Source organism: Tiliqua scincoides, chromosome 2, assembly GCF_035046505.1.
Source record: "Tiliqua scincoides isolate rTilSci1 chromosome 2, rTilSci1.hap2, whole genome shotgun sequence".
Classification (NCBI taxonomy): domain Eukaryota; kingdom Metazoa; phylum Chordata; class Lepidosauria; order Squamata; family Scincidae; genus Tiliqua; species Tiliqua scincoides.
Window position 1 is genome coordinate 157,964,059 of NC_089822.1, and position 139,563 is coordinate 158,103,621.

At 43.8% G+C, this 139,563-nt stretch overlaps 2 protein-coding genes, 1 long non-coding RNA gene and 1 pseudogene across 5 annotated transcripts; 1 reads left to right on the top strand and 3 right to left on the bottom strand.

Annotated features, from left to right (window-relative positions):
- Positions 1-4,355: 4,355 nt before the first annotated feature.
- Positions 4,356-15,334, bottom strand: FOXJ1 (forkhead box J1). The gene is made up of 2 exons (XM_066617610.1): positions 14,813-15,334; positions 4,356-5,324 (listed from the first exon to the last, which is right to left on the bottom strand). Exons 1-2 carry the CDS (start codon positions 15,332-15,334, stop codon positions 4,509-4,511), a joined length of 1,338 nt encoding a protein of 445 aa, XP_066473707.1. The 3' UTR covers positions 4,356-4,508.
- A 15,734-nt stretch (positions 15,335-31,068) lies between these two features.
- RNF157 (ring finger protein 157) lies at positions 31,069-121,579 on the bottom strand. 3 transcript variants are annotated; one of them, XM_066614761.1, is made up of 20 exons: positions 120,939-121,579; positions 92,505-92,623; positions 67,238-67,326; positions 63,000-63,146; positions 58,171-58,288; positions 56,293-56,359; positions 55,894-55,937; positions 54,653-54,700; positions 54,163-54,234; positions 52,923-53,082; positions 52,247-52,359; positions 50,253-50,491; positions 49,887-49,995; positions 49,507-49,618; positions 48,719-48,903; positions 48,141-48,206; positions 47,101-47,149; positions 43,505-43,615; positions 37,305-37,345; positions 31,069-32,598 (listed from the first exon to the last, which is right to left on the bottom strand). In XM_066614761.1, the coding sequence occupies exons 1-19, from the start codon at positions 121,024-121,026 to the stop codon at positions 37,305-37,307; spliced, it is 1,977 nt and encodes a 658-aa protein (XP_066470858.1). In that variant the 5' UTR covers positions 121,027-121,579; the 3' UTR covers positions 31,069-32,598. The 3 variants fall into 3 exon arrangements, with proteins under 3 accessions (XP_066470858.1, XP_066470861.1, XP_066470860.1); XM_066614764.1 differs by lacking the exon at positions 120,939-121,579 and adding an exon at positions 120,555-120,641; XM_066614763.1 differs by lacking the exon at positions 31,069-32,598 and adding an exon at positions 32,978-36,395.
- LOC136643511 (5S ribosomal RNA) lies at positions 42,488-42,607 on the top strand (annotated as a pseudogene).
- A 4,084-nt stretch (positions 121,580-125,663) lies between the features above and the next one.
- LOC136641711 (uncharacterized) lies at positions 125,664-130,502 on the bottom strand. Its single transcript, XR_010793909.1, has 3 exons — positions 130,387-130,502; positions 127,396-127,528; positions 125,664-125,876 (listed from the first exon to the last, which is right to left on the bottom strand). It is a non-coding gene; the product is annotated as an uncharacterized lncRNA (long non-coding RNA).
- Positions 130,503-139,563: the final 9,061 nt, after the last annotated feature.

Genomic DNA, 139,563 nt, shown 5'->3' on the forward strand with positions numbered 1-139,563 from the left:
ATTCATGGAGGACATTTCTATGCCTCAGATTTAAACTGACCTGAAACCATTTACACTATAGTGGTTTCCATTAAAGTACTTGTGGAGCTGTCATTTCAGAGGCAACAGAGAATTCTCTGTGAGATTTCCTACCCTTCATTGAACTATGATATAAGTTAAACCAGTTTGACAGTTATGCATGTTTGAAACAGGTTTATATTTGTACTGTAGACATATTCAGAGAGAGTTCAGCCTTGTTTAAATGAGTTTTATGGTGTCACGCTCAAACCCTGACAGCAGTCTGTCAGAGCTCCTTCCTATTTTGAACTCCTCCAAACACAAAAATCTCCTATTTCTGACATCTGGCCAACTTATCAGAAGACAAACTTTTTGTGCAACCTTCGCATGGTTATGTTCCCTCATAGCCTGCTCTTTTTATAAACAGATGAATTGCTGGTCCAACCTCATGGATCTATTTGACACTCTCATTAGGATGTCTGCTGATTGTCTTCCAGGCCCAGGGATTTTCTCTATAAACTGATCTAGAAGTACGTGTGTACCTGAAAGAAATGGGACCGGATTTTCAGCAACTATCAGTTCAAGCCGACTTCAGCAGTACACAACTGGTTTGCATCAGTTAAGAAGAGCTAAAATAAATCTATAATTATTTTGAAACACCAAATCACAGAATGGCCCAAAGATATTGAGCAGAGTTCTGATCATTTTTTAAATTTATTTATTTCAATGCGAGAGATTAGAAGTGTCTGTTAAATCACTTTCTTTGAAATTAATATGATTGCTGAACTTGACAGGAGTTGTGCCCCTTGAATGGTGAGTTCCAAATTCAGGTGCACTGAATTAAGGTTCTAAATTTTAAAATTGGAAAACCAGACCATTTGGCCTCAATTATTTGCTTCAAAACCAATGCTGAACATCTGGTGAATTTTGCACACGAGTTTCCCAATTCACTTTGGCTTTGGATTCTGTGACCTTCCATAATTCAAAGTAAAGGGTTGTCTTGCCCAGCACTGACAGACTAATTTTTATTTTTCAATAAACAAGCAAAAAAGTACAACTTTCCTCATTTTCACTCTAGTTTTCTATGTTTCATTAAGTTCAAAATGCTTTTAAAAAAATCAAGTAATCTAATCAACAGTAAATTAATTGTATTTCCACTATAAAGAAGTGGGTTAGACAGAATCTAAATTGCTCTGAGAAGTCAGGGTTGTTATTCTACATTATAATATGTTTGTGCTATGCTATCCATGTGATTCCCAGATACTTTCCAGCACTCTCATTACAAATCCAGTGTAGGGCTAAAGCTCAGTGGTAGAACATCATCTACTCTGAATGCAGAAAGTCTCAGATTCAATCCCCAGCATCTTCAGGCAGGACTGCAAAAGAGCTCTGTCTGAAAGACCAGGGATTGCTGCTGTCAGTCAGTAACAACAGTGAACTAGGTGGACCAATGGTCTGATGCAACAGAAGATAGGCTTCATGTGGTCCAAAGTTGTTATGAAATGTGAATGCACTTTGTCTCGTCGACTTTTCTTTTCAGGGATTCAGGGATACCCATATACTTTTAAGTCTTGGTAGCATTCTGATTCAGCACCCAGGTAATTATGGGGTGGCAGATAATTTGTGGATGCTGAACAAAGAAGAACATTTTTAGAGCCCAAGAGGCCTGGAGTCACCTTCTCCTTTAGGGGCTGAGTACAGTCACTCCCCAACTTATTTGATGGGTTCTGTTCTGGAGAATTTTATGTAAGTTGATTTTTTTTTGCCATAACTCGGAAACCCTGTTTCAGTTCACACAGCAGCAGAGTAAAGAGGGGAGTGAGAGACACAAGGAGGCATATTGTTGTTATTACTACCACCGCCGCTACTACAAAAAGCCCCCATCTTATGTAAGTACAGCCAGCATTGGCATCACTGGCAGTCTGGAGGGAGCATGCCCTCCAGTTCACTGCAGATGGAGCCAGACTCCCACTTGCCCCTTTCTCCGCACTGGCTCTATAAATGGGGGAGGAAATGCAAAGCATGCAGGGATTGCTCCATTTAAAGAGTCCACATGGAGGAAGGGGAGGAAGGAGCTGCATTCCAATTTGAGGCCTATCCCTCCCTCCCACATGGAGGTGCTGCACCGAACTGCAGCTGAGAGCCCATAGGTCTCAGAAGCTACAAAATCATCTTGGAGGATGGCTGCAGCCTCAACCTTCCAATTAGTCATCCCTTTCTAGACTGATCATGTGCATCCCAGGGGAAGAATGCTGCATGTGTCCAGGCACAAAATACCACAGTTAGAGTTAAGTATTTGGAAAATGTGCTACATTTCCACAACAGAAGTGCAGCCTCAAGAGGTTATGAGTGGTCAGAATGCAACAAAAACCAGATATTTAGAAAGGCTGTTAATCTCTCAGATTCCGTCTCCTGCCTATAAGAAGTGAGAACAAATGGAGGGATTATGTGAGACTGGTTGCAAAGCATTGAATACTAAAAATGCTATGAAATAATAGGTCATCATCACATCCCTTCTTGCACATGAACCTGAGTACAGCAAAACCATATTTGGCTTTTCAGCCAATTTTAATTTCACCATAATGGTGAACGTGCAGATGGTAGCATGGGAAATACTCATTTCTGAGTCGAATGGTTGGCCCTGAAACTCTTTCATTCAAACAATCGGATGAGTTTCTGTTTGGGATTATAAAAACGCATTTTGGGGGCTTGATCATCATATTTGCCATACCGAAAAGGGGCTTTTGTCCTGAAGATATAGTCTCTCCATGTTCCAAAATCATGGGGATGGTCCAGTGAAGGACCCATACAGAACATTTGAAAATGCATACAGTACTAAAAATTGATGTGCATATTCAAGGAGATTGGGGGGGGGGGGCCATGAAAAATGTTGTTAATGTAAAAGTTCCTTTGTTTTCCCATCTGCAAAATGCAGATTACATTCAAATTGGTCTTATTAAATAGCTCTTTCACATGCAGAAAATATTTCCGTGTTCCAGACAAATTGCCATTTTCCCAGAGAGAACCTCCATGACTATGGTGAATGTAAACATTATGCTTTATTTAAATGCATGCAAATTTTAAGTTGACTATTGGCTAACATTCATTCTAAAAACACCTAGCTGGGTGGCAACCTCAGTTCAAGGATAGTAATAATGCAGAGGAAACTTCAGATCCTTCTTGTGTTTGCAATGTCCACTGCATACACAGTGGGTGTATTCTAGAGCCACTGAATAACGTGCACATGTCCTGCTTTAAACTAAGCCAACACTAAATTATCACTCTGGCTGGGGAGTCACATGTAACAAAGCATTAACTAAAGCAAAGAAATATTTTAGCAGTTCCTGCGGTTGCCTGACCAAAGGAGAGGAAAATATAGCCCTTCATAATTGATCAGTTGACTTGTCCACAGATTTGTCGGAGTCTGTCAGGTGATCACACAAATTCCTTCATAGCTTCAGGTTAGAAAAGGGTTTAGCACTTTGTTAGTGGTCCGTAACTTTAAAAGGTCTGCCTGCCATGAGGTGTCTAGGCTTTACAGCACACAGTCGGTCACAATTGCAAAACTGTAAAGAACTGGAGATACAAAAATAAGTAAAAAGGACCATTCTGGAGAACATCAGGTCCCCATGTATGGATTTTTTTTTTAATCCTCTGCTGGCAGGATTTCCCCCTTGCATATTTCATTACATTTTCCTCTGTATAACAAATGCTTGATACACTTCAATATTTAATTAACATTATTACAAACAATCCTCATCTCCCAATACTCTACTGATTGTGCCCTGTAGCTAAAATATAGGTTTCTTAATAGATATAGAGATATGTAATAGGCTTTTTTTAAAAAAGTCCCAAAGATCTTGACTTGTTGATTCATTTCCAAGTATACAGATTTCAACATCTAAACTAGATTTAGTGTAGACAGGTGGCTGCAACTCCTAGAATACAAGTGGGAATTGTATTTATCTGCTACTTAATTGTCACATGTTTTACCTAGAAATTTTCCCTGGGTAGAAACAATACAAACACATGAGAGACAGAGAGAGAGAGAGAGAGAGAGAGAGAGAGAGAGAGAGAGAGGAAATTGCAGATTATCTAACTTGTTTTCAGTCCCTAGAAAAGGCCAGCTCTTCCATCAAATGTCCTCCCCACCCCACAAAGGAAGATATCACCTTTTCAGTTCCATCCACCCCCAAAGTAGAAAAATCCATATTTCTTTTTAAAAAAGAACACAAAAAATAAGTACTGTATTTTTCTTATTTTTTTCTTTTTAGTCTTTGGGGACACTGAGTTGCCCATATGTCTTATTTTCAGTTACATCCAGCCAAAGTCTCTGGATCTTTTTTTTCTTCATGACAATTCTGTGGTTTGCCTGGTTCAAGTAGTAAAGATGTCTCATTTGCTAGAGGATTCTTCTGTTTGTAATGTCCTTTAGCACTGGAAATATCTTATACATACAGCAGCTCAAATGGGGATGTTCTTGAGCCTTCCAGCTAGGGATCTGCAACTTATTAAAGACACCCAGCATTGCTCCAGTCATTCATGTCTGTCTGCAAAGAAGGGTCATTGAGTTCAAACAGTGGATCCATGTTGACAGAACCTGAGAGGTAATCATTTCTCCCTTCATCCCAGGGATGCTGAAGGAATGAAGTTGCAATGAAAGTTTCATCAAAGTCCAAGCTGTTCTGGTTGGATTCTGTTTGGATATAATCCTGCCCAACTGGGCACCAATCTTGAGGGCAGTCAATATGTCTTCCATGCACAGTCAAGTCTACATCCCTGGTTATTGGGCTAATAGGGGGCGTGATCTCCAGATCCTCAAAGGTGAAGTCACCATTTAAGGTGGTATCGAAAATTGCCTCCCAGTCAAAGTCACCTTTCAGAGACCCAAGCTCTGTCTGTTCTTCCTGAGTCAGCATAGGGGAACTGGAGAGGCGAGCTGTCTTGTACATCCGCTTTGGTAGCGGCTGCTTGCGTTTATGGCTCATTTTTCCATCTGCAGGGTTCCAGTTCTGGTCACTGGTGACTTCTTCAAATTCTTTGAGCAGCTGCTGAGACTCCATGTTGATTTTCAGGAGGCCGTTGTTTTTCCAAGCTGTTGCTGCCTGGTTAGCAGATGTACTAGAGCTGGCATCCTGTTGAATTCTTCCAGTAAAGGCTGGATGAATCTGCACAGGAGGCATCCTCCTCTTCTTGAACGCTCCATTAATTAGTCTGTCTGCATACTGGGGATCAATTTTCCAGAATCCACCCTTTCCTGGTTCATCCTTCTCTCGTGGCACTTTGATGAAGCACTTGTTCAAGGATAGGTTGTGCCTAATGGAGTTCTGAAATCAGAAGAATAAAAACAGACTTTATGTAGGCAACTCCAGAAACAACCCACCTCAGAGTATGTAATTCACCCTGTTTATTATGAATGCAGCTGAACCAGCCATATAGAATGCTAGAAGTATTTCCAGAAAAAAAGAAGATTGAGCAGTTAAACTAGTTCAGTGTTTCTGAACCAGTGGAAATTGAGGTGGTGTCTGGTGGTACCTGCGGAACCCCTGGACACCTGCTGCCCGGCAGCAACACCAGGAACACAACACAACAAACAGTAGTAGGAGGCTCCAAAGCAGGTTTTTCTGCGCTCAAAAAAGCCCTCCCATCCACCCTGAGCCTCTTACTGGTGTTTGTAATATTGCATCTGGCCTCTCAACTCAGAAGTAACTAGCAATGACATCACCAATTACTTCCAGTGGTACTTCCAATAGGTGGATCATGTGAAGTGGTATGGCGGGGGATAAACGTTGAGAAACACTGAATTAGATCAAATCTGGAATTACACCACACAGCAGTAAACTCATAGCCAGAACTGGAGTAAACAAATGAGTGACCACCCCTTATTGCCATCCATCTAAAAATCAACTTGTATGTCCCATCTTGGTCTCTGAGATGAACCAAACATATTCTTCTAAATCATACCATGAGTATCTTAGGAGTTTGTGTATCAAGAGCAAGAGAAGCATTCTTCATGAGTGTCCTACAATTCCCTGAACCTGAGTATTTTCTGGGAACATGGGATACATTTTGATGTCAATGGAAAACTGGGAGGGTGAGAATGTTAGATTAGGATCTTATTTGTTATAAGGTTATTTTATATGTGAAAAAATAAAAATAACAAAACTTCTCCTCACAATGTAAAAAAGTATAATTTGCCCTGAGATGTGGGGTAAAGGGAACAGGTATTGTAGGGCATTCTGTCTACAAATTTAAATCCACTTCAAATCCGTTGAATTGACGTGGTTTTCAAAATGCCATTCATTCATTAATTCATGCCAACTATTATGTCTGACCCAGTCCAGTGGTTGCAGTAGAAAAACTATATTTTTCTCGATAGTGATTGATATACACCAGGGGTGATTGATATATACCAGGGGTGGGCAAACCCTGGCCTGGGGGCCATTTGTGACCCTCAGGAACCCCCAATCCAGCCTGCAGAGAGCCTCCAGTCTGGCCTGTCAGAGACTGTTGGAGCCCACGCTGGCTCACAACTGCTGGTTGCGACTGCCAGACAGAGTTAGAGTTAGAGCAAGGCCTTTTATAGTCTCCATGTGTTTTCTGCCTTTCCCTGGGCATTATTTTAAACCGCCCCCCCACTGCCTCTGAACAACTTAGGTCTCCATGTATTTCTGGCTTGGTCTGGCTTGATCTGTATGTTTCCACTGCGCAAGAGATGTGTGGCAAACAGTTCATAGTTCTCATGTGGTTCTACATGCCTGTATTATAGTTCTCATGTGTACTATAAATAAGCTCAGTAAAATTCATTCATTCATATAAGTTCTGCCTCTAATGTTTCATTATGTAAATTTATTCAAATTTGAAATGTAAATTAATTCAGTTTTTATTTTCCTGGTCCCCTGACACAGTGTCAGAGAGATGATGTGGCCCTCCTGCCAAAATGGTTGCCCACCCCTGATATATACTGATGGAGAAAGAGCAAAGAGAGTACTCGAGGGTCATACTTGAAATGTTAAAACACAAAAGACTGTTCATTAAGCCGCTATAATTTAAGCCCTAGCTTCCTACTAGTGATGACAGTTTTCTCTGCAGGATTGTTGGGGAGTAAAGGGAGACAAATTGCTTACAGGGAAGGCTGAATTTTATTCTTATTGTCCCTCAGTGCTCTTTAAGGAAAAGGTAGACGTTGATAAGCTTCAGCTCATGAAGAGTAGCTGGAGAGGGGTATCACACAAACACACGAAGAGTGAACACGCAGGCCCATCTTCATATTTCCTGTCACTCACCTTATGAACAATAATCTACATAAGTATGGCTGTTACTAAGAATGGCTTCTTCAGGCTGATGACTGCCATCTCTAATATGACATAATGGGAATGAACCAGAACGGGGTGCATTTTAATGAGAGATGTCACAGTGATAGTGACTCAGTGAATATGCCAACATGTTCCACAAGTTGTATTGAAGGAATCAGGTTCTAGAGGACATTCTAATAAAAAAGAAATAGTGGCCTTTTGTTGCCAAGTAGGAGTTCCACAGGTTGTAAAATGCCTTTGTTTAGGCTACAATCTTCATGGACATATTTTCATAAAACTCACAGCAGTGTTCATCACTAATGTGGCCATCTTAAATAATAACAAAAATTATTAACAAAAATCCAGTAGGGACTTTGAGAGGCACAAGTAACTGTCTTCACAGTTTTACAGAGGATGCATCTTACAGGTGTTCTCTCGCTTGCTCACACGCTCTCTCTCTCTCTCTCTCTCTCACACACACACACACGGGGGGGGGGGTTTCCATCATCCCAAGAAGATAGATTCTTCTCTGGAGAAAAAACTTGTGTCTCTTCAGACAAACAACAAAACCCCTTACATTTATATCTAGCTACACACAGAGGAGCCAGAGGCCATATTGAAAGGGCTGGTTTTCTGAAAGGACTTTTATTTGTAAAATAATCTCTTCTGCATCCCTTTGTAGAGTAGGGCCTCACCCCAAAATAAGATTGTTAGGTGCAGGGAAACAAGAAGAGACTGGAGCCAATGAAAAGAGCAATTCAAGTTCATGTCTGTATCTTCCCCTGGCACAATGTTTACCTCCAAGGCATCAAGGCCCTTTGTCTGGTAGTCTTGATGTACATTCTCTCTTTGATGGCCGCTATAAAATATATGCTTTCTGCCTCACTGATTTTACGTAGATGTATTCACAGCAGCATCCTCAGAATGTGGCATGGAGAGAGCAACTGTCCCTCCTCCTCATAACCAGGAAATATCACCCTTCCCCAATACTTCAAAGATCAGCAGTGTAAGCCAACTATCACAGTTCTTTTAAGAGCTGACATCTTGTTTATAGTCTGGACAACTAACTTGTCTATAGTTGACAGTTGTTCTAGAAACCTCTAGTATTACAGTACATGTTATAGTAATAAATACAACAGAAATATTCCACAAAAGGGTCACTAATCTGGAACAGATGGGAGCACAACACTAATATCACACCACACACACTTTGATCTGTGGGACGTTGACTTGTGCACCCATTTGAGACACATATGTGTGGAACTATGGGGTTTCCTATGGTTTGAATTGGGCTTTGTACAAAATCACTTTCTGAGCTATCAGGAAAAAAATCATAATAACTCTGAAAACAAGAAGAGAGAGGAACATTTTCTGTTCCCATAGAGCTATTCTAAAAGAGAATGAATGTACGTGTCTAGAGTGATGTGCACAATTAGAAAGGAAACTCCATTATTTGGTAAATAACACCCTCTTATAGTGCACAAAGCAAGGAGGGTGTTAAGAGATTGGATATGGTGAAGGATTGTGCTGGGATTTTTTTTTAATGTTGCCTAGATATCTTTATGCTTATTCATCCATAATCCGTATTGCCAAAGAGCAAAAACAAGGCTTGAATGCCTGGAGGGCTAAATAAAAAACCCATTCCTCCAGGCTGAAACTCCCTGGGCATCTTGGCTCCTTTCCAAAGCACACAGCTCCCACAGGAATCTCTCTCCATCTCCCCCCTGCTTATGGGTGGCATGACATTTTGACTCTGTCTCTGCACTTACAGGAACTGGGGTTGGCGAGGCGGGTGAGAACATGGCCACAACTGGAGAAAAGGAGAGAAAAGAAAGAAAAGGAGAGAAATTCCTGCAAACGTGCTGGTCTCCGATGAGTCAGAATTTACTGTTTAATGAAATTTTACAAGGGTCAGAGAATACCCTCCCTCCCCTGCCTTAGAGTCAGTTTAAATCTGCAGGGATTGTCTACAGTTGATTATTACCCAGCTAGTTAGCATATTTATCATTCTTCCCTGTAACGATCAATCAAACCACCTGCATCTTTACAGAGAGGAATTGAATACTTTTCTAAAAGGGAAAGGGGAGAGTCTTATCTCACAGCTACGAGTTTTCCCAAAAAGGAAAAAAAAAGTAAATATACAAACTTTATTTCCCTGTCTGCCTGGGTGGTGTATACTAATATCCGCTGCTTTATTCATTCTAGTTGCCTAAGCAGTTTAAAATCTCCCAGCTATATTTACTCATGGAAAACCAATGGATTTAGACACTTTGATGGGCTTAGAAACCTGGCATTCAATTCCCCTGGCCCAACTGATGTTGGTTTTCTCCAAACTACCTCCTACATACTGTGGGCGCAGTTGTTGCACAAAAACCAGTGAGATTCTAGAGTGCTGGATTTGGGTTCTGATTCTGTTTCTGAAGAGCTGGCCCAACCGTTTTATCCAAAGAAAGTCAGTTATGAATAGGATTGCATTCCTATATGTTTACCTTAAGTCCCACTGAACTAATAGGACTTACTTCTGAGTAAACATACATAGACTTGCACTGTGTCCCATTAAAATTAATGGGACTTAAGCTAGCCATGACTAACTTGTCTCATTTTTTTCAGTTGTGTTAGCCAGGATTGACTTTCTTTCCATGCAACCCATATAGTATTATTCCCGATATTACTTCCTATTTCTCCATCTTTCTTTCCCAACTACTGAATAAATCTCATGTGGTTGCTTGAAGGATGTGCAGAGTATATGAAACTCTTTGTATATTAAAAATGGGATTTTAACCAGAAATTACTATACGATTAACATGTTTTGGTTCATATTAAAACATGCCATTGGTGTCTTGCAGTCTCAGCAAGAGTGATACATTCCACCATCACACTTTACGTTGTGTTATCCTCGAGTCTAACCCACTAAGAATGTCTCCCAATTTGAACATTTAATATAATTAGCCCAGAGGTGTCGTCAAGGAATACTGAGGCATTAACACAATCATACACTTAGGGTGTAGAGATGCTTTAGCTCATGTTCAATGGTAGCATCCATCATAACTCCTTTATTCTAGGCTCAGAGGCATCAACGAGGCTGACATCCTTCTCCTTTTGATTTATGGATTTTACTTTAACCCATTTCTGTCCAGCCCACAAGTGTACACATTTTATCCCTGTTGCATATATGCAACGTTGGGCAAAAATGGCTTAAACCCAGCTGCTACAATAAGTGAACTAATTTTGAAATACCTGGCCTACATTTTCTCTTGCTGCAGTACATTCAAGATAACTCTTGTATTTATTAAAGGTTCTCATACTTAGATATAAGTCCATGTATAACACAACACAGGAAGAAAACCCAAAATATGGATTTGGTCATATGGAGTCAATATTATGGTTTTATTTTAGTGATTTTGTTACTTGTGCTTTTCAAAAATAGAGTTTTTTTGTGTGTAGTGTTACTGGTTTAGAGGTTGATACATTAATCTGTAATTAATAAAGTAAGTGCAGTAGAAAATGCCTTGGGGTAAATCCTTTGGAATATACCATTCCCCCATAGTCCCCTCTCTTCTCTTTCCCCCCTTTTTCTTCTTTTCCTGCAGTAGAATTAACACTGTTGCAAAATTATTTCTTATTATTAATAGCCAAAAAGTTTGAACAAGTCACTAAAGTTGGAATATATGGGCAGAAATGGAAATAGGAAAGAAGGTCAGAAAATAAATGTTTATCCATTAAATTCAAATGTTACTTTTGATACTGAAAATTGAACATTAAAATAGTCCATGGGAATGCATTCAAATTTCCAGGCATGAATATCCATTATTCCTTAGGATGTAGTGCTTGCCTCTACAACATGGAGGCCATTTTTGTCATGACCCTGAGGCAACCATAACAGGTGCTCCAGCCTTAGGCAATCCATCCTTTGGATCTCTCCGACGGGCAAGACCATCCTGCCTCACCTAGCACTTAAGATCACTTGAGGATGAGGTCTATGGTAGGAAGTAAGGCAGAAACTCAACCAAATATGCTGGCAGTTTCTTGTCAAGTAACAGGCAATGAAATTATTGTCCTCTTTGATGTCATCACCATCCTATCTAGCAATCTACAATCAAAATGAACCATCAATCACTTAGGAGAGCAGAAAATAAAGATAATGTGGCAAGGTATTAACATCTCAGTAGGGTTTCCCTCAAAGATTCAACACTACAATTACTTTGCACAGTGAAGCATCAGAGATATCATATACAAAGATTCCTGAATGACCTGGGGCATACTTTTCCTTTGACTACCATTTCTAGAAAAGCACAACATATAGGATGAAAATTAGGTTCTACAATGTTGATTTTTAGATCTCCATCTGGTGGTGGTGAGACATTGGTTTCCTGGTTCACCATGGCTATTTGAAGGACCAATAAAGATCATGTGGCACATAATTGCCATAACAGTCCGGCAGCCCAATTCATTCAATTCCCCTGGCCCAACTGATGTTGGTTTTCTCCAAACTACCTCCTGCATACTGCACAAAAACCAGTGAGATTCTAGAGTGCTAGATTTGGGTTCTGATTCTGTTTCTGAAGAGCTGGCCCAACCGTTTTATCCAAAGAAAGTCAGTTATGAATAGGATTGCATTCCTATACGTTTACCTTAAGTCCCACTGAACTAATAGGACTTACTTCTGAGTAAACATACATAGACTTGCACTGTGTCCCATTAAAATTAATGGGACTTAAGCTAGCCATGACTAACTTGTCTCATTTTTTTCAGTTGTGTTAGCCAGGATTGACTTTCTTTCCATGCAACCCATATAGTATTATTCCCAATATTACTTCCTATTTCTCCATCATAAAGTCGGGCGCTACCGCGGGAGGCTCCTTGGTAGAAGGGGACGTTCGTCCCCTTCCCCCAAGTAAGGGAAGCAGCCCCGCAATGGGGCTACTCCCTTTAGTGGCGACCAAAAGGTCAGCGCTAAAGTAAAGGCGCTTGTGTAAGGTGAGCAGCCTTGCACAAGCGCCTTAGATCCTGCGGAGCTCGGCTCTGTGGATCCACCTCTCTCCCTCCCCCGGAACGCCTCCCCCATGCCCCCGGCCACGCCTCCCCCCTCCCCGGAACGCCTCCCCCATGCCCCCGGCCATGCCCCCGCCTCCCGTTCTGCAGCCCAGCTGTCCGGGAGACTGCGGAGCTGCAGAACCCGAGTGACCACTGGGCGCTAGCCCAGTGCCAGCCAGCACTGGGCTAGCTCCAGCGGGAACCCAGTGGTGAACCCCGCAAACGTGCCTTACGGCACATTTGCGACTGAGGTCCGCGGCGCGGAGCCATGCCTTGGACCTCAGGACTGGGCTCTAAATAAGCATCCTGTAAAGGCCTGGTGGATAAACCTTATTTGGATTTCATCAAAGCCAGGCCTTTCCCCCTTTTCCTCACCAGACATTTATGTTATGAGTCTTAGTAACTGCTGACTCAGAAATATTTGTAAATCATGAAGAGTTCAAGACACAGCTGGGCCTGCCAGATGGCTCACACATTGGAAATCAGAGAAGGTGGTGCTTGAGGACAGTGGCGCCTAACTCTGGGAAGTTTGTCAGTTGCAGCAGCAATCCTCAATAATGTGCACCTTTCTGCATTATTGTTAACATGGTGACAGTTTGAAGTTCCAGTAGAGACCTCTTCATCCACACACACAGCCCTTCTGACCATTTGAATGGAGATCTTATGCTTCTTCAAGGGGTTACTGGAAAGATCACAGTTCACTGTTTGATCACTGTATCTGTTAAAGATATCTGATGCAACATCCAGTGCCCTCTCCTTTTCCGCCCCTTATTTCATCCTCCCTGTTCTCTTCTTCTCTGAGATACTCCTCTCTCTTCCTTAATATCCTGTCTCATATCTGTATTGCCCCTTCTTTCACATGTTTCTTCATCTTCAAAGTCAGCTTTGAAACGTATCAACTGGCATGGACGAGGCACATTCATTTAATTTGCTTCTGTAAGTACTTACTCCATAAACTGATATAGCCAACACCTTTCATTTCCCCACCCCAAACAGAACAAGGGAAGGAGTCTGTCAGAAATAAGGAGTTTTTCCCTTAAATCAGATGAACTGTTTGTCTATAAGAGCTTTCCCCCTTCCCTCTTAGTCATGTGTGGTTACTTATTTTGCATATTCCCCTGGTATGATGCACATTGGTCTGGTCTCTACTCCTTGTGGCAAACGACTGTCATTTGGATAATATAAATTAATTTACCAGAGACCAGGTATTGAATATGGAAGATATTTCAGTTTTTTAGAGGTTGGTTTTCAAAGCCTCCCAACAGATTGCTTTTCCAGATTTTAGCAGAGATCAAGTCATTTCAGAGTGGGGTGGAGGAACACAATTCATAGTAAGTTTCACGGACCTGTTTTTGGATATATTTAAGATTAAACTGCCAAAAAGCAGTGTATTTTAAGTGCATTATCTGGGGTTTCTTTTTTATACCTCATTAGAACCAAATATATAGTTGATCTTGAGGAATAATCACATATGATCTGAAATATTGCTATGAGTTAACTCCACCTCCAAATGGTGCCCCTGCCCCCCCCAACTTGTGGTTTTTTTTTTATTCCAAATCCCCATTTATGACTGATTGGATTACTAATAAGCATGCAGTGTAAGAATGAAAGAAAACAACCCCTGGTGAATGTTCAGATTATGTAATCAACCACTTGGTCACTACCTCATCTTCCCATCTTTACTTCTCCTTATGGTACCACTTATTTACTCCTCACTCCCCCCCCCTCCAATTGTTCTACACTCTCTTTAGCAGGTCTTATGCTTTGGAACTTCCTAACACCACTATAGTTACTGTGGTTGTTGCAATCCCAGAGAAAAAACAATCATTCCCTCAGATATCCACAGCTTTTGTCCTGTAAAGAAGACATAATAGATAATTGCTACCTGTACAAAGAGAGATGCCTGTTTACATTACTCTGCCTTCTCATTTACATTAGCCTCTGCGTGCTACTAACTGCTTACTCCAGGCAAAACACTTTGATAGGAAACATACCAAGCAACAGTAATTGCACCCAGGGGAGAAGGAACCGTAGAAAGGAGCTACAGCACGAATACTACCAGCACTGGGTTGCTTTCTAATGTGATAGAGGGTCGTCAGGAGAACTACCTTTTTTTTTTTCAAGAGAAGTCCTTCAGCCTGTACAGTGGCTTAGCAATATGATTTTTCTGCAAGGTGGCAGAACTGAAATTATAGAATATTAAGTCTTATCATGGGAGTATGTGCTAGTGTTGAAGTCAGGGTTGTAGATAATAGTTTGCTGACCATGGAAATTCAAGGGCTCTAGATAGTGTTGTAACTTAGATTTCTTCCTCAAGTGTAAACCTGCAATATATAGCAGTTCATTCACAGAGTGATTTTAAGGATTAAAAGCCTCATTGGAGAATCAACAGAACATTGGACAAAAACAATAACCACAATTTCACCCCCATAATAGACTGTTCTAATTTCAAATGCAGATGTCAAAAGGTTGTCCTAGCCACCTACCTGCCACGTGGGGTCAGCATGCCGGAAGTAGCAGAAATTATCTGTAATCCATTTATAGATGTCAGAGAGGGTGATTTTGGTTTTCTTGCTCGCTTCCATGGCCATGCAGATGAGTGTGGCATAGGAATAAGGTGGCTTCACGTGGGGATTAGTCTTGTAATCTATATCTTCCAGTGGCTGGCCTTGCAGGTGTGCAGTCCTGGATGTGGAGGAAGAGGTTGGCTTGCCAGGGGTATGGGGCATCCCCATGCAAGCTGGGTCACCAGCCAGGGGTGAACAGGGTGCGGCAGAGCCAGGAACTTTGTGATAACCATGAGGGTCTGTGCTACATGGGGAGGAGGATGACTTGCCCATGTTGGCATTGATGATGGAGAACTCTTGAAGCCACTGTAGACTGGTCAGGCTGTCGTCTAGGTTGCCTGAGTCTGCCATGCTGCTTTCCTGACCCCTCTCTTCCTCTGACTGCATGTTTGGCCAGTTGTCAGTCATGTCACTGGAGACCAAAATAGGCAGGTCCAACATTCAGGAATTGTGGGGGAGCAGGAAGGGAGTAGAAGGGAAAGGGCAAGGGTGACAATCCTGCAACAACAACATGAAGAAGTTCAAGGTCCCTAACAACTGGGCAGCTTACAAACACTTGAGCAGGTTGCTTTCCAAACACTCTAACAGCACTGGAGCCAAATATAACCTCAATGTAACCCCAGAGAATTGAATCATGCCTCAGTGTAAGAACCCCTTCTCTAGATATGCCTCCTTGACTAGCTTGCTTTATCTAGACCACAGCGGTAACAGGGATGGAATTCATCCAAGAGCCTTTTTCCCCCCTTTTGTGGCAACTTTTTCTCCAACCGCCAAGAATCTAAGAAGCTTTGTTTCTACTGAAACTCCATTATAACCCAGACAGAAACACATAACTGAAAGAAGGAGTAGTACCTCCTTCTGTATAGTAGCAGTCTCTCTAGTTCCTTAAATGTCAGGACTTACAAAAACAAAACCTCCAATCTTAACCAGCCTCTTCTAAGTATATGATTTCCTCTATTGTCTTGAAAAAACGGCAGGGATGTAAATATGGACATTTTAGACATATGCTTGCCATCAGAACAAATCAATGGTGGATGCTTAATGACGCTCCAGAACTCTTAGGATTCCAAACCTATCCTGGGCTTACACAGTGAATAAAAAAGTCCATTTCCAGCAATATAGTCTGTAAATTGCAGTAATTTCATGTAAAGGGATCGGCATCTTGACCTGAAACACATTAGGTGGAGTAAGTTCCATTGATTTCAATGGAACTTACTGTACCTTCATGTAATGGAAGCTAGTATTTCTCTATTTGTCTTGATATGGCACTAAATAAGTTCAAAGTCAACTGTTTAGGCCCAGCTGGTGCCTATAACCTAAGGTTCTAAAACTATACATAGGCTGCTTTAGAAATCTTTTTGATCTTGTTTATAATATGACAACAAGTAACCAGACATTACAATATTCAGGCTGGAAAGGCAGCAGAAGATCATGGCTAGGTACTCGCATTGAAACTTTAAAAAAAAATCTCCCTAAACTGAAAGAAGGAAAAAGAAGATTTGTGCCAAATGTCTTCACATTAAATCACACAAAAAAATTAGACCAGTAGACCAGTATTAGATTAGTAACACAAAATGAGATCAAACGCACAGATTTTTCTATGTGAGGCTATTGCCATAGGTAATTCCCTTCTCCCACTTAAGTGACAGCTCTGTTACATGCCTTGATTGATTCATGGGACAGCCCTACGTCAAGGTTAAGGGTCTCTGGATCATGTCAGCCCAATCCTATGCATGTCTACTCAGAAGTAAGTCCCATTAGAGTCAATGGAGCTTACTCCCAGGAAAGTGTGGATAGGGCTGTGAGAGAGAGAGAGAGATGGGGAAGATCTATACTTTCCAATATAAAGTGATGTTGAAATAAGGCTACCCTTCGCACAGGACCCCTCCCCTCCTTGACCTAAGAAAGAAACAATACAGTTTATCTTACCTGATCCTAGGAAGAAAGCCCACTGCTGCCAAATGTTTACAACTAACTGTGAGTGGGGACAAGAAGGGGTGAATTTCTACTGTTCAGCTGTTGGATAAATTATGACGCCCTGCGCTGCCAGAGCCCTTTTATTCCAGACCCGCTGTGATTTGTAAGCAACAGAATGACTGTCAATAAGTAGCTGCTCCAAAAGGCTTCTCTGGCTACTATGGAGACGCCCCGCCTCCATAAACAGCTTCTGCCCTTCCCATTGGCCGTACAATCTCCATGGAGAGTGCAATCGCTGGACGGGACCCCCTCCCTCTGCAGTTCTGCTGCTTGCACAAACTTTGTTCTATCTCCGCTATCAATCTCTCCAACACCCCCCACCACCACCACCTTTGCCACCAGTTAATTTTTAGTCACGGATCTGGAAGACTAAAACACACACACACACACACACACACACACACACACACACACAAAGCCACCTGTGAAAACTTTCCCCTGGGGTCTTGCTAATCGGGAAGACACAACGTCAACCACACAAAATCACCTGTGAAAAACTATCCTGGGGGTCTTTCTAATCTGGAAGACTAAAACACACACAGACACACAACGCCACCCACCCACACAAAACCACACACACACACAAAGAGCCACCTGTGAAAACTCTACCCTGGGGTCTTTCTAATCTGGAAGACTAAAACACACACACGAAGCCACCCACCTACCCACACACACAAAGGTTTTCACACACCTGTGAAAACTCTGCACTGGGGTCCTTCTAATCCCCTGTTGCAGCACAGACAAATACAGTGGGGTTTGTTTTTCCAAAGGGGGGTGGGTGGGATGGGGGTTCTAGGGAGGAGGAGTGTCTCTCCACCCCCCCAGCACATTGCTTTGCTCAGGGAGGTTGACTGGTATATGGTCTTTGCACAGAGGGGGCGCTTGGGAATTATGGCCCTGAGTTTCATGAAGACAAATTAAAGTCCACTTGAAACGGCTCCCAGATGCCCATTATTCTTCTTCGGGGTGCTAAAGAAGGAGAAGGAGAAGAAGAAAAAACCCTGCCAAGAACAAACAACCCAGCAACCACAGAGATCCGTGCCCTGAAAAGAAAGGGGAAGCAACTATCCCAGGCTACAACTCTAGCACACTTTCCTGGGAGCAAGCCCCATTGAACATAATGGGACTTACTTCTGAGTAAACCCGCTTAAGATTGGGCTGCCACTCGCCTGCTCTTTCCTTTAGGTCTTTCTACCCTGCCACCCTTAACCCATTCCACAGGTGTACACATTTGATCCCTGTTGCGTATATGCAACCTTGGACAGAAATGGCTTTGAACTAACCCAGTCTCATCTGCAGTTGGGTCTTCTTTTTTTTTTTAAAGGGGGGCCAGATCTTTTTTCTTTGGTTTTTTCCTCTCCAAAACGTATACCGGCCATGACTTCTGCTTTGAAGTTGTACTGGAGAGAAATCGATGGAGAACCATCTCAGGAGAAGGAGGCATTCATGTGCAAAGGTCTTGGCTCTTCTTGAACCTTTGCCATGCCTGAATTAATAGTTAGCCTTTCATGCCTCAAAGATTTCGGGATCTCATTGATCCAATGAGTGCTCTGGTGCAGCAAAGCAGAGTTGCCACCAGTGATGGGGACAGGAGAGCACACAAGGCCCCCTTTTGCCTCTGACCTTTGTGTAATCTGAAGTAATGAGATCAAGGGGTTGGGGTGGGGAGGCTTGGGGGTAAGGTGAAGGATGACAGACCCTCCATCAAAATAGATTGCTGGATCTTTCCCCCTTTTAATTAAGAGGGCAACAGTCTCTGTCCTTTATAAGCAGCTCCTGCTCCCCCTCCGCTCTGACAAAGAAAGGAAAAATATCATTTATTAACTGCATTTTATCCTGCCCTTCCTCCCAGGAGCTGCAGGTTGTTGAAATGGCTCTGTGCCATTTGACCCTCACAACAACTCTGGGAGGTAGTTGAAATTATGATTTATTATTATTATTAACAGTATTTGTATACCGCTTTTCAACTAAAAGTTCACAAAGCAGTTTACAGAGAAAAATCAAATAACTAATGGCTCAAGATCCAGCACAATCCTATGCACGTCTGCTCAGAAGTAAGTCCCATTGTCTTTAATGGGGCTTACCCCCAGAAAAGTGTTAAAGAATTGCAGCCTTAGTTGAACAGTTGGCTGAGCAGGGATTTGAACCTGGGTGACACTTCCCATTTGTAGCCTCTTGCAGGGTCCATGAGAGGAGTGGAAAAGGAGTAATTTGTACCCAGGACCAGGTTCAGAAAGGGGCCCAGGAGACAAAGAATAGGGCTCAGAAATGTCCTGGGATCTTATATTTTCCTATCACACAAGGACTCGCTGCCCATGTGGGGTGCTGGGTGCATGGGGGCTGCTGCTGCTACCAAAGGCCATTATGTGCTGGACCAAATAATACGTACATACATGACACTCAACACAGTGTCGAAAGTGGCCTGCTACAGTCGTTCGTTGGTGTGTAGATCTGCTTGCCATGGAGGAGTGTATAGGAGCTCAGGGACACAGCTGCAGGGCTACAGCTGCTGCCGGAGTAAATTTTGGTATGCACAGGACACTGTCCATTCTAGTGTGAGTCTAAATACGATGATCCTAATTTTCTACAATGATTTTCTATATTTAAAAGATTTTCAAGAGACTTAGGAGTGTGTTTGGTTTTCCATATTATTGTTATCTAGCTGCTGACGCTGCACAGGAAGGTAGACCTGTGCTCTGCAGTGGGAAGCCTAGTAGACCTGGGCTCTAAAGATTTTTCTGGCTATTGCCACTCTCCCCCTGTCTTGTTTTGCCTCCTCCCCACCCCTGTTCTTCCCACCTTCCCTGCTCTGTTTCATCCCCTCTCCTCCCCCTTTGGGAAGGGCCCAAAAGAAACTTTGTACCCCTTGATAGAATTCCTCTTGGAGGCGCTGGCCTCTTGTAAGCATGTTTACACACTCAGCTCTTTGACCTACAGTATGTATGTGTGTGAGATATTGTGTGCAACTAGAAGGCTGGCCGTCCTCTTCCAGGTTAACTATTGCTCTGAGATGGATGTTCTAACACAGAGCCTCTGCACCTTTTTGCTGTGCAGAGTTGGACAGTAATGGCATCATGGCTCTGAGCTGGTGGTGTCCAAAAGGCAGCATTCAGTCACCAAAAGGTCCATTCAGTCACCTCCTCCACCCTCCCTGAGACTGTATTCCTGCAGGGGGGAAAGAAGTGAACAAAAGCGCTCCCCATGGTGACAGAAAAGATATGCAGCGAGGGCACATCGAGGTGGGCTCTTTGCAGTGCCAGCCAGTTTGTTGCTTTCCCACTTGCTGTCATGTGCAGAATTCCAACATTCCTTCCACAATGCAGTAGATAAACCATATTTGGGGGGCACAGTAGACTGACCTTGCCTCTTTTACTCTGCCAGTGTGTCTCTTTAACCTCCCCCCCCCCCGCAAGAGTGTCTGAACAAAGTGTGAAAATCCCAGACTAAACCAGCATTGTGAAGTGTCCCAGGCCTCAAGAAGACCCTGGTTTTCTTTTTGATCACCAAGACACAGTGCAAAGGCTTTGTTGTGACTGCCTTGTTGGCTACGATGGGAGAACTTCCCCTACTGGTGTTGCTTCTTCTACACATACGAAGACACCTTCCTGAACCCAGAAAATTGCTGTCTAGCACTGTGCATCTGACATTTACACACCACTTGCCTTACAAAGGCATCGGACAATGCCTCTGTACGGCAGTTATCCACTCTGGAACTGGGCCCAGCCCCAACGGTAGAGGTTGTTGCGACACACCAGTTGCTCGCTCCAAAAAACAAAAAAAATCAACCCCTTTGAACATGAGTTAAAGAATGCTTTCAGCAGTTTGCACTTCTGCCCGCCTAACTGAAACTCTTCAATTTTTCTTGCTAGCAAATTGCTAAGTAAAGCACAGCTCTTTTCTTTGGTACAGTTTGTCCCATGATGACCAGTGGCCTTGAGATGTTTGAACTGCTGCTGTCTTGTTTTGTTTTTTAAACCCCATTCTTTTGTTTTTACTTGATTGCGTTTTTATTTCATTGTTTTACTGTCCTGCACACCACCCTAGTGTTTTCAAGGAAGGATAGAATGTTAAATGGTGAAATATAATAAATAAAATGATGCCTGAATGGAATAGTTAGTAACCAGTAAGAATGTGGAAGGAAATGAAAGACCATGTTATTTGAGGTTGAAGAGAAGGTGTAAACATCATTTTAATAAATTTAATTTTAATTCGTACCAAAGTTAATTTGACTATGTTAATAATGGAAACAAATAAAATGCTTTAGGTACATGGCTTGTTCTTGTAGAATAGAAAATGCCCTGTCTCTGACTAGTCACACTTATTCGGAATGTTAGTTGGGAGAATAAAGGAAAATGCAAAGGAAAGGAAGGAATTTGGCTTGCTTCAGTCCTATCCCGGAGATGAGGATTAGAGGTGGAGATGAGCACCATGAGGGGGGATGGGAAACGACACCTCTTCAAAGACCTCCTCCCCTCCTGTGTAATAATAAAACACTCCGTTTGAAGACTGGCAGCCAGCCCTAAACTTGAGCTCTTTGGTGCTATATAGCACAAAATGATGGAAGTGGTTTTATTTTTAAGGGGGGGGAGTTGTCCTTTTTCATTTTCCTCCACCTGAAACCTTCCCCCTTGGTGGGCTCCAAACAATGATCCAACTTTTCATGGTGGGTGGAGCCCTGACCAGGAACACTGCTCAAGGCTAAGGATACACTACAATGTTTGTTCATTCATTTAAAAAAAATGTAAACCACCCCTTTCCTCCTATAACACGGGTGCTTGACAAAAATGACACTACAAAACATGGGGTTGCAGCAGGTCATCTTATCTTTGTGAAGTCAACTGACAATTACTTGAAGTAGACTGAACAATTGAACAAGTAGAAATAATTAAAGTGGAGAATCAGAGCTAAATGTCATTCTCTAGAACTGTAATGGTCAGCTGGCAGCCTGTTGGGCAAATCTTGTCCAGAAGATGATTCTGTCTGGTGTTTGACAGAGCCAAGTTTGGGGCACCTGTTCTCCCCCCTCCCCCCAGCAGTGGAACCTTCCACACTCACCCTTGAATCCCAGCTTTCTAAAGGAGGTATCTGGCCATTCTGGGAGCTATAATTGTCCTCCCTTGCTGATGGTGGACATGAGTTGCTACTCAAGTAGCTGGATGCTCAGGAATCCCCATCAAGTCTGAACATTTGCCAAGTGTTTGAAAGGTGATCAAGGTACATGTAAGAGCAACCCTCCTACTCCCCCCATCATTTTTCTTTATGCTTTTCTAGGTATATAAACCTATCCTTTCATGCCTAGAATAAAACCAATATTATTACTATTTATATTAATTTCTGAAAGGAGTTGGCAGAGTAGATGCAGTTAGAATATAAAAAAAAAATCTGTATTAATATATGTAAATTGTAACATAATTCTCAGAAAGACATTTAAACTTACATATAAGTAATACATCTCTTGCAGTCACATTGTGTTTTGACAGAAATCTCAATAAGAATTTTTTTAAAAAAGAGCATGTTTGGAATTAAAAAGGTAATTCCAAAGCATATTTTGGTCAAATGTATCAAAGTGTATGAAATACTGTTTCAGGCAGCTCTAATCCAGTAGAAGGGTGTGTGTGTGTGTGAAGTGTTGAATGTACTTTTGGAATGAATCCAACCTCCAAATCTGTAGCAGTGATGAGATGCTATTAATTACACGCTGAAAGTATTTGTACAGACAGTACTTTTGAATCAAACTGTGCAACAATCAATGAGCAATAATGAAATGTATACATAAGAACATAAGAACAGCCCCACTGGATCAGGCCATAGGCCCATCTAGTCCAGCTTCCTGTATCTCACAGCGGCCCACCAAATGCCCCAGGGAGCACACCAGATAACAAGAGACCTCATCCTGGTGCTCTCCCCTACATCTGGCATTCTGACTTAACCCATTCCTAAAATCAGGAGGTTGCGCATACACATCATGGCTTGTACCCCATAATGGATTTTTCCTCCAGAAACTCGTCCAATCCCCTTTTAAAGGCGTCTAGGCTAGACGCCACACCACATCCTGTGGCAAGGAGTTCCACAGACCGACCACGCGCTGAGTAAAGAAATATTTTCTCTTGTCTGTCCTAACCCGCCCAACACTCAATTTTAGTGGATGTCCCCTGGTTCTGGTATTATGTGAGAGTGTAAAGAGCATCTCCCTATCCACTCTGTCCATCCCCTGCATAATTTTGTATGTCTCAATCATGTCCCCCCTCAAGCGTCTCTTTTCTAGGCTGAAGAGGCCCAAACGCCGTAGCCTTTCCTCATAAGGAAGGTGCCCCAGCCCCGTAATCATCCTAGTCGCTCTCTTTTGCACCTTTTCCATTTCCACTATGTCTTTTTTGAGATGCGGCGACCAGAACTGGACACAATACTCCAGGTGTGGCCTTACCATAGATTTGTACAACGGCATTATAATACTAACCGTTTTGTTCTCAATACCCTTCCTAATGATCCCAAGCATAGAATTGGCCTTCTTCACTGCTGCCGCACATTGGGTCGACACTTTCATCGACCTGTCCACCACCACCCCAAGATCTCTCTCCTGATCTGTCACAGACAGCTCAGAACCCATCAGCCTATATCTAAAGTTTTGAATTTTTGCCCCAATGTGCATGACTTTACACTTACTGACATTGAAGCGCATCTGCCATTTTGCTGCCCATTCTGCCAGTCTGGAGAGATCCTTCTGGAGCTCCTCACAATCACTTCTGGTCTTCACCACTCGGAAAAGTTTGGTGTCATCTGCAAACTTAGCCACTTCACTGCTCAACCCTGTCTCCAGGTCATTTATGAAGAGGTTGAAAAGCACCGGTCCCAGGACAGATCCTTGGGGCACACCGCTTTTCACCTCTCTCCATTGTGAAAATTGCCCATTGACACCCACTCTCTGCTTCCTGGCCTCCAACCAGTTCTCAATCCAGGAGAGGACCTGTCCTCTAATTCCTGACTGTGGAGTTTTTTCAGTAACCTTTGATGAGGGACCGTGTCAAACGCCTTCTGAAAGTCCAGATATATAATGTCCACGGGTTCTCCCGCATCCACATGCCTGTTGACCTTTTCAAAGAATTCTATAAGGTTTGTGAGGCAAGACTTACCCTTACAGAAGCCATGCTGACTCTCCCTCAGCAAGGCCTGTTCGTCTACAATTTGAATTAGAACGAAGGCACTCATTTTTTTGCTACGAAGGGGAAAAGAAACTACACATGCTTGTTTCTAAACCATGCTCATCCCGGTGGAAGACATTTATTCCCAACATCATGATTTTGCAAGGACATGCTGAATCACATCCAGTTTAGAACTGAAATAAATTTTTTAAAAATATCAGAATTTAATTTGCAAATTCACAAGACTGTAATTCAAAGTTGTATATTTGACTGAAAAAAGACTCTTGAGCTGTGTAATTGCTAACCTCTTGTGTAAACTGCAAATTCCTTTCGCTTGGGATTAAAGGCTGCACTGGCTCTCGCATGCCATCTTCTGATATTAAGGTATCACTGCAGCTCCCAAATATCACCACATGTCAACTGTTGCATTGGCTAATGCCATAATAAGTGATGCTAAGAATGGTTCTGCTTGTTATTCCATTGTAGAAGATGCACTGATCAGAACGTGTGTTTTAAAATGGCCAGTGGCGTAGCTAATGATCATGTAGCCCAGTGCCAAGCTCAAAATGTTGCCCCAGAAGTGATGTCACAACCGGAAGCGATGTCACACCCAGGCTTTTTCAAAAGTGAAAAGGCATTTGTCTGCTACCTGGGGTCAAAGAAGGTTTGTAGCTTCCCTCCAGACAAAATCAAATTAATTAAGTAAATAAATAAAAAGTGTGCCCCTGATAGGTTCAACACACTGTGTTGGGGTGAAGAGGGATGGTTATTTTTCTCTTGCTAAATAATAATAATAATAATAATAATAATAATAATAATAATAATAATAATAATAATAATAACTTTATTTTTACCCCGCCTTTCTTCCCGAAGGGACTCAAGGCGGCTTACAACATATTAAAAACAATTTAAAAACAAATAAAAACATATTAACACATCATAAAAAACAGCAGTCAGAGTAAAAAAAAATAGGTAAAAAGAGCATAGAGCAGCAGCAAGTCATAAAAGAATCAGGCCTGTAAAAAATATTAAAAGATGTTAAAAAGATGTTAAAAGGCCGAGAACTCAGAAGGCCTGTTTAAACAGAAGGGTCTTCAGGCCTTGCTGAAAGGTCTCAAGAGAGGGAGCCATTCTTAAGTCAAGGGGAAGGGAGTTCCATAGCGTTGGTGCCACTACTGAGAAGGCCCTATTTCTTGCAGCCGCCCCACGTACCTCCCTAGGCGGCGGCACTTGTAAAAAGGCCTTCTCTGATGAACTGAGAGGGCGAGCCGGATTGTACGGGAGCAGGCGATCTCTAAGATACCCTGGTCCAGAGCAGTATAGGGCTTTAAAGGTCAATACCAGCACCTTGAATTGGGCCTGGAAACGAATGGGCAGCCAGTGCAGCCGCTGGAGAAGCGGACTGACAGAGTCGAACCGTCTACCTCCAGTAACCACGCGGGCCGCCGCATTCTGCACTAGTTGCAGTTTCCGAACCATCTTCAAGGGCAGCCCCACACAGAGCACGTTACAGTAATCTAATCTCGATGTCACCGAGGCATGGATCACCGTGGCCAGGTCTGCACGATCCAAGTACGGCCGCAGCTGGCGCACCAGCCGAAGCTGAGCGAAGGCCCCCCTTGCCACAGCCGCCACCTGGGAATCCAGGAGCAGCTGCGAGTCCAGGTGGACCCCCAAGCTGCGGACCTGCTCCTTCAGAGGGAGTGCAACCCCATTCAGTGCAAGCCGATAGTCCAGCACCTGCATCGAGGATTTCCGAACCAGGAGAGCCTCTGTCTTATCCGGATTTAATTTCAGCTTGTTAGCCCCCATCCAGATCCTGCCTCCAGACAGCGCTCCAGGCCCTCAACCGCCACCCTGGAGTCTGGAGGAGAGATAGAGCTGGGTGTCATCAGCATATTGATATGGCACCCCACTCCAAACCCCCGGATGACCTCTCCCAGCGGTTTCATGTAGATGTTAAATAGCATGGGGGACAGAATTGAGCCCTGTGGCACCCCGCATCTCAAGGGCCAGGGTGTCGAACAGGCATCCCCCAGCACCACCATCTGGGACCAACCCGCCAAGTAGGAGCGGAACCACCGCAAAACAGTGCCTCCAGCTCCCAACTCGGCCAATCGGCCCAGAAGGATACCATGGTCGATGGTATCGAAAGCCGCCGAGAGGTCCAGCAGGACCAACAGGGATGCACTCCCCCTGTCCAGTCCCCGGCGTAGGTCATCCACCAAGGCGACCAAGGCGGTTTCCGTCCCAAAGCCCGGCCTGAAGCCAGATTGAAAAGGATCCAGATAATCCGCTTCATCCAAGACCCTCTGGAGTTGGGATGCCACCACCCGCTCAATTACCTTGCCCAGAAATGGGATGTTGGAGACTGGCCAGTAGTTATCCAACACAGTGGAATCCAGGGAGGGCTTCTTCAGGAGGGGGCGAACCACCGCCCGTTTCAAAGCGAGTGGTAATGTCCCCTCCATCAAGGAAGAGTTGACCACCCTCCCTGTCCACTCAGCCAGCCCACCCCGGGCAGCTCTTATCAACCAAGCTGGGCAAGGGTCGAGCAGGCAGGCAGATGGCCTCACACTCCAAAGGAGTCTGTCCACATCCTCAGGCTGTACAAGTTGAAAAGAATCCCACAACACAGGACAAGCAGTTGCCAAGGGGACATCGTCAGACACTGTCAATGTGGCATCCAAGTTGTGACGAATACGATCGATTTTATCTGCAAAATGTTCCGCAAACATGTCACAGCGGCTGACCGTGTATTCCTCCTGGTCTACTGGGGGGGCCTGATGGAGGAGGCCCCGCACCACAGGGAACAGCTCTAAATATAAGAGGGGCACCTCTTGAACAACAATCAGTCTCATATGTCAGTTTTGAATTAAGAAAATCCACTTTTTGTTCTATAAGGCAATTGTGTTTTCATTTTCTGGTTAATTGGCCTTAACTTTTAATAGAATACAGATATTCCAATGGGGTTTGTTTCATTGCATTCTGCATTAAATTACCTTTCTAATGATATATGATTAATTAATATCATTATTAATATCATTATTAATTAATATCATCATTAATATCATTAATTATATATATCAAGATTTTCACAATTTTGGTCACTAGTGTCAAGCTCAGCTTGTTGCCCCCTACAACTTAATGCCCAGTGCAACTGCTACCCCCTGCACCCCCTTAGCTTCACCACTGAAAATGGCTATTTTACCTTAACTAGTTGCTGCGCATGGGTGCTATGTACAACACTGCTATAATTTCCATCACACATTTGAGAGCCCTGCGTGCCAGTGAAATCATGCCTAAGCTGGTCAGGATCCCTAGGCTCTGTGCAGTCCCGGTAGGGGGTGGGTGTAGGGAGCCACTGTGATGCATGAATCAGCCCTAACAAAAATATGTATGGATAGAAATCTCACTTTAATTATATGATGTAACCATCGTATTTATTACCTGTGTGGAAGCAATCTCTTCTTAGACTAATTCATGCTAGTATGCCTATTGTCCTGCTTCAGCTTTTGCTGTAATATTCTTCAGTATTTTTGGATTTAGAGTGCAAAACTGCATATTCCACACTTTATTTCTGGGAAGCAAGAGACAACTAAATCCTATACACCCAGTTCCCTATTGGTGTTGGTATCACCTGTGCATATTTTACAATTGGTACTGTAATATTTCAGGAAGCCTCCCCTTCAGTCACAGACATCCTTACTACTTCTTGAATGATCAGATATTACTGATTAACTACTCAGGCTGCAATCCTAACCACACTTTCCTGACAGTAAGCCCCATTGAACAAAATAGGACTTACTTCTGAGTAGACCTGGTTAGGATTGTGCCCTCAAGACATCTATTATTTATCATATTTTAAAAACACATGGAATAGACTGAATTTCCGTATGCACATAGCTAGGATTACAGTTCCTGGCACTAGTTATTTAAATTGCCCCAGGAACAAACTGCAAAAGTCACCATTTTGCTAGGTTTGTGGTTTGGTGTGTTTTGCTCTTAAGCTGCCTGCTGGCTCTATCTGCTGGGCCTTACTAGTTACTGCATCTATTTCTAGTCAAGCTTTTTCTCTGTGTTCATTCAGTCAAGTTCTGGCATCTTCCATCAGCCTGCGTGTTCTTTTTCTAACCCTCTTTTTCCCTATTTGGTTTAATTCCCTTTTGGGATTTTAATAAACTAGTTACATGTGGATTCTTCATTTGCCTTACCCCTGTTCATGGGTAATTCAGAGAGCTGTCATGTCCAATCATCACCCCAAAACTGTACTACTTTTAGTTTTAATAACCACTTTTAGTTTTAGTATTTTTAGTTTCAATAAGCACCTCTGGGGTTCAGTGCTCTCCTGAAAGTTTCTCCCAAATGACCCCCAGGCCTTGCCTGTGTAGCCTGGGGTGGTGGCAGCAGGTAGAACCTACCAGATTCAGATTCAGACAAGTGGCAGACTCAGTAGAAAGGCAGGGAGCAGAAAGGAGTGTGTTAGTGCTAACTATTCAGCCCTACCTCCTTCATTCAGCCTGTCTTCTCCCAGTATGATTCTGGACAATGATACAGCTCTTTATTAATTTTTTTAACCAATAAGGCTTCTTGCCATTAATAAAGCAAGTATGTAAGTATAAATTTATACATAAATATAGCTAACGGCAACCCACCCACAAGTTTTTTTTAGTCACAAAATTAAACACTCTATAAAATTGTGAACATAACACATTTCCTTCAGCCACCCAAACAAACAATTCCAGCCAGAAACTGTCCACTTTATTCCACTCTTTAAAGAGTCATGCAGTCATAAATACATATTGCATTGTTGCCACTGAAGTGTACACAAGCGTGTCTGGATTCCACATGCCTCATGTGGGGCATACGCCCATAAGAACAGCATTCTCTGCAGTCCTGAGTAAGACCCAATGACCCCTCTGCTCCAATGGCCTGCTATAAATGTGAAGTATCCTAGATGGGCACCATTTTTCATCTGACAATTTCTGTTTATGTAAAAGGGAGGGAAAAAAGTCCTGACCCACATGAAACCCAACTCTTGGCTCCCACCATGCTGCAGAGTGGGAAAATACAGGACAAATAGAAAAGGAATGACACATTTTGTATGTCCTTGCATGGGAGTACTTCCATTCTCCTCAGGAAGTTTCCCAAGTATTCCTGCCAAATTACCACTATATTACAATGCAGTCCAAACCCCCAAACTGGCACAGGTCTCTTGTACCAGCTCCCAGCTGTCACGAACATGCCATAAAGCATGTTAGTGACAACTCAGGAATAGGAACTCAGACATCACGTCTGTGATGCAGTAGCAGAGGCAAAGAAAAGGCCAGCCTGAGCTATTGCAAGACCTTCATTCATTCATATAAGTTCATCTTTAATATATTCACTTATGTAAACTTATTCAAATTTTAAATGTAAATTAATTCTTTTTATCCCCGGCCCCCGCCATAGTGTCAGAGAGCTGATATGGCCCTCCTGCCAAAAACTTTGGACACCCCTGCTCAAAGTTGTGCCCCAGCCTGCACCAAAACTGTACTGGATACAACACAGGCCAGTCAGAGTGCCTGCTCCAGCGCAGGTTAGGATTGCGCCCTTAGTCTTTCAAGCAATTCCCAGAACAAACAGAAGTATCTTTTTTGAGAGGGATATTTGGAATTACAGAGGAAACACAAACGTTCTCAGTTTAGGCCAATCTTAGTCTTGCCATCCATTGTCCCAGTCTCAGGGGTTTCCTCATAACAATGTTCTGTTTGAGGACAAGCTACTGACACAACCTTCTAAAAATTCTGAGGTAAATTTGAGAAAATGCACTTTGTCTCAGAACAAGCTTCTTCACAGAGGTGGACTAAGAGGGTCTGGGTAGCTAAAGCTCATGGTGGAATAAACCACTGAAATAATCCCCAATTCTATAGGGCCCTGTGAAATCTCTAAGACCACAAATGTATTAAGAGGCTCCATCTTGAATGCTCCTCATATGATCACCACTGAGAGCTTTATCAAAGGTTTCATGTAATTTTGCACGTTGCCATGATGATCAAAGGTAGAGCCAGGTAGCAGTTGTCTCACACTTGGAGAGATCACCAATCATGATATTTACTAACCCCACCATTGCTTCTGCCAAACAGGCTTTTGTATTGATTTATAAACACTGAAAGGCCCGTTTGAACAGAGGGAATGATAGGACAAAAGAAATGCACATACACATGAGAGCTGATGAGTCCCTCAGACTTCCATAAGCTCTTTCAACTACTGTCTCTCACCAAACTTAATGCCCAGTGTTCTCATATTCCTCTCCTTATTGGAAAATAAAACAAGGGGGAAGTGTGGTCTATAGTTTGTGACGAGACCACCCATGATCATTCTTATTTGACAAGATGCTGTAGGAAAAGCTGAGAGGATTGGAGTGTTTAAAGTGTCTGGCCCTTGAAGATAGAAGTTAGGTGGAAGGTGAATGTTAATGTAGACACAGCAAGGTGTGACCAAACCTCTTCTTTTAGAAGGCTGAAAGAGCCTTACAAAAACCCATCAGAAGCCAGCTTCGCTGTCTCAGTCCAAACTGATCTGGGAGAAAATGGTTACCCATATTATAGCCCCTAGTCCTCTTATTAAGGACTAGACAGAAGCAGGGATCCAGACTTAGATGAAACTTCCCCATCATTAGATGAACTTTCGGGTAACCACCTCCTCCCTGAATTTACACTTAGTAGTATGGAGATATATTATTGCTCAGCCACAGCACTGAAAATGCGGAGTAATGATAGAAAGGTATAATCAGCCTTGTCAAAATAATCTAACTTCACAGGACCAAAAGAAGGCCTCCTGCTCCTCCCACCAGCCCCCACCCCCTAATTATAATAGGTATAATTGCTTACATGTTGCCAGAAGCCATGCATATAAAAGTCTGCTTCTCTGCCCTCAGCTGTTTCTACTAGCAGTCAAATTTGATTTCAAGATTGTGTAGATAATTCACCAGACTTTTAGTAACTGGTGTAGAGGGCATGATGGGAGTCAAGAGTCAACAAGTGAGTCTCTGAGTCAAAATGCTACTGTTGGGATTGCTTCGGCACAAATTCTGCCTATTCGTCACCATGGAACTTTTCAAGTTAAGAAGCACATAACTAAGGGTCATTTGAGATATGGGTGGCATTTGTCATGCAAGTACAAGGGATACTCTGGCCTGTTTTTTGGTTTTTTTAACCCATTTCTGCGTGGCCCACGGGTATACACATTTGGTCCCTGTTGCATATATGTAACGTTGGGCAGAAATGGCTTAAACTTATGCTTGTTCACTTAGCATACTCAATAACACTCCTTTTGTAACCTGCTACATTGTGCTGGTACTATTGTCTTGTCCTCCATTACATTCTCATACTTACAATCTGCTTTCAGTCAGGATGCAATTTTAAACCAGCAGAAACAAGACTATGTGGAGAGTGCCCGCACACATGAGTTTTCACAAAGATTCCCTTTTGCTACTGTTTTGCATTGGTTCGACACCTGCCTATGGCACTCTTCAAGATGGAGTTGCTAGATCAGGATGCCCCTTCTTTTAAGAGACTATCATTGGTATTAAGACTGGGTCAGCTCCATGAATCTCACTGTTATGTCCTTTGCTTCCAAACAGTATGGATCTTATAGAACAGTCAACTAAAATGGGCTAGCCATACTTGGGCAAGTCTGAAAGTCCTCTCAAAGAGTCTGAGGTTGAGAGAGGGAGGTAGGAGGTATCAGCTCATTTCTTAAGCTAACAGGACTGCCGTACACATTTATGCAGTATGAAATGCATGATTTCCAAAAGGTGCTTAAAGGGAAAGGATAACACAATACAAAAACTAATTGATAAGCTTGGTGCTCTTATTATTTCTATAGGAATAATAAGCACCACTCATGGCTGTGGGTTTTTGCACTTGAGAGGCTATGTGCTTCTGCTGTACAACTGATCCTTTTTTCATTTGGTACAAGGAAGCATGGCCAATATAGTGTTTGTGCTGCATGAACGTGTGAACATGAATTACATGTTTATAGGTAGACACTCTATATGTACCTGTTCAAAACTGAAACTGGATGAAGCACTATTAAGTCAGCGCTACATGAGGGAAGAGCGACGTTATAGCAATCACCAAACAAGCTCTGGTTATGCTATAACAAAAGACCAGTAGAGAAAAGGGAAAGCTAAGTTACACTATGATAGTAGCACAAAGCATAAAAACATACAGAGGCATCCATCATTAAATCCAACTCAAGTCATTTGACCCAACTTAAATTGAGTTTGGTTTAACACAGAATACAAGTTGAATTTGGATTAATAATTAAGGATGCTAGGGTTACAGTGGGTATTTTAAAAAAGATCATTGTGACATTGTCTGAAGTACATCCACAGTGTTGGAGCTCTTTTCTTCTTAGTGTTTTAGACAAACATAGTTCAGTGAGGTGATTTTTCCCTCCATACAATGCAACATCCCTGAAGACAGGAGGTCCCAGCATGCACTGCATATCGCCATCACGGTCCACGTTGCCTCTGCCAGCAGATTGATTTGTGCCACAGCATCTGGCAGGAATTCAGAATATTGTACTCTGCTACCTGCATATCTAAGAGGAAGAGGCAATTATTACGAGAAGAAAAGCATTGGACAACACTGCTGTTGGTGTAAACCCAGTGCAGTAGAAGCAATATTAGAGGCCAAACAAATGAGTAAACAGATGTCAGTTTCTTTTAAGCTGGGCAGAGAGTATGTGTAGGGTAACACTATGGTTGCATGTTTTTCAGCTAGCAGGAAGTTACCTCACTAGCATGTCTCTAGTATGCGTCTAGCTTGATTCATTTATCAAATGACTAGAAGCACAGAAAGTGGTGCCAAACCTACTTCAAGGTGCTTTTGCAACATTAAATATTTATTTACAAGACTTCAAAGAGCATTTACACCTGTGCAGAACTACTGTAGAAAAACTTTCAACAGTTAGCCCCCAAATTACTGTGTTTTTGCCCCCCTCCCGCTCCACCCTCAGCCATCATAGCACAAATATATGGCATCTGCCCTCAACAATCTTTTGCTCTGTCTACTTATGATTGGGGAGGGAAGAGAAGGAGGAAGCCAACAGCACTCCAATTCTTCTCCTGCAGGGGAAAAGGTGCCATCTGTTTATATTACTTCTGAAAAGACAGAAAGCTCTGTTGCTCACATATATATATAAGTGTGTACAGGATTGCAGCCCAAGTCACAGAAGAGGCATGTGCTTTGTTTCACGAAGGATCATTTTTCTATTTGCAGTGGGCATCTTGCTAAAAGTGCCTACATTTAACATGGTTTAATTCCATTAAGCAAGTCTTCTTTCTTCTCTTCCTCCTCCACTGAATTCCTTTCACAGAGAGACCATCTTCCAAAACATGGCTAAAGACACAGACAGGCAGGCATGCATGAACCATGTCCTGCTCTTAGGATTGGCAGCTTGTGGTTGGGGTAGGGGATTGTCTGAGGCACTAAAGCTCCTTTGCTGCATGTGCACAAACAGTTAAAACTTCATTGGATGAAATAGTTCCTTCTGAACTGGCCTGACAGACACATCCCTGTCAGACAAAAGGCAACTTCCACTGTCCTTCCCCCAACAAAGAAAGGGGACAGAAACAAAGAGGTGAGGGGGTCAGTCACAGAGGCACATCAGACACGATCCTACTCATGCCTATTCAGAAGAAAGTCCTACTGTCCCCACTCAGAACCATACTTCTGGGAAAGTGTGTACAGGATGATAGTCCAGGCAGAGAGGGGAGAAGAAGTGATGGCACTTTGCCTGTCCCCCTTCTCTGTTTGCTGTTAGCTGCCCCTCCCTCTCCTCTCCCTATTCCAACCAGGGAAGATGGTGCTCACTAGTGAGACAATCCTATCATGATCATCCAATATCTGGAGTCCCATTGTGTCCAGTAGGCTTACTCTTAGGAAAGTGTGCATCGGATTGCAGCCCAAATCACATAGGGGGCGGGCGCAAGGAAGAATGGGGCAAGAGGAGGATAAAACTGAAATATCTTTTCATAGTGTGGGTGCGAGAGGGACGGGAGGGTGCCTGGTTTGGGGCATGATCCAACGCCCTCTCGCTCAGAAGCCCCAAGGAGTGATCAGCAGCTTGTTCCCATGCGAAGTTCTAGTGACCAGGTACTATGGCTCAAGCCACATATACAAAAATCCATATGGTAATAGGCATTTTTCATGGAATAAGTGCATGTTAGAATGCAAAACTCATATGGGTTTTCTTATCCTGTGGGTTTCATTCCACAGAATATCTAAGTATCGCTTAGCCATTAATTGCCCTCCTAATTCATGAGTTTGGGTTCTTCCATGCATTGTTGTAAAACCCACATGGTTCTCAATATCTGTGAGTTTGGTAGGTGAAATGGCATCCTACACTGGCTGCTGGAACAGCCTTTTTTGGTCACAGCTCCTCTTCTCCTTGTTTTTGGCTTTAAAAAGATAGCACTCTTTCTCTGACTCTTGCTTGTGGGCAGTAGAAGAGACAGCAGCAAAAGGATACTGAGGTCTTGCCCTTCTGAGGGCAGTCTGCTCTTATTCTGCTCTTGCAAGTGACAGCAGAATTGACACCCTGCACCAGCATGCACAGGCCTGACCCTCTGCAAGGGAACAAGCTGCTGATCATTCCTTGGGGCTTCTGAGTGATAAAACTTTCAACCCATCCTTATGTGTTACTATCCCTATTAAAATATACTGAAGGATCTTTATTTTCTTCTGCTCCTTGAACAATGCTTGTCTGCCCTCCTCTTTTAAATTTATCAGAGTTTCAGGCAGGGCCTAGGAGGGGGGGTAAAGGGGGTAATTTGTACCCGGGCCCAGGGTCAGAAGGGGGGCCCAGGAGAAAAAGGAGGGGCCCAGAAATTTCCTAGGATTTGACGTTTTCCTATTTACTCAGACTTGTTGCTCTCACAGGATCTTGGGGACACTACCATGAGCTTGTGGCTGCAGCTACTGACAAGCCATATATGCTGAGCCAAGGAATGCATACAAGACACTCCTTAACACAGTGTCAAATCTGGGAGGAAACTGGTCTGCTGCAATAACTCCTTGTGTTGTGGATCTGCTTACCAGGAGAGTATAGGAGCTCAGGGATGCAGCTGTGGGACCACAGCTGCTGCAGAAGCAAGTTTTGGTATGGCACAGGATGCTTTCCATTCTAGTGTGAGCCAAAATACAATGATGCTAATTTTTTTTGCAATGATTTTATATATTTAAAAGATTTTAGTGAGACTTAGGAGAGTGTTTGGTTTTCCATATTACTGTATCAAGCTGCTGATGCCCCATGGGCAGATAGACCTGGGCTCTGCATCGGGAAGTCCAGTAGACCTGAACTCCAAAGACTATTCCAGCTGTTGCTACCCTCCCCCCTTGTTTTGCCCTCCCCACCTTTGGGAAGGGGCCCAAAAGAAACTTTGCACCCCCTGATAAAATTCCTTTCAGAGGCCCTGGTTTCAGGTTCTCCCTGTGCTCATGAAAACTGAAGCAGTCCTACCAACACAAATAGCGGTTCCTAGTGTTTCTGCTGTCATTCTGGCAGACTGGTCAGCACATACATGTGTGGAACAACCTTAGGGGGAAGCTGCTATGGTCTCAAACAAAGATAAAACATCTTTGCAGTTATATAAAGTATTTTCCATATAAAAACAAGCATATCATTTGGTGACTGAGGCTGAAATCTTATCCACACTTTCCTGAGAATAAGCCCTACTGACTATAAAGTGACTTACTTCTGAGTAAAGATTGGGCTGTCAAATGCTGCTTCTTCAGTATACTCAGTAGGGGCCCAGAGCAACAAGGAAATGTTTTACAGGACACGTCCTTTTGAGTAGATCGCCACATGTTTGCTAGTTTTGGCAAGACTAACCCGACAAGACTTCTCATTCTAGGGACATATTGCTAGCCTCTTCCACCTGAACTGCATGGAAGCAACATAGGCTCAGGACAATGTTCTCTGATAGCAGACAGACCAGATGTTTCAGAAAGTTGATGAGAAAACAGCATGTTCTTAACAAAGGACTCCATGCCCTATAATTTACCTCCTATTTCCAATATGATAAGCATGAAGAGTGGTGCCCTGAGCATGGAAAACAGCTACTTATAGTCTTGTTTTTAATGCAATAAATTAAAACAAAATTAGGTTTCAATTATTTGCCATCGATGAAGTCTATAGGCATGTTGTGGCACAGGATACAAGCAGAGATTTTCATTTTGTTCAGGAGCCAACTATGTGCAGTCCCCCCATATCAATGAATGCACCTTTGCTAAAATGCAAAAAGAATGTGTGAAGCCAAGGAACCAGAGTCCACTGTATGCAGCAACTCTTTTAGTAGTCAATTTTAGAGTATTCAGATACAGTCTCTTCCAATTCTGCAAGGGAAAGAATATTGTGACTACTTACTAATTCAAAATGGCAGAATGCTGAAATCAGAACAGAGGGATGTCAAACTAATCTAGCCAAAATGGCAGCGTGAGGGAGAGAGGAAATATTTAAAACATAATGAAATATAAATTTTAAATTGGCAGATAATAGCCACTAAGTCAAATAACTAGGAAATGAGCTGAAGCATGCAAGACACAATTCAGGAGAAGTTCTCAAAAGACCTGAATGTGACAGAGAGTAAAATGCAAGAAGAATTTCAATACTGTTTACAGTTAAACTACTGAAACACAAATTGGTACCTCAGAAGAGAAAAAAAAAATGCCAATTATGTCATAACATCCCACCATGAAACGTGTGTAATTATATTCTGTGCTCTGGCCAAAATGTCAATTAGTGCTAACAATATCAATCTGATGGAAAATCTCATTTGCTCAAATTCAAAATACTGTACTGTGCTTTTGAAAGAGTGATATCCCCGAAGTGACTGATACTGACAGAATTACTTTATTTCCTGCCTGAGATTGATAAATGTTACTTATATAATAGCATCATTGTTATCTAAGTAACATACACATTTATTACTAATCTAACTAAAAGTGACTCCTTCTGAGTGGCTCCAGCTGAGTAAAAGGGAAAAAGTATGTCAAATTGTATCTTGTCAAGGTGTTTCCTGCACAGTATAGTCCACTGAGAACAGGAAGACCTTTCAGCAGGCCTGTTTCTGAACAAGTGGAAAAAATGTTTCGCCCTGCCAAAGTGACCTGTGTACAGAGAGGTGACCCTTCCTTCATTTAAACACAGGGGCAACTGTGTTCATCCACCCACAAATCTTATTGCAAAATGAAAGCTAGATTTATTCAAAAGGAAAGAGCGAGAGGAATTCACATATCTCATACCTATTCCTCAATGCTTATAGGGCAGGATTCCGGAACTGCAGCTGTTTAGTAGAAAAGACCAGAAGCAAACGGTGAACAAGAGAAAAGACATGACACCACAAATGTATATACATACAACACAGAAATTTCTTTTTAAAGAGGGAAACAAAAAATATTTGCTATGCCGTACTTCTATGCCGCCCTGCAAAATGTTCCTTAGACACTGTTGTACTATTACAGCTCTTTGGGATAATGGTTCAAATCAGTGGCCATTTCCCAGGTCAATCAAGATGACCGCAGTGACTTGAGATGGAACCGTGTTCATTGACATGCTGTTCCATAGACCTTGTCAAAATCAGTTCAATAAAAGGGCTGTTTTTGTTCACAAAACCATCTCTAAAGGAGGTGGGAAGGAAAACATGGGCCCTTAGGCAAAGGATGTTCACAAAGCAGCATAGTATTCTAGAACAGTGATCTCCAAACCACAGTCCACTGAAGGCTTTCTGTTCCACACCGCAGTCTGCCCTTCTTTCTGCCGACTGTCCCAGCAACTTGCACCAGGCAGCTGCCTCCACTGCCTGTCACCGCAGCATGCTGTGCAACTTGATTTTCTGGAGAAAGCAGCTGTCTGGCGTGGGCTGCTGCAACAACTGGCAGTGAAAAGGGGAGGCTGCAGTGTTGAATGGAAAGCCTTCATCACCACCACACCTGGAAGGGGAATCTTGTGGTGCAGTTGGGAGACTGCTGTTCTAGAAATATGCAGAGCAATATATAGTAAGCCAATTCTTGCAGCCCAACATCCCTTTGTGCTATTCCCATGAATTGCAGCACACATCCATTATAGTCATCATTCTGCCAATTTGATGGCAGACCCTATCCTATCGGTCTACCCCACATGCCTTTCACTTACCACTGGCTCTGGATGTTGCAAAATGTGTTGCAAGGCACTCCGAGGGCCAGTGGTAAGGCTGCAGCGCACTTTGGAAGCCCACTTGGTAAGTTTTGCTGTCAACAGGTGGTGAGGTGTTTTGGTGTGGGGAAGGGTGAAACTGGGCATAGGGAGGGCAGCCTGAGGTGAAGCTGGGCCCGGGAGGTAGGTGGAGATGGTGGCAGAGGCTGCTGCCAAATCCTAAACCCCCTCCTGAGCCACAGAGCCATACACAGGTCTCCTTAGTTCTGCAGCCACTCAAGAGTAGGTGCAGATCCAAGTAGACCCATCAGGGCCACCTGGGCTTGACATGGGGTAAGGAAAATGAAGTTCCCTTCCCCCGAGGAGACCTTGGGTTGCTTCCCTAGCCCCACTGGATCCAGCAGCGGTCATTTCAGTGCTGCTGGCACCCTGAGTGCCAGGGAAGCTTGAGATTGGGCCCTAAGTTGGTACGCATGTGAGCAGTGGGGCTGATAAATTCCCATGATACATAGGTGGGCAGGGTGGCCCTATCCATTGCATAGATGGTGATAAACCCCTATGTGAACCTCTAGTTGATGGCAGATGATTGTGAGTAGATCAGAATTGAATTGCATAATATGACTCCAAAAGGCAGAGATACATTTTGAATGGGCTAGAGTAGCATCTCTCCAACTTAAAAGGTTAAGCCAAAAGGTTGATACATAGCAAACTGAAAGGCTAGTTGTAGCTTTTGTCATAACCTTATGGCATTGTCGTTCTATCCCACTTTTCAACTGGAGTTCTCAATGTGGCTTAGAGCAATGATAGTACATATAAGCAACATAATATTCAAAGCTTAAAATTACAAAGCTTTGATCTTATGCTCCACCCTCCCAATAAATAGAAATGAAGACTACCCTCACTATTTGGCCTAGGCATTTTTATCGCAAACTTCTTGATTAGCTTGATAACAAGATCTAGAAAGTCTAGAACAAGTCTAGAGTAGACAAAGTAACAAAAGCCAGGTTTTCAGTTCAATCACAACTGAAAAATAGTTCTGCCTGGGATGTTGCAGAAGTTAATATTCTTTTGTAACTTTGAGGGATTCTTTGAGAGATTAGTGAGCAATATAAATTTCCTCAGGATATTCAACTTAAGAGACTCTTAGCAAAGGAAACAGGCATAGCTGGAGGAACACAACAGCGTATATATCTTCACCTACTGCTGGATATGAAAAGAACACCAATTTCCTACCAACAAGAGAATTCACAGTAGCACAACCCCATAGAGATGGACCAAGACTGGCATTGCTAATTATTAAAGGTCATTAAGCTGTTTACATTCGAATGAATCACCACTTTTGCAAGTTGTAATTTCATTTTATGCTTCTCACATTACTTTTTCTCCTTGGGTACATACAGAAACATGCATAGATCATGTAAAATACAAGTGATGCATGCATTGTTCACCACTTTTCTCTCTCAAGTACATATGAGTGATGGTGGGAAAGATCTTGCCCCTATCTCATATTTGAAAGGGAAACATGGCAAATAATCACTGTGCATTAATATTTGACATCACTTTGTTATTTGTTCCCTGCCGTATGTACTTGAGTGAAAAACAGCCCTCGTTCTTCTGCCCATTTTCCTTTCCAAGTAAGGATCTCCTCTCCAGCATTAATACTGAGATCTCCATTAGCTGTACTTACCTGCATACCTATTCACACTTCAAAGAGAAAGATATTCCAGAGAGACTAAAGACTCAAAACAAAGACAGTGAGATGGGTTGGCACTACCCCTCAAGAAACCTGAATAATAGACCTAGAGGAAATTATTAAAGTAGGAGTTCAGACTTTGGAGTGAAGAAAATGGAGTGTGAGGGGAAACTAGAGGATAACTTCAGAAATGCACCTCTGCCATTAGATCAGCCAGAAACAGGAATATTCCAGCTATATGCTAACCACAAGCAGCTGTGGACAAGCAGCTCAAAAAGTCATTCCCCATTCTGCTTTACAGACAGCTCCTGCACTATCAAGCAAGCACATGCGCCTTTCTGTCTGTCTGTCAAGCAAAAAGTAGGTTTGTACAGCAGCCAGCATGTGGCTGGAGGAAAAGCATTCAACTCTGCATGCACACAGCGAGGATGGTGGGTCAACAAAAGGTTTCAGGAAGCAGTCAAGCCACCCAAAGTGTTTGAACCAGAAAGGTTAAAGCCACACCGTGCTGCTGTGTTTTCATCATCCAAATTTATTCCACCAGGATTCGTTATGTGCAACTTCTGTTCCTGTAACTCAGTAAATACTATAGGTAATATCAGGAATATTTCTCAGGCATACACAGATACAGGTGGTGGTGTCGCCATCCAATTCCCGACTCTAACTCGGGTCCTGTTTCAAATCCTTCCTACTCCTTAGTATGCAAGAGACCAGGTTCCATACTAAGATTTGTAGAAAACTCTACCCCATGGCTTTCCCACTTTTAGTTCTGTGATGAAACAGTACATCTCAAGAGCATTAATGCAAACATGCAGACACAAAGTAAGAAGGTGGTGACAAGACTTCATAAGCTGTGTTTTCCACATAAATGTTTTATATGAGGAGGTTAATTAGTACTGGGATGCCACTAATACATTTCTTCTAACATTGCACTGCCAGCAGGGTACACACCCTGACTCACATTTTCTCTTTCCAATTAGATCGGTAGATATTTTTGCCTACCTGCAGAAACTGGCATCCCATGTTAATTTGTTCCAAGGATATATTCAACTGTCCTCTAATTCAACTATTTGTCATCAACCTATCTCTGTGTAGAAAATAGTACTAAGAACCAACTACTGTTCTTTATCTGCTCAGCTGAGGCAGAATTCTAACTATACCTAGTTTAGGAATATAATTGGAAGGGCCATAGGGACACACTAAACCAGGCATTAGGTGAGGACTTTGCCCAGCACAGGACTTCTGTCACAGAGACATATCTCTTGAAAGTACTAATATCACAAGGACAGAATATGGTGCTCTATTTTCACTGAGCAGATCCAAGTGACCTTGCATTTAAACAACTCCTGCCCCAAGAGAAAGACAGCATTTGTTACTATTGTTGTAGGGTCTCTTATCTCCCGACACATATGCTGTTGCACAGCAAAGCTTGGATTAACTACAGAATATCCTAAGTGGAATAAATTTTAAAAGGGACAGAATGACAGCAGAAGAAGACAGTTAGCTTGCTGACATTTATGTAAGGGAAATGGGGGCGGGGAGGAAATAAGAAAGCACTCCTCCCTCATAGCAGTGAATTACAATAAGCAGGACAGAGTCTTATAAGTAGTTCAAGTGTACAGCCTTGAAGCTTTGGGGAAGGTAACAAGCAAGGATAGGTTGCTATGGTTTTACAAGCAACACAAATTTACTGACTTAAGAGGACAGTCTGGTGCATCTTCATTTTAAAGATCTGGGGCACAAGCCAGAGAAGGTTAGGAATGCAAAAGAACTTTGATGTATTAAATCTTCTCTAGAGAGTACCCCGTGAATGCAGTCTACTGAGGACTGCTGCTGTGAAATCCCATTTGTTTCAATGGGGTTTGCCTGGAATTTTGCCCATGGTTTCCAGCTCTAGAAACAGGGACACCAATTCATCACCAACCTAGTGAGGCAAAGTTCTTCACCTTCAAGAAATGATCCTCTTCCTCTAGAGATCATTCTCAATCAGACCCTCAAAGTGTCAGTCAGTAACATTTGCAACCATTCAGCAACTTAGAGAGGTGGAAAGGATGGAAGCGTGAGTTTAGAAAAACAAAATACAAGAACTGTGTTGGCGTGGAGTGAACATGAACTTTCACACTGATGAAATCCAGTGGGGGAAAACAACCAATAAAAGAGTGAAGACACAAACAAGACACACCCACAGTTAGTAGCAAAGTAAGGTGGAGATGCAATACCTGGGACTCAATCAAGGGAAATTAAATATGGCTCTGCCTAAATTATGTTCACACTTGTTTCATTGATTATTTCACTATTAAGATAGCAATGTGTTAAGTCTTGAATTTGAAGGATTTAATACATTGACCAACAGGATTGAAGCAACAAATGGATTTTATTTTGGATCAGCATGATTTAGCAGGAGTTTCCTTTCAGCACACAGTAACTGATTGGAATAGGTGATACGAAATGGATTTCTGGTGGAACATAGCAAAAGTAGTTCCTATGGCACCCAATGGAACTAAACCGACTTTCCCAATGACTTTGTTCTGTATTTCTATAAGCCTATCAAGAGGCTTATAAATTCTCTTCTGTCCACCTTATTCTTGTCTGAGGATAACATTGTGCAGCAACTGTTACCCTGCACATTCCCGATCTCGTCTGATCTCGGAAGCTAAGCAGGGTCAGGCCTGGTTAGTACTTGGATGGGAGACCACCTGGGAATACCGGGTGCTGTAGGCTTATACCACAGTCTTTCGAGACTGAAGGCTGCCAACCAACCAATCCATGTGAATCTTGATGTCTGATCTAACAGCCAACCCTGATGTCATGTATACAATGAAATTGCTTTCACTATCTTGGCTTCCCTCAAAGATTTTCTTGGTAACTAGAAAATCTGTGAAGGAGTATGGGCACTGGTGGGCTGGGACCCCCAAGCAGGTTACAGCCCAACCTGCAGTGAGGGGTCTGTCTAGCAGCACCATCACTTCCCTCTCCTCCTCTTTCTGGCTTAAAAAGAATTAACAGGCGAAAGTTCGTAAAGGAGGTGAGAAGGAGAAAAAAATGTCAGAGAGATATGAAAATGTATAGTAAAAAGTTAGAAGTGGATCCTATGTTCAGGATGAGGTTAAATGTGGCTCCTGGGACTAAAAGAACTAAACAATAGTGAGCCTTGCTATTTTTTTTCTTATTACACTGTTTCTGTTCTATTGTGTTTATTCAGAGATTTTATTTCAGTTTTGTGTGTGTACATAAGCTGCTTTGAGTATGGGAAGATGGGTAATAAAAGGATGTTTATCAATAATAATAAAGCTAGAGAACTAACAGCAAAGTTTCAGCACCCCTCAGGAAAACTTGGTCTCAAAGTTAGGACACCTGCACCAAATTTTTACCAAATTGTAGTGCAATGCAGGGTGGAAGAGCCAAAAGGATGTATGCCAAGTGGTCAGGTGGGTTGCATCACTGAGCAGTGTCACTTCCTGCCTATTTCTACATGCGAATTGACTACTTGTATAGACAAATGTTCTGTTCTGACTATGTCAGACAGATGACAAATATTTGGGGTGAGGGCGGGGCATGTAAGACTCCCCTCCCACCTCCCTACACCACAAAGTTCATGTTCAGCAGACTGCCACTCACCAGGTAAGCAGGCCTCAGAGCACAGCTTATTGTCCAGTGCTTTCCCGCTTGCGTTGCCAATGTCATTGTTATTGTCACACTCCATACCTAGGAATGCGCCTGTCCTTTGGCCTGTAAGGGAGTTAATGTAGTTAGACAGGGGATGGGGCTTTGCTTTAATATTTCCCCCTTGTTAAAAATAATGATAGAGACAACACTTTATATCAGGAACTGAAAAAAACAAACCAAAACCTCAATGGCAGCCAACAGGGTAGAGAGTGGATAATAAGGCATTTGTCTGGGATGTGTCTGCATTAAGCCACCTGACTGGTTTCCTCAATCACTTCCATTTTCATTCTGATTTCATGACCATTTTTGCCAATGAATAGGGTTTATGAGATACAGGAGGATTATTCACTCTATAGAGGCAATAAAATAAGTAGGCACAAAGGTAAATTATAGAATGGGGGGGGTGAGGAGAAGCTAATCATTATAATCAATTCATGCTTTTGCAATCAGCTCTCTGGCCAGTATCTCAGCCTTCTGAGAAGGCAACACATGCTACAAAAAGGCACACCTTCCCTAATTTAAGACAACTTGAAAAACTGTTCCTTTCTCCACAAAGTACAGAACAACAGAAGCCTCACTCTCTTGTCGGGGGAGGCATGATTATTTTGGTACTGGAAGGAGATGAACATGCCTGATCTCGTCTGATCTCAGAAGCTAAGCAGGGTCAGGCCTGGTTAGTACTTAGATGGGAGACTGCCAGAGAATAGTGGGTGCTGTAGGCTTATACCATAGTCTTTCGAGACTAAAGGTTGCCAACCAGGAAGGAGATACTGGGCTACAGACTTAAACTAATCTGATACTTATTCCATCTCTGCAGGAACTTTGGGAATTGTAGTTCTGCAAGGAGGGCATATGGATTTCAAATAAGTTATAGCAGTGATTCCCAAACTGTGGGTTAGGACACATTGGTGGGTCGCATAGAACAGAGCAGAGCCTATAATGAGAATACTGGTGATGGGAAGATCAGATAACTTAGTGGTTCTCAAACTGGTGGGTCAAAACCCACCAGCTGGAGAACGACTGGGCAGGGAAAAGGCATAGATACGATCCATAGGATCGCATCACCGCAAGAGGGGGCTTTTTAAAACATAACTTACCTGCTGCCAGGGTCCAGGGAGGGTGCAGGGAGCCCCATGGAGTCCTCTGCAGGGCTCACCATGGCTTGTAGAAAGTAAAAAATGCAGTCGCAACCCACTCCTGGGTTGCAATCACAAAACTGGAAGTGGGTTGCAATTCCTTTTTTTACTTTCTACAAGCTGTGGGGAAGCCTGCAGAGGGTTCCACAGGGCTCCCCCCACTCCCCAGACTGTAGCAGCAGGTAAGTTATGTTTTAAAAAGCCCCCTCTTCTCCTGCAGCAGCAGGATCCTGGGAATCCCATCCCTACAGTTCTCCCGGCTCCCGCAAAGCCTTACCTTCAGGTTCATCAAGTAAGTGAGTTACTGATAACTAATTGCCTTAATCCCCAAGGCTATTCAGATAGCTGCCAATTGCCCTGCAAAGAGATTAGCTCCCTAAATAAATAAAACTGTTACTTTAAAATAAAATTATTATTTCTTTCTAGATCTCCTTTTAAGTCTCATAAACCTAGATGGGTCTCGCTAAAGTGCCACTTTAAAAAGTGAGTATCGGTGGTAAAAAGTTTGGGAAGCACTGAATTATAGCTTAACAGCTTAAATATGCAACTGCTATCCAAGCAGTTTTTAATTTCACACATTTTAAAAAAAATGAGAAAAATTGAGTGAAAAGGTGCCTTTTAAAATGACCCTCTTCATTTTTTGTGTTGTCCAACAATAATCACAAATGATGAATTCCAATCTATATTGCTAATTAAAATGCTGTGCTTTAATCAACAGTAGCATTGGTTTTAACAAGATCTGGTTTTACAGAAGGAAAAAAAGGCTTTACTGCATTGTCTTTCAGATCTTCACTTGCTATTTTTGAATCAAATGGCAAAATTCTTAATTCATTTTCCTGGGGCTGTTGATCATTTTCCCCCTGCAACGCACCCCCCCATTTAAAAAAAAGCACATCAAAAATATAGTCAAAACTAACAGAATTCTCAAATTAATTTAGACTATAGTATTTTAAAAGTATTTTAAAAGGCTGTAGTATTTCAAAACACAGAGCAAAACATATGTGGAAAAGGGAAAAAAGAGGCCCTAGAAAACAACTGAAATGTTTGCCATTTAAAGAGGCAAGCAATAACCTTGCAAAAGCAAGTCTTTAGACTGCTGTAAAAGGAGAGATGATTTGGAGATTATCTTGTAAGAAAGCCTTGAGCATGACAACTCACTGAAGCACTAAAAGGAAACCCAGAGAAAGTGGCTCGAGGTGATCCTTAATGCACCCTATAAGCCCGATCTGGTTATCATCCCTGTCCACAGTGACAATTGGCAGGGGCTGGGCGAGGCCTAAAACATGGTGATAGGACATTTGGACTGCTCCACTCTAGTGCTATTTAAAAGACCTGTTATTTCAATCAAAATAAAATAAAATGGCAACAGCATCTGTCAGAATGTGTTGGCTGACTGCTAAGAAGCAAAACGTATGCACAGTCAAGTAGTTTGACTTAACTGATTTATGAATTGGGCTGCTGAATGTGTGTTGAAGTATTTTGTTGCATGGCTGCTGTAAGAGGTAAGCATGCAAACCTACTGACACTTCAGAAGCGTGGATGGCACTAAAGCAGAAGCTCCAACTGTGGGAGACAGAGGTGCACAGACTCAGAAAGGGAATGGCATCTGCTGACCCATGGAGAGGCATTGTGGCTTTCTTGAATATGACCTGACCAAAAATGGGTTCTCTATCCGGGAACTGCTTATAGATTGGTAAATTTGGTCCAGCTCTTAAGGGGTGTTTAACATTATACCTGTGAAGAGTAGCAGCATGGAGGACCTGCAAAGCCCAGAAAAATAATCATCACTAAGGAATACCAGGACACCTCAGGAATGTGTTAAACTCCCCAAGGAAACTACATCCTGGTGACTGCTGCTGTCCACTGCAAAAAAATTCAGCAGGAACTGGTGTCCAAATGCTCTGCGGTGTTCAATTTTTACCTTATTCGCTTATGTTCAGTTATAGGTCCATCTAGCTCAATATTGTTCCTGTATAATAATTTGGATGACAGTAAAATGGAGATCTAAGGATACCCAGTCTTACAATGCTACAAAATCTGTAGCTTGTAGGTTTGCAGGTAGAAGCGCCTTCTGGCCCAGAACAAGTGCAATGAAAACTGCACCTCCCATCTCAACGGGGGGGGGGGGAGGGGGGACAACAACTCAGAATGTACTGGAACTGGAAAAGCTATCAAATCTCTTCATATTATTGTTACCCTCTAGTCACTCCTCTCCATCTCATATTATACTGACTCTGATAGGAGTCTATACTTATCCACTATATTCACAATCAAACAGGGCTGAGCTTGTCCAGAAGCCCACCCTGCTCCGCATTGTTCTTCTAGTACATTCCTGTGTATGAACACTGCCGGCTAGATGTGAAACATAACCAAACAACACAGAACAAAGAGCAGTGGTCCATTCTCTGTTACCATCTTCCTGTGTGGGGGAGCCATCCTCTTCCTCCATGACATCATTCCCCTGCCACGAAAAATGTGTAAGCATTACAAATTAGTTCTCTAATTGAAGCCGGGCTCCCGCTTCAAGGGATGTTGAAGAAGGGGGGGCTATACAGTACTATCTTCTATGGACACACTTGCAAGAACAAAGGGTAGTTCTTAGGAGAGCCAAGGGCAAGAAGCTTTGACTCAGACTGGATTAAAGTGAACCCAGCTAAGAGATTGTATACAAAAACCCAGTGGAATGGTGCTTGGATTATTAGAAAGCCACCACAATGGCCTTGAGTTTGGAATAGATTTGCTTCTAGAATCAGCATTCCAAACACAGAGGCACAGGACTGGGCAGAAAAAGGAGAATAGGTTGAACTAACAGCCCTAATCATGAAGAGTCAGAGTGATCAGGCCAAGCTGTTCCTTCATTAGCCCAGGATAGTTTGTGCATCACACTATTTTGAGCAGCAACTTGCATCACTCAGAGGTTCCTGGGTTCAGATCAACTCCCTCATCATTTCAGGAGCTGTCCAAGATCCTGCTCTCAATTAATTCATAAAATATTTAAAAGACTGCCTTATTCTGAGTAAGACCATTGGTCTTTCTAGCTCAGTATTGTCAGCACTGACTGGCGGCCACTTTCTAGAGTCTCAAATAGTGGTCTTTCCCAGCCCTATCTAGAGACACCAGGAATTAACCCTGGGGCTTTTTGCATTTGGCCATTGTTCTACCATTGAGCTTCAGTGTCTCCCCTTTTCTCAGACAGAGCTCTAGCGATCCACTCCACAGGATTTTCCAGTAGGTGCTCCATTTTGTTAGCTCTCACCTGCTTTTTTAAACACCTGGACATTTGGGACCCCATAATAAAACTCCACACTGGAAGCTACAATCAGTCAGTCTGAGTAACAGTCAGTCTGAGTAACAACATTTGACCATAACTGATTTTTACATCAAAGACTGCTAATCACCTATCCCCTTCGAATCCCCACATGTTAAATCAGCCTTCAGAGAGCAATTTTTACCTCTGCATCTTGCTCCTCTGCTGAGATACTGACAAAATTTGCATCTGGAGATTCAACAGGGGTTGACTAAGAAAAAACAGAAAGAGGGTAAACTTGGACTTATTGAGGAGTTCCCTGGAGGGACACGTTAGAGCCATCTGGCAAACTGCATCAGTAACATGACTCCCAATAAGACAGCCACCACAATCCCACCCCTGAACTTTTTTTTAACTCTCTCATTTGCTTTTTATCTACCCCCATCAGTGAGGATTCCAGCAAATTGCAGTGTGCCTGGCCACCACTGTCTGTCATCTGTAGACAGTGCATGCTTGGCCAGATTCAATGCTGGTAGAGGCTCTGCTGTCATCTTAAAGAAAAAGTTAGAGACATCATAGAGCTACTACATTTTTAAAGTTACCAGTTGTGGATATTTAAATTGTTACAAGCTATGTGAAGTACTTTACCTGCCTTGGAACAAACAGTTCCTTGGTTGTTTACTTGCTTCCAAGATAGATATGAAGAGCTGCATTCACCCTCAAATACCAACCCCATTTCTAACACTTGTAGCCTTGATCGGTTTATAGGCTTGCCATACTTACATCTTCTTCTGAAGGTATCCCACTAGCTACAGCAGGAGATGGGATCATATCCCCCTCTTCTTCAGTGCCAGGAGCTACGTAGGAGCCTGACATGGAAGACAGGGTGTCAGTGCTGATCTCAGAGTGCTGGCTTTGGGAGGAGGCCATGGACATGACTGACTGTGCCAGACTACTGCTAACAGGATCTGAAGAAAGAGGGGAGGGTGCAGACAAGACACGGTCAGGGAGGCTACCCGTAAAGAAACACGATTTGCTGATGGGACCCCAAGCCCTTTAAGAGTTTTGATAGTCAAACCCAAGGCTGAGTCTTGAACAAATTTTGTCGAGGTGCCAAAACTCAGGTTTGCATGAGTTGTTCCTCTTGCTTTAACACTGAATCCAATTCCTGCTCCTAGGCCCTTTATGAACAAGACCCTTCAGCTTAAAACCTACTGAAATAGCTTATCTATCTACACTACTTCCCAAACTTATTAAAGTTTGTTAACCACTGGTTAATTAACACAATTCCTGAAAAAAAGTTAAAAAAAAGATGCTGGGATTGTGCATCTGGAAATTCATTTTTTGGAGCTTAGATACACAGTAGACGTGCAGTTGATCCTACAGTATAGGATCTCCTACACTTGCATTCAGCCTAACTGACCTTCCCTCTGCCAAGGAATGCACAAATATGGTGAAGGAAAAGAATACGGGGCTAAAGAATAACCTCTCCAAAGGAATCTCCAGCTATGCTTGGCAGGGAGCATTAAAGTGATCAGTCACAAGAAGGCAAGAGATCTCTCCTATTGTACCTTCTGGAGAAGAGATGGTAGAGGAGAGAGGTGTCCCTGTACATGAAGACTGGTCTATTGCTCCCGATGAGGATAAGGTGAGGTTCTCACTCTCTGGTGTCACACCACGTTCCTGAATGTAAAGTAAAAAGTTTAAAAAAAAAATAAAGAAGTTGTGGTCATTTCCAGTACAGGAACAAACGTCAGCTGGGAATTTGGTTTTGCATGAGTCGTAAACCTTGAGTACCTTAGAAAGAAATTAGGTTCAGTTTGCCTGACCTCTGAGGTGTAAACTGTGGAACCTTCCCTCCCAGTGCGTGCTCTACACAGCCTATTCTAGAAAAAGAGACAACAAATGTGGGGGGATTTGGAAAAGAAACCAAACCCTTTCAGTTGCTCACCTCCTCAAGATGACGAGGAGACTTTCTCATGGCAATCCTGATTTCAGACTCACTGCAGGACTTCTCATCCTCCTCTTCATGCAGAACTGAGGAATTCTGGGAGAGTGACCTGGCAAAGAGAAAAAGGACCCATAAGTCTCAGGAACTTCCTTTTAACCAGTGTCAAATGGGATGAAAACCCTAATGTTCTACAAGTCAGTGCAGAAGACTCAAGCCCATTCACAGCTAGCTAGATGCATTTGAAAGGCAGTTACATCAGACAATAGACAAAGCTCAAAGGACAGGGATATCAGCCACTTGTAGCTTACCTCACCTTTGCAGAACAGCCACTGCAGTGCAGGAGGGAGACACCAGCAGGCTACTTACTTGGAAAGGCTTTTCTTCAGCTTGAGTCCTTGGCTGCCACAATCCGACAAACGGTCAAGAGGAGACAGAGTCCTGATGGGAGGCAGATGGCCGTCACTACCATAGGAGGGCAACATGCCCGACACGTGGCTGTCTCCAAGCACACGGAGTGGAAGGGCCGCTGGGGATGGAGTGAGAGGCCCATTAAGGGCTTCCAGGAGGGAGACCACCTCATAGCCAGGCGGGATGTTCTCTGAAGACTAGAGGAACCGGAGACGAGTATGAGAAGGAGGCTTTCCTCAGTACTACCAAGCAGTTTCAAAAGGGAGCTCAAGGCAGAAAAGAATGTTCCTCTTCTTCAAGAGGGATCCGACTTGTACACGAAGGCAAGAGACTGAGGTCACTCAGAGATGCTTATTTTACATAAAGTTACTTACTTTGCATATTTTATTCTGGACCTGATGATATTTAGAGTTTTTACTTTGAAAGCTTTTGACGGGAAGATGGTTAAGGGGTACCACTTGGGGCCGGAGCCATGCAAGGAAAGAAGCCACACACCACACACCACACACACACACACACAAGGGAACACTTAAAAATATTTCCCAGACATGGCCTGTTATTATTCAAACAAACCTCCATGCTTGGTGTTGCTCTAAACATGATAACTAAGGCCTAGTTCACTCATACTGCAAATAGTAAACTTTGTCCTTAATTATATCTCATCGTTTAGGGCTAGCTCATCCATGAAGCGGATGATATGGTGTGCATTGATGGGGGGGGGGTTTCAGGGAGCAGAAAGCAGGCTCCGGACACCCTTCACCCAAGTCTTCCACAAAAGCCTCCCTCCATCTGCTGTGGAAACAGCCACTACTATCTGCTTCTGCTTCTCTGCCCCTTGTTTGGCTGTGTGATCTTAGATACTAGTTCCATACTAGATTCTGGTTATGTAGGATTGCAGAAAATTTTGACATTCGATCCAGGCTATGAAGGCGCTGGGAGAGAACTGCAGACCCTCGTAAGGCACAACCTAGACTCTTAAAATGACTCATTGCCAAGCGTGGTTCCAAATCTCTAATTCCTCTGTTCCCATTCATAGCATCTAGTTCACATATACAGCTGGAGTCCAGCTAGGACTTCCTGCCATTGTGTCTGGCTTATCTGAAGGAAAGATGGCTGGTTGCTGTTCGCATCTCTTTCCCTTGAACCCAAAGTGTGTTTTTAAATTCTTTTTATTAAAATTTTAAAATATATGAATGACACATGCACATGTTCATTATGAAACACAGCATTCACCAAAGTAAGTTGTTACAGTAGGTTGAGCTGTTGCCATAAAATTCAAAATACGAGCCATATTTTTAGATCTACACACCTTATTTTTGCCAGTAATTGCTTCCGCAGGCTCCTAATGCCTTAGAAGGTATTAAAAATGGAAGTAGCATTTTTTTCAGCCTTTTTGGCCATTCTGAAGCCTGCAGAAACTGTGGGCGGACACAGGCAGTCTCTGCAAGCTTCAGAAAGCTCTCCGGAGGTTACTGGAGCTCAGCTCCAGTTGTCTTCAGAGAATTCAGGTGGGGCCAAGTCTGGCTCAACAGGGACCCACATTGAGCCAGATCCCTGGATAAAAAATTCATGGATAAATAGGCTCCACCTGTGCATGTCCTAAGTCAAACTGTAATATCTCCACTTACTCTAGAAAGGTTTATATGCTTACATAAAATGTGAATTAGCCCCAATTTGCCCTAGGAATTTTCCATTGTGTTGTGACAACTCTGGATTTCCTGGCTTTCATTAGGTTTCTCTTGCTATATTGCTCCTGGATCTCTCAATGGTCACTGTACCTATAAAAGCCACTATATAGCCAGACTACAGTTTTAACCCTGAGAGTCAAATGAAAACCTCCTTCTGCACAGGACATTTGCAATAAACCCAGGAGGCATTTCACAGCTCAAAAGACCAAATCAGCAAAAATGGGGCAAAGTCAGCACTGGAACAGTTAGCACATCAATACTAACCGAGTGCTCTTCTGAGTCAGAGGTCTGGGATGCAATGATAGGGTTGAAACTGGTTGGGGAAAGTGGTCCAAGTTTTTTTCTCATGGCTCGGATCTGTAGCAAGGCCCGAAATGCTGCAAGACAAGATAGGAGGAAAAATTAAGCAGTTTCCAAAACATGGAACTGTCACTCAGTAGGAAAGCACATGTTTTGCATGCAGAGGGTCCCAGCTTCAATCCCTGGCATCTCCAAGTACAGCTGGGAAAGGACCCCAATCCAAATGCTACAGCCCATCAGTGCAGACAATATCAAACTAGATGGACCAATGGTCTCATTCAGCATCAGGCAACTTCCTCTGTTCATATGTTCAACATCCATTGAACAAAGAACACAAATACTAAAGAACAGAGATTGTTCTCCAGAGTTTCTTCTCATAAACATTACGTGGTGCATTGGCTAAGACAACCCCAAAACAGCCAACACAAAATCATGATACAGGGCTGGCTACAGTTCTTTAAGCTCTGGAGACAAGCAGCAACAAAGCTAGGCTCTGTCACAAGTGAAATTAACTTTGCACACTGAGTACTTGTAATGTCTATTTCCAAAAGTTAATCAGGACAAAGCATTGATTTTCCAGAGGAGCAAATGCTGCCCACTTTGGCCCAATATTGTGGTGTAGAAAAGCTTGGGGACATACGCAGCCTGCAGATGGGGCAGTTGTTGGCTTGATAACGCAGGGTGTCTGCACAGGTGTTGCAGAGGCAAAGATGGCGGCATGGTAAGATCAAGGTGTCCCGGACATCTGAGAGGCAGACCACACACTCTGCGCTGTTGTCACTCACTTCATCTTCAGCCACCTGGATGGGAAAGTAAAGAAAATAATTTAATTTGGATTTCGATTAAGTACACATACCTGTGTGTAACTTATCTTTGGTCATGTCACAGAGCACAAGTACTTGCTACAAACATGCCTTTTCCATGTAAGAAACTGAATTCCACGTGTATCTTCGCCATGATTTTAAAATCATACTATCATACACATTTACTTCTGTGTAAGGGAAATAATCTAAGGGACTTGCCACTTCTTTGCAGATAGCCACATTAGGGCTGGTGTGACCTGGAACACTGGCCAACACCACTACTGCCGCTGCCTCTGCTATGGTATACTGGAGAGAAAAAAGCCCTTATTGTGCTCCTCACTGGGTTTTCACAAACCCAGGAGAGCAGGACTTCCAGTTTTATGGAAAGGGATTGTGCAAATGAAGGAGGTCCTTTGTTCATGTAATCCTTGTAAATAAAACCAGAAGTCCCACACTCCTGGATTTGCAAAAGTAGCCCACAGAGCACAGTGAGGAGGCAGATAACCTGCTTCCTGCTCAAGTGATCAGGAGGCAGACCAATGTGGCTAGCCTCTGCAGTGGACTGATGGGAGGTGGTGGCAGACTTGGGGAGAAGGGCACCCCAGGATCCACCACCTCCGCCATCTACCACTGACACAAGCCACATCAGGTCACCTGGTGGCTGAGCTTAGCATATGAGTATTTATAACAAACGGCAACAGAATTTTTTTCTTTGTAAAATGAAAAGCAGCCTTGGAAGATTTCAGGTTTGCACAGAGGAGGGAGAGACAAAAGGGAACGGTAATTAACTCTATATCCACCAGTAGTCTTTCCTCTCAAAATTATCCCCGGCTGTTCTCCTCCCACCATGTATTTCAAGGTACACGTAATTATCCTTGCACACATGCACCCAGAATTGTGAGGCAGGAAAGGCTGTGGGCACAAACCACTGAGTGGAAAAATAGCCTCCAAAGAAAGAATTAACCCGCCTCGTCATACCCCTCAAAACAGCAACTTCCTAATTTCATCTAAAAATAACCAAGAACTACTGGGCTTGTGTTATGTGCAACATATGGGTTTCTATTTTCTGGTTCTTACTTTAGAATCCTGTGTGTTGTATTTGTTTTCTATTCCATAGATCTCCTGAAGTAGATAGCTTACTCCATCCACCTAGGAAAAAAAGCCCAGCATAGAGGAATTATAGGAGAAAGTTGGAGGCAAAACGCAGGCACGTCCAGGAACATTTGTGAGGACACCATTTCATGGCTCTAACCCACTCTCTGTTACAGCTTTTGTATGGGGCCTCTTTGTTCTGTCATCAAACCAACCTCTTCTTTTGCCAGTCTACCCAGGATTTCCCTTTTCCTGTTTGTCTAAAAAAAGTTCTGAAGCAGAGAGGGCAGCCTGATTGGACCTTAGACCCCTGTCGTCATCCTCCTCCTCCCCCCCCAAGTATGCTTGTGTTATGAGGCCCAATGAGGACTATTGTTCTAACCACCATCTCAGACAGTTTTCCCTGGAAAGTAACCAGGGGCGCACCAGTACTAAAAAGTCACCAGGCAATTCCCCTCCCCCATCAGACACTCACCACTTGCTTCTGTTTGAGGGGCTTCACACAAAAGCTGCTATCAGCATGCTGAGAAAACAAAAACCCACATGGAATCTTGACACCTTTATCTTTCAATGTGATATGCATGTGATAGAAAAGAATTCATGTGCATCTGTTTAAAAGATTTTTTTTCCATGTAAAAAACTACTGTTTGGTTCCTTCTGCATCTTAGGGCCCTGTGCTTCAGAATTTTCTAAGGGCCAAATTACATTTTACATTAAGCATAGCACCAAGAAGCACAGGAGCGCTTACTTTTCTGTACTAAATAAGGGCTGGGGTATGGGGACAGGGAGAATTCAGATCAGGAACACAATGGGGTGAGAGGGGACTTTAACTGTTTGCCACCACTAAGAGTCTGATTTCTGTTTTTCCCCCTGCCGACTCTTATTAGTACAGAAAAGTTAAACCCATTAGCTCCAACAAAATGCTGCACACAGTTTGGCCCTGAGAATCACTCTCCTTTTAATTTTCACAATCCCTTCCACTCTCCCAACATCCTTCTTTCCTGTACTAGGTCTCACAAAGGATTATTATAGTTCAAAGCAGCCTCCAAGGCATTCTATTTATTCTACTGTGCACTGATGGGAATGTTTTTAGATCCTTTTAACCTGCCTAAATGAGCAAGAAAGACTATTTGGGGGACCCATGCAGATCAACTAATTCATTAAAATCATTCTAGGTTGTTATCAATGAGTTTTAGTTGCTTCTGCCTTTTGAGAGTATAATAGCAGCTTTCTGATTAGACACCCATCTGAAAATCAATGGTATCTTCTCTGGGGTTTGGACTCTGCAGGTAGAAAGAAAACTCTAAATGCAAATGGTGCAGAGATCTACTACTGTTCAGCAAAAAGTTCAAGCAAATAAACACCTCCCCAAATAAGCCTCCCCTTCTCAAATAAGTTTCCACCTCCCCAATAAGCAACTCTCCAAAGCATTCCTTGAGCTACTAAAATGACCTTTCCAGATGGTGTTAGGGGCTTGGAAAAGACTGTGAAGGTGCTGATTTGACCATGGAGTGATTTGCCACAGTGAGGCCCCTATCATACCCACTGCCCCCAGGAACCCTGAGCCAGACCCCAAGGCCCAAGTAGATCATCAGTCTTTCCTACTCAGTTATCACAGAGCAGACTCACAGCAAGCTCATTATCCACATCTGTAATATTGGTCCTGTGCCCAAGAAGTCAATTTGGACTAGAGATCAGAAGGAAAACAGAACTCACCTTTTCAAAAGTTGCCAATAGAACATGGCAGTGGCCCATATGCTCTGCGAAAAAAGAAGCAAGGATGAGAGCTACTCTCACACATGCAGAAGCCTGACGGATTGTCCATGTAGGCTTTGACTGCAAGTATCCAAACCTTGATGGGAAATGGGATTAAGTTGGCAATTTTTAAATCAGGTCAGCAAAAAGTGCCTAGGCAGCTTGTTATAGACAGCTTTCACTGCTTATTTCTTTGCAAATGTAACTCAATAGGGCATCTGATACATACTGTAAATATGTTGGATGTTACCTAATCAGAAGCTGCACTGGAAAAGGACAATGACAGCTTGCCAAGCAAGCCTTTTGGGCATCTATGTTAATCAGCATCAAAACTTAATAACATTCAAGAACATCTCTTACCATCTCCCTCATCTACTACGGCAAGCACCACCATGGGATATACTTCATGATCCAGATCAAAGCCCAGCTGCAAAACACAAAAGCAAGACAGTTGTGTGCAGGTGTCTATCATTATTAGGGAAGAAAGGTAGTTAGATGAATGGAATTACAATAATTTACTTTTGCTAAGAGGCATGATGCCCCTTGGCACCCATGGTGTCAAAACATGAATATAAAACTAAAGAGCTTGAAATTCTGCAACTGTTGTTGGCAACCTTCAGTCTCGAGAGACTATGGTATCGCGCTCTGAAAGGTGGTTTTGGAACATCGTCTAGTGTGGCTGAAAAGGCCGATTCGGGAGTGACAATCCCTTCCACACCGGGAGCAAGTGCAGTCTGTCCCTGGCCTGTCTCCCTGGCTATGGGCCTTCCTTCTTTGCCTCTTAGCCTCAGACTGTTGGCCAAGTGTCTCTTCAAACTGGGAAAGGCCATGCTGCACAGCCTGCCTCCAAGCGGGCCGCTCAGAGGCCAGGGTTTCCCACTTGTTGAGGTCCACTCCTAAGGACTTCAGATCCCTCTTGCAGATGACCTTGTTATTTGGCAGTTAAAAGCCATTTCTGCCCAACGCTGCATATACGCAACAGGGATCAAAAGCGTACACCTGTGGGCTGGGCAGAAATGGGTTAAAGAAGAACGTCTGAAGTAAAAACCACTGAACATCTGTTGGCCACAGAATTCGTGCTTTAGGACAAACAGTTCCTTTTGGCTTGGAAAAATTGGATTGAGATTAAGGTTGGAATGCTAAAACACAAGTGAATCCTATGTCCAAGTGTACATGCTCAAGATTGAGCCATGTTGCATTTTCACATAAGACACTGAAAGTACTTTACTCTTTCGCTGTTTGTGTACTTGTGTGGAAGTTGTTAATGTAGGATAGGAGTCATAGAATAACAAAAGACAGACATTTGAAAACAGAACATGCACCCCCAAAATTTGGGGCTTCTTCTAACTCAGGGGTGTCCAAAGTTTTTGGCAGGAGGGCCACTTCATCTCTCTGACAGTGTTGGGGGCCAGGGAAAAAAGAATTAATTTACATTTAAAATTTGAATAAATTTACATAAGTTTAAATAAATGAATATTTTAAAGATGAACTTATATGAATGAATGAAAGTCTTGCAATAGCTCAAGGCCTATAAAAGGCCTTGCACAAAGCAAGGCTGGCCTTTCCTTTGCTGCCACTATTGCATCACAGACATGAAACAGCAAGCAGTGGAGGGAGCCCTCATTCCACATCTCACGCGAGAGGTCAAACAGTCACCCTCACGCTGAGAGCAGTTGCGTCGGGCCAGTGCAGGCTCCAGCAAGTCTCTGGAGGGCCAGAGGCTCATTGGAGAATGGGGTTCCCTGAGGGTCGCATTGGGAGTTCTCAAGGGCCGCAAGTGGCCCCAGGGCCAGGGTTTGGGCACCCCTGTTCTAACTCATTCCTCCTGGAGAGGCTGAGCAATTTGAGAAGAAGCAGCCAACATTTAAATTTCCTTCCTTCTACACAGCCTCCAACAGCAGACTTTGCAGAAAGAAAAAAATTTGCCATTTTAATCTCTGCAATCTCCATCATGCTGCCCAACTAAGCTGCTTTTGCAAAACCAATTCTGAGTGCCATAAACCACCACCATCATATTTACTTGAAGGGGTACTATAAATCCATTTTTTCTTTAAAAGTTGACTGTACATCATTTTCCTCATTAATATATGATCCAATTGGCTAAATTCAGCTCTTTCTATACAGAATTCCCAGGCTCCCATAGGCAACACACTGATAGCTTATTAGGAACTCCTTACATGGCTGAATTATCAAGGTTGAAGAGAGCCTTTCCTTGTTCTTCAATCCACTTTGCCTTACCTCCTCTTCAGTCCACTCTGAGGGATCAACAGTATGCGAAGGGAGGCAGAACTGCTGGCACACTCCTCGCTTGTAATGGACAGTCTCGGATTGTAAACTGCTGTCTTTGGGAACGTAACTGCCACAAAGAGGAAAAAGGCAGAACAAAATGACCACAGAATGAGCACTTAAAATTCTGGCATCCCAGCAAGTAGCATATCTCCACAATACTCAACAACAAGTCCTTCTACAATGCAACCCAGATGGTAACTTCCTTGTTACCCAGAATATCAAATTTCCAACTAAGGCTGCTTCCACATTAGCCCTGCAATTGTCATTCTTTGTTCAATTGCTTTTTAAAGAACAGTCAGACAATGCAATTCAGTGCTTTCTGTACAGGTAGTCCCCAACTTGAGGATTAGATTCCAGAGGTCTGCACTTATGTTGAAACGTATGTTTAAGGCTTTTCAGGGAGCTTATAACTTTATATATTTCTGTTTGCAAGGTCAACTCATTTTTATTCCTTCCTGTTGGTCTCTGCAGGTGAAATTAGTGGTGAATAGTTTCTCTAAATTGTCCCAATGTCAGTTTCTGTTCTGTGAGGGAAGGAGGAGGCTTTATATGAAAGGAGCACTACTATGCTATTAAAAAATGCAAAAGAAAAAAAAAGACAAACAAGAGGAAACAGGGAATTAAATGCTTTTATTACCCTTCCCCATGATGAGAAACTGATATGAGGCAATTAAAGATGCTATTCAAGAGGCAATTGACTTATCTTTAAATACTCCTAGCCAAAATCAATAGGAAGCAACAAATCAGGTTGAACCTGAAAGCAATAAACTTTTAATTGAAGTTGCCAAGGACTTTTGCTAAATGGGACTTACTTATAAGCAAATATTATTGAAGAATTTTGGACGTGGGAAAGGGCACTGCTAAATAATCAAAGACTACAGGTCCAGCCTATTTATACATGGACTCAACAGGAATGGCCACTGCAAATGAAAAGGAATGTGCTGATCCCTGGAGAAGGAGAAAAATACACCCCTTTAAAATCAGTTTAAAAAACTGAACAGTCCTTTAACAATAGCCTCCTTAATGAGAGAGAGAGGGCAGCTGGCTGACAATCCATCAATCCTTCTCTCTCCAGAGGACCCCTCCCCTCCCCCTGAGCACGTGAAAGAAAGGTGATCACTTTGCATTGGTGAAGGGAGGGGCTGAGTGAAGCGCCTTTCTAAGCTCTTGGAGGACAACTGATAGATTGTCTTCTTAATGACTCTTATCTTACATCACAAAGGTCAGCAAGGCTGTTTTTAAAATCACTGGAGCAAAGAAACTTTGTTTTTTAAATTGATTTGCTATAGTGTGTTTTTTGCCATCCACATGAGTGCTTGGAACGGAACCCACGTGAATAATGAGGCTCAACCTGTATATCAAAGTGTTGTGTGCAACTTGTGTTTTAATTCCACTTCCAGCTAATGATGGAAAGAAATGCCTCTGTAGTGCTGAGGGGCTCTAGTTCGGAAGCAAGCCAACTTTAGTCTGGAAGCAACTCTAGTAATGTGCCACTCAAGAAGGTATCCTCAAGGCCTATTTTCAAGATATCCCACCATGTGGCAGCACACACTAACTTTCAGTCCCTTGTGTCATTCTCATCCTGATGACATTCAATTAATTCAGTTCAAATTGGCTTCAAGTATGACAATGCAATACTGTTTATTGAGAATTGGCACTAACACGTCAAAAAGCCATCCTGGTCTGAATTTTGCCTTGCCATCGGCTGACATAGCTGGAAGTCAGCTTTCTCTGGCATGAACCCAAGATTCTCTAGAGTCTAGCCCAGGAGTGTCCAAACATTTTGGCAGGAGGGCCACATAACCTCTCTGGCACTGTGTTGGGGGCCGGGGGAAAAAGTATTAATTTACATTTTATTTAATAAATTTGAATAAGTTTACATAAATGAATATATTAGAGATGGAACATAAATAAATGAATGATGGTCTTGCAGTACCTCAAGTCCTATAAAAGGCCTTGCACAAAGTAAGGCCAGCCTTTCCTTCACTGACACTGCTGCATCACAGATGTGAAACAGCAAGTAGTGGAGGAAGCCCTCATCCCACAGCTCACGCGAGCGGCCGAACAGTTGCCCTCAGGCTGAGAGCAGTTGCATTAGGTCAGCATAGGCTCCAGCAAGTCTCCGGAGTGCCAGAGGCTCATTGGAGACTGGAGGCTCCCTGCGGGCCAGATTGGGAGTCCCTGAGGGCCGCAAGTGGAGGACTCTAGCCTAAAGAGTAGTCTACAAGTAGCCTAAAGGTCATCTTTACGATTGGGAAAAAGGACAATTTCAAATGAACCATTAAGCTAGTCTAATCAATTTGTTCTCCCTGCGCATACAGAACATTGATTATAATAAGGACTATGCAACAAATCATCTCACTTTTTTGGCTTTACCCAAAAGCGGATCACAAAGAGCAACAAAAAGTAACACTTGATAACATACAGCTCAAATTTGGGGTTTACTTTTTGCCCCTTTGCTCATGCTGATTTTGCAGTGGGTGGCGGCTGCAGCAGTGCTTTGCCTGAGACCCCCCACTTTTTTGAACCCAGAAATCTTTTGGAGCAATGCTGTATCATTATGCAACATTGTTCCAAGGGGCCTTCAGCGTTAAAAAAAAAAAAAAAAAGAAGTGGCTGGCATCAACATTCAGCCTTTGGGAGGGCTGCTGTTCAGCTGCCAGCAGTAAGATTTGTACTCCCAAAAAAGACCATTAGTATGGCTTGCCACTTTCTCAGAATGTGCAGGTGGCTGCTCAAGTACGATTCCATTTTTGGCCCATTTTTACTATCATTCTCATTTAGCTTAATGCCTAGCTTTCATCTTGCCTTCCACATCTCTGCTTGCTCATCCTTGCTCTTTCAGACTGATTTGCACACACTGACTCCCTGTCTGAGCCTACAGTGCTTCCATCCTCATCCCTGGAATTTATTGTGGTATACAAGTGAGCTGCAAGCTATATGAAGCTTATAACCAGCGCAGTCGTAGAGGTATTGAAGGAAGGCTGGGGAAGACCCAGGTTCAAATCCCTAATTGATCATGGAAGACCCCTGGACAGCATTGGGCCAGTACCTTCTTTCAGCCTAGCCTACCTCACAGGACTGCTGTGAGGATAATATGGGAAGGGTAGGGAGGGAAAGAATCACGTATGCCATGCTAAAAGAGGGCAACAAATGGTATGATAAAAAAAACAGCAAACAAGCAAGTATTGGAGCTCTATATTAGCATTTCCTGTGCCACAGATAAGAAAAGCATTCTCTCTCTCACTCACTCACTCACTCACTCAGCCCGCACAACTCTGGAATTAATTGAATGATTTTTTTACCTCTCTACATTTAGAACATTGGTAGAATTTATTGTCCACAACATGCCATTGTGTGTAGAGAGTTAAAATATCTTCTGTCAAAGTAGTGATTCAGTTAAAGAGAAATGGCAGGTTTCCCAGTACTGACTCCACAGTATTTTGTTGCACAGCAAATGCCCTTTCCCTCTCATATAGTACTATCCTTTTATTGAAAGCACTGTGCTAAATATAACTGCTTAGCCACCAGCACATCTTAGATACTGCTAGAGATGCACACCTCCCTCATTCCCACACCCTCTCACAGCTGTGTCATTTGCTAACCTTAAGTCTTGTTTGATTCTTTAGAGGCTGGGCACTCTTTGCAGAGGCTGGGCTTGTGGGTATGGTGGATGGCAGGCACAGGCAACAAAGTGGTTGATCTGACATGCCCTTCACCAGGGGCCTGCAACGACCTCCCTCCAGCTTGATCTACTCCCTGTTCACTGAAAGTGAACAGAAAGTGGATCACCTGCTTTCTTACTGTGTTCCGTCACATGGTTTTCTCAAACTTGAAAGTGTGCAACTTCCAGTTTAATTTCAGGGGATGTACAAATGAATGTGCACTTTTGTGTGAGTGATCTCTTTAAATAAAACCAGAAGCCCCATACTTCCAAGTTTGCAAAAACCACATGAAACACCCTGGTAAATGACTTTTCAAATTTTTAAGTGCCATGACAGAAGCAGCAGTGGGAGACAGTGTCAGGTGGCATCCCTGGTCACAAGATTCCTGGCTCCTTGACTGTAACACCCCAGTGTAAACATGCTCGTGTTACCCTTTACAAAATCAAAACAAGTGGCAACCAGCAGCATGGCTACCTTCTTCCTCCACAGTAGTTTGAATCTTGCTATTTTATTTAGCAAATTCTGATTTTCTAAATTTACTATTCTTTTTAGTTCTTTGAAAGCTTTGCTCATCCTCATCAGTGTAGAACTGCATGTTTCCAGCCCCTGCCTAAAAGCAAGGCTATCTGCCACTGCAACAGCTAGATATATTTTGCTATTTAGAATGTTACACGGAAATATTATGCCAAGAGATAAAATTCAAGAGGATCTCACTAAACTTGAGGCATTCTAAACCAGGCATGTCAAACATGTGGCCCCCGGAAGCAATTTATCTGACCCCTGTTATAATTGGGCTCTCCCAGCTTGATAATTGGACTCTCTTAAATGGTGAAAATATGAACAAGATTTACACATTTTCTCATCTGTCATCTGCAGCTAATGAGTTTATGTGAGAACAAAGTGCTTATTTCTGGCCATCATCTGCTTAATGATGTCACTTCCTGCTAATGATGATACTTCCAGCCCTCAGCAGGCACCATGAATGCTATTTGACCCTCTGTATGAAACAGATTTGATATCCCTGTTCTATTTATACCATCAAGCCATCACAATCACAACAATTTCTACAGGATGCAAATGATCTCTGCCCCTCCCCAGATTCCTGCTTTTTACCTCACTACTCCATTTTGGAATTCTTCAGTAGCCTGATAATAAATTGTTATAGCCACCCGAGCATCAGTGTCAAACGTGAACTCCACGTTGTAATGGACTTTTGATTTGCTGACTTCTTCTCCTGGAGTCTTCACTTCTTCTGTGCACCTGGCAGATCAAGATGTGTTGAAGAAGTTAGTCTAACTCTAGAGTTTCCAGCAAATGAAAAGATCCAAAATACACCGAATAGTAATTTGTCATCCCTCCTCAGTTAAAGCATATACTAGAAGGCATTTTACATTAAGACCCAAACACTAGCTACAGGCAGGAATTGGCTCTGGCTTGGTGGCTATTTTTAGTCATTGACAATTGAGAATGTTCTGGAAAAGGTGTCAGTGGTTCTTCCACATGACTGCAAGGCAGAAGTTCCCGCAGTTATTTTAGGAGGTTCTATGAATATTCTACTATTTTTGGTTTGAGATTCTGGGTCTAACTCCCAGTAGCCTCCCAGAGTCTTAAGTGCACGCACTTCCTGTGGGTGTCTTAATCATGGGCTAGAAAAAACTAGAAGGTGATCAAGTTCAACCCTCTGCTCCAACATAGGAGCTTTTGCACACCGTGCCAAGCCCAAATAAATAATCACCCACAGCTCTTCGATCTGACTACCCATCTTGGAACCTCTTGCTTTTGTCATTCTGATTCAGCTAGGCCTGCTGCACAGTCTTGACCATGTTTACTCACCTGGTTGTGAAAAAACCACTACTTTTCAGAGGATCTGTTCATTTGTATTTCTCTTGATGAATGGTCACATATATATGACAAACCATGAGAAAGATACAGCTAGCATCAATATAGAGAGATTAGTTTAAAGAGTCAAATTGATTCTTCAAGAACAGACTGAGCTCACTTCACCGTACTACTATCACATAAATGACAAGTATTTTGACAAGTATAAATGACCTCACCCCAGCAGTGTCTGTTCTAGTGGCTGTCTGCTGGTATTCATTTGCATCTTTTTAGATTGTGAGCCCTTTTGGGACAGGGAGCCATTTAGTTATTTGATTTTTCTCTGTAAACCACTTTGTGAACTTTTAGTTGAAAAGCGGTATATAAATACTGTTATTATTATTATTATTATTATTATTATTATTATTATAATAATAATAATAATAATAATAATAATAATAATAATAATAATAATAATAATAATAATAATAATAATAATAATAATAATAATAATATTTTGGAGAGTGGAAGAATCCTGGCAACCATCTGTTTTGCCAGCAGTTTGCCTTTTCCCCCTTTGTTAAAGCTTCGCACTCTGCTTCAATTTTAGAGCAGACCTGAACTGTGTGCATAATCCCACATGTGCAACACCCCAGTAGAAGAAATAAGCGAAAGCTCTCAAGTCTCAGCTGTTGATGTGCTCCAACAACACTACCACAACAAGGGCTGCTATGCAGGATTATTGCAACAATGCTTTATGAGGGATAAGAACATGAGGGGACTCCATTAACATAACAGAGCTATTCCATATTTGTTCCAGAGAAAACGACAGTAGCCAGATCACCCACCCGTGACATAGAGATACATAATGAAAGTGACAGATTGTCGAATCCTTCAGGATGGAACAGGTAAGTTCCAACTATGACCCTTCTGGCATGCTTTGCTTTTTCACCTACTGTTTGGGTTCTCAGGACAAAAACAAAACCAAAATCCTCTCCGATCAGCAGTGTGCCTGTGAGATGTAGGCCTGCCACATTTTAACAAGGACACTGAAAGACCATGTAGTGTTGCAATCCCCTTCTTTCTGTCTCCCCCACAAACCCTCTATCCTAGTGTGGAAAAGCCAACTTGGGTACTTGTGCATTTTGAGGTGATACAATCAACTCAGGTCTCACACAAGATAGCGCTGGGTGCTGACCCTGGAAGGAAGTTGCAGCCACATTTGGATATCTGGCATGGCAGGCTCCAACAGCCAACAAGACTGGGTGCCCATCCAGTAAACGTTTCCAGGGCCAATGAAGCTGAATCCTGAGCCTGGCATGATGTCTGTGCTGTTCTCCTGCTGAGCAAGAGGCCAACTGAAAGGAAAGTTTAGGGATCACAAGAAAGCATGCTTTCTCAAGAAGAGATGGTGCTCTCTTACCTAAGAGCCACAAAAACTACAGCCTTGCTTTTTTCTGCTGTGGCAGGTGTTTTTGTCTGCCCAGATGGAAAATGCTTCTGTGATGAGCTGTGCAAATTTTCTGACTTCGCTCATCAACAGCATGCTGGCAACTTTTGACAAGCCAGGTTCGTCCTGGGCGCATTCCAGGTGGAATCGGAAAACAACAATACTTGCAAACACTTAATGTGAATTGGTCCTTGCATGGCTATAACTGGAATGTTGGACATCTGGCTGGAGCTCTTCTCTGCTGAATTTCAAATCTGATAAAGTAACCATGGACAATGTGCAAATCACTACCTACTTTGTGCAACTCGGCCCAAAGGTATTCTTCACTGCTGCTCCCTGGTTAAAGGGTCAGAGCTACATCTTGGAAATAGAGCCCAGAATAAGTTTCTGTGGTATTTTGTTGTAGTGCAGCAGTTACAGCACTGAACTAGGAGAGTTCTCAGGTTCAAATCTCACTTAGCCGTGAAACTCACGAAGTGACACTGGACCAGTCACAATCTCTCAGCTAATCCATCTTACAGTGTTGCATGAGAACAGAGGGAACCATGTGAGCTGCCCCAAGCTCGTGTAGGATAAAATGTAATAATTAAGAAACCAATGGGGGCAGGAGTAGGGCAAAGGGACAAGTTTGCTTGCCCGTCTGCTTTCTACCTCCAAGTCAGATTCCCAGCTAATTGAGATTCTAGTCAGGCCATAATTATTTTTTTTAAGGACTGAGGAATGGAAAGGGAAAGCAATTAGATTGCACCTCTCCACTGAGCCATCGGAAGAGAGAGGGTGGTTGTCAACAGGCCTCTTTTAGTTGAAAGCCCAGCAGTAAACTGAATCCAGGATACAAGGAAAGAAGGGCCAGAGACTTAGTAACCAAACCCATGGCGTGTTAACCAGGCAAAGGAAGGCCACTCCTCTACTGGGAACTGTTTAATCCCTGCTGTTGCCCACAGTCTCTCTCCCAGTTTCTCCTCAGAATGTTGCTTGCCTCCAAATCCAGCCCAGCAACAGGAGTTACTTTTACAGCATCTAAATCCTCTTTGCCATCTCCAGTGAACCTGAAAGCCAAGCTAGGAAGGTGAAGATGGGAGGAGGTAAGCAGCCTGTCTGGCAGTCTTACAAGATACATATGCATTACTCCTCCCCAAAACGGTCAACACTGCACTAATCTCTAGGAGCTACTCACGGATATCCCCTGCTGCAGTTACAGATGGATTCCTTCCAAGAGGCTACAGCAAGGCAGAGTGACACAGAACTGAAAGCTAATTCAGACTTTAATCTTTGAGATGGGATTCAAAAGGTATCAGAGTTACAGCCAAATACACATGTCATTGTCTATTGGGAATGGCTGAATTTCCCCATTTCAAAATGTAGAAGTAGGGGTTTGATTTTTTTTCTGATCATGAGGTTTTTGTGTTTTGGGGGGTTGAAGGCAGGGAATGGGGAGACATTTAGACATATGCAGTTAGAAATTCCAGATCAGGAATGGATCAGGCATCGCTTTGGTACACATTCAGGCAACACACCATTCCGAACTATGCCACCACACACGTGTTTTGCTTTCTAAACTTGGGTGCCTTTTTGTATCCAAGTTCAAAAAGTAAGGAGTCAACCAACCTTGAGATATCAAAATAGAGGGCATGCTTGTCAGTATATTATTAATTACCACAAAGGCATGCAGTTTTCAATAGCACACCACCTATACTATTGTACTAGACAAGTGCTCTCTAAACTTCACAGTAAGATGGGGGCAGGAGAAGAGAAACAATGCAAAGATTTAAGTGTTCATGTAGTAAAGCCAAAGGCACCATAAGGATTTGTTTATTATGGTATAAGCTTTTATCAATGTATCTGATGAAAGCATCTTGTACCTACAACTGGTCATACTACATTAGGTGTAAGAGTCTCTGCTACACCAAAAACCCGTGGGGCCTTAAACACTAATGGTTAATCTTCATTTAGAGGACTTTTCAGTATATTCATAGTTCTGGACAAAAACCTGAACACATCCTAAACCTGTTGATTAGCTCATTTTCTGGCTTCCACAGATTCAGAGATTCACTAGCCTCTTGCCCTAAAACTACTGACTTACTTGACAAGGCGCAACGTATCCTTGCGGATGTTGATCAAGCTTCTCAGTGTCTTCACAGGCTCTTGGGGTGGTGGGGCAGCATATGGAAACTAGAAAGAGAGGGAACAAAAAAGGATTCAACATCTGAGGTGACACAAATTTTCTAAGGCCCACCTATAATGATCAAGTGGGCAGGAGGTCTGGCTCAGTTGGTAGAGCTGCCGCCTTGTATGCCTGAAGATCTGAGGCTGCCAGTTCAAAACAACCGGAAGTACCAGAGAACTGACAACATGCTGATATACTGATGAGCTGACCCTCGGTGGCAGAGTGGAGTTGCCGTCAAGTGGAGCGTGGGAGGCGAACGGCCAGAGAGAGGCTAGACTGGGAAGGAATCCAGCTGGAAGGAGGAGTTCTATGAAAGTCTAGAACTATTCAATTGTAAAAATCCCTACGGGGGTTTAGAACAGCCTGCCTATGTAAACCGCCTTGGATTGAAGTCTGATGAGAAATCTGATGACCAAAGAAAGGCGGTATATAAATATGTGTATAAATAAATAAACATAAACATCTATTTTCACTCTGAATCTTGCATAGGGCCCATCGGGCATTACTTGTTTTTGAGAGAAAAGGAAAGACAGACTTTCAAAGTCCACTGGAAATAATTTGTTAAGGTCCAATGAATTCTGAGTCTTAGAACTCTTTTTCAGGTGCAACTGAATCCATCTCTATCAGGGTTAATTGGCAAGACTGTTGGGGCAGCTGAATAGATTTCCTCAAAGCACTTCAAAAACAGTCACACAACACAAAATGTGCTAGGCCTTAATAAAGTCCTAGTGTACTTTCTCCCTTTGTTCTCATACTAGTGCTTTCCCTCCTGTTGCTTATTCTTGACCAAAGACAAGTTTAGGGTTACATAGTGTTGTGAAGAATGCAAATCAGAGAAGCAACCTTATTTCTGTGAAGAGCTGCAAACTCCTGACCAGAAGTCAGGGCCTGCATTTTTAGGAGCACAAAGTTGCAGCACATATAACACTGTGTCTCTCTCTGGTCCAGAAACTTAAAACTGGCATCTGCAAAGATATGCCTGTTTTCATAATGATGTTGCACAGAACCCTGGAACACACTGAAATGAGGAACAAACATGTGTGACAAATTGTGTGCAGTTCCAGATGTGGCTATCGGACACTTGAAGGGCTGTTAATAGAAAAAACAAAGAACTCTTAAGATATACTGTAGGTCTTCAAGGGAGATCCTGGTGTCTTTCTGCCTCAAACAGAAAGCTACCTTCTACTGCATCAGATCATTAGTCCATCCAGCTCATTATTGTCTATACCAGTGGTTTCCAAACTGTGAGCTGTGGCTCCCTGGGGAGCCACAGAAACCTCACAAAAAACTCACCATCCTATACAATGTATAGGATTGTAGACCTAATGGAGACCGTGGCCAATGGCTCAGTAGGTCAAGGGAGCAGACAGTCGAATACGTTTGGGAACCACTGGCCTATACTGATTGACAGCAGCTCTTTTTTTCAGACCGGGGTCTTTCCTAGCCCTACCTGGAGATGCCAGGGATTCAACCTGGTACCTTCTGCATGCAAAGCAGGTGCTCTACCACTGAGATATAGAACATTTCCTAATCACGCTGAGAGGGTAAGAGAAATGAAAAGTAGCAGCTAAAATAAGGACAAGGGATTAGAATCTGAAGAGCTCTCCTTGGCCTCCAGCAATGAGTCTGCCCTTGTGAAGGGGCAACTACTTCAGTGAAGGGTCAGACCTCTTGAAAGACACCGTTCTCAAAGTGGCCTGATAGAGTGTCCATGCCAACAGTGGAAATTATAGTTCTGGTTTCTCCCACCCTTCTTCTGGAAAGGGCTTGTTTTCAGAGATCAGATTACATTTTTCTTCATGTCTGCAGGGACAATGAAACCTCCCAAGCAGCAGCAGCAGAAAATATCCCATGCACGCATCATGACCACATTACAGCTACCTTGGGAACCTTTGTCCTGAGATTTTTATTTTTAGGTACACGAGAGCAGGATATTTCTGTTTCAGCCCCAAAGAGGTGATAATGCTGGCCACAACTGCAATGAGATTCAGTGTATTCAAGTGAAAAGGTGGAAGCTGCTGGAAATATCTTTACAGCCCCTCATCCATATTTGCCTCTTCCTTTTTTTCCCCCCATTGCTCTTGCAGCAGCTTAATGTGTCCAGTGCGCTAAAAGAGAGGGTATTTTTAGCCTGCTGATGCAGCAGAATGCCGGTTTAGATCAGTATCTGGCAGTGGGTACTGCGATTATTCTCCGCCTGCCTGTCACAGAACTAATACAGATTTGCCTGTTTAACCAGCTGTGGTCCAGAGGCAAACGGGGATTATGCCTGCTCAAAATTGGTCACCTGCAGTGAAGTGTGACAAAAAGCGGGGAGAGAGAAAAAGAAGTTGCTCAAGAAGACAGATGAGCTTGAAAGGAGGGGAAATGAGCAGGTCAGACTGTGAGCATGGCATTGTGCAACGCATGCAGAATCATGACGGCGGCAAGACTATGCAGGTGTGCTCTGGAATGACCTCACATCATTAGTCTTGGTTGCCTGGAGCTCTCCTGATAAGAGGTGTCAACTTAAGTTTAAAAACTGATGCCAAATAGCAAAATCCAGCTGGCTTACTATTTCAGAGGTATTGGGGAAGAGGGGAGAAAACAGTGTCTTACCATAGTTCCTCCACATCCTGACTTTGTTTCTGGCTTGCAGGTACTACACACCAGATTGGTCAACATACCAGACAGGACCTACAGTTTCACTGGGCAAGTGAAGGTTTTACATGGAAAATTACACTGTACACACAAACCCTGCTGTGATCAATCTTCACATATGGCACATGCATCCAAATTAGGAGGCACTGGTTTATGAACTGTACATCATTATGAACTGTGTGCCATTATAATGCAATAGCTTCTGAAATGTGTCTTGAGATATGTTCCCAGACTCTGCTAAGACACTCCATATTCAAGTTACCAATATGAAAAAGAGAGCTTGAAAGGGGACAAAGGGCGAATAAACACACAACCCACACTGAAAATAAGAATGGCTTGTATATCTTCATTTGTGGCAAGCATTCAAACATGCCATAGGGTCTCAAATTACCCCTACAGCTATTACACATCATTTAGAGCAATGTTTCTCAAACTGTGGGTCCTGGCTTACTAGGTGGGTCACAAATCAATTTCAGGTGGGTCCCCATTCATTTCAATATTTTATTTTTAATGTATTAGACTAGATCAGGGGTGTCAAACATAAGGGCCGGGGGCTGGACGTGGCCCGCGGAAGTTTTTTATGCAGCTCTCAGGCTCTCAGCTGCTGAGCAATGCTGAGGTGTTACTGCTGAAAGGGCAGACCACATAAAATTGGGCTCTCCCATATCTTGAAATATGATCAAGATTTGTATATTTTCTCTTCTGTCATTTGCAGCTAATGAGTTCTTAAGTGAGAAAAAGGTGCTTATTTTTGGTTATGACCTGTTTAATGACATCACTTCTTGCCTAATGACATCACTTCCAGCCCTCAGCAGGCATCATGAATGCTATTTGGCCCTCCATAAGAAACAAGTTTGATACACTTGGACTAGATGCATGGTATGTGTCTGTATTTGGGGAAATGTTATAGATCTGTACTTTGAACAGTTTACTTTATACAGTGGTACCTCGCATAACGAATGCCTCACGCACCGAAAAACTCGCAGAACGAAAGCGTTTTGCAAAGTTTGGTAACTCGAACAACGAATTTTTATGACCCGTGCTTCGCAAGACGAATTTTTTTTTTGTTTTGCTTTGGTTTGTCTTAAGGGGAGGATCTTCATGTCAGTTTATGATCCCGTCCACCCTAGTAAGGGGAGGATCTTCATGTCAGTTTATGTAAGTAAGTCCCATTGTGCTTGCTCCCAGGAATGTTTGCACAGGATTACAGCCTTCAAACTCCCCACTCAGCATCCCCCCATCGCTCATTCACCCTCTCACTGCCCCATTTCCTTCACGTTTCCCCCCATGATCACGGCAAAAGCAAGCAATTGAGTGCAGCTGCTCTGTCCTCCTCCCCAGCTTAGAGCACAATCCTGTGCATGTCTCCTCAGAAGTAAGTCCCATTGTGCTTGCTCCCAGGAAAGTGTGCACAGGATTACAGCCCTCAAGCTCCCCACTCAGCATCCCCCCCCATTTTTGAAATCCTCTGTACAGTATGTATGCCTTTAAAGAGCACTTAATAAACACTTTGTAAACCAAATTTGACTTTGTTCTGACTTTTCTTGCCCATAGGAACGCATTAATTAAATTTCAATGCATTCCTATGGGAAAACGCGCTTCGCAAAACGAAAAACTCGCATAACGAAAGGACTCGTGGAACGGATTAATTTCGTTATGCGAGGCACCACTGTATATGCCTTTAACAAACGATAGTAAATTGGACTTACTCCTGGGTAAGTGTGGATAGGATTGCTGCCTAGGAGTGTTAAAAATTTTCCTACTTGATTATGTCACTGCCAGTCATGACATTACTTCTGGTGGGTCCTGACAGATTCTCATTCTAAAAAGTGGGTCCCAGTGCTAAAAGTTTGAGAACAACCGATTTAGAGAAAAGGCCTGAACTTGTAGGCTTCACTGTTTACTGGGTCATTCACTCTGAATTTGCCTTTGAGCAACAAAAACGCATTAAACTCCAGTTAGAATTGCCACTTCTTTGTCATACTTATCAACATTTATTCATGCCATACAGAAACTAATGTTTTGTTTCCTAACAGAAAGCTGGCATATGCAACTGCGATACTTCACAGACACCACACATCTCAACCCTCATTCTAGTTCCACTTTGGGAACTAAAGAAAGTCAGATGTGGAAGTGCAGGCATTACAACATCCCAATACAGATTACATGGAAATATAGCTTTGATAGTAACCATCATGCAACAGCAGGACCAAGTCCTAGAAGGACATGATCTTAAAAGGTTCAGGAACCTACACACACAAAAGATTCCTCACCAGAGAAATATGACATTCCTTTGAATAGAACATCAGTGACCCACTGAAGTGCACATGCACACCCCCCACCCCCACACACACACCCAGCTCTCTTTCCTTCTAAAGTCTTGGAAACCTTAAGAATGCAGGGTATTATCTTTAGACTGCCAGCACACCAACTCAGTTGTTTTTTAATTCATGAGAAAGTACAAGGCTATTGTCCCTACATAGTGCCAAAGAAATAAGCACCCTTATGATAAGCCTTTTGGTGCCACCAAGTGGCAAAATTCTGGTGTTACTTTAAATCAGACAGGAGATTTACTAAACCAATTAAAATCAGGTTGGAGCAAGAACTCACTGAAACCAGAGGAAACACCCTTGTACCAAATGCTTTAAAATGAAATGCTATATTCATTGGCCAATGAAGAACCTTGATCTCCCCCATTTCTTCCCCCGCTATTGCTGCTCTCCTTACTCTAAATCAGCCATTTTCAACCAGTGTGCTGTGACTGGTGACCAGTGCGCAAATGGTCTGCAGCTGTGTTGTGGGAGTTTGTGGGAAAGTCATTTATTATTCGCGCCATTGGGGATGTGAGCCCCCCCACCAGCAGCATGGTGTGCATTGTCAATTATCAAAAAGCTGATGGTGTGCCTTGACAATTTTAGCACCTTGTCAGCACTGCCCTGAGATGAAGAAGGTTGCAAGTTGCTGCTAAACCCAGGTACCCAAAAACTACCAGGTAACTTTCCCTTACATCCACTTTTCTCAGCTTCCTTTCCAGGAGGTTTGCTAAGCTCTCTCCTGCTAATTTCTGTTCCTTGAAATTACAGTTCCATGGCACACAAACCCAGGGCCTCCAAGAGGAATTTTATCAGAGAATACAAAATTGCTTTGGGGCCCTTTGCAAAGGCGGGGGGGTGAAACAGAGCAGGGGAGGGTGGTGACAGGTGAGCAGAACAGGGGAAGAGAGGGGCGAAGCATGGTGAGGGGAGGGTAGAGACAGCTGGAAAAGTCTTTGGAGCCCAGGTCTACCCACCCATGTGGCATCAGTAGTGCTCCAGCATCCCCAGTCATGGAAATGTCCCCAGCATCCCATACAGGCAACCAGTCTGAGTAGGTAGGAAATTGTAAGATCCCAGGAACTTTCTGGGGCCCCTCCTTTGGCTCCTGGGCCCCCCTTTTTACCCTGGGCCAGGGTTCAAATTACCCCCTTTACCCCCCCTCTCCTAGGCCCTGCACATAGTATATGCAACTACTATATTTCATGTGAGTGGGGAGCAGGCAGGCCTTGGTGAGGGATGGGAAGCAGCAGAAGTGATCTTGGAAGCCCAGGACAACACAAAATGAACGTCTACTGCAAAGGATTGATAGTAAGACTATTCTCATGCACACTTATTCTTGATTTGTGACCGCTATCTTCTTTTGCTACATGCAATGATGCAGAACAGAAAAACATCCGTTTCTAAAAATGTATTTACTACTTTTACATTACGAAAACATTACCTGTCAAATTGAAACTGCCCTAAGTTGTAATTAAGCTTGTTCAGGTGACTATCTCTAGGAATATGTTTGCATAAATACATACATAGCTCTCCAGGGAAGCTAAAACCAGTATATTAACCATTTTTTCATTGCCTTTATTTTTTCCCCTAAAATTTAAACCATCTAAGGGAAATGCATGTTACTGAATGGACATGTCTTCAAATATTTAGAACTGTTCCAATAAAAATAATTTCTAAGTCAAGTTCGAACACTGCACTAAACCACAATAAATTTGCTTTACTGTTATTTTTTGTACTAATCAAATGTTTCCATTCAAATACTTTTGGCTGTTGGAAAAGCTTTTGAAATAGATGTACAGCATGTAAATACTAAATACATATCACACATACTAAATCAGATCCAAGCCAATTCAAGGAACAGAAAGTGTTCCAGGAAAAAAGTATGCAATTCAAAATGTTCACATCACCAGGTCATTTGAAAGAGGGGGTTTTCATCCAAGTCTACTCATACGAACAGAAAAGGTAACATGCTCTCTCACTAGGACCTCTTAGCGCTGATGAGGTTCTGTTTTTCTGTGAACACCTGGATACAGAATTAAACTGTGGCTCCGCATGGCACAATATATCACTACAATTACCGCCCAATGCATTTCCCAATGGCCAGGGGCCTTTTGCAATATATTCTCATGTCAGTTGCATTCAGCAAAGTTCCCTGCCTCCACAGCTTGACACACTTCCTCCTTGTGGCTTTAAGGCTTCTTGTTCAGCATGGCTGCAGCATTATTGATGAATTGTCCATCAGTCAATTCCTCTGCCCTGTGGGAGTTTTACATTACTGGTTTCCTCTCATTAATTAATTTTCCTCTCACTAATTATCTAGGTTTTTATTGCAAAATTGCATTCCAGAATAGTAAACTGATAACTATGTCATCTGGATTCTCTGTCAAGAGTAAAGAAACTATGGAGGGCAGCTAATATAGAAGCAACCAAGAAAGCTTATTAATCTGCATTGCATAATAAGCCCACACGGCCATAATTCTGTAACTGGAATTTCATACCTCCAACATCAAACAAATAAAGTTAGGTGTACACCATGTGTTTAATGAGCAAGAGAGAGGGGTCAAACCCAGACAAAAATGAAAACATGATAAACACCAAATTTAAAAAAAAAAGAGAGGAAGAGCTTCATTAGAGCCCATCCAAGGAAGCACATCCCCCCCTCGCACTGTGTGGATCCCCAGCCCACACTGGTTTTGGGAGCGCACATGCATGCATACCTCCCCTACAGAGGGCAGGTGGACAAGTGAATCAACAGACACATCCCCTTTCCCTTTATACTTACAAAGAACACATCAAGCAGCCTCCCCACTCCCAGAGGAGGGGAGTGGGGGATGATCTGTGCAGCCTCACTGCTCTATTTGAAATGGATGGGAGCATGGGATGCTGGGTTCCCACCATCCCCTGCTTGTGGTCAATGCAAAAGGTACCGAGCAGAAGGCTGCACAGTGTGGTCTTTGTAAGTAAGGGAAACGGGATGGGCTCCCAGTTATCTGTCCCTGCCTACTTGGTCCTCTGTAAGATCTAGCTGCTTAGAGCAGCTAGTCACGGAGCCCACCAGAGGACAGGTGACTCTGGATTTAATATTGTGCGGTATGCAGGACCTGGTTAGAGATGTAAACGTTACTGAGCCATTGGGGAACAGTGATCATGCTGCGATCCGTTTTGACATGCATGTTGGGGGAAGAATACCAGGCAAATCTCTAACAAAAACCCTTGACTTCCGACGGGCGGACTTCCCTCAAATGAGGAGGCTGGTTAGAAGGAGGTTGAAAGGGAGGGTAAAAAGAGTCCAATCTCTCCAGAGTGCATGGAGGCTGCTTAAAACAACAGTAATGGAAGCCCAGCTGAAGTGTATACCGCAAAGGAAGAAGGTTTCCGCTAAATCCAGGAAGGTGCCAGCATGGCTAACCAGCCAAGTTAGAGAGGCTGTGAAGGGCAAGGAAGCTTCCTTCCGTAAATGGAAGTCTTGCCCTAATGAGGAGAATAAAAAGGAACATAAACTTTGGCAAAAGAAATGTAAGAAGGTGATATGGGAGGCCAAGCAAGACTATGAGGAACGCATGGCCAGCAACATTAAGGGGAATAATAAAAGCTTCTTCAAATATGTTAGAAGCAGGAAACCCACCAGAGAAGCGGTTGGCCCTCTGGATGGTGAGGGAGGGAAAGGGGAGATAAAAGGAGACTTAGAGATGGCAGAGAAATTAAATGAGTTCTTTGCATCTGTCTTCACGGCAGAAGATCAATAAGTCACCGGGCCCTGATGGCATCCACCCAAGAGTTATTAAGGAATTGAAGAATGAAGTTGCAGATCTCTTGACTAAGGTATGCAACTTGTCCCTCAAAACGGCCACGGTGCCAGAAGATTGGCGGATAGCAAATGTCACGCCTATTTTTAAAAAGGGAAAGAGGGGGGACCCGGGAAACTATAGGCCGGTCAGCCTAACATCCATACCGGGTAAGATGGTGGAATGCCTCATCAAAGATAGGATCTCAAAACACATAGATGAACAGGCCTTGCTGAGGGAGAGTCAGCATGGCTTCTGTAAGGGTAAGTCTTGCCTCACAAACCTTATAGAATTCTTTGAAAAGGTCAATAGGCATGTGGATTTGGGAGAACCCGTGGACATTATATATCTGGACTTTCAGAAGGCGTTTGACACGGTCCCTCACCAAAGGCTACTGAAAAAACTCCACAGTCAGGGAATTAGAGGACAGGTCATCTCATGGATTGAGAACTGGTTGGAGGCCAGGAAGCAGAGAGTGGGTGTCAATGGGCAATTTTCACAATGGAGAGAAGTGAAAAGCGGTGTGCCCCAAGGATCTGTCCTGGGACCGGTGCTTTTCAACCTCTTCCTAAATGACCTGGAGACAGGGTTGAGCAGTGAAGTGGCTAAGTTTGCAGACGACACCAAACTTTTCCGAGTGGTGAAGACCAGAAGTGATTATGAGGAGCTCCAGAAGGATCTCTCCAGACTGGCAGAATGGGCAGCAAAATGGCAGATGCGCTTCAATGTCAGTAAGTGTAAAGTCATGCACATTGGGGCAAAAAAATCAAAACTTTAGATATAGGCTGATGGGTTCTGAGCTGTCTGTGACAGATCAGGAGAGAGATCTTGGGGTGGTGGTGGACAGGTCGATGAAAGTGTTGACCCAATGTGCGGCGGCAGTGAAGAAGGCCAATTCTATGCTTGGGATCATTAGGAAGGGTATTGAGAACAAAATGGCTAGTATTTTAATGCCGTTGTACAAATCTATGGTAAGGCCACACCTGGAGTATTGTGTCCAGTTCTGGTTGCCACATCTCAAAAAAGACATAGTGGAAATGGAAAAGGTGCAAAAGAGAGCGACTAAGATGATTACGGGGCTGGGGCACCTTCCTTATGAGGAAAGGCTACGGCGTTTGGGCCTCTTCAGCCTAGAAAAGAGACGCCTGAGGGGGGACATGATTGAGACATACAAAATTATGCAGGGGATGGACAGAGTGGATAGGGAGATGCTCTTTACACTCTCACATAATATCAGAACCAGGGGACATCCACTAAAATTAAGTGTTGGGCGGGTTAGGACAGACAAAAGAAAATATTTCTTTACTCAGCATGTGGTCGGTCTGTGGAACTCCTTGCCACAGGATGTGGTGCTGGCGTCTAGCCTAGACGCCTTTAAAAGGGGATTGGACAAGTTTCTGGAGGAAAAATCCATTATGGGGTACAAGCCATGATGTGTATGCACAACCTCCTGATTTTAGAAATGGGTTATGTCAGAATGCCAGATGCAAGGGAGGGCACCAGGATGAGGTCTCTTGTTATCTGGGGTGCTCCCTGGGGCATTTGGTGGGCCGCTGTGAGATACAGGAAGCTGGACTAGATGGGCCTATGGCCTGATCCAGTGGGGCTGTTCTTAAGTTCTTATCCAAGAAGGCAGGGAAAAGTTATTTGTAGCCATGCCAGCTTGCTTCTCTCTTTCACTCCTTGGCTATAATTCATTTCCAGATTTGCTGCTGGCAAGCTGGAAGAGGATTGGAGCACCCAGTGAAATGGTAGGCTGGTGGGCAGGGGACTTGTCCACTCCTCCAAAGGTGCCACACCACCATGAACCTGCTTCAGAGGCAACTTGATCTGCCCCGGATCTCATCTCATTTTCTTCTAGTGAATCTGGGCCAATAATCATCAAAATTTTGCACAAAAAAATCCTCAGTTATAGCCACCAAAAGAAAAACTCAGTAAAACCCAAAGTTTGATTCTTTTTACTTTCTCTGTTTTAGGATTGCTTCTCAGCTCAGGACTGTACTGCCTAAGTGGCTACTACAGTATATATAGCTTGGTACAGGGGTGCCCAAACCCTGGCCCTGGGGCCACTTGTGGCCCTCCAGGCCTCTCAATGCGACCCTCAGGGAGCCCACAGTCTCCAATGAGACTCTGGCCCTCTGGAGATTTGTTGGAGCCCACTGGCCCAACACAAATGCTCTCAGTGTGAGTGTGACTGTTTGATCTCTCACGTGAGCTGTGGGATGAGGGCTCCTTCCACTGCTTCTTGTTTCACATCTGTGATGCAGTAGCAGCAGCAAAGGAAAGGCCAGCCTTGCTTTGTGCAAGGCCTTTTATAGGCCTTGAGCTATTCATTCATTCATATAAGTTCCATCCCTTATGTATTCATTTATGTAAATTTATTCAAATTTTAAATGTAAATTAATTCTTTTTCTCCCTGGCCCCTGACACAGTGTCAGAGAGATGATGTGGCCCTCCTGCCAAAAACTTTGGACACCCCTGGTATGGTATATCTGCAAAAGCATTTCATGCATGGGACAACACAAGCAAAGAATTGCAGGCTACTCTTTGACAAGAGTTTCCCAAAAGAAACGGATGTCATTTGAATTCTATAGGACAGGGGTGTCCAAACTTTTGGGCAGGAGGGCCACATCATCTCTCTAACACTGTGTCAGGAGCCAGGAAAAAAAAGAGTTAGTTTCCATTTAAAATTTGAATAAATTTACATAAATGAATACATTAGAGATGGAATTTATAGGAATGAATGAAGGTCTTGCAATAGCTCGTGGCCTATAAAAGTCCTTGCACAAAGCAAGGTTGACCTTTCCTTTGCTGCCACTGCTGCATCACAGACATGAAACAGCAAGCAGTGGAGGGAGCCCTTGTCCCACAGCTCACAAGAGAGGTCAAACAATTGGCCTTCATGCTGAGAGCAGTTGTGCTGGTCCAGCATAGGCTCCAGCAAGTCCCTGGAGGACCAGAGTCTCATTAGAGACTGGGGGCTCCTAGCGGGCTGCATTGGGAGTACTCGTGGGCCGCAAGTGGCCCTAGGGCCGGGGTTTGGGCACCCCGCTATAGGAGAAAGTGTACATGTGCATACTCAGAGAATGGTTGGTAGCCTAAAAAACCAATCGGATCCCAAACATTGAATCAATGACAATGCCAAGTGACTCTTAAAAAATGAAACTGAACAAAATTTCCAAGTTTTGTTTTTGGGGGGGCAGTCCTAAGGAGCCCAACTGGTACCAGAAATTGAAAAGGACAGTAGGCTGCCAGAGCCCAGACCATCAACAGAGCCACCAAATGAGCTGCCGTTTTGAGATGGGGTCCAGCCAGGTTGAAGGCAACTGTGCTACTTCTGTGCTGGCGCAGCCCTGTGTCAGTGTAAGGGCACCTTCAAATGACCTAGTGACAGTAGTGTCCTCTCGGTTGCGTTCTCAGTTTGGAGGACCATTTCCTTCCATCCTCAGCTGTGCCTCTGCTCCTTCTCCTCAATAGTTAGCCCTGCTAAGCTAAATTGTCTGAAGGCCACTTAAGAGTTGGAGCCAGGCCCTGTAAGGAGGTGTAAAGTTTGCCGAGTTGTAAACTTCCACAGAATCAAATTTTTAAGAGAGTATTGGGAAATAAGAATATAAACCCGCTGAGCAGCTAGCTGCATCTGAATCAAAATTGTACATACCTAACCAGCAGCTTCTCCCGACACGTTGGCTGTTACGGTAAAAGCCTCTCCGAGCTTCCTAGACAGAAAGGCTGATCTGCAGTTACATTTAATGACGATGACGTTTGGACAGCTGTCAGCTAATCTCAGGCCCAAGGCTCAGAAAGAGCTGAAGAGCTTTGCTGAAGCTCCAGTCACACCTCAAAAGCACCATCAAATTGATTTCTCAAAACCACAGCAGGCAAGTAAATCAATGCAAAACTCATTTAAGCAAATGTTTAGAGAGAACACTGCTTAAGGACATTCAACCCATGCAAAGCACACAAGGTCAAAAGTTCTGGGTTCTGTTGCAAAAATGATAATTTTAATAGGATGACAGAATAACACCAAAGTGTACCTCAGTGCCTCTAAGTTAGCCCCAAATGGATCCTCCTACTTTATAAGCTCTTTCCTTGTCTATGCAGAGCACTGAGATGTTTTCTGCTATAGCTGGGGGCATTATCCAATAGAATGGTTGTGTCTCTTGTTTCCAGTCATACTTCTGAAGTCAACTTGATATTCAGCTCTTTTGCTACCCCTGCTGAGATGCATAACTTTCCAATTTGCCTTCCAAGTTGTTGCTATGACTAAATGTTGATGGCTAGATGCTCTCATTCTATGTGGGGGTTTCTAGATTTCATGGCTAACTGGCTACTAGTAGACTGAAAACAGCTTGTACATAGTATTAATGTGCCACAGCTTTCTGAAATGAACCATTTTGATTCTGGCTTTGGGCACCTTGGTTTCTCTTGGTATCCCGGTGCCTAGTGTGGTTACTATGGACTAAGCACCCAGGATTATTGAATAGACTATCCCTCCTTATCAGAGTGAATTTTCCACCTCTACTGTTTCTCCACACGTTGTATGCCACACCTTGCCTGATGCCACCCAAGTCCAAGTAAAATCAATGCATCATATTTCTCATAGTTATATAGTGGTAGTTTTCTGGATCTAGTATGGTCTGCTTCCCACATCAGAGGGTCTAGGACATGCAAAGCAGCAAATGCATTGGTGTCACAGATGCCATAAAACACAGATATCCCCAAAATAATAATCAAATCCAGATGAATTCCACCAAGCACAAACTAACACCACAGAAATTACATCCTACATGCTTGTCACAGCATAGATGGATTACAGCAGAACTTCCATAATCATTCATCTCTGCTGCCAATGCAGCTGAGCACATTCTAGCCTACATTCCACAATAATGATAGAGCACTGGAAAACTGCATTGATCTTTCAGGACTGCCAAAAAATAATTCAATAGCAATATCATAAGTAGGTATCCACTGCTGTCCCACAAAGGGAAAAGATTTTCCCTTGCCCAAAAGAACAAGATTTTCAGTAACAGCAAGTACACACTTGGATGAACATAGACTCTTTTCACAGTCCTCAAACTGCTTTATTCTAAGGTAGGACAACTCTGCTTTTAAGCTGAAGTGCTTTTAAAACACAGAAATTCTGCCTAGAAACTCCAAACACTAATGGGATGCCTAAAGCCTCCCACCTAGTGGAAAGGAGACTGTGAGTATCCCATAGAGTCCATAGGTGGCTCAACACATCCTTTAGGAACTAACAGATATTTTTGTTCAGGTCAGCAAATAAAAGGAATTCACCCATCTCCCTCCAGGAAGTGGAATCTGGAGAGAAACATGCTATGCCATACTTGAGAGAACAGAGGAATTAAGTACAGTTTTACTAGACAACTGTCATGTATACATACGCTGTTTTACAGACAGGTACAGAGTAACCTATATTTCTCCTGCTTAAAAAGGCTTCCATGTGCTAGATTACAACCATTTTGGTTACCTGTAACTAAAGCTGCGCAAAACAGTTTACAGCTTATTCAATTGCAAAGAAGTTTGTTTTACTGAAATTACCATCTGCCATTCATAGCTTTGTTTCTAACACAAAATAGCTCCTTCTGATCTACACTTACAAACAATAAATTGATGAAGTTCATCCCTTTCCTTGAAGTACGGCCTTCTTCCCTTGTGTGAAACCCAATAATACAGAAAGTTTTCACGGTACACTGGCTCCCCAAATCACAGATGTCTGAATTACAATCAGCTGCGCTAGTGCTTTTGTGTAGGTGCAGTACATCCTTTAGTTGTGCTTTTACTCAGATGCAATAACGCCAGGTTGGCAAGAAGTAAATGTCTCAAGCCACAAACATTTCAACTTCTGTACAGGTAGCGGAATTCCGGGGGGGGGGTGTGGTGGAGGGAAATCAGTAAATTTTGTAGGAGCCTCAATCTGCCTTGTAAGCTGCCCCTCCCCCTTGCCTTTGGACCCATTCCAGGTGGGAGAGCCATGTGGAGGCATGTCCTCTGTGTTGCTGTCGTGCCCCCCCTCCAGAATGGCTCTGAAATAAAAGTTGAGTTAATGGCTCTGAAGTAAAACTTGAGTAAAAGTTGAAGCTACTGCAAAGCTTAATATTTTGCCCCCACCCCCCAAGAATGCCACTGCCTGTACAGGGACTAAACTGGTATGTATGTAAAACTTTGTGCACCAAAATTAACTCCTGAAACCCATCTCTAACACATTAGACAGCCAACCACCTAACTATTCCTTCATCTGTTTACATGAGCTATTATATACATAATTTTAAAATGACCAGAAGACAGTACTGACCCGACTTAGCCTTAGCTGTAAATAAATACGTGGTAATTGTTAATTGTTGCAATTGTTATAATGGTTATAACAATTGCTAATTGCTATAACCAGTTAGGATGCATACTTGTTTAAGAAGTAGGTGAAATACAAAATGGAAAGCTTGATTTAAATCAGTTGATTCCACTCCTCTTGGTTATTTAAACCATCAGTCCACTCTGGTTAATGGAGTTTTATATGGCTGAGATCTATCTGCCTAAGTGTCACAACTATCATTTTGAGCAGTCACTCTTGAGTCTGAATCCAAGGTAGGACCAGTGGGGGATCCAGTCCCAGATCCTGTCAAACAAGTTAGAGTCAGAAGAATTCCCATAACAGAGACCACGCCTCCCAAACCTCCTAAGGAACTGGCCTTTCCCATGCCATGCACCTTGTGCCTCCCCATGCCTGCATACCAGCAACATAGAAGACAGGATATGAGGACACAAACTGCAACATTCTAGGCTCTAAGGTGGCCCCTTTAAGGTCTTTATTCTCCAGGTAGGGAAGCAGAGACTGGGAGAGGTAGTCTGTGAAGAACTATGGCTTTGAGAATTGTCAGAGCAACTTGCTTCCTTGGAGCTGTCCAGGGTACTGAGACTCTATCCTACTTACTTATCGACAAGTGCCCAAGCTCACCTTCATGGATCTCTGCTCATGTTCCAGACCTAACAATAAATTAAGCTCTGCCTCTACAGTAAATCATAAAGCAATCCTTGGCAATGTGCCAGGTCTGGACAGAAGCTACCTGGTGTCACCTCTTTAACATGTGTTTTCCATTTTTAAGAAAGATTCAGTGAGCATCCATTATCTTTTTGCCCAAGATGACAACTGACTACTGTACTAACAGTATGGATTTCTGTTACAACTGGCTTTCATTATTGGCTTAATAAATGAATTGCTAAATCATAAATTGATTATTTTGACTGGAACTTCACTTAGGAATTCTGTGCCTTGCCTTTGCAAATGTCTTCTTTTTCTAGTTTACTGCAAAGGGCAGAAAACAAATCTGTACATCTTTTAATTTTGTAAATGTTCCTGTGTTTTGAATCTCTCGAAGCCTACCTGCTAATGGCTCTGCACTATTTATGTACGTTCAGACAGAGGGGCTGGAAGGGCCCCACTATAAACCACAGCAGGCAGCAGACACTTCAGAGGCTCTCTGGTTCTGCCTTTTTTTCTTGGATCATTTAAAGAATAGTGGACTGGTAGCACCAAAACCCTGATCTGAGGATCTCTTGGGTTGGAGTTCCTTTGTTCCTTCCTGTTGTGTTTAGCCCAGGCAGTTGCAGACAGAGCCAAGTTAAGCTTTGGAGCAGTTGACTCACTCAACTTAGATCAGGTTCCCCAGCCATGACATAAAAAAGCCAGGACCCAACTAACTAATTTCCAGAGTGAGCCTTGCAGGGATAGCCTACAAGGCTATCCCTATGGCCCCTTACAACACTGCTAGTATACAGCTCTATTGGGAAATGTATGAGATCATGTCCTACTGCATCAGATACCCAGAGGAAAGATGATCAATAAAAAAATAATACCTTGGGGAAAAAATTCCCACCAAAGAGCAATCAGAAATTGAAAATGTGACTATTCTAACTCATCTGTTGCCCAGTGAACATAGCAGATGCTTTTTCTCAGTATACTGTAATTTACTAAAGAGCGGAGACCAACATGATCAGGGATTGGAAGCACCTTCCCTACAAGGAAAGGCATTTGGAGTTATGTGGTTTGGTTGAGGAAGAACTGAGAGGGGGAACATGATAGAAGTTTGTAAATGTTATGCATGGTATGAAATTTTTTTTCTCCTTCTGAACCTGGACGAGGGGAGTCACCTAATTAAAGAAACTGGCAGTAGATTCAGGAGAGCAAACAAAGATACTTCTTCACATAATACAGAATTAATGAATTTCATTCCCATAGGATGTGGTGATGGACTCTGGCTTAGATTGCACAAAAAGGGGGGGGGTTGTCAGATATTTTGAGGATATGTCTACCACTGGCTATTGGCTACAATAGGTAAATGGAACCCCCAAGTTCTGGGGCTTTATGACTGCCACTTGCTGTGCAGCAATAATAAGGGAAGGCTAATGTTTTCATTTGTTTTGCTGGCACTAGGTGGGCTGCTGGGGGAAGCAGGATACTGGACCATAAGGGCTCTTCCTCTTATTCTTACAGCTCAGTAGAATTCCAAATTACTAACATTTTGATCAGACAGAGGTTTAACACCAACCAATGCAACAAGAAATGTTTCCATGAGCGGAAGGAGAGAGAAAAGACAGTTCTCTGAATCTTAGCACAGTTGATGCTGGCGATGCAGAGCGAGAGAAAAACATTTCAAATCCTGCCCTGGGCTGTGCTGAGACAAATCATTGCAATGTGCTCAGTGAGTGATGCACTGCCAAGTGGGCTTCTTCACAGGCAAGTGAAAACATTATCTAGGCCAAGTGCGCCTTGATAGGAGAAAATGCCTGATTACAGAGTAAATAGAGGGCAGTTAGAATACTAACAAGGGAGTAGTGCCTGACCAAGGACCAGGACTCAGCATCTCTCTGCCTCTTTGAGATCTACAGAAAAGGCAGCAATCTCCAGACTGAGATGCAGCTTGTGTGTCACCTCTGATAACTTTATCTCTGCTACAGAAAAGGGGGGACTTCTGAAGTCATACAGCATGGTCAACAAGCAAGAAAAGACAACTGTGATATTATTTGCTGCCTCCATATCTTAGTGTTCACCCACCTCAACATTTCTCCCAATAAGATACAGAGCACAAGGGTGTGTTGCTCTTGTGGAGTGTGCCTTAAAACAGCTATTTCTAAACATGTGGTGAAAGGCCATTATGAGTTTTCTGAAGAGAATATGATCAGCTGCTATCAATGGATCAATAATGGGGCAAAAAGATGCAGGGCACAACCCCAAGGTGCCCATGGGCCAGTGCAAGTCCCTTGTACTGACCCAGGATGGTTGCGAACATGCCGTAAGGAGGAAGCTGGGCCAGCACACAAGCAGCACACACGTCTGCTTCCATGGAGAGGCTTGCATCAGCACGGCTGGGCCGATGCAAGGCTCTGGGGTGGACGGGGAGGAGGCGGGAGAGAGGCGGCCCTGGGCAAGGGCAGGTGGGCAGTGGGCGGCCCTAGGGGCAGGCGGGCGGGGAGCGGGAGGCAGGGCTGGGATCCAGCACTTATGCTGGATCCCAGCCCTCGTTCCCAGGGAGTTCAGAGTGGCTTGAAGCTGCTCCGCTCTCCTCGGACTTGTGCCACTTCAGGAGGTGGCACAAGTCCAAGGAGACCCATTGGGGCAAGGATGCCTTATCCAGGGGTAAGGGGAAAGTCTCCCCTTGTCTCTGGCTGAGCCGCCTTGGGCCTCTATCCTGTGCTGGATACAGCACAAGCCTCATGGCTTGCCTGTTTCAGTGCAGGGTAGGATTATGCCCTTAATTTGTTACAGCACAATCTTAAGCATGTTTACTTTGAAGTAAATCCCATTGTAATAAATGGAGCTTACGCCCAGGAAAGCATAGAATTTCAGCAATAGACTTTTAAACTATTGGGTTAGACTGCAGATACCACTGCATTGCAGCTCTGCTACTTTTAACTATGCCAGCGTTTTTCAACCGCTGTGCCATGGCAGCTGCCGCAGGTGTGCCGTGAGATCAGAGCAGACAGGAAGCAGCCGTGCCCGCAGGGGAAGCGGCTGCTTTGAGCCTTATGCACAGCAGAAGGAAAAGGAGCAGGTAGACAGTGAAGAGGCTCTTCGCAGCTGCTTTGCACCTCCTGCTGCCGCTTACTCCTGCTCCTGAGCAAGACAAAGGCTGCAACCAGATCCTGATTTACCTGGGAGTAAGCCCCATTGACTATTATGGGGCTTACTTCTGAGTAGACACACCTAGGATTGGGTATCCTTGCCTCCTCTGCGTGCTGACTGGGTGACCAAAGAAGCTTGGAGGCGGTCCCTTCAGGTGGAGTGAGCGAGTGAGCGAGTAGGAGTCAGGAGCAGGCAAGCAGGTATGAAGCGAGTGAGTCTGCTGAGGCTACCAGCCCAAGAACTGGCTGGCTCAAAGGGTCCTGGAAAGTCCCTTTTCCTTGCCACAGTTTGCCTAAAACTCCCCAAAGCAACCCTTCCTGAATTGCCTTTTGCCTTTTAGGGGAAGGGCATTGGGCCCCAATCCTCTCCATACTTACCTGGGAGTAACCCCATTGACTATAATGGGGCTTACTTCTGAATAGACATGCCTAGGATTGGGCTTTTGATCATACTTTTTTCTTAAATAAAGGAGCAGGCAATTGGCACTTCTCCCCACCCCACTCCCTCCCACAGGCACATTGTCCCCAAATCACATAACCTTAGTCAGCACCTTTCTTACTCTACCCCCTTCACTTCTCCGCACTTTCCAAAGGTCCAGAATCACTTGCTTCAAGTTCTCTCTTCCCCCCACTTCAGTTGAATCCTGTAGTTGTTTCACACATGTCTCTTCATTGCCCCTCACCCCACAGCTCTTCAATGTGCTCAATCTGACCTCTCTTTGCCAGCACTTTCTCGCATAACACTTTAATAACATTTTTCATCCTTTTCACAATCACATATACTTTCCTCTCCAAGCTTCTTGTGAGTTTCGTTGTCATGTAATAATATAATTGTATTAATTATATTCACAATTAATTGCACTCTAGTGATTTAATGTAAGTAAAAAACTGGTAGCGTGCCTTGACAATTTTAGTGCCTTGTTGGTGTGCCGTGAGCTGAAAAAGGTTGAAAATGGCTGAACTATGCAATATTTTTGTACAACTGCCAGAGGTTTAATTATAATTTTTGACTTCTGCTTTAACAATGCTGAAGACCATCCCTTGGCATTTAGATAAAAATCAAATGGTATCTAGGTTGGTGGCCAGGTTGACAGGTGAAAGTGACGAGTTCAAAATATGCATCCCAAAGAAAACTGTACTGTAACTGAAGCTCCATGGTTCTGAGGAACCAACTTGGGGTGGGAAATATGTGGACACAAGTTGCAATGAAAGCAAAATTGAAAGTTTCAGGTGATGGAAATTTCTGCCATGCTATGTAATCCTACGCAGGGCCATATGCAAGCATAAAAGCTGGAAGGATTCATTCTCTCACTGCATACCTCCAGGATGCTCGGGAGTCACATTTCTTTGAAAGACAACTAAGAACAGTGAATTACATGAATGTCCAATTTAGCCAGTGCAGAGAATAACTTTCCTGGATATTCAGGGATATTCAAATACCTATGGTGATCAGGTGGTGAAGGAGTATGTAGGCTTCATAAAACATTTTCCCTCCATAAGTCAAAGAAATGAACAGGAAAGATTACTCCATTGCAACTTCATTAAGTGGCTGATGCCAATAAGAGTGAGCACACTATTATGGATTTAATAGACCAGTGGTTGCCAGCCTGTGGGTTAGGACCCAGTAGTGGGTTGTGAACCAGTTTTAGGTGGGTCGCTAAATTGACAAGCTGATAGCTGACAAGGACAATGTATGGAGCCTTTTGGAAAGTAAAACCAAGGGCTCAGTCTTAACCAAGTTTCTAGCACTGATACAGCCACAGTGCTCCACATTAAAGGAACAAACATTCCCTTGTCTTGAGGAGGTCTCCATGACTGCTCCCCTACCACAGAATGCAGCACATGCCCCCTTGGCACGACTGCATCAGCACTGAAAAGTTGGATATGATTGGGCTGTTAGCCACACGTGTGTGTTTACTCAAGAGTAGGTGAACATGCCTCAGCTCTTACCAAAGGCCAGGTGAAGGGGAACACAAGTCCACCAGAATGGCCCCAATCAGATGAAAAACATACTCCAGAAAGTGGTTCCACCCACTGTAGCAAAATGGGTTAAAAAAAAATTAACAGAGGCTTGAGCAGTTGCTAAAGTGACACTTTTTTTTAATCTCATAAAAGCAAGGTGGGACCTGATAGAATGTCATTTTAAAAAGTGGGTCCTGGCAGTGGTGGTCCAGGGCTTTTTCCCACCCAGGGCTACCATTCCATTTGCTGCCCTCTCCCCCTGACTGGAAGTAATTGCGGTGACCTCATCATGTCACCGCAATCGCTTCCAGAATTGCGCCAGGAGTTCAAGCCTCTCCAGATGAGAATTCACCCAACTCTGGGCTGCCCCCTTCCTCTCCTCCAAGGAGAGGAAAGACGCGGCCCAGAGCAGAACAGAATTGTGCCCAGAGTGGCTGCCATACCAGGTGCAATGCCGCTCTTGGTGGTACCTTTCATGTCCTCTAAAGAGACAAAGACACTGCCCAGAATAGCAGCTGGAGAGACTGCAAGTTGCTGCCTCTCTGGCCGCAATTCAGTGCCAGACTGGGCTGCCCCCACCACCTTCTGTAAAAGGAGGAAAGGAAAGGGGCAGTCTAGAACGGCAGCCCACCGAGAGTTGCAACTCTGGAGCTCCCGGCTTTTCTCTCTTAAAAAAAAGATAAAAGGGCTGTGGGGGGGGGGCAAGATTGGTGGGGCTGCCCCTGCAGGCATGATGCCCAGGGCATTTGCCCCTGTTGCCCCTCCCAGGTATGCCACCGGGTCCTGTTTGGGAACCACTGTGAAAGACCATTTTTCGGACTACCGAAGGCTATTGTTATATCCCCTATCACTACATCACTGGCACTTAATTATTTTTGTTTCTTATTCCCACTACTGAACTGAAATTTTTTCTCTGTTCCTTCCTTGCTACACACTTCAAGACATTATAAAAGCCCACCTTCCATCTCCTGTTCCACACCAAGGACACAATGTTCTAAATGTGACAAGAAATTGAGAGAAAGCCCCTCTGTTCATAATTAACATTTTGCATGTCCTGGAGGTTTGCAATAGTGCCTGACATTTAACACTTTGCTGAACTAACAGGCAATAAAGCAAGCTCCAGCTTGAGAAATGGGACCACAGACATTTCATGACTGCTCTTTAAATAAACAAATCCAGACATGTAGAACCAGAGGAGTAATGGGTGAGAAGTAGCTGGATGAGAGGGAAAAAGAGCAAATGCTCAGAATCATCTGTATCAAAGCATTAGGCTTCTCTTGTAAAGGGTGGAAAGGAAACTAAGAAGTATGTATTTAGATCCATCAATACAGAGTTTGGGTTAAACACCACAATCCACAGCTGAACCACCTGAATGATGATAGTCTGGAGGAGTTGGATAGGCTGGAGAAACTGTGAAAATTAATGACACCAAAACAGCAGCACTTTCTGATGATGCATATAGTGCTGTAAAATAAATAAAGATACCAGGTGTCTATCTGTAGCATGACCGAATGGAAAGGCAAGATCATGCATTCAGATGTTCAGCTCAGACATAACAGTACCCTATGAATTAGCATTACATACATGAGTGCATCCCCCCTCCGCCTTCTCTTCATTCGTCCTTTGCACACTAACAGGAGAAGATTTAAAACTTCTGTTCATGGTTTGAAACAAACCGCCATTCCCATTTCATCTCAATATGGGAAAACGTGGCTTGTTCAAATGGCAATCTGCAAACCAGGATCCTGCAATGTACACAGTGATTTATGCATAAGTTTCACGTACATTTCAATACAGCACTGTTTTCTCTTTAGAGTTTTTTTTCCCAAAAGCTGGCTGCTCCCCTTCTCTAGTACCCAAGTACATACAGTACATACACCTTATTTATAAAAAAAAAAAAAAAAAGGAAATTTGCACAGTTCTGTCTACCTCCTACCACCATCACAAGGCAATCAATCTCCTCCTATATTCCAGGTCTTGCAGAACTGTCTTTGAACCAAGATTGTCCTAGGGCATGGGTCGGCAACCTGCGGCTCTAGAGCCGCATGTGGCTCTTTCAGCTGTCTGCTGCGGCTCCTCCTGGTGAAAGTTGCAAAAGGGGTAACAGGAGGCACCTGTGCTGGGAGTGCAGGCTGCTTCCCTCTGCCCCCTGAGCTCACTGCCCTCCTCTCCGTTCACCCCCACCTGCCCTGCATTGGTTTCCCTTTTCAATTTTGCCCGCTCTGCAGGCTTAAGCTCCCTGTTTTTCCCTTCCCCAACTCTCCAGCAGGATCAGCCAATCAGCATCCAGCAGGCTCCTGGCTTTTTCTGTTGGAATGGCTCAGGGCCCTTCACTGGCAGACAGACCAGCCAATCCTGAGCCACCCTCCTCCTCAGCCATTGCGAGCCCTCGCAGCCTGCCTTTCCCTGAGCAGGTCCCCACTCAGTGCAAGGAGAGGCTTTTCCTCCACAGCAGAGGAGACATCCTGTGTGTCTACTCAGTTGTAAGCCCCATTACAGCGGATGAAGCTTACTCCCAGGAAAGGGTGCCTGGGAAGGCAGCCTTGGAGCCAGTGGGAGCCCACACAGGTCTGTTCGAGAGTAAGCGCTGATGTAGTCCCTGGGCTACACCCAGGAAGGTGTGGAGGGCTGTAGCCTCAGCCTCCTCCTGTGCAGATCTACTCACAAGTAAGCCCTGCTGTAGTCAGTGAGGCTTCCTCCCAGGAAGGTGAAGGCAGCCTCAGCCCCCTCCTATGCAGGTCTACTCACAAGTAGTCAGTAAGGCTTCCTCCCAGGAAAGTGTGGAGAGGACTGCAACCTGAGAGCTCCAACCAACTTGTCTGCTCAGAAGTCCCATTGTAGTCAATGGGGCTTACTCTCAGGATAGTGTGGAGAGGGTTGCAGCCTGAGTGAGGGAGGGCAGGCAGGCAGGCAGGGCAGAAGCTGGCCTGTGGCTGCCCCCCCTTCTCTTCCCCACCTCTGGAGTCTGTGTCCTTTTTTCCTTCCAGCAGGGTGCCTCTGGAAGGTGGGGGGAGTTCTTTAGTATCCATGTAAGATAAGCAGATGTCATAACCACCATATGTATTGGAATCCTGGAAGATCTGGTGAGGAGGTAGATGTGGTGTCAGCAGTGGCCCCTTTAAGGGTAAGGCCTGGGCATCTAGCAGAGTGTGCTGCACAGCTGCAGCCACTTGAAGGCAATAGGGCCCTCAAGGATATAAGGAGCACCTGAGGCAGGAAGAGGGGTGTGGGTTGGAGAAGGAGTGCAGGTTGAATAGGAGATTGACTGGGCTTATTGACTTTGACACTCTGACTTACTTACTTTGGAATCTGACCTTGGACTGTGACTTATTGACTTTGGACTCTGCTCTGGATGCTCTGACTGACTTTGTGACTAATGGACTGCTGGAGACACTGGAGTTTGAAGTGTGGCTGCTGTGCCCAAGACCTGCTGAGGACCAAGGGACTGCTGTAGTGGCAGGAGGCTGCTGGCAGGAGAGAGGACTTCTGCAGGTTGAACAGGCGAGCTACCCTGGAGGTGGGGTCCAGCAGGAGTGCAGGGCAGAGCCAGGGTCATTTGTTGGGGGAAAGAAGGGGAGCTAATTTGCTTAAAGTGGGCATAATTCTTCAGGCAGAGAATGGCCTTGGAATCAGGCAAAACACCATAGAGGACCAGGCGTCTGAAAACACAGGACAACAATGTATGACAAAACTAACTAAAAGCTACAAGAGGGGGCTACATTATAAAAATGGGACCTATAAGAGCATAAAGGTAAAAAAGAAAAACTATAAATGCAGTATTATCTTCATTTTAGATGTCAAAAGGGTTTTGTGGCTCTGAGGTGTTTTTTTTCCTCTGGAAAACGGGTCCAAATGGCTCTTTGAGTGTTTAAGGTTGCCGACCCCTGTCCTAGGGGATAAAACATGGCTTCAATCATCTAGCTTATACTCCTTCCTCACAAGCATCTAATACTGCCGCCTAACCTCCCAGCAGAATACTAAATTAAATGACTCATAGCAATCCATAACTTGGCTACTCATATTTTGAACTGATCTTCACCTTGGCACTGCTAATACATCCACTTCCATTAGGAAACGCTGGAACACTGGGAAACCTGAAGTTTTACATTTCCTTTTGTGTTATTAATTCCTGAACTGGATTCAGAAATACACTCAATCCAAAATTTCTTGCCATCAGATCAACACTGGTTACATCTGGGAATGAAGCAGTAAACTGTACACCAGCCAGGAAGAGAACTGTAAGCATATACACCACAGCCAGTAGCAAAAAATATTACTTGACGGCTGAATGTTTGCCCTTGCTTTCCACAGCTACAAATCCAACTTTAGGGTAATAATTTTTCCTACCGCTACAGGTCTGTTCCCAAGGAAGTTGAGGTCACTGTTTTCTCCAAAGAGGTAGCCCTCGGGGTGTGTAGAGTCAAACTTTTCACCTCCCATGATGAAGTGACTGGCAAAGTAGCTTCCTGAAAGGAAAAGGAAAACAGAGCAACTATCAGAACTAGGTGGAACAGACAAGGGAGCGCAAAATTATACAGAGTATCTCTACAATTCTACAGAGCTTCTCTTGTAAATAGTGGAAGAAAAACTATTAGTTTTTCTTGATCTGTCAATGTTTGGGATGACACCATAACACATAGCTGAACCACTTAGATCAGTGATTGCCAACCTTAGGAGCTCGTGGACCACTGAGACAAAAATTGAAATTGTCATGGACCACATGCAGACCCCACCCCACCCCCCTGCACACAAAAAAATACATTCACAATAATTAGAGAAGATTTAATAGACAGTGGGGGAGTGCTCACTCAGTGAGACATTGGAAGTGATTAAAGGCAATCGTATTTTTCCTGCGACCTCATGGACCACTTCTCAGGGTCTTACAGACCACTGTGGTCCACAGATTACAGGTTGGGAACCAGTGACTGCCTAAGAATACAATCTGTTGGAGAATATAATCATCTACATGGTCACAAGAAGTACATGTATAATGGAGTGTGGAATAACTTGTGCAAATCAAGGCTTCCATTAAATTGTACTACAACTCCCCCAGTTGCGGACAAGCATTTAAATAAAGGGGCTGCTCACAAGACGCTGCAACCCAAATGGGTGGAAAAAAAAAACGTTGGTTTGGAATGTATTTCCATATCCTTCCTTACAACCTGCCTGGTTCACCTGGTTTAGTATTCAAAAATACTCCTAACTCCCAAAAGAATAATATTTAACATTCCCATAAATTGGGGTGCAGGTTGAGGATACGGAAGGGGAGACTTACATGCACCATTTGAACCAAGGACTTCCTGATTTGTAACTCAATCTTTTAATTTAAACCACTAAGCTTCAATGTACAATATTGCTGTAACTACAGCAGGGTGCTCAATAGGTGGATCGCTATCTACCGGTAGATCGCGAGGCAAAATGAGTAGATCGCGGAGTGCCGACCCCCCCTTCAGGTGCCTCTGGGAGGAAATGCCGGGAGTAAGGCCCATTGTACTCAATGGGGCTTACCCCCAGGTAAGTGTGGCTAGGATTGCAGCCTCACAGCCTAATCCTAGGCATGTCTACTCAGGAGTAAGTCCTGTTATACTCAGTGGGGCTCAAGGTACACCAACATACATTGTACACATAAATGTTATGATGGCGCGAACATTGTAAAAAAAACTCTGGTAGATCTCCGGGCCTTGCTGGGTTTCAAAGTAGCTCTCGAGCCAAAAAAGTGTGAGCACCCCTGAACTACAGCATTAAAGTCACTGTCTGGGCACACAATTATAAATGTTGTAAGAATCCATGTTGGAACGTACAATGCTGCTTAACTCTCTGGTATGTCGGAAAGAGCTGCTAACCCAGAAAATTATTTCTTACTGCTACATTCCCATAGCTTTGTTTTTCCCCTGTGGCATATCCTCTTTGCTAAAATTTGTTGACAAACAGTCAAAGACCATCTCCTAAGTAAATTACAACACTTGAAAGAACCATACAAGGTCTGTACTTTGAGTGGTCTGCATTGAATTCGCCCCATCAGGGAAATGTATTCTCCACCTCTAGATATGGTTTAGCCTTGTTGTTCAGGTTAACTTATATTCTCAAAAGGGAAAGCCTAGTGATCAGCCGTATTCTCTCCTCCAGGCTCGAGATCCAAAACAGACAGAGAAAACCCACACTTATTGGAAGAGCACAATCACAGACTCTTGTTTGCCTAGAAAAGAAATAACTGACACTTCAGCCCTCTCTCAGGAGGTGGCCTCTATTACGGTGGCTTTTCCCAATCTACTCCAGGCAGATCAAATGATATCCTTAGGCAACGAGAGTGTGCGAGTGAGAAAGAATGTTCCATTCAGGGCTCTTTTGACACTTTTCAGCACAGTGGATTTAGAAAGAAGAACACCGAGGTGTCTTTTGTGATGCCTCATACAGGTTGCTTCACTACTGAAGCGTCCTAAATGCAACTCCTCCATGGAAGGGTAGCTATCTTTGGAATAAATTTCTTCAAGCTCACCCACACTTTCACACCTGGGACTGTTCCCTCTTCTAAAATGCAACAGTGTGCAGTGGAATCTCACATAGAATTTGCTTTTAGCATCCTAGAAAGCCAAATGTAAAAGTAAGCAAAAGCCACCATAGCTGTGAGAAATACCTGGAAACATGAAAGAAATCCAGTCCAAGTGTGCAGCAAAAGAGCCACTTATTCCACACAGAAGATCCCAGCATTGTTTATCCTATTTGCATCACCCAACATTTTAACCATGCTTCTCTTCTTCATATTTCACCCTGCTACTCCAACTCTGGAAAATTCCACAAAACCTCAAATACTGGATACAGATATACAGCAGCAAAATAGAGATTCGGTAAATTAATCAAACTTTCATAGGTATTAGTTGATCGTAATATTATTTTTTTTAAACACAGAAGTTGACAGTTAAGTAAAGAATTTGAGTTGCTCTGTTCAAAACACTTTGCTTGGATTGTGCACCAGGGCCCCTACTACCTCAACTTCTGATGGGGTCGGGCCAGGGGAAACTGTGTTGTACACTCCCAATAGCAATGGTACTTCACACATAGGCAGAATATTCTGCACAGCCTGTCACATTCTGAAGTTTTCAGTCCCCACTGGTTGAAAAGTATTGATTCTAGCATGACTCTGTATTCTGATTTTCAAACTATTTTAGACACACGCACACAGGATGCCCCAATCGCATCTTTGCAACCAAAAACACAAGCCATGCAAATGTTAATGCGATCCAACTCAGAATGCATTCTTACATTCTTACCTATTCTCAAGAGCTGGAAAGTATACCAGAGCACTAGATACTACACAACTCAATACAAAATAACAAGGTTTGGCAACACTTGACAAACTCTATAAGGAGTTTAATGAAAAGGCTAACAATGTTATCTCTCTACAGCTCACTCACAGGGCTTATTGTCCCTCCATGTTAATAGTCAATAAAAGCCACATGAACATCTCTCAAGAAACAGACATGCACACCCAATGTTGGTTAAAGGCATTGCCAATATGTGTTACACCTGTGTCCTCTCATCCTCTGATGCACTTTAAACCTACGGGTTTTAACAGCAAGAGGTCAAACGAACTTCAGAACCATCCGGTCTTAAGCCCAGCCAAACCAGCAACAATAGATAGCCCTTTGCTTTTCAGCAGAATGAAGATGGAAACAGGTTCTCTGATAAACTTCCACAGCAGCACCGTAACAGAAGGAAAGAAGAACTATACCATTAGGTTAAATGTGTAATTAAGTTTTGTTTCCATGATATTCAGAGGGGAGCAGAACAGCATCAGGACAGTGACCACTGCATGGGTTGAAGATTTTTAAACATCCTTTTCACCCTGGCAACAGTCCTGAGAAAAATCATGCTTAAACTCCTAAAATGGCTTTGGGAAGGAAAACGATCATTGCTATGCAACAGTAATTTGACCTTTCGAAATGAAGCACAGAACTCCCAGTCCTTTTACTTAGCGTTGCTTTATTTATTGTAAATTAAACATTTATATCCCTCCTTTCCTCTCTAAAAATGGAGGTGGCAGTGCACGAGGCAGCTGGCAAACCCATAAACACAAGCAAGAAAAACCACTTTAAAACAGTAAGTTAATGCTCAATTATACAGCAGCCAAATCAATAATCCAATCAAGCAAAACCAAGAACCACAGAGTAGAATAAAGCTTTAAAAGCTTGATAAAAGGGGTGAACAGAATGTTGACATCAAGGAAGCCATTCTTACCTCCAGTGGCAGGGAGTCATATTGGGTACCACAACAGAATATGCCCTCTTGCATGCCACCGCAAACAAGGTCCAGACACCAGCAAAATGCACAGTTAGGCATTTAAGCATTTATGTAGTACTACAAGTGTTGAATTAACTGCACACATATTGCTCTTTCAGTAACCTTCACAGAAATTCTGTAAGGTAGGTCAGGATCATTATCTCAGTAGTGCAGATGGGGGAAGCTGAGATTGCAAGAAGTGGCTTCCCCAAGGCCACCAAGTGAGTTCATGGCAAAGTCAATATTTGAAACATAGCTCAGTTTCTCGCCAATTCTCTGTACTCAAGGGGATCACTGGAATGACTTTAATGTCTAGTATTAGCAAATCACATTGGAGCAGAACCTTTCACCCATTGGCTCCATGTTAGGGAGCACAAAATCTTGCCCAAAGGCAATATAAATGGAGGAAGGGAAACAATTAGAGGCCAGAACACAAGGCAGAGTGCTCATCTGATCTATTGCAAACCACTTTGGATGGGGTAGTGCATCTCCTCTGGTGCTGCTCTTAACAACATTAGAAGTGTAAGATCACACTTCTCACAAAGAACTCACAATACACTCCCTTCTTGCACCAGTATATATTTCCCATCTTCAAGGAGAAACATCAGTGGAGATGGGAGGGGCTACATTACCTGCTGTTCCCAGATAACCCAGAATTCTGACATTATTATAGGGAACTGCAGCACTATCATGTCCATGCTGCAAAAGTAACATCAGGAAGGACTGCTCTAGACTAAGCCATTTCCCTGCTGGAGACTGCTTGAATCTGGTAAGGAAGACCAAGATGATGGTGTCCAAGACTATCCTGGAATACACACACTCTCCTATGCAGCATGTGAACCTAGACCAAATAAATGGCTATTTTATACATGTGGTCAACTGGAATACTTGTGGCAGAAATGCCCTTATATGAAGTATGATTTGGGATGCCTCCGATGCATCCTCGGCATCACCTGGCAGGACAGAGTTCCAAACAACACAGTCCTGGAATGAGCTGGAATCCCTAGCATGTATTCACTGCTGAAACAGAGACGCTTGCGTTGGCTCAGTCATGTCATGAGAATGGATGATGGCCGGATCCCAAAGGATCTCCTCTATGGAGAACTCGTGCAAGGAAAGCGCCCTACAGGTAGACCACAGCTGCGATACAAGGACATCTGCAAGAGGGATCTGAAGGCCTTAGGAGTGGACCTCAACAGGTGGGAAATGCTGGCCTCTGAGCGACCCGCTTGGAGGCAGGCTGTGCAGCATGGCCTTTCCCAGTTTGAAGAGACACTTGGCCAACAGTCTGAGGCAAAGAGGCAAAGAAGGAAGGCCCATAGCCAGGGAGACAGACCAGGGACAGACTGCACTTGCTCCCAGTGTGGAAGGGATTGTCACTCCCGAATCGGCCTTTTCAGCCACACTAGACGCTGTGCCAGAACCACCTTTCAGAGCGCGATACCATAGTCTTTTGAGACTGAAGGTTGCCAACAATGAATGAATGATTTGGGATGGGAAATTGCTTGGGGTGAATGAGACCTTTTGAGTCCCTATTGTACTTGCTAACCATCCACCTAGGAGGCAGGGCTGTGAATGCTCTGATAGACACAGATGGTTAGTGTTCATGATTAGGTCACACTTGTAGTGAACCTACCTGTACCACATCATACAACCATCAGTTGTGTATACCAGCACACTTGCCTGTGGCCCAATGTACAGGTGCCACTAAAGTACATCGTCCCCAGTTACTTCTGGGTTGGGAGGCCAGATGCGACACAGCAAGCACCACTAAGAGGGTCAGGGTGGGCAGGTCAGCCCCCCATGCAGTGGGCGAGGCAACACCCCAAGTAGCGGGCGTGGTGATGTACCATCACTCCACCCCCACTGGTTTTTTGTCTGTACCTTTCGAAAGAACAAAGATAGAACACTTTCTGCATGAAATTACACATTGGTTGATATATAACATGCTGGTATTATTCCTCCAAACTGTGATTTTAGTGATTTTGGTCACTAGTGGTGTCACCCCCCCCCCCCGGTGCCAACTTACTAACACCTTTATTGCAGCAGTTCTCAAACTTTTAGCACTGAGACCCACTTTTTAGAATGATAATCTGTCCAAGACCCACCAGAAGTGATGTCATAGTGGAACTGACATCATCAGGCAAATTAAAGTAAATAAGTATAAATAATTAAAGTAAAACAAATAACTAAATAAGGGGAGGCCAGCCCTGGTCCACCAAGTGAATTTCCTCTGTAGCCTGCCTACAATAACACCCCCCCCCCAAATCAGTAATGCTTTCAGCCCTACCCAGTGCCCAGTTCAATTTAAGAACTTCTGTTTAAACCAGATCACTGTCAGGATCCACCTGGCTTTGCAAGTCTCAAAAAAGTTCACCTTATCAGCCGAAGCCCCTGTTTTGATCCTTTTTAGTGGGGGGGGGGAGGCTGCCTTCTGGAGCATTTGTTAAGCTCCAGTTCCATCAGATCAGGACCATTCTGGTGGCTTCACATTCCCCTTTGCCTGGCCTGATCACCAGCCAAGGCACTTTTGCTTACTTGCGTGTAAACACAACAGTGAGGCTTAGTGTCACTTTCCATAGGGCTCAATACATTTGTCTGCTTGGAGGGAGGGACTCCCTTCTCAGGTGTATTTGGGGGCTGCATTCATTGAATAAGGACCATTCTGGTGTCGTTGTATTCCTCTCAGCCTGCCCTATCCGGTGGACTAAGGCAAGTTCACCTACTCACAAGTAAATGCGAGATACGATTCACTTTCACTTTTCATAGGGATCCCTGCATTTTTGTTCCCCAGTTTTTTGGCCATGACTTTTGATAGAAAGGAGATATTTCACTCTGGTTTTCTGCATTGTATTCTGCTGGAAATTCCACATCCAACAATATATAACATGATGGGGTAACTCCTAACTACCGCAATTTTAGCATGTCAGCTACCCTGTGCGCGTCACCCCCCTGTGCACGTCACCTGGTGCGGCCCGCACCCCCCCCAGCGACGCCACTGTCTGCCAGAGCCCTCACACTCTGGCCCATCTGCCTTATCATTGGCTTTCTTGAGAGCATTTCCTGCAGCTCCTGTGCCTTCCCTTCCTGTGCTATATATATATTCTATATATCAGGCCTCTCTGTTGCCGGACCTCTTGGAACTCTTGCAACAGGCATGATTGTCCAGAGACTCTCAGCGACAGCCATTTCTACCGTGGTGTCTTTTGCCTTGCTGCATCCCATGTGAGAGGATCTAAATTGACTTGCCTTGGTTCTCTGGACGAACCTGGACATCCCCTGTCCAATAGCGTTTCCATGAATGCTGTGTTCCAACCCTTGTACAGACAGGAATAGTAATGAGCTTTGAAGTGTAGTTGCCCCTTCCAATGCTCTATGGAGAATCTGTACAGAAGAGGAGAGCTTGTGAGGGTCCCCATAAGTTCGCTATGCCATGTAGGGCAGGCCCCGCAGTAAGCCTCGATGTTTGTAAATATCCTAGGTCAGTGTTTCTCACTTTACATGGTCCACCTATTCAAAGTTCCACTGGAAGTAACTAGTTATAACATCATCTGGTTGCAACCCGCTAGCATGCAGGGTGGGCAGGATGTGCTGGCATCCCGCACCTGGTGACGCAAACCCTAGTGACGCCACTGCTGGCAGACCTCCAAAAGAAGAGGCTGCCTTGCAATCCCAGAAAACTCTCAGCGATGAGGAGGAAATGGGCGAGACCTTAACATTCCCCCTTCTCCCAATGCATCTTTGGCACCTACTCAGAACCAAGGGAGCCAGACTTCCCTCCTCTCTTTTGAAGGCAGGCTACAAGAGGGGAGGACCAAGAGCCTCCCATTTCCTGCATCACGTCATGCTCCAAGTGGGCATGGACCCAGATGTGGATGGCAACTCTTCATTCAAATGTTGCCCTTCATCAGACCCAAATGATTGGGGCCACTAACAGAAGGCAGGATGAAAAGGGGGATTCAGAACCCCAGCCCCACAGGATTATACCTCTGTCCTAGTAACACTTTCACAGAACAGACAATTCTAGAGTAAAAAGTTAAAAAGAGAGCGCATGCATGCTTCTGTGCCCAAAGCTATTTACAGCTGCATGAGACACAGGCAGTTATTAAAGGGCCATATTCCAACAGTTCATTTTAAAAACGCCCCTTAATTCCTCTTCTGTCTTCAGCGCAAAGAGAATTGAGGGGGGGAAAAAAAGGAACGTCAGCTGAATCATCACTTCATTGGTTACAGAATCCCATAAAAGCAATTGCTCTAGTAATTGCGCATGGAGCACATTTTAAATTGTTGAAGGAACATTTTTTAACATTTTGTTTGAGAGGCGAGATATAAATATTTCAGCTTAAAACTCTCAAGGTCTACCATGCAGTCTACCATGACTACTGCAGTAGGTTACTGTTGCACCCATATTTAAAGATGATGAACTGAGGATGAAGCCCATACAACACTGGTTCCCAGCCAGTGGTCTGTAAGACCTTGAGAAGTAGTACGTGAGGTCTCAGAAAAAAAAATAACTTCTATCACTTCCAACCTCCCCTAGCAAGTGCTCTCCCATGGACCACAGTAGTGTTGGCTGCCGTGCGCGGTCCATTCTCCACGCTCTCTGGTAGTCCATGGGGGAGTGCGCATTTGGGAGACGCTTCCCCACAGACCACCAGAAAGGGCAGAGAATGGACAGCCAGCAACAAAAACAGCACACACATCTTCTCTATAAATAATAAATCTAATAAATCTTCTTTAATTATTACAAATCTAAACATATTCTTTGTGTGCAGAGATGTGGGGGGGGTGCATGTAGTCCACGATTATTCCAATTTTTGCCTCAGTGGTCCACGAGCTCCTAAAGGTTGGGAATCATTGCCATATAAGGAGTCTATGCGGCAAAGGGAGGTACTGAACAGAGTTTAAACTCCTACCTGTGAGACTAAATTCAGTCTTGAATTATCACAACCAGTTTTATGTGAATTTGTACATAATGAAACACTTGGCTTCAATCTACTTATGTTTTCCGGACAGGTGTTGGAGAGTTGTCAACTGTACTCTTATCTTTTTTTAAGTTGCCTTGGGCAAAGGCAGTATATAAAAATAAATAAATCCAAGGCACTGGCTTAATATGTCAAATCCAGACATAAGTTAACTCTCCTTCAGGAAGATGCAACTGTTCACTTTCTAACAAGTCAGATAACATTTTTTCCTTTGGAAAAAAAAAAAAGGTAACATTTAAACAAAAAAAGTAAGTTTAATAGATTTATACCCAGCTTTTCCACTAAAGCTTGTCGGCTAACCAAAATGTATGACATATTTATATTTATCATAAATAAAATACCAAAATCAATAATAAAACCATCAAATTTACAAATTACATGTTGAAAACAATCCCTCCTAACTATCAGAAAAGCCTATATGTTTCTAAACTGCACACTAAGCAGGAAAGTTTTCAAATAAGAAAATGCAGAACAGACACCTTGAGAGACACAAAGCTGCAGCTCTTCATTCAGGAAGATTCTGCTATCAATTATTGATGCCTGCTGCTTTCTGGCCCCATTTTTTTTTCCATGTGCATAATTTATAGGGAAATGGAGTGCACAGAAAGAAAAGGAACCATCAGAAAAGGCCGAATAGATGACTTCAGAGCTCATCAAAACAGAGCACATGGCTAAGGAGCACTCTGTACCTTTCAACCGCTGTGCAAAAAGAAAGGGGAATTCGTATTTTTTGCAGAGCATCATATCGCTGGGGGAAGCAAGATGCACAATGAAATTTTGTTTAGTATGCTACCTATTAAAAGGACACAGATCTCTACCATTCAGTGCAGGTCGGTCCTTGGCATTCGCAGGGGATTGGTTTCTGAAACTGATTTTAGAAATGGGCTATGAAAGAATGCCAGATGCAAGGGAGGGCACCAGGATGAGGTCTCTTGTTATCTGGTGTGCTCCCTGGGGCGTTTGCTGGGCCGCTGTGAGATACAGGAAGCTGGACTAGATGGGCCTACGGCCTGATCCAGTGGGGCTGTTCTTATGAAACCCCCATGGATGCAGAAAACCATGGATAACTACAGCCTCCCCATGCCTTAGAATGCTTGCCAGAATTTTAAGTTTAAAAATTCAGTTCCAAGCTTGACGAGTACACCCATTTCCAAGTGAGTCATGAAGTGTGTGTATACGCAGCACGATGTAATATTGCCCCTAAAGACAGATCACAGTGAAACATGGTGTGTACTTTTACAACATAGTTCTCCATTTGAAGTTTAAGCATCTGCTGGATTACCATGTGCCAGTTTCAAAATGAGAGGAAAAGTGCAAAACATATTGCGATGTCATGTGTGCCTTGGACACTGAGCTATCCAAGTGGAGGTTTATGGGCACGTTCATGTTGGTTTCACGTATAAGTCACACGTGACCTCTGTGCTCATGCTCAAGTCAGCTATGAATGATCTGAGGCCTCTCAAACAGCATGATATTCTAGTTGTTGTGGTTGAATTTTGTGACCCACCATCTCCTAGAAAAGAGCATGTAAATTTGTTTCTACCAAATACTTCAGTAAGAATAAAACTATACATTATGTAGGAGAGCCACAATCAGGTCCTTCAATTTGTTTTTCTTTACTTCAAAAGTAGTCAAGGAGTGTTGTGTATTGATGGCATATGCAGTGCTGGGGAAAGGATAATTAATCCTTTCCCTAACCTAAAACCGCCACCCCCCAACAAGCTGCTATTTGCCTCACTGTGAAACACATACTATATAGGCATCATATACTATTTTTTAGTATTCTGTTGCTACAGAAACCCCCAAAGCATCAAAGTGTTTATGAGCATTCAATGACATCACGATTTGTAACAACTCAAACAGTAGCAGCAGCAGCTAGGGAAGAAAATGCAGGCAAACACAAAAGTAACACAACAAAACTGGAGAACACAAGTCCAATAATAAGCACTAACAAGGAAGTCTCCTCAGCATTCCAAAATTAGTTACAGCTGCATTCCCTTAACCTAATATGCCACCTACTTAGTAGCCTCCTCCAAAATTAACTAGATTAATTGTATTTTGTCTTTCTGGCACACTCTTTAAATGGAAACTCATTTTCAGTTTGTCAAGGACAATGAGCAAAATACAACTTCCAGGAGGAATAAAATTAACAAAGACTAAAATAAATTAAAATGTTCTGTGACAAGGCAACAACTCAAGTAGCTGCTTAACTGCATCCCAGTAGCAAAATGTGTCATGCCAAAAACCTCAGAGGGAAATAATAAAGATACAGTAACTGCTTTGCCTGCACAAGGCTCACATATGTAGTGAAGGAGGGATGAGAATTAACTTTATATTTTTATCCATCCGAAAGAAGATCATCTCAGGTGTTACCAGGTTGACTTAATTATATAGGCATCTCTTGAGAGTCTGGTCTCCGCTGCCCTGTTGTACAATAGCTGGCTATCCTTATTGCCTACCTTTCAAACATTGACATCATCCAAGTAGCAAAACAGGCAGGGAGAGAGAGCAAGAAGGGCAAAGGCAAAGCACTTGACATTTTTCTTTAGATAAATCATGTACCTGTCTCAAATGCAAGTTCAAAGACTGAATTCTAGCCTGTTCCTGGTTAGAAACGTCCACTTTCTTCTTCATTTCAGTTCTAATGAAGGCTGCCATCTAAGGAACAATGCCAGTGACACATGCCATAGGTCAGTAGCTGGCATCTCAAGGTCAGATATCAGGTAGCAAAGCTGGGAAAGACCTTGGTCTGAGACCCTGGGGAAATACTGTCAGAGTAGATAACACTGACAGTTCCCCTGGGGAACTTCCCCTGGGGGCTGGGGATAAGAATAGGCCCTCAGTTTGGCTGTACTTGTCATAAGAGGCGACTAAACAGCCACCGGGTAGATGGGGCTCATCAGCCTGGGAAGGCAGCTCATCTGAGAGAAGGAAAACTCTGATCCCAAACCTCCACTGCCTTGTGGCTACATCCAGTTATGGAAAAGGCTTCAGGAGTCAACCTCAAGGCAAAATCCGGAGCCGGAGTCCCTGAGGCAGTTCATGGCTGAACACAGTCACGTTCTGGCAACTCCTGCAATGCCACTGGAACCAACCATATTGTCTTCTGCCTTTCCATTGGACCATTTCAGCGATGTGGAGAGGGGGGGATTTGCTGCATGGGTAACAGCCTATCCTCCATACCTACTTTACCCAGGCTTCGCGCACTGGAGAGGACACTCTGTTCCAGAACCACCATTCAGAGCGTGACACCATAGTCTTCCGAGACTGAAGGATGCCAACTCAGATAACACTGAGCTCAAAAGACTAATGGTCTAACTCAGGGGTGCCCAAACCCCAGCCCTGGGGCCACTTGCGGTCCTCAAGGACTCCCAATCCGGCCCTCAGGGAGTCCCCAATCTCCAATGAGCCCTCCAGAGACTTGCTGGAGCCCGCACTGGCCTGATGCAACTGCTCTCAGTATGACGGCCAACTGTTCGACCTTTCGCAAGAGCTGTGGGATGAGGGCTCCCTCCACTGCTTGCTGTTTCACATCTGTGATGCAGCAGGGGCAGCAAAGGAAAGGCCAGCCTTGCTTTATGCAAGGCAGTTTACAGGCCTTGAGCTATTGCAAGACTTTCATTCATTCATTTAAGTTCCATCGATAATATATTTATTTACGTAAATTTATTCAAATTTGAAATGTAAATTAATTCATTTTTTTCTCGGCCCCCAACAGTGTCAGAGAGATTATGTGGCCCTCCTGCCAAAAAGTTTGAACACCCCTGGTCTAACTACTCATAAGACTGCAGCATCCTTCATACTTTGGAGACTGTCCATCTCCTTTGACTACTCTCCAAGGAGAAAAATCACACGAAGCAGTCTGACCTAAAGATCAAATAGCTATCAGCATGGGGATGGGAACAGTCCCCAAGAGAATCAAGGTCTCATTACTGTTGAAACTAATAGCAGACCAGAATCCAATACCACAATCAGAAACAGGATGTATAAAGCAATCGACAACCACCACCCCTCCCCAACACACACACCCCAACTCAATTGGGATATTTTCTTTCACACCCTTCTGGATGATGAGGGACGGGGACTCAGTGCTCTGATATGCTATTTGTAACCACCTATGACTGGCAGGCGTAAAATTATTCAAAGCTAGCACATGCAAATTTACTTAATGCAATTCATTTACACAAGTTTTAGAATTCAGCATTAATTGGCACGTCTTTATAAGCAAAAAGTAAAACACAGCCCAGGTTAAGGTCCAACAAACCTACATCAGAATATCTTGTAAATGCAACCTAAAACACTCCCTGAAGGGTTTGCTACAAACTCATCTGTTTATTCAGGCACCAAAAAGCAGAAAAATCACAAGTCAAGGCTCATGTCTTAATTTCAGCATCACATAAAAGATATTCTACAATTTTGAACAGTGTGCTCAGTCTCAACTTAGGTTTCATGAACCCATATTTTCCCTTCCTTGGTCTTTCAACTCCAAATCCTCTTTCTCTGCAGGTTGGAGATCAACACCAAAATTGGGTTCAACACTAGGTCAATGTATAAGTGCATCAAATTTCTGTATTTTTAATTCTGACAGCCATCCTCTCGCAAAGGTTATCTTTAGCTGCACAATCCAATTTTGCGCATGTTACTAAAAGCCAAACCAGCAAAGTAGCTATTCAGATAGTATCAGACTTAGTCTGCTTGGGTAAAACATTATTAACATTTAATGAATTCATTTGAAGAACAGAGCCAATCTGTAGCAAAGTCCAGACCCATGCATGTTTACTCATCAATTCAGGATTTACTCATCTCTTGCTATTTTGTGCATTAGCTCATGAGGCACATCCAGTTTTTGGAAGTAATTTCTACTTCCGAAAAGGTTTAAGCTCCACTCCAACCCTCATTCCTCAAACAACCATTTTTAATAGCTGCTAAATCATTTTTCAACTAATATTTGGTCAGCTTGCATGCCTCAGCAAGGAAATTTCTCATATTGGATTTCACACTAAAGTATATTCACAATAAAGGGCAGAGCACTAAAAATTCACTTGATCATAACTAGAGGTGTTTGAAAATGGTGTTATTTACCTTACTCAGAAGTAAGCCCATTGTATTCAGTAAGACCGAGGCGGTAAACCTATCTTACTCACCAGAAACAAGCACTAGTCATAACTATATAATTTGACTTACAGATCAATAATTAGCACAATTCTTTCTGAAGAACTGTTTTGAAATGGGAACAAAGTAAAAGAGTCATTTTTAAAATACAAAGGGCACTTCTGTGACTTTTTTTGTTACAGAGTGCAGTGTGGCATCTATAAACAGATATGCTACAGAGGAAAAAAATCTCTTCGGAGACTTTTACCAATGTCTTCTACTTCATGCATAATTATTTGGACACCAGTAAGTGAACAGGATAAAGCTTCAGATCAGTGTCATCGGAGAGCTTGCTTCCCCTCCTCAGTGTTACATAAAAGTGAGAGGAAGACAATTTGTGCCCTAGAGCGACACATCTGAAGCCAACATCAGCTGTCTGTCCACCCACCTCTGCCCATCTGTGGAAGAATGGCTGAAAGTCTCAATACTGCACATTAACTGTCCATTTAAAACAAGGATTTCAGTCCAAGATTTTGATCTGACCCATGAAAGCTATGTAGCGTGGATGACAGTATTTCCCATTTATAACTAGCCCTCCTACCCCAAATGCCAACAATCAAGTAGCTGGGTTGGGGATCACATAGAAATACCAAGAAGCTGCGGCAGCAGAAGGAAGGGGGAGGTGAGGAAAGAGAAGGGGAAGCGGTGCAATCACCCTGCTGCCCCCTTCCTCACGCTGCCAACAGCACCACATCTTAGTGTTTTGGCAGCTTCCAGATTGAGAAGATGCCAAAACACTAAGAGCAACAGTGTGACCGCTCCGCTGTCCCTTCCTCCTCCTTCCTTGCTGCCACCTTCCTTGCACTGCTGCCGTCTCAGCAGCTGCTTCTCGAACTTATGGAAGCAGTTGCTTCTTCATTCAGCTGCTTCTAGAACGGAAAGCCGGTGAAACATTAAGTTGTGGTGGCAGTGCTGTCACCCTGCCATCCTCTTCCTCTTCTTTTCTTGTTGAGCCTCCAGAGGAGGAGGAAGGGAACAGCAAGCAAGCTCACATGCCGCTGCTTTTCCAGCAAAGCATCCTTTTCAGTCAGGAGCACAGGAAGAGAGCATAACCCAAGCATTTATTTGTAGCATAACCCAAGCATTTATAACCCAAGCCCATATTTGTAGCCTACTGGGCTTCCCAGTGCAGAGCCCAGATCTACCTGCCTATGCAGTGCTGGCATCTACATACAGTAATATAGAAAACTATACGCACTCCTAAGTCTTTCTAAAATCATTTAAACATAGAAAATCACTGCAGAAAAATTAGCATCATTGTATTTAGGCTCCTGTATGAATGGAGAATGGAAAATGTCCTGTTTGCACCAAAACATACTTCTGCAGCAGCTGTAGCCCTGTAGCCGTGTCCCTGAGCTCCTATACACTCCTTCATGGCAAGCAAATCCACATGCCAAAGAGCTACTGTAGCAGGCTAGTTTCCTCCCAGATTTGACACTGTGTTAAGGAGTGTCATGGATGCATTCCTTGGCCCAGCACATATGGCTGGCAGGAACTTGAAACAGGGGTAGCTTCTGCCCCCCAATCTATTTTGAAAAACTCAAGGATGGATGTGACACATACCTCCTTTAGTGACACATACCTCCTAGGGACTGTCAGTTCTATCTGTCGGCACCACTGACTCCCACTATTCCTGGGATCACAAGGTCACCAATTATTGTGCTTGGCCTGCCCTCCTGTCAGATGCTACATCCTGGTGGCTGCTTCTGTCTGCACAGAGGAAAGACCTGCAGGAACCTAGAAACTCTTGAGCTTTTAGTTCCTGAGAGCATGCACATGACATTCAGTGGCACACTTCTCTCAAATATCAAGTCTTAGAGTTTCCTGTACAGGTGTGTGCCCTCCCCTGCCCCTTCCAAGGGGAAGGCCTAGGTCAGCAGCAGCTCAAAGTTCTGAATGTTGCTAGCTCTGCTATTAACATAGCTCTTGATGGGCTCCAGCAAATCTCACAAGATCTGAACACTACATATGAATGTAGAAAAGTAAGTAGGGCCCTGAAATGGGAAAATGATACAACAAATAGGATGCTAACAAGAAAAAAAGCTTCCACAAACATCCTCACTTGAGCTACTATTTTTTTTCCACTTATGGAAAGGAAAGGTCCAGTCTGGAGCATGGCCCAGACTCCATTTGAACCTTTAGGCCTGGGTGAAATGCATCATCCCCTCCTCCCTGAGACACCTGGGACAGGAAAATGGGAAAAGTGATACAACAGACAGGCCAGTAAATTTCTGAGGAAGATATGAAGCACTTTGAACACCTCTGAGGCTCTGTGTAAATGCCAAGTAGTACTATTGTTGACATACCAACGACATTGCACAAACATTAGATGGTAGCTATTCTTCAGCTTCCAAAAGTCTTATCTTATCTTGAATGACCTGTAATAGAGGGGGGGGCGGGGGGCAGACGTGAAAGAAAGAGGAAGCATCTACCTCAAGGAGTAAGAAACCAATTACAGCTGTCTAAAACAAACACCTGCACAGAGAGGATTTAAACCTAATTAAAGAAGAGTAAATTATTGTGGGAGAGAGAGTCCCTAAAGAAATCTGAAGTCACAGAGAACACATAGTTGGTGGAGAATTTCAAAACAAAAAAATCAAATTGGTGGCAAGTTTCAACAACATCTGCAGATAAAGGTAAAGTCTCATTGTGTCAACATTCATGCTACTGTTTAATTGAGAAAAGCCACGGGCTGGGAGAAATAAAGAACACGCACAGCCCACTTCTCATTCGATTCCAATCAGGCTTTCATGGGTTTTAGCACTGTGCAGAAGACCCAGGAGGCGGAATGCCTTGAAAAGAATCATAGTTGTGCCCTGTGCGGAGGTGGGGGGCAGCCGAACAAGCCATCTATATTTGCCTTACTTTAAACAGAGATACAAAATTCTGCCACAGACGCACAGGAAGTGAAGGACTTAAGAACTGGCAAGCAGCAGGAAGCATGATCCAGAAGGCCTTTGTTCATCACAAGACAACAGACGGCTCGCGTGCTGGAGCAGCTCAGATAATCAACTTAAGTGCAAAAAGCTTCTTTTCCAAGAGTCCCATATTGCTATAGTCCTGCCTCACTGCTGTAGATTCTGAGAAAACTGCTGAGAACATGCTCAAAAGTGACTTGAGAAAAAAAGTTAACACTTCATGTGATCTGTTCTCAATTTGAACCTTGCTTTACCCAAGGGCAGAACGCAGGACAACAAGAGCAGCCCAGCTGGATCCAACCAAGGAATTCAGCATCCTTTTTGCAATAGCTGACAAGGATAATAACCCTGGGAAGTCCACAGTAGAACATGGGAAGGCAACAATTCTCCCTTATGTATCCCCAGCAACTGACACTGTGAACATAAAAGCTCCATTTAGCTATCATAGCCCCGGGGCCACCCATCCATGAGGCCAGCTAATCTGGGTTGCATCAGCAGCAGATTCAGGGTGCCTTTCATCCCAAGCATGCTGCCGCCACCAGTGCGAGCCACAATGATCTACTTTCCACTCACTCCAGTGAAAGGCAGATCACTCTCCTTGCACACTGTCATCAAAAGTGGAAACACAGGACTTCTAGGTTTGATGACAGTACATGATGAGCACTGTAAGGGTTGGGGGAGGGGGTTGTAGCATAGAGGTGGCAGATATGAGAAGGTATCAGGCAGTGTTCTGGGTTATGCCACCCCTACATGGCCCACTGTGATGGACACATTGTTTTTAAAACCTAGGTCACCTACATTCCATTAACCACATGTTGCCTGGAATTGTACTTCTCTTTCTATGTTCAGAACATGGGTAATCTGTTTCATTGGATCACTCACAGAGTTCCAATATTATGAGAGAGGAAGAAAGATCTATCTACTCTCTCCTTACCCTTCATAATTTTATATGTCTTGATCACATTCCACTACCAACCATTTTTTGAAACGAAGCCCCCCCCCCCAAACACTTCAGTATTACCTCATAGGGAGGGTGCCCCAACTCCCTGTTCATTTTGATTACTCTTTCTTGCAGTTTTTCCAGTGCTAGGATATTCTTTTTCAAGATGGCTTGACCAGAATTGTAAAACATATTCCAAATACTGCCGCATCATAGATTTTTGTAAAGGTATTGAGATAATATACTATTTCATTCGATATTTAATATTATAGTATAGTCTTTGTTCAACATCTGTGGCCCTGATCCATGCCCCCAGTTTTTGTCAGGCCCAATGATAGGGGACTTTTTTTTTGTAATGGACTCCAGTCTTTGGAACTCCCTTCCCTTAGAGGCCTGTTTGCCCCCCTCACTGCTAGTTTTGTCCCCAGAAAAAGTCTTTGTTTAGGAAGGCATTTTGTTAGTTCCATTCTGTTTGCAGCTGTGTTTTACCCTGCTCTTGGTACTGGACTTTTACCATTGCGGCGGCTGGAATTTGTTTTTATTTGCTCATTTTTGAAACTATAAAAATAAAATATAAAATGTTGTAAACTGACTTGGGGCCTCTTTAGAGGCCCAAAGCAAGGTATAAATACTTGGATAAACAAAACAAGCAAATATCTGCTGTCTTATTTGCAGTTCCTTTCCCAACATTTCCCAGCACCGTGTCTGCCTTTCTCACTGCCCTTTACATTTTCATTTTCATTTTCAGTGAGCTGTCCGTGATGACCCAAAGATCTCTTTTTTTGATAGTCACAGTCAGTTCAGTTGTCCTCATCAGTGGATACAGAAAGACAGATATTTCAGTCCCAATATGCATCACTTTACACTTGCTTAGATTAAGGGCGAAATCCTAACCCTTTATGTCAGTACTTTCCAGCACTGGCATAGTGGTGTCAATGGGACATGTGCTGCATCCTGCAGTTGGGTGTCACTCACAGAGGCTGCCTCAAAGTCAGGGAATGTTTGTTCCCTTACCTCAGAGCTGCATTGCCCTTATGTCAGCGCTGGAAAGCACTGACATAAGGGGTCAAGATTGTGCCCTAAGCCATTTCTGCCCAATGTTGCATATACGCAACAGGGACCAAATGTGTACCCCTGTGGGCCAAGCAAAAATCAGTTAAATCTCATTTGCCATTTGTTGTCCATTCAGTCAGTTTTGGAGAGATCCTACTGAAATTCTCCAACGCCTGCTTTGGATTTCACCAGTCTGAATAATTTAGTGCCATCTGTAAAATTTGGCTACCTCCCTTCCCACATCTGATTCCAAATAATTCTTGAGCAAATGAAATAGCACTGCTTCAAAACAGAATTTTGGGTGATCAACTGCTTATTTCTTCCATACTGAAGCTGTCATTTACCTTAACCTTCTTGTTTTCTATTATTTAACCACTAACAAATCCAGAAGACAACAGCTCCTCGCATGTAACTTAAGTTTACTCAGGAGCCTTTGGTAGGAGACTGTGGGTGCAATCCTAACCAACTTTCCAACACTGGCATAGCTGTGCCAGTGGGGCATGTGCTGCATCCTGCAGTTAGGGGGCAGTTGCGGAGGCCTCCTCAAGGTAAGGCAATGTTTATTCCCTTACCTCAAAGTTGCTTTGCCCTTATGTCAGTGCAGGATAATGAGTTAGGATTGCGCCCTGTGTCAAACACTTTTTGGAAGTTCACATCTTATCACATCTACATGTTTGCTGGCACTTTCAAAAAAATTCTAGAAGGTCTGGAAAGCAGGATTTCCTTTTGCAGAAGCAAAGTCAATTTATCCTCATCAAGGGTTCAAGCCTATGTGGCTTGAACAATGTTTTCCACCAAATTACTTTACACTTTTTTTAAGTGTAAATTACTACCACCAAATTACTAACAGTGCAAGCCCATGTATGTCTACTCAGAAGTCACACCTTCTGTGATCAATGGGACTTACTCCTAGGTGTCTTTAGCTTAGCATAACTTTCTGAACACTGCCATTTAACTGTAATGGCATCGTCTTGGCTTTGGTTTAAACCCTTTCTAAACTGCAATATGCATTTTATTTGCACTCCTATTAAAGTAGTTTCAGTCTCCATGTTTTTCAAATGGATCTCATGGTCTTGACTCACCTGTACAGCTGCCTTTTAACTGATCCCCTCATTTTTTAAGGATCCTCTCTTCTGAATTTCTAGGCAATTTTTCATTCTCAATTTTGTTAAATTTGATAATGTTCTAAAGTGGTTTGCTAGTACAAACATCTGGTTTGAACTACGTTCATGTGCTGTGTGCTGCATGTCTTGGAACTGAGGACAGGATAGAAGACAACAACAACTACCACCAAAGCCACATGGTCTCATGTTGAATTGTAGCTAGACAAAAGAACAACCAGGAGACAACAGGTCAGCAAGAGCAGGTTTGCAATTATACATAATTAATGTTTTCAGGAATAGGTCTCTAATAAGTAGCAAACAGTACCCAAACCCAGATGATTTGAGGGCACTAAGAAGCAGCTGATTTGGGGGAACCCCATCCCCTAACTCTAATTTTTGACCATCACTTCATCAAAGTTACCACCCATTCCAGCTTAGCTCTCATCTACCACCCCATCACCACTTAACACGTCACATTCTTCTCACGCTGCCAGTTGAACTCTTGTAACAGCACTTTGGTATTAAGCAAACCCCTTTATATAATCATATCCAATCCATCCATTGATGGTGATTTCTGATTCATTTGCTTCAAAAGCAGTACAAGACAGAGCCCAAAAAGTTATGATGGGGAAAGGATCTGATTTTGAATCACAGCAAGCAATTTCTGGAACATCAGATTAGGAACTCAGATTTGCATAGCTCAGTTTCTTTAAACTACTGCTACGCACAGACTGCACCTTGGTATGCCTGGAAGTAATAGGTATCCATGTCTTACTAATTCTATTGACTATTGTATATCTAAGGTGCACCAATTTGAGCAAGACACCCAGGTCAGCAGAATAAAGGCTTTGGCTGAAGCAGCATCTCCAACCTCCCATTAGGAAAAACCGTGTAGGGTCCAGAAAGAAAAGCAATGGCCTCTGCAGAGTGCAAATGGACAGCACAAGGCCATTGATTGCCCAGAGATGCTTAATGCTCTGGAACTATGACAGCAAGAAGCTGGAGCTGCAGGGCCTGTACAACTGCTGAGTCAACACTACCACATGCATTCTAAGAGACACTAGACTCCCTCATATGCTGTAGTCATCTTGTTCTATGAACCCAACCGGAAGTTCACATTAACTGTACATTCATTTCTTATTTACTGAGGCTTCCACCCCATTTAAAACATTTACTTTCCCAAAATTAACAATCATTACACAGGTCAACACACATTTTGCTTCCTTAAACGTTACACCAATTCCTGGGTATATTTGGGGTGCCAATTCCAAAAATGACATCCGTTTTGCCCTATCAGATCTAGTTTTGGAGATACGGCATAGCCTCTTTAGTGAATGGTTCAAGCAGCTTCCTCATGAGGAAGCCTATACCATGTCTTCCTCATGAGGAAGCCGCTTGAACCATTCACTAATGAGGCTATATCTCCAAAACTAGATGTGATAGGGCAAAACGGGTGCCATTTTTGGAATCGGCACCCCAAATTCATATCAAACCACCATAAAGTTCGGGAAAAACTTTTCTGACCCTCAGTTTTGTAGGTCTGTGTTATGGCCTGAATACACTAGTATCCAGCAATGGGTAAGTCAGGCGCAACTCGACTCCAGTCACAAGTCTCCGTCCCCCACGACTCAACTCGAAAACGAGTCATAATGGGGGCATTTTCCAAGTCACCAAGTCGCCTTTTCACAACTTGAAAAGACTTGAGTCATGAGTCGCCCCTTTTAAAAAGCCAGTTGTGAAAAAAAAAATGGGGCTGCTACCAGGGTGTGTGTGTTTGTGTGAGAGTTCTCTTTTAACACTCCACTGCTGCCCCATCCCATCTGTAAACAAGGCAGAAGGGGATGGGAGGGACTGAGTGAGAGCCAAGAGAGAAGCAGCAAGAGGGAGGAGGGTCATGTGCAGCAGCTGCGAGGCTTATCAGGATGACCCAATCCTTGGCAGCTCAACTCAGAAGTAGCCCCATTTGCACCAGTTGTTCAAGGAGGCTCCCTCCTCCCAAGTAACAATGGAGCCATGAGGAGGCAAATGTGATTGCTACAAACCTCCTCCTCCTCCCCCTCCCTGCGCTTCTCCAGTCAATCCCAAGGCAAGAACCCTCTTGGACTCCTCCTTTTGCCTTACTTCAGCCAAAGAAAATATCAGCCCTTTCATCTTTCCTTCAATGATCATCGATTCTTTCAGAGTTGGGCAAGAGAACCTGCTCCTGCCCACTATTTGTGAAAACATTAACCCTTCCCTGCTTCCTGGCTAGAACCTCCCTGCTGCTTGCCCGGTCTGAATGATGGACCCACAAGGTTTTTCACGCCACAAAAACAGTAAGCAAGCACACCCAGACTCAAGTCTGTGTGCGTGGGGACCGAGTGCCGAGTCAGGGGCCCTTGACTCCAATGTTTACCAAGTCTTCCACATGCGGGACTTGGGTATACATGAGTCAGCAAAAAATGTGCATTTTTGTGATTCTGACTTGAGTCACCGGACTCAAGCTCCCATCCCTGCTAGTATCCCACAGAGAGGGGGACATGATTAGCCACAATAGCCACAGCTAAATGGAACCTGCATAATAAGCAGAGCAAGTAATGGTATCCTCATGACCCCGTTAAATTAGGAAAGTTTGTGGTGGAAGGAGAGAGAGCATTTAAATGTTTTCCTACCTGAGAAAAGCTACTTGGGGGCAATTTGGAGCAGGGAAACAGTGGGCTGGGAAGGGTTTTGCTTCCCCCCCTCAATGAGGAAAGTGCCTTTTCTCATTCAAATGAGCAATTGGGCTACCATTAATTGAACTTGCTTGTCATGTGTGTGGCTACACAAACTGTTCCATTCAAGTGCTGGATAATATTTAAATAATTTATACTCCACTTTTCTCTCACTAAAGCAGATGCCCAAGGCAGCTTACAAAATGTTCACAAAACTCAACAAACTCCTGGTCTCCATGAGAATTTGTGTTTTAGGCTCCCTCTAGCCTGGGCACTTCCTTTTCTTTCCTCTGCAAGGGCAAGCACTAACTTTTATTTTTAAAATGTTAACCATGGGAAGAGGAAGAAATTCAAAGGCAGAAAACTTTCAAGAAAACCACTTTCCTGTGAGAGTCAATAACAAAAATGTTTTACATAGGTATTTTTTACATTTTCCTCCCTGCCGTTACCCTTTACTTATCGCACCACATTTATGTTAGAAAAACTCACAGTATTATCCCAACTTTGGAGATACCAAGTATGCAAGGCATCCTATTAATGTGCTATTTTACAGAAGGGAGATAGTGGCCACGAAAGGGGGAGATTTAACCAATATCTCTGTAACAGTCAGAAGCTGAATGGGGGGGGGGGTTTCCCCTCAAAAGGCAACCTGACGTCCCATTGCCGTAGTTCTCACCTCCACACTAATGACTGTCAATTCTTGAGCTCTGTTTATTGTCCATTTCAAGGCCTGCATACACATTTTTGGAACTTTGCCAGGGCAGAGGTAAGATTTGGAGTGGAGAAACAGCCATTAGAGAAAGAGTTAAACATTCCCTCATCACATCTCTCTCTCTCTACTCTAAATTCCTCCGTCCCAAAAGACCTTTTTCCATTTAAAAAAAAATGGTACTGGGGATCAATTACAAGTATTTGTGTGTGATGTATAAAAAGTTAGACCCAGAGGCAACCTCTGGGCAGGAATTGTATCACTCCTATGTTTTTTCCCCAGCTCCTAACACATCACACTGTTCTTTAACAATGTTCACAAATACTACAAATTAGGCTCCCCACACCAAAGTCTTCCTTTTCTCAAGCAGTAGCTCCTGACAAGAAGCTCTGTGTTATCAAATAAGCAAGCCAAAAATAAAAAAAGGCAACAGAGGCTGTTACAATCACTAAGCCCATCAAGGACTCTGTGGAGCCCCTCAGAATGTGGAGGTATCATTTCAATATGTGACCAAAAGAAAAATAGTCAGGCATCATCTGTTTAAGATTATGAATCTCTCAGGAAAAAACACCTTTTATCCCAATTGGGGCAAGAGAAGTTGCTAAATGCCAACAGCTAGACAGATGTTTTAGCAAAATGCTTCCAGCTGCTTTGCCTTTTGAAAAAGCTGCTGTATTATCAATACTGTAGAGAAACAGTTTATATTTAGGGATGACTCTGCAAAGGTCCTTGCTGTCTGGTAGCTAGTAATGTGGGGGACAGGAGACATCATTAAGAATACTTTTTTCCTTAATGTGCTCACCACTTCCCCAAATTACTAAGTTAAGTTAATTCTGTGCCTGACAAATCATTTCAAATGTACACAGTCATTTTGGTCTTCAAAATGGATTGTGTACAGAGCTGTCTCTTGGGTATGGCAACTGAGGTAGCTGCCCCGGGCCCCACATTTTCATGACCAAGGTATATATGGCCATAACGTGGAAGGGATCCCACATTGGTTGAGTTGTCTCTGACCCGCACCCTTCTACAGATGACCTTTGTGCTGTCATTGAGATGACAGCACAATTAAGTTTAAGTTAATACATAAGTTAACACTTAATTTTGATTAAGTTACACAAATGAGGATTTTTTTTTCAAGGATTCAAGTTTAAGTGTGCATTTACAGCATCAGGACCAAGAGAAAACAGACAAAAGCTGAGGTTACAACAAATACACATTCAAATGAGGTATAGGCAGTGCTTTTTTTGTAAAAGAAAAGGTGCAGGAACTTACAACTTGTTAATCTTTTATTTATTTATTTATTTTTAAACCATTTTTTATTGGAGAAATAAAATATTTTTTATGTGCTTCCCCCCTAAAGATGAACTTACTTCTGAGTAGACATGCATAGGATTGGGCTGTCAATCTCCACATCCCCTTCCCCCTAGCTACTTTTTCTACACATGTAGAAATACTGTACAGGTGTACACATCTACAAAATACTGTACAGGTGCACTTGTAGCGTGTAGTATGTAGTGTGGCACTACTTCAAGGAGAGGTAGCAGTGAATGGATTCTGAAAAATGGCTTACATGAGTTCCATGAAGTAAAATTACTCTAAGCAACTGTGGGAGTAAGAACAAAAAAAGAATTCTTACACGAGAGGGGTCCTTAGGTGCACATAGAAACAACTACGTTTGCAAACAAGGGATTAAATATGGTTTAATTCAGGTATCAGAATACTCTGTGTCTTTGGGAAGGCGCTTGGCATGCAATTGTATGTTCTCTGCTGCCCTGAGCAGCTGCTGTGCATTGTTGGAGAGGAGCTGCAAACACTGGCTGGCGGAGGGCATGCTTGTGGGGGAAGGATGAGGAGGATCTCTGGCAAGGCTGGACAGCACGTTGTACACACAGAGAATCCCTTTTCACCTGCCCTTAGCATGTGAAAACGGGTGCAGATATATATCTCTGCCAGGATTAAGAGCCCAATCCTAGGTATGTCTACTCTCATTCTAGTCAATGGAGCTAACTCCCAGGAGCCCAATCCAATGCATGTCTACTCAGAAGTCCACTTTAGTGAATGGGGCTTACTGTGCATAGGTTGGCAGCCTCAGGGCCCAATCCTGTGCCTGTCTCCTCAGAAGTCAGTCCCATTAGAGTCAATGGGGCTTCCTCCCAGGAAAGTGTGGAGAGGACTGCAGCCTCAGAACCAAAGCCTATGCCTGTCTCCTCAGAAGTCAGTCCCACTAGAGACAGTGTCAGCACCTACCCAGCGAATGCCTCTGTCTTGCTCCCCCCCCAATGCCTCTGAAGGGGAGGGGCCCCTGCAAAAAGGTGCCGGAACTCTGTCCCTCCGCGTTCCATTAGAAAAAAAGCCCTGGGTATAGGTACTGTACATTCTAAGTACTAGGATGCCTATTCAACTGATAAATGCCAAACAAAAAGGTTTATACTTATCTGCCTAGAAAATGTTTATGTCCTCAGACAGATGGGCACTGTGAAAGGGTTAAATTACTCAGCAAATTCAGGTAGTATGGGCTTCAGAAGCGGTAAAGATTTTTACCCTTAGACATGTGCTGCACGCAATCTTTCAGCTGCCCCATGCCCTCTACACTGCCATGCCCATAATAGTCACTCATTCCTAGGAATATACTCTGCTTGACTGATGGGGGCCTAAACAAGAACACTCCAGAGAAGGAACCATCTTGGCTTCCAAGGAAACTCTCCAATGACTAATAAAAAAGTTACACGCCCTTTTGTTTTGAATTATACTATCACAATGGGAATTAGTCTTCAAAACATGTGATTAAAAATAATTAATGGAAACATGACTCAGATCTTCTCACATGTTACACTGGGATAGAGAATTGCAGAGCTCCTTTTTTGAAACTTCTTAGTATCACTTCAGTATTCACATGAATTCACTGTTAAAATCCCTTCACGGTCTCTTATTAGAAATAAGATAAAAAGTCATTTTCCAGCACCCCCACTTCTAAGTCACATGTCCCACTGATAAAAACTGAAGTTATTCACAAGTAATCAAAGACAGATTTTCAGGTGTCCAACCTGCACATTTTACTCAAAATTAAGTAAGTTGAATGGGACTTTCTTCTAAGTATGCATAGGCTTGCAGCTTTACAGTGCAATCCTATGCATGTCTACTCAGAAGTATCCATTAAATTCAATGGAACCTACTACCAAAAAGGTGGAAATGGGATGGCAGCCTTCTTATGAGTTCTTAGTAGGTATGCTTAGGATTCCACTGTTAACATTATCAGAAAGAGAAATTAAATTAATATAAAGAACGACGTTGATCAGCTTATTCAAAGTACCACCTATACTGGTCTGTTGCAGAAAACATATGCCCTGTGAGTTACAGACCAGTCACATTTATTGCAGCATTGGCTTTGGTGGAGTACTGTTCACTTCATCAGACACACCTGACTGTAGCCTGCCCAGCTTATGTAAAAATGAATGTGTAAGTCTTAAAGGTGCTACAAGACTGTTTTTACAAGTCTTCATGCAAATACTACAGGTTAAGACTAGGATATGGTGATAGCACTGCTTTAAGAATCATTCCCTGCCTACACTTTTAATTAGGGTGCCAGATGCCATGCTCTGGTGCCTTTAATAGCCTTATAGAAGGGAAACAGTTCACAGTTGAAGATTGTCACCCCTGCATGACCAAAACTGCAGCTGCCATAAGTCCCCCTGCTATTAAAAAATACAGTAGTGCTCAATATTCCTTTGCATCACCCTATCTTTAACAGAAGCCTGACCAAAATTCAGCAAGTGAAGCTTTTCTTGGTATAGAAATTAAGTAACAGGAAAAGCTCCAGTAGTTTAAGAGCTGTATGTTAGGCAGCTGTTAACGGCACAGGAGCAAAGCCAACAAAAAAAAAAACCAGCGGGAGCTGAATTCTTATCCTCATTTTTAAAAATCTGTATCTCTCTACTACAATTTCTGGTTTAAAAAAATTAAGGAAAAAAGAACCAGGATGCTGACTATGAAAAAGAATCCAAGGAGGATGGGAGGAGAAGAGATTCTTTTTTTTAAGGGTACATTGATATCACACACCCCATTTGTTGCTTCCATAAGCTGATCTATCTCATACAAGCACCAAAGTGGATCAATACCAAAGAACAGCCAACTAGTAATGAAAAGAGCTACGCCTGGAAGACGGATGGGACATTTTAAAACAGCAATTAGCGCAGGAGTGAGATGTGCAAATATGACCCCAAACACCACTTTTCAGTGCTATACACAATCCACAGCTATTTGTAGGGAGAACCTTGCAGGAAAAACTAGATACAGGATGACAGTGGGAGTTTTAATCAAGTAATTCTGGAGGGGGGAGAGGAGAAAGAAGCAGGGAAGACACAACCCTATACACAAACCACAACTATTGATAGGGAGAACCCTGCAGGAAAAAACGAGATACAGGAGGACAGTGGGAGTTTTGCTCAAGTAATGCTGGGGGGGGGGGGGGAGAGAGAGAGAGAGAAAAAAGGACCAGGGAAGACACCACAGTTCTAGCCCAAAGAAGCTACAGCTGCCTGAGTTAAGGCTCGACGGACTAGGATCTTTACCAACAAGCATGATGCCATGAACGTCTCTAGTTCCGTTCAGATGCTAAAGGAGCAGGAACCAGGCAGGAGCCAGCCGCATCCGAAGCATCCAGCCCTTTGCAGCCACTTGCTTGGCCGTCCATCCCGGACGGAAAACTCTCAGGAAACTCCTCCTCGGAGCCCACTAAGGCACAAGCCTCGGGACCGGGGGGGGGAAGGAGGAGAAGGATGGGAGAGAGGTGAGAAGCGGAGCCCTGGTTTTTCCACCCACCCACCCCCGCCGGCAAGCAGCGTGGAAGGGATCGCTTGCTCAGGCAGGCTGGAGAGAGCCGTCCAGGCAGCCCGGCCGGGTCACGCTGCTTCCCAGATTCCTCCGCTGCTGATGCGGCTGCTCTTAAGCCTTACCGGATTTAGGAGGATATCTGTAGATGGAATTAGACGGGATGTCCACCTCTTCCACCCCGGCGTTCTGCCTGCTGGTTAGCGCTCCCATGATGGTTCCCGCGTAGCAGGGGGCATGCGGGGCTGGGATGGGAAACGGGGGGGGGGGGTCCCCGACTGCACCTCTCCAGCCAGAGAAGGCAGCCAAGAGCGGGGTCAGCAGCAGCCTCCCGCAACTGCGCTGGTCCTCACTGGAGCAGCTGCCGCATTGACTTGCTTGCTGCTGCTGCTGCCGCCCCCAGGGGGGTGGCGGTGCCTGCTGCTACTGCTGCCGCCGCCAAGCAGGGGACAGAGGCAGCAATGCCCCCTCCTTCCCTCCCCATCCCTGCTTGGCAAGAGCGGAGTGCAGCCCGCTGGAGGGGCTCAGAGGGGCAGGGCTAGTGGGAGCCCCTCAGGGAGCGCCACATGCACAGCCGGCGCCGGGGCTGTCACTGCTGCCAGTGCGGGAGGCAACCCCAGCCCGCAGTGGCGGTGGGGATGTTGGTGCTGGCGGCGGCAGCATCCCCTCGCGCTGCTACTGCTGCAGGAGCCGGGCGCCGCCTTGACGTTGGCGGCCGCGCTCGTCTCCAGCCAATGGAGGCAGCCTGCGAACAGCCAGCGGCGCCTCCTGCTGCTCCCGCGGCCCCCTGGCACCGCGCACTCGGCAGCCTTCGGGCGGCTGCCCAAGTTCACCTTGGTAGGAGCGAGGGGAGAAAAGCCAGGCTCCTCGCCCTTTCCGCGCCGGGAACGCGGGCAAGCCATCCTCACGAGACGTGGCTTCACTTTGGGAGTGTGTGTGTGTCAGCCCCGGCCTATGCGTGTCTACTCAGGAGTAAGCCCCATTAGCATCAATGGGGCTTACTCCCAGGTCAGTGTGGATAGGATTGCAGCCTCTGGGTGTGTGAGGCTGCAATCCTATCCACACTTACTTGGGAGTAAGCCCCATTGACTGTGGTGGGACTTACTTCTGAGTAGACATGCCTAGGCTTGGACTCTTACTGAATGGAACTGATGCACCACCAACCAGGGCTGAAATGTGCCCCAAAGCACCCTTCAGCCTGTTCTGACGATCCCAAATCCCTATCCTTACAACCCAAATCTGTTTGTGTGAGAGTGTGTGTTTCACGGGCCTTACGCCTGAGTGTGTTTAGGGCTGCAGTCCTATGCACACTTACTTGGGAGTAAGTGCTATTGAACGCAATGCTATTTACTTCTGAGTAGGCATGCACAGGATCGCACCTTAGGACACACCAGCCAAATATCTCTTGGTTATTTTTTGATCTTGGCTAGCATAGGAAACCTGTCCCTGTTCGCACCTCAGCCTGACAACTTTTTCTTCCCCCCCCCCCTTTTCTTGGCAAGGCTCTTGCGCCTTTAATAGCATGACAATAAAAAATTCAGCAGGTGACTTTTTTCCCCCATCACTGCATCTTTTGACGTCACAGGAACGGTGAGAAAAATAAAGATTGGGAGCCTTAGAATTCAGTTGGGAGGCTGGGAACCATGTGGGGGGCCAGCCAATATATTGTTTCCTGGCCAGATAATCTTGAATTAAAATCAAGGTCCAGTGCTCCAAGCCCTGTCTGTTGCTAAAAGTGTAGGGGCTGCAGCAGATTAAAAATCCACCACCTCAACTTTTATATTTTATTTTTCACATTTTTATTCTGCCCTTCCTCCCAGGAGCTCAAGGTGGTGGACATAGTTTCTCTCATTTTGGCCTCACAACAAGCCTGTGAGGTAGGTGAGGCTGAAGGACAGTGACTGGCCCAAGGTCACACAGGAAGCTTCATAGCTTGAACCTGTCTAAGTCCAACTCCCAAACCACTACACCAGTATTTCCCAAACTGTGGGTCACAACCTGATTTTTGGTGGGTCCTGAAGTGGTGAGCAGAGCTAGCAATAATTAATAGCTGCTAATTACTCTGCAAACACCTCAGCATCTGGAGTTTGCAAGATAGCTGTTAATTGCCCTGCAAAAGAGCTTAGTAGCTATTTGGCAAACTGCAGGAGCTGAGTTCTTTGCAGGCCAATTAGCTATTATCTTGCCAACAACAATGGCAGGAGCTAATTGCCATACAAAGAGCTCAGCTTCTGCAATTTGCAAGGATGGGTAAATTTAGAGCAGTGTTTCTCAAACTGTGGGTCAGGACCCACTAGGTGGGTTACGAGCCAATTTCAGGTAGGTTCCCATTCATTTCAATATTTATTTTTAATATATTAGACCTGATGCTACCATGGTATGTGACTGCATTTGGGGAAGTGTTTCAGACCTGTACTTTTAAAAAGCTACTGTGTAAATACTTTTAACAATGATAGTCAATGGGACTTACTTCTGGGTAAGTGTGGGTAGGATTGCAGCCTAGGATTCTAAAAAATTTCCCTGCATGATGATGTCATGTCCGGTCATGACATCACTTCTGGTGGGTCCTGACAGATTCTCCTTCTAAAAAGTGGGTCCCAGAGCTAAATGTGTGAGAACCACTGAGAGAGAAATATGTTTTAGTTGATGCCTCCTAATAAAGAATTTTTTAAAACCAGAAGATTTTTTTATTTTTCTGGAAGGAGAGCATTCATTAAACTTCATTAGGACTACCTCATTAAAAGATAATTTCTTGTAAATAAATTCTAAATTTTTAAAAGTCTCATAAAGGTAGGTGGGTCCCAGAATATTGTTTTTAAAAAATGCTAAAAGGTGCAGGGGAAGAGGAAAGGCAGGGAAGCTATCCCCAGGATCTCAGGATCCTAAGGGGGAAGCAAAGCAAACAAGAAGTGCTTTGCAATTGCTTCATTTCAAGAGTCCAAGCCTCAGAGAGCCCTGCAGAGGGCTGTGGAGAGCTCTCCATATCTCCTGCAGCCCTCACTGAGTTCACGTAAGTGAAAGCAAAACACTGCCTCTTAGGGACACAATCCTGTGGATCACTTCCCTACCTTTGCCCCTCCCCTGCAAAGACTTCCTGAGGGAGTAAAACTTACTCAAAGTTTGCGAAGCACTGAGCTAGTCCATCAGTCAATCCCCTCTCTTCTTCAAGCTTCTTCCTTGTACACCCACCCACTCTCACTGCTCTAGGTGCTGCTTTTATCCCTGTAATGACCTGGCTGCCTCTAGTGCAGGGGTGCCCAAACCCGGCCCTGGGGCCACTTGCAGCCCTCCAGGCCTCTCAATGCAGTCATCAGGGAACCCCTAGTCTCCAATGAGCCTCTGGCCCTCTGGAGTTTTGTTGGAGCCCACACTGGCCTGATGCAACTGCTCTCAGCATGAGGGCGACTGTTTGACCTCTTGCATGAGCTGTGGGATGAGGGTTCCCTCCACTGATTGTTGTTTCACGTCTGTGATGCAGTAGCAGCAGCAAAGGCAAGGCCAGCCTTGCTTTGTGCAAGGCCTTTTATAGGCCTTGAGCTATTGCAAGACCTTCATTCATTCATATAAGTTCATCTTTAATATATTCAATTATGTAAACTTATGTAAATTTATTCAAATTTTAAATGTAAATTAATTCTTTCCCCCCCACACACACACACCCGACACAGTGTCAGAGAGAAGATGTGGCCCTCCTGCCAAAAACTTTGGACACCCCTGCTCTAGTGGGTGAAGCTGTGCAGCACACGCACTGCTCAAATCCTAGGTTTCAACCCCGTGCTTGCCTGGCAGAGCAAAGGGCCACTGTTGATGCCAGTCCCTATCTCTTCAAAGGATTGGGTATTTTAGAACAGGAACATGCAGTGCAGGTGTGGTAGGTGAGGTAGAACCACCCCCCCAAGGTCCATGGAAAAGCACTGCACCTGCCTTGTCTGCTTGCATCTGAGGAGTCTCTCCATACACCTGAGAAAGCTGGTGTAAGGGGGGGCCTCTTTGGGTATAAGCAGGTGGGGCAGCTGCAGTGCTTTTCCAAGGACTATGGTGAGGTGGTTCTGCCTCACCTGCCACACACATTCCAGTTTTAAAGTCAATATTTTTGGGCCAGGCTATACCATGGAATGTTGCTTGTTGTCATACTGCTAATCAGCTGCTTGTGGTAATAAATCATGAAAGATTACAGTCCAACCCACTGGTTTAGGCAACCACTACAGTATCCCCACAACATGTGGGGGGGGGGGAGTCAATGATAGGAATGAGCAGAGGCATAACTATGAACTCCAGCACCCAGGGCAGTGACATCACAATGTCATGTGATGCTTAAATGTCCCCATCCCGAGTAACTGAGGTGCTACTGGATCATATAGCAATTGCTTCAATTTTGAGTTTAAAAAGCCACAAAAGCAGGCTGCTCAAGTCAGTATGCACTTTCATTTTTGTTCTAAATCTAAATTTGGCATAGAAGCTTGGGCTAGCTGGCACTAGAAACCAATGATCAGAAATCAGGGCTCTTTTGTTACCTTAAGGACAAACTGTGTGTTCCATAGGGATGACAGGCTGATTTTTCGCTCAGTAGATAGTAGCTGTAGGAAGTCCAATCCAAACGGAGATCACAACATAGAAGGGAAGGGCTTCAGTCCTCTGCCACTGTGATGGTCCCAATCTAGATCAGATCCTCCCCCCCACAATGTTATTGTGAAATTGGCTTAGTGAAATTGGCTAAGCCACAATTGGCTTAGTGAAATTGCTGCACAAACTGGGGCCTTTAATAACTAAATGGTAGGTATACATAAAACAAGTGAAGCTCTTTTTATTGCTGCTTCTCAAGCCAGGGGAGCTTTCTTTAAGTTGCCTAGTCACATCATGTTGCGAGTTGTTGAGGCCTTATTGAAAGAACAACAGTAGACTTTTCTTCAAGCCCCTATGGAAGGAGACAGAGTTTGTTATTCTTTGAAGAAATATGCCTCCAGTGATCCTGAGATTCTCATGTTCTTGGTCATTCTTGAATTTATTTGGACAATTTTGATCCTGTCCTTCAACACATGTGCTCTCAGGGCAGCTGACAATATCTAAAAGAATCAAAACAGTCATAACAATAACACAATCAAAATAGTACAGCAGATCCAAAAACACAGGAGCCAGGGAAAATCAGGCAAACTTTTAAAAGTACAGTACATCGGTGACAGGATTTAAGGGAAAGGACCATAACTCAGTGGTAGAGAGCATGCTTTGTATGTAAATCCCAGGTATGGCTGGGAGATACTCCTGCCCAAAACACTGACAGATCACTGCCAGTCAGTGCAGAACAATATTAAGGCTGCAATCCTATCCAGACTTACCTGGGAGTAAGCCCCATTAACTACAGTGGGGCTTACTTCTGAGTAGGCATGCATAGGATTGGTCTGTAAGTTAGATGGATCAATGTCTTGACTCATGATAAGGCAGATTCATGTGTTTCAAGCAAGTCTCGCTGCTTAATTTTACTATCAGGTGTAGACCCACTCTCATTTACTGCACAACCAAGTGTAAAGGTAGTTTCAGACAATAATATGTAGAATTAATAGGAAACTAGGAATTTGAAGGAACCAAATGCATCTGGTAAGTTTCATGCCGAAACCCTCCAAATAATCTACTTCCTACAGGATCTCATCTGGGATGGGCTTGGTAATATCCCCAAATTGCCAACTCTTGAAAAATGAGGGTATCAAGGCCAGTGGTGCCCCCAGAATAGCCCAAGATTGATTTTTGCTGCCTATCAACCTGAGGAAAAAGCAAAAATCTAGAGCAGCCATTTTCAACCACTGTGCCATGAGTGGTCCACAGGTGTGCCACAAGAATTTGGGGGAAGGTTCATTTACTAATAGAGCCAATGGGAGATGTGAGCCCCACTGCAGCATGGTGTGCCTTGTCAATTGTCAACAACCTGGTGGTGTGCCTTGACCATTTGAGTGCCATGTCAGTGTGCCGTGAGATGAAAAAGGTTGAAAATCACTGATCTAGAGAATAAAGTCATGTTGGGCACACTGGCAACTCTACAAAGGGTGCTCTTTCATGGGAGTGGGAACAAGATTTAAGTTAACAGTGGAATTACAACAGCATCCAAAAGCCCATGGTTGTATACTGTATGTTCAAGGTTAAATAGTTAAGAAGCAATATATTCTAACATATTCTAACATATATTCTAGCAATATATTCTAACAGAATAATAATATTCTTCCCCTGGGGGCTGGGATAAGAATAGGCCCTCAGTTTGGCTGTACTTGTCCTAAGAGGTGACTAAACAGCCACCTGGTAGATGGGACTCATTAGCCTGGGAAGGCAGCTCATCTAAAAGAAGGAAAACTCTGATCCCAAACCTCCACTGCCTTGTGGCTACATCCAGTTATGGAAAAGGCTTCAGGAGTCAACCTCGAGACAAAATCCGGAGCCGGAGTCCCTGAGTCAGTTCATGGCTGAACACAGTCATGTTCTGGCAACTCCTGCGACGCCGCTGAAACCAACCGTATTGGCTTCTGCCTTTCCATTGGACCATTTCAGCGACATGGAGAGGGGGGATTTGCTGCATGGGTAACAGTCTGTCCTCCATACCTACTTTACCCAGGCTTCGTGTACTGGAGAGGACACTCTGTTCCAGAACGCTATTCAGAGCGCGATAACATAGTCTTCCAAGACTGAAGGATGCCAACAAGATTCTAACAGCATTTGTTGTGGTTATTTATACCTGCAGTAACAGTAGGAATGTTATTAGCACAGGTCAGTCATCCTGTCTTTTTTTTTTTAACAAGTGTTTGTGTTAAACAAGTCTTAAACCTGAATAGAGACTCATTTAAGTGTCAGTAGCAAAAATCAGCATTTAGAATCATTGAGTAGGCCACACATGCAATTGCAAATAGGGAGAGTGGGCAGAGAGGACTTTCTGTACTCCCTAACTTTAGCCTTGTGCAAATGGGCACACAGCACCTTGCACATGGGATGCTAAGTAAGCAGTGACTTAACAGCAATTGCATACAATTGCAAAGTGATTGCTCTACCAAGGTTTCCAAAATTATAGAATTAAGGACCCACCCTCAAAAATTTGCCTGATGAATGCTGCTACATAACAAAGCTATGGAAACAGCTTTGGAACAAATTGGGATTCAAATGTTTGAAATATTGCAAATCTTTTGCCAACTGTTTTCTCATTTTCCTGACTGCGAGTGCCCAGCAAGCAACAGCTGCTGCCTTAGAGGACCAAGAATTGTAGATGAGAAACATTTAGCAATTCTTGCCTGCTGCTTCCTATGCTGTCGGGCTGGGAGCAGAGGCCCAGGATCTTGCAAAGTTGTCTTAAAGTGAGGCAAAATGCCTGGATATAAATTTAAAGGCTTGGATATTGGCTTACTGTATGGTTTGACAATCTCAGCCATACAAATTCCATAAAACACAAAATAGTCAGTGTGGGGTCAATTATAAAAGTCAGTCAGCTTTTATAATTAGACAAAGATCTTTTAAAGCAGCAGGAGCATGCAAACATACACAGAACTCTTCAGCAGAAAAAGAGTTTTTATGTTCAATTAATTCTATGCAACTAAAAAGCTTGTATCCTTGCATAGTAGAGGACTGTCCACCTGGGATCTCAGAGGAAAAGTGTTGGCTGTCTAACCACTGCAGTTTTCCTATAGAGCAGGGGTCTCTAAACTTTTCGGCGGAAGAGCCACATCAAATACCTGGTAGAGTCTCAAGGGCCGGGGAAAAAATTAAATATAAAATTTAAATAAATACATTAGAGATGGAACTTAGATGAATGAATAAATGAATAGGCTCAAATGTCCAGGACTTCTCCAAGCACCAACACAGCCCAAGAAATAAAGCACACACTTAAATGGACCCCCATTCCCCCACCCCACAAGCACAATTCTGGTTGTGTTTGGTCAACTGGGCCAGAGGCTCTTAGAAGATCAGAGGCCGGCTGCGGGCCAGATAGAGGCTGGCTGCGGGCCGCATCTGGCCTCCTGGCCAGGGCTTGGAGACCCATGCTATAGAGGAAAGAAAATCTTATCTGGTCTTGCCAGTTGTGAATGTACTAAATAACTGCTTGAGAGGTGACAACTTTTTATTGTTCAGAGATCTTAACCAAGTTGCTATTCAGGCAGATCCATGAATGTGTGATTGGTTATTGGGCATCTGTGGTAGATACTATATTATATATTGATGCTTTAAGGCCACCATCCAGAGGACTTCTAGCAAAAGAGATTCAAGCTGCAAGGCTGGGAGATGTGTCAGTGCAATCTGAGACTGAGATCTGTTAAGGTAGTTACTATAATTGTATTCTATAAAATAAACATAGTTGTTTTAAAGATATCCTTTCCCCATTACTAGTTCTTGGTACTGCACCTGCCAAAAAAAAAAAATCCCTTTTGACCCACCTGTGGAAGATTACAGATTCCTATTCTGTGCTGCATCTGATCACCCCAGCCTTAGAATTCAGATGAAAGGTTTGAAGCCAAGCTTCATTTGGCTTTCTTAAACCTAGTTTCTTGTTCTTTTGATTGTGGAGGAAAGTATTATGATGATGCCTATTTTGCAAGTGAGTAATAAACAAATTGTGCATTAGAAAGAAACTAAAAGTGTGTTTGAGCAGAATATCTAGTAGTTAATGAATGCCTTGTGTAGTCCTAAAAACAGTTAAGTGTCCTGAGACTATTGAAAATCTATGGGCTTAAGTGTGCCTAACTATGCATAGGATTGGGTACCACTTTGGTGCCCTTTGGGGAGAATGGCAGGGTAAAAATTGAATGAATGAATTGTAGTCTTAATTCCCTCCCTCCCTCCCTCTCCTTTCCCTAGTTCCTTCTCCTCAGCCTGTGCCTCTCCTCATTCCAGCCCCTCTCACACTCTTGCTTGCCCTTCACATTCCAAATGCTGCAATCCTCAAAGATGACACAGTGCTCGGAATAAGTGATGCCAGATGAATGCCACTTTTGCATCATTTATTCTGCAATATTAAGGTGGCCAGAAGACACCTGGCTATATCATCTGGTGACATGGCCGGTTGACAGCATCTCCATCTAATACAAAACAGTGAATCAAGTGAGTAACAAAGGCAGCCTGTTTGGTTCAAGTCCATTAGAACATCATGAAACTGGCTGCAGAATTCTGGAGCAGGCAATAACTCAACATTATGCCTGCAAATATCCATAAAGCACAGGCCATTACACGCAACGCTAGTGTTTTACGGTGCACTTGGTGCTGCCACCGCTGCAGCAGCGGAGTATTTTATATGGTCATACCGCAGTGGAATGGTGCAGTGCACATATGCAAAAATGCTACAAAAGAAGGATTTGATCTTACCAGTAATTACTGTAATTCAAAACTGACACCCTGAATCTTGTCATCTTTTGTGAGCTAGTATAGCCACTACACAGTGTAATTTTTACAGATGACAGGTGAGACTCTAAATGACCCCATGATTCAGGCTTTGGGCCTGATTATTTCATTATTAAAGGACTAAAGACACTGGCAGGGCATTCACAGAATCTGGTGGAGGCAGCTGGTGCCTCCATTAAGTGGAATTCCCACCCAGCACACCAAGCCACTCACGCAATATTTTCTCTCTCCTCCACCTTCCCCAGGCTCTTCTCTGCCTGTTCTGTTCCAGCTCTTTCCATAGAAACCTTTCTGATCAGCCATGATTTTGTTGGACAACAGGAGAGGGGGCTGTTATTATACTCTGCTTCTAAGCTTCCTGGAAGCATGTGGAGACAATTGATGTGTCTAGAACTATAAATAGAGTATGAGGCCAGGACAGCTTTGGAGCCCTCAGCACCAGACCTTTGGTCCCAAATTTGGTGTATACATTTTGTGGAAGAGAAGCCAATGGTACTCAAGTAAAATCTGCAGGGACCAGTGACTGCACATGTATCCTGGTATATGCTGATTACAACACCTCAAACCCCCCAGATTTATTTAGCACTCATATGTGTTGAGTTTTTAATGATTTGCTTTACTTAGAATAGCAATTGGCTGAAATCATGTGTGGGGCGGGTGGGTTGCCCTTAAGATGGATAACAGCTTGACATGCTGTGTACGCAGTGAAAGAAGTCACAACTAATCCATCCTCAGGCGGTCCAAATCCATTCTCAGGATCTCCATCCTCTTTTGACTTCCTGTTTCTCCCATAGTCTTAATTTACCTACTTCTCCCTTAGTACCCGAGTCATCTTAATTCTTCTCCACTGTGTCAACATCTCTTCCCCCTCACATACCACCCCCATTTTGTCTGCCTAACAAGTGGTAAACCATCTGAATTGTGATTCATGTTCTCTACAACACACAGCCTACTGCTGGCGTTCCAAAGGCTAACCCTCACCCCCAAGCAAGGATTGTTTTTGTCACTGAGTAGAGACCATGCCACCGACCATAGTCCCTGTGCCTTGGAAACAAAATGAAGGGAGAGGCAGTGCTTAGCCTAAATGGGCATCTGTTGTGTGAGACTCAGGAGCTGATGTGCTATGTGCTTTGCAAGCCAGAGTAATGTACTAAATTCAACAGTGGGGGAGGAGACCCTTGTTCATATCAACTGTGAAGAAGGGAATCCTGCTAATTCCCTCTCTATAGTATTTCTCCCCAAGTTAGACAGTATTTATTATTATGTAGCTCATCTAATACTACAGGGAAAGAGTCTAGTGCATGTAAGGTGCAGACATCTACATCCTAGTAAAGATAAATTGTCTGCCAGAGAGGGCACAAGGGGAAGAATAAACAGTACTGAATCTGGCCTGCTCATGGACACTTGTGGGCACTTGTGCCATCCATTTTCAGAACCCTATCTTTTCCCCTAGTGATGTGACAGGTGGGTGAGTGGGTGGGTTATAAGATAAGGACACAAAAAAAGGAGTCATTTTGCCAACAGTCATGTGAGGCTGTTGCTGTTTCATGCTTCCTCCATAGCACTTTAGAGCAGCATAATGGATGGGAGCCTAAAGCCACAATCCAAAGCAGAATTATTTGGGGGTAAGACCCATTGAAATGAGGGGGATTTGCTGCTACAAAAACTTGGATTGGATGAGACTTCAAGGCTTCAGTCCCATGCAATCTGTAAAAAAAGTTACATAAAGCCTGAAACCTATGCACACCAACCTAGGCAAATGTGCACAGTGAAAATGATTTCTGAATAAACATGCATAGGATTAAACTGTAAGGCTACAGTCCTATTTGTCTTTTCTTTGTATATTGGACATAATTGGATTTACTTCCAAGTAAGTATGTACTGCATAACGGCCTGATGTGAGATGGCCACACACTTAAGCCATTTCTGCCCAGCATTGCATATACGCAACAGGAATCAAACATGTACACCTATGGGCTGGGCAGAAACAGGTTAAAAATAAGGAATGCCATCTTTGCTTCCTCCAGTGGACCTGCTTCTTTTAGCCTTTCCTAAACAGCATCCTAGCTCTACCAGAGCCACCTTGTTTTCCCTTCCCCATATTCACAACCCATTTTGCCATCAAATACGACACCCCCAGAGATTTTGATCTTTATCAGTACTATTAATAACAAAATGATTAATCCATGATTACACACTGCATTGACAGACTTTCAGATTAAAATCTGCTGCACACTTGCTCAGAAGTTAGTCCCATGTAATTGAAACTATTACAAAATGGGACACTTTCCCATGTAATTATGTGTAGAATTGCAGCCCACTCCAGTTAGAATGGGGCATATTTCTTCCCCCCCCCCCCCCGCCACTTCTTCAGGTGGCCGTGGATGAATTACCAGAACTTGAAGATGAATTCCCTCATTCTGAATTGGGGACTGAATAGTTTGGGGCCCTGTGTGATTTTTCCTCACATCTGTGAGCTACATATTTAACTGAACAGCATCTGGCTGTTGCCTGAATATGACAACCACTCTGTATGGATGTGCAGTAATCCGTAGAATATGAATGGCCCAGTAGACTTGAGTATTTTGGATTAAAATAGAATTTCCTCTCTATCATTATGCAAAGGAAAAAAATCCACCAAGTTTAATATTTCTAAAAATACACGCCGCTGTAGAATCCTGAAGAACTTGGGCCCAATAGCTTTATTAAATTCAGTCCTTTGATGAGTGATGTCTGTGTTTTATTTTTCTGTGCTATCAAAGTCCTATTAATCTCTGGACTAAACATTCATTGCCATTGATATTTTAGTTAGGGTATTTAATTGAAATTACATTTTAATTAGGTGATTTGGCTAGTAATACAATAAGCAAAACTATAATTCATTTCAAAATGTGTTACTTCATTATTTCACACTGTGTGATCTTGCAATCTGTGTTTGGGGAGCAGGACAAAACCCACCTCTTCCCTGAAGGCTTTGGTACAACGCCCTATATCTTTACCCTACTTGCAACTAAACTTAAGGATGTATACATGAAGTGGGCTGCTGCCACTTTAGACCAGATTAGTATTGAGATATTGTTCATTTCCTGCATTTAAATTTCTTGCCAGCAGGGGGAACCAGCTGGCGGGGAATTTAAAAGATATCAGGAAACAGAAATTGAATTCTGGCCTAGGAATTCATTCCAACTGAAGGCAACTATCATGGTGTAAGTGTAAGTAATGGGGATTATAAATGGTTCCCAATTATGTGGTGAGAGAGAAAATAGTGGAAGTTTCATAGAGAAAGGAGTACAGGCTACCTGAATAGATGGAGGGAAGAGGAGGAAGCAGGACCAGTCTTACCATGAAGCACCTAAAATGGTCACTTGAGGGGGTGGTGAACTGATGAACCCCAGCCCATCTCTGCCACCCTCTACAGCCCCCCCCCCAGGTGGAGCTCTGATCCTCTTCTGGCTCGGTGAAGCAAGTTGGAAAAGCATCAGAACTGCAACACTGGACAGGACTGGGAACTAAATGACTTAGGCCCAAATCCTAACCAACTTTTCAGCACTGGCATAGCTGTGTCAATGGGAGGTGTGCAGTTGGGTGGCACTCATGGAAGCCTCCTCAAAGTAAGGGAACATTTGTTCCCTTACTTTGGAGCTGCATTGCCCTTAGGTTGGTGCTGGAAAGTGGGTTAGGATTGCGCCCTTAGAAGATTAGGGTCACTGCATCCTTAGTCAAATACTATCATCATGAAGAGATGCTATAAGGATACGTTTTACAGCTTGGGACTCTCTAAAATCTTTTAAATATAGAAAATCATTGCCAAAAATTAGCATCATTGTATTTAGGCTCACACTGAAATGGAAAGTGTACTATGTGTACCAAAACTAACTTCTGTAGCAGCTGTAGTCCTGCAGCTGTGTCCTGAGCTCCTATACACTCCTTCATGATAAGGGGATCAACAAAAAGCTATTGTAGCAGGCCAGTTTCCTCCCAGATTTGACACTGCATTCCTTGGCCCTGTGCATACACCTGGTGCCATGTGAGCAGCGGATCTGTGTGAGACTGGAAAATGTAAAATCCCAAGAAATTTCCATTCCCCCTCCTTTGATTCCTGGGCCCCCTTTCTAACTATGGGCCCAGTTACAAATTACCTCCTGCACCCCACCCTCATGGACTTTGTCTGGCTCAAAGCTGTTTAAGGAACTACCTAGATAGGAACTACCTAGATAGATGTAGGAACTACCTACATCTTGAATTGCACCCAGCAGCACACTTGTAGGTAATGCAGCTGAAACGTCACTTGTGATGTTTGTATCCACTGAGTAGCTGCATTTTGCACCAGCTGAAGTTTGTGGAGGGTCTTCAAGAACAGCCTTACAGTGTGTTGCAGAAGTCTAAACTTGAGGTGACTCAGGCATGGATCACTGTAGCCAGGACTACCTGAGACCAAAATGGGTGCAGTTGCAATACTACCCAAACCTGGGCAAAAGCACTCCAGGCCACAGTGGGGAGGGGGAGGCTGTGGGGGGGTGGATCAGGTGGCAATGGTGCACGCTAGATTCTATCCCCTTAAACAGCAGCCCCCTTCTCTCCTCAGACTTGCACTAGTGAAATTGCTAGCGCAAGTCTGAAGAGACCAATTGCAGAGCAAGGGCATAAGGGCGTAAGACATAATTTTTCTTTTTCTTGCTGAAACCTCCCGATCCCCCCTCCCTGCTGGATACAGTGTGTTTGTGTTTTGTGCAGTTGCAACAGCAGAGCAGGGGGAGGATGATAGGATTGGGCTGAGTTCTTACTGTATTTATTTGAAATGCATTATTTTAAATGTTGCTGTTCACCTTGGAAGTAGTTTTACTGAAAGGTGCGTTAGAAAATTTTTAAATAAATACCATTATGACTGTGGGGTGGCATTTTCTATACATTTTCTGTTCACATTTTAGGCACAAGATCTGCACATGCAAAGCATGCCAGAAGAATTTATATCCTATGATATAATACAATACAATAATACAATACAATACACGATATACATGATTATACACGATATAATACAATACAATAATACAATACAATAATCCTCGTACAATACATTAGTGATAGAACTTGCCCCATTTGAAGTTCACTTCTGATATGATGCTCTAGCCACATAATAAGAAAATCTGTTATCTGTCTAGAAATCCTTGTACAACTTTCATCTTCCTAGTATCAGAGTGCCTTAGGGTGCCTCTAAATCAATTTTCTTTACTCTGTTTGCAAACGCTGTGTAATTCTTAATATGGGACTGGTTTCTCTTTTCATGTGGTTTTAGAAGATACACAGCAGCAAAGAGAGCCTGCAAATGTAGAATGAGAGCAGAGGAGAGAAGCAGGTGAAGGAAATTGGGTCATTTCTGTTCCACTTTCTAGGGGATCTTAGTTGAAACAGCAGATCTATTGAGTTTTAAGCTTTTTTTTCAAAACAAAATCTCATCTAGCCTAATGAATGTGAACAATGTCCTTCTAAAGCTAGTTTATTTAGGGTGTGTGCATGTGCTCTTAATTGTAAATACAGAACTTTTGCCTCTTTTGCTTCATGGCTTTGCTGACCAGGTTTTGTGGAAGGGATGTGCAGAGACAAATTGGATTGTGACATCTCTTGGAGAATCAGGACTGAAAGCAGACAGATTAGACGTATATTAATGACACTAGATAGGTACGTGGCACTTTTCCCACGAGAGACAGGGACATTCAGGACAAAGAACTGCAAAGCAAATGAACAACGTATTATTAACACTGTCAGGGAGCTTGAAACACCTGATATATTAAGGTCCTCTGCACATTACACTGACAGCACAATCCTATCCAACTCCTCCCCACGCTGATGCAGTGGGGCCAGCGGGGCCACTTCCTATGGGGGAAGTTGGAAGGCTGAAGGTCTCCTCTTGCCCCAGGGTAAACCCCAACCTGTGCAACAGGTCTACTCTGACCTGCATGAGCTGGTGCAAGTCTGAGTGGATCCATATCAGTAGATTGGGCCCAGGAAGGGGGATACAGTTCACACAGCTGCTGCTGATTCCAACCCACCTGCCCTGTCCACATGCTGATAGTACCCAATACCAAACCTCCAGAATTCCTCCCCCAGCATTTTCATGACAAATAGCAAGAGGAACAGAACAGAACCATGTGGGGCACCACAGAAATGGCCATGGCATTGAGCAGGAGTGTTCCAGTACCATCTTCTGTAACCATCTGTCCAAAAAAGACCATAGCATTGCTAAACAGCACCTCCTAGGCCCATCTAGCCAGACAGTCCAGAAGGATACCATGACTGATGGCTTCAAAAGCCACTGAGAAGTCCAGCAGAACCAGTAGGTAGAAGCACAGTCCTCCTGTCTGGTTCCCGATACAGGTCATCCACTACAGCAACCAGGGCTGTTCCCATCCCAAATGTTTAGGCTGCACTTTGCACACAAAACATAACAGTGTTAGGCAGTTGCTATTGCAGTAACCCTTGGGAGAACTACAACTCCTATTGTTCCCCTGAGCTTTGTACGTTTGTGCACTACTGTCCGTGTGGCAGAGCAATGGAGGGAGGAGACAGATCTCTCCACTTTCCATTCATCAATACTGCTGCTGCTGCTGCCACATAAGAAGGGACAGAGAAGGGACAGGAAGAGTGCTTTGGGGTGGGAGCTGGCTAAGAGTGCTTTTTGAAATGGCAAGTGTTGAAGGGGATGGGGGAAAAGCAAGGTGGGAATTCTCCAACACAAATTGTGATTGGAGATGGAGGAGAATTGGGGGGCTTTAAAAGCCTGCTTTGTATTCAAGGCTTTTCTGTGCACCCAAGGTTCTTCCCTGAGCCTGGCTTCACCTGTAACTCTAAGAAGGAATGGAGAAAACTAGGAAGTGTTAGTTAACAGCCAAGAAGAGTGGAGGTGAGATGGAATCCTCACTCTGTAGCAGATCCCATTTCTGACTGCAGTGTTACATGTCTGCAAAAGAAAGACATAAGTTCGAAGATTCCCAATGAAGCTAAAAGAGAACCCTCCTTTGCCACTGCCACACCACCCAGACTCTTAGCTCCACTTACTTGAAGAGTGAACTCTCAGGCAGGGCCTGGGGGGGGGGGTAAAGGGGGTAATTTGTACCCGGGCCCAGGGTCAGAAAGGGGGCCCAGAAGCCAAAGGAGGGGGCCCAGAAATTTCCTGAGATCTTACATTTTCCAGTCCCACCCAAACCTGCTACCCATGTGGGATGTTGAGGGCATTACTGTGGGCACATGGCACTGACTACTGCCGCAAGCCATACACACCAGGCCCAGGAATGCCCACATTCCTTAACAGTGTCACATCTGGGAGAAAACTGACCTGCCTCAGTAGTGCTTTGGCTTGTGGATTTGCTACTATGAAGGAGTACAAAGGAGCTCAGGAACACAGCTGTGGAACTGCAGCTGTTGCAGAAGCCAGTTTTGGTATACACAGTCCATTCTTGTGTGAGCCTAAATACAATGATACTTATCTCTTGCAATGATTTTCTATATTTGAAAGGTTTTAGAGAGATTTAGGAGTGTGTTTGGTTTTCCATATCTAGCCGCCAATGCCAGGCAGACAGGTAGACCTGCCTGCTCTGTATTCTATTCTGGCTGTTGCCACTTTTCCCTGCCTGTTTTGTCCTCATTCTGCCACTGCTGAACCCCCCTTGGGAAGGAGCCCAAAAGAAGCTTTGTGCCCCCTGAAAAAATTCCTCTCAGAGGCCCTGCTCTCAGGTCTGTGTGTCTGTCTCTTCCCAACTCTTTGTCCCAGGTCATCAGAACAAGGATGAAATCAAGTCCTGAAATTCATGTGCACTAAGCCTTAAAATGCCTAAGCCTAATTCATGTGCACTAAGCTTTCCCACTGACCCACATACCCTTCAGTATTGGGCTATATCAAAGAGACAGCTGTGTATAGTGCACAAGGTGCTGGGGTAGAAGAGTCATGTCATAGTCTAGATTTCTAGGAAACTACAGAGGTGCCATCATGGGTCTCTCTTCTGTGGCAGTGTGACTTGGGGCCGAATGCTATCCAACTTTCCAGTGCTGATGCAGTTGAATGCAGCCACATGGTAAGGGAACAAACGTTTCCTTACATTGAGGAGGTGTCTGTGACTGCCCCCCCCCCCACAGGATGCAGCACATGCCCCATTGGCACGGCTACATCAGTGCTGGAAAGTTGGATTGGACTGGACCCTAAGAGAGAAGAAGCTGTTATGTGAGGCCTGGGTTCTAATTTTGTAACCTCTAAAACGACTATTCTCATCAGTACCCTCAAAAGATTGATTTTTCCTTGTGGCAGCCATGCTCATCTCCTCAGAACAGGACTTGAATTTCCATTCCCCATTTTGTTTTGTAATTTTTTTTTTCTACACAGAATTATCAGCCAGTGCTACCTTCTCTGGGCTTGCTATCATACCTTCAATTCTTCCCTGCCCAAGTAGCTTCCATCCTCATTCTTGCAAAATGCAGGTTCTTCTCCCACAGATGCATGGTGTGTGCTGTGGTCAGCATTGTCTGTGTGGAATCACTGGTATCCCAGTAGGATTCTAATCTTTCATCTGGGAAACTTCTGGGTTCTGTGTGCGTGTCACTCAACTGCTGGGTCATGGAAAATCCCTGACAGGGACCCAAGGCTTCTGTGCTGAGGGAGGGGGAATGTGACATACAGTAACTGCTATCACTGGATGCTGACTGTTGCCTTCTATGTATGGCTAATCAGGGCGATGTTGATGAGTGGAAGAAATGTTTCCAGAAATGCCATGGGAGTGACTATAGGGGTTCGTTACTACATGAGCTTTGGTTTCTCCCACTGCTGTTGGTTGGGCAATCACATTATGCCAGTGAGTTGGGCTAAGCTTCTTTACACTGTGTGGGATTTTCTTCTGAGCAAATAGGCATAAGGTCAGGCTGTAGTACGTGAACACTTTCAAAACACCATTCTTCTCTGCATTCCCTGGCATCAGGTAAATGATTTTCCCATTGCCTATTTTTGGGAAACTACAAAATGGGAAAATACATGAGTGGTGTTTGGGTCAGAAGGTTGCCACCTGTGGCAACTTCAGGGACTTATTTGGGGGCTTTGCAGATGAAATGATTAAGGGTCCAATCCTGAAGAATGCGGGCTGGCTCACCACCGGTGCGCACTGTTGCAAATGTGCCATAAGCCTCGCTTGTGGCAGTTAGCACCAGCCCAGTGCTGGAGCAGGCTTAGCATGAGCCTGTGTTGGGCGGCACCTGCTGGAGGCACCTGCAACACTGCCTGGAGCACCGGGTGAGTGCCAGGCAGCGGAGAGGTAAATTGGTGCAGGGAGGGAGGCTTTCTGGGGCTGCAGGTGGGGAGGAAGGCATAGTAGGGGAAGGAGGGGGCAGGCCTGGTGGAGCTCAGCACTG

Coding starts and splice junctions, on each gene's coding strand:
- FOXJ1 (XM_066617610.1), bottom strand. CDS start 15,334: ATGTTGGACCTGCCTATTTTGGTCTCCAGTGACATGACTGACAACTGG. Junction 5,325..14,812: donor ATGCTGACCCCACGTGGCAG/GTAGGTGGCTAG, acceptor TTCTGATTTCAG/AACTCCATTAGGCACAACCT.
- RNF157 (XM_066614761.1), bottom strand. CDS start 121,026: ATGGGAGCGCTAACCAGCAGGCAGAACGCCGGGGTGGAAGAGGTGGAC. Junction 49,619..49,886: donor CTCCTCGTCATCTTGAGGAG/GTGAGCAACTGA, acceptor CTTTACATTCAG/GAACGTGGTGTGACACCAGA. Junction 48,207..48,718: donor GGATACCTTCAGAAGAAGAT/GTAAGTATGGCA, acceptor GTTTTTTCTTAG/TCAACCCCTGTTGAATCTCC.